Consider the following 114,713-nt stretch of genomic DNA (forward strand, 5'->3'; position numbering starts at 1 on the left):
CTTGGAAAAATTGGCTAATTAGGTCTTTTCTTGCACTATGATCCTGCCCTGGCTTTAGAATCTGGCCTGAAGAACAACATAAACCAGTGTAATGAAGATTCAAACCCACTTTGCTTCATTTAAACCGCATGATACCATTTATGCCAAAGAAAAAGCTAAATCGTAGCAGTGTTCAAAAAAAAAAAAATCAATGTTTTTTAGCACACAGCTTCACAATGACCACGATTTACTGTCTCCAAGTAGTGTGATTAAGTGTTCTGCGAGAAAAGGTTAGCATCTTTGAAATTCACAAGCAGATTTTACAAGTGATTTAAAAAACCTGTGTCACCTGTGTAAATTTGGAGACCACGACAAACCCATCATGAATGAAAAAATAATGGAAAAATATGAAATGAAAAAACAAAAATTAAAAAAAGAGGAAAATAGTCACAATATTCGGGATTTTTAATTATAAATTATTACAGCTTTGTCAGAAGTATGGAAGAATTGCAAAGGTACCTTGTGGGGCTTTAAATGGAGCTTAAACTCTTACCTCTTTTTCACTTACGTAGTTGCAGGAACACTCATTCAGCAGTAGGAAAGCCAAACTGCAAACTCTTTCCAGCCACAGGGATTTGAATTAATTTTTTTTGAGCTCCTAGGAAAACGAGTGTTATAATTAGCAGACTGTACACCAACCAAGCCTGTGGATGATGCTGTGGTGCTGCCAAGAGCACAGACTCGAGAACTGAAAAGCAAGCCAGAACTTGTAGCATAATGTTATTGCACTTAGCTAGAGAGGTATATGTATCTGTGAACCATCAGATGTTGGACATGCCTGTTTCATCTGTTAGGAGCTGTAATATATGTGAGTTATTTCATTCCTTGCTCTCCGTTTCTGAAAGCACATAAAATCCCACACTCTGAAATTCATTCAAACTCCATATTCTTCACAGATATTTATATGCCCTAACAAAATCCAGACTTCTATTTCAGGAAAAGAGGAAGCTGAGAGCACAGATTTGGGACACCAAGACAGTTCAAGCAATTAAATTAGATGTTTCAAGCACCATAATGGGTGGTTCAGAGGGAAGGGGCAAAAAAGTTTGTGCAACATATGGTCTCTGCTACACTTCTTAGCATAAAACAAAATGTCCTCACAACACAACTATGACAGTAAAAAATGCGAGGTCATGCTACAGGCAGCTTAAAATTTGTCTCATTACACCAGTGTGGTAGTGAGAGAAAAAATGTGCAAAAAAAATTATGTTGTTTCCCACAGATGTTTCAAAAAGGTGAGAGAGACTGTTAGCATGAACAAGCATAAAATTGTTTTTTAATTGCTTTCAGACCATTTCATAAGCCAGTGAGAACTCCCTTAAACAAACTCCATCTTACACGTGACATTTGTCATATGGGCATCGGTGGTTAACCAAAAGGTAGGTGCCAAACCTTTTATCTGCAGCGATGAAAAGCTCTTGATCCTCTCTGTTGACCACAGAAAAAGCTTAGACTGTCACACAACTGCTGAAGCCTAAGAATAAATGGAAAAACTCTGGTTTTGTCCCAGCACAACCATGTTTTGTAATGACGAGTGCCGAATGTTGCCATTCTAATGACAGTTGTTAGAATTCTTCCAAACAGATGACTGCAGGGATGATGAGGCAACTGATTTTATTTCTTTGAGACAGAACCAAGAGACAGGATTGTCTTTTGAAAGGACAAAAATAAACTCTGCATATTCAGAAAAATATAGCCACGTCTTTTTTAAGTAATTGAGGGAGCTCTATAGAGCTATAAAACTATCTGAAAGTGGCTGCGCAGGTTTGTGGTTTGTTTGTGTTTTGGTTTTTTTTTCACTTTAGCATATTTATCATGAACAATGTATGCCATTATTTCTAACTTAGAATATGATTCACCAAGATGAAATCATTATAAAAGCTGCAAACTTTATTAGGCACTTGAGTTCATTGGCAGGCAACAGACAACCTGCTGTCTGCGAAAGAAATAGTGGCCCCACTATTAGTTATTTCCTTTTATGTGAATAACTATCCACTGGAAACAGGAATATAATGATAATCAATGCAGTTGGGTGGGAGAAACAAAAAAGATGATGAGGTAGGAAAGAATATGATAACAGTGTCACTAAACAACACTGGGAGTATCTTCTGGCAGACTTTCTGAAAAAAATAAGACAGCTGTGACTCATCAACCAGGGAGGATAAGCCACCACCACAGAAGAAACACCAGGTCCTGTGACTGCTTTTGGTTGATGTCACTGCATTTAAGAATGCCCTTTACATGCTTAGATCCCCTGTCAAGGTAGCCAGCAGTGTTTGTACTTTCAGGCCTAGAAAACCAAAACCTGATTGTTGAAAATTGTGCCACCAGACGCTTGGCCATGTCCAGGGCTTCCAAAGCAGGTTGCCAGACACATTTTCAATAGGGTGGATAATTTGATGCATAATACAGGATTATCTGGTGATCACTTCCTGGTCTGCACCGAGGGCAACACAACAAGAATTTCTTGTTGTGGAACAGCCCTTTATGAAAAACTGCAGAAGTTTCAAAAATAAAATGAAATTTATTGGGTCAAGGAAAAGTACACAGTAGCTGAGGGAGCTTGTTATTTAGTACAACCTAGGCAAATAAATTGTTGTATTCTTCAGCTTCTTCCAGGATGGTTTGTCTCTGCCTACAGACACAATACCTATTTGGAAGGGAGGAATTGCAATGTACTGATGTTTGGCACTTCAGCTGGTTCTTTTCAGACAAACACACACGAAAAATATGAGTAAACACCTGTACCTCTCGTATTTATTTTTGAAATAACTAAATCTTTGTCATCCATGTATGGAGGATGGCAGCACAGCAAGTCTCCCACCAGATGGAGCGACAGCTGTTCTTTTTATGGTATACCAGATCTTCAACATATTCTAAGTCATCTTTTCCTACTGTGACAGTAAGGAGATTTTTGTCGTGAAGTTTGTGATTTCTGGTTAAGATCCACTGTAATAGATTCCTTTTGCTAGTTTTAGCTACATTATTGTCATGGGTTTACTGACCAGCCCCCACCAGGGCTAAAAATAGTTTTTCCAAGTGGATTTCCAGAGCAAAGCCAATCAGATGCTATAGTAACGCCTCTGCCAATTACGTATTTAAGAAAATGGAAGAGAATGTTTGTGGCACAGAAGAAATTAGGAGCCATGTAGGGGGAGGTGGCAGGTCCCAGGTGTGGGCCAGGCCTCCCTCCTCCCTTGGCCCTGGACCGGGGGCAGGTGTGGCACTGAAGCCCCCCTGACCAAGACATGTAACAGAGTGGAGAAAAAACTCTGGAGAAGCACTGCCTGGATGGGACATGTTGGAGGAGGAGATCCAGGCAGAGAGAGAGCTCAGCCTACAAGGTCAAAGCTGGCAGCGAGAGGAGAGAGAAGAGAGGGACGAGGGGTGGGGGGCTCTCCTCTCCCTGCCCTCTCTCTCCCTCCAGCAGGAGAAGGACTGATAGCTGAGAACCCTGCCACCTGTGGAAGACTGTCGGGGTGTAGAGACCCCCCTGCAGCTCACTAAGGAGCCCATGCCAGAGCAGAGGAGTGCATGAAGGAGATGTGACCCTGCGGGTGGACTAAGATGAGACAGAGTCCTGCTGGAGATCTGTGGCCCATGGAGAGAGAGACCTGCGCTGGAGCAAGTCAGCCTATTTGGGACTTGTGATCCCAGTGAGGGATCCATGCTGGTGCAGCTGAATTTGTCATCCTGAGGGACAGCAAAGAATGGAAGAACTGTTGCCCAAAGGTAGACTCAGGCTAGAGAGGTCCATCAACGACTGTCTGTCGTGAGGAGGGACCCCACAAGAAACAGGGGTAGACTCAAAAGCCATTCTCCCCTGCAGCTGTGGGAAGACCATGGGAGGCAAGTGTCCCCTTGCAATCCACGGAAGACCCCACAGGGCCTGGGGAACCCCAGACCTCTGGTCTTAGCCCAGGAGGGGGGTAAGCCCAGCCCTGAGGTCAACATAGAAGAGAGAGAGAAAGAGAAACAGTTCCAGTTGCAAAAAATTGGAGCTGTCATCCTAGAGATAATAGAAAAAGAACTTTCGAGTGCTGCAAAATTATTTAGAAGACTTGGAGCTCTGGAATTGGAAAAGAGACTGCTACTCCTCCTGAACTGATACAAGGGGGGAGGGGTACTTCTCTAAATACATAGCACTTTTGCCTAGTTAGAATTGTAGTATATATAGTTCTTTAGTTTTTATCTTGCTAGTAATAAATCCTAATATTATTCTCCCCACATCAGATCTCTTTTGTCTGCATAAACCTTCTCTCAATTTATAGCAATTGTGTGGGTAGTGGTGAGAGAAAATTAGCCCAGAGCAAACCCACGACAGTTATTCTTCAGAGGAGTTCATCTCAACCAGTGACTTCACAACAGTAAAGGAAAATAGTGCACTGTGAAACAGCAGTTGTGAGCTATTCCTTCACACTGACACAAACCCACTGAAATCTGCTGATCCAAGTCCACCACAGGGTAGACGACTTGCAGTGAAACAAAAAAAAAAAAACAAACACCGATGCTTTTCTGTCAGTAAACTTGTCTTTAAGGTCATACACACTTTTTGTGGTGATGATAAAGTATTACATTAACATTAATATGATTTTTTCTTTTTCTTTTTCTTTTTTTTTTTATTTTGAAAATGTTTGTGATGGTGTTAAAATTAGAGTGGTGACCAGGCTGTGTTCATCTACTTTCTGCCTCATTTCATGTGTGCTGATTAGACCCTTTATTTTCCCTCCTGACACTTTAAAATTTATTTCTGCACCTGTCTGGCCATCAGATCAGTATCTTCTTTACAAAATGAGTGATACTTTTCTATGTGTATATTTAACAATTTCTGGCTGTTTGTTTTAGCTGTGAAACAGGTACCTGTAAGTAAAATTTGGTTGTCAATAATATTGCCGTTCACAGCATCTGTCTTGTCAAGCATCACACCAGGTATTACAAAAAAAACCCAAGCTTTGTGAAAAAGCTCTCAGTGTTGGTTTGCAGATCACTGGATAAAGTTTGTCAGTTTGTGTTACTAAAGAGAGCAGAACAAATGTTTGGGGTATTATCCTCTCAGTTTGAAATCTTGACTCCTACTGGGTTGCTCATGGATGACATTGATAAATAAAATTACTGAGAAAAATTACTCTAAAATGACAGAAATGTCTGGTTTTACTTGGCTCTGACAGTCAAACCAAAAGAGAAAGAATTAAAACTCCCATAACTTGGGAGGAGAAAGTCAGTGCCTTATTCTGCAGCATGCAGAGACCTCCCTCTGACAGCATAGGAAGCAGCACAAAATGCTTCCTCTCCTCTTTTCTAACTCACAGTTCTCAGAAATCTGTCACACTCCCCAAACTTTTAATCTTGTCGCTCTCCTCAACCATCATATCTTTCTGTAACATCCCAAGCATACCAGTGAATTTCTGGGTAGCACACCTGGAACATTTGCCCGTGTATTTTTAGCACAAAGCCAACAGAGCGACCAAGGCATCTTTCTGAGGATCTAAGGGAGCATATCTGGGAGTCAGTCATGTCTTTTATGTGTTGTGGTGCCCAAAATTGCACACAGGATTCAGGGTGAGGCCACACCAATGGCCTCTACCAGAGCAGAGTGGGACAATCCCCTCCCTCGCTCCTGCTGGTGATGTTTTTGCTGCCTGATGTCCTTCAGGACACAGTTGGCTCTCACACCAGAGAAGCTGGGAATTTAAAGAGAGAAAGAATTTGCTAGGCAGTGAGAAGAGCTCCTACAGAGTTTCCTATCTGAGGGTCTGTTACTGCATGAGAGATTGCCTTAGGACTGTTAGCAGCACAAGCAAAGTTGTATTTTATATATAGATATAAATACTTTTTAATATTCATATTTACATTATTTATATTTATATTTATATTTTACAGACTATATATTTTCATATGTATATATCTTGAATTATATATAATTTTATAGTTTATAATGATAAATATACATCTATAAATCATATATATTTATAATATATGTTTACATTATATTATATTATTATGTGTAATTATATATTGTGTTTATAAATATATATTTATATATCCAATGTATTTTATTTATAAATATGTATCTTACATATAGAAGCCATTTAGTATAACTCTAAGTCTAAAGTCCAGCTCTCTGGGTACAATAAAAGTAAATATAAGGACACACAGTGAGTGTTTCTACCAGGATCATGTTAAAGTATAAAAATTAATTAAAGGTCTTACTAGGCTGAATTATTTTAAATGTTAAGAGAAAACAACTTAGACAGCAGCAGAAAAACAAATTAAATGAGTCAAATGTGAGAAAGGGGAGAACTCAATTAAGAATATTTTCTTGCTTGTGCAACAGCAGGCCCAGAGATACAACGCAAAATGAAGGTTGTGGGGGATTTACAGCTGTCTGTGTACAGTGGTTTAAATTAAGTGCTTCGAATCAGACCTCAGAGGAGTGCATGTCTTCACTGACTACACAGGACACTTAGGGAGCTTCACCTCTGAACCTTTTTTTCTACTAAAGAGACTAGTGTGAAGACATATCCCCTACCAACTTCAGTATATTCACAAACTCTACTTTCTTAGGCCATTATTTCACTTCCACATTGAAGAATTCCCTACATTTTTAGAAAATATTTCAATATCCTAAAAGGACAGATGACAGAAGGATAAAATGGGTATTATTTACTTAATTACAACAATTAACAAGTGATGATTCAGGTATAATTAGCAATTTGGCTATCACTTGAAGTTTTCATTAAGTATCAGCCCTAAACTTCAGTGTTTGTCCTTCAGCCAGTGACAGTACACATCCAGCTCAGATGAAAGGAGAGCTCTGTGCATCTGCTAGTTAGGAAGCTAAGAACTTGTTCACCTTGTTATCCCCCTATTATGATACATTATTCACATTTCTTTACATCACTGAACACCCAAACATGGGGGGGCTGGCCCTGGCATTTGGTTTGATATTTCAGACGCTCTCTTAGTTCCTGGAAGGGGACTTTTCAACCTTTTCGTGACCTTACTGGAAAATTTTGGTGTAGGTATAAGCGTAAATGCATTAGAGTGGTTACTCTGAAAAGTGCTTGCCCTGGATTTAGTAAATAAATAAAACCTTAGGAGCTAAAAAAATTCCATTTTTAACATTCCTGAAAAAAAAATCAATTCACTTCAACAAGGACTTGTGAAGAGTCTGTTTCATTCAAGAGAAGCTGCATTTTTAGGTAAAGTTGTACCTACAAAATTATGCTAGGCAAATTATATATTGATAGACATGTACATATATTCAAATGATAGCAAAAAAAAAGAAAAATGCATATTTAACAGCTAATATAGACACATCCAAGGCCAAATGTAGGAAATGAGTTTGGACAATATTAGAGAAGCAAAGGAATGGGGGAGGGGTGGGGTTTAATTTATTTTCCCCTGAGCAGAAAACATAAATGATTCACATTTGCATACGGTCTAGAATCACATGAAAAAAACTGTCCTAGAGAGCTGGCAGGACTTCAGGGGACTGGTCCATCTGAGAAGAGGATGTAAACTGCCTTTTATTGTGGCATCTTGGTACCTTAGCTCTCAGAAGAAATAAGCTTAAGGGAAAGGAAAACACCCAAGAAAAGCTGTTTCACAATTTTCTCTCTGATTACACAAAGGACAAGTTCCTTACAGGTCAAACAGCTGCCACAGGGGAGATTTCTGGGTGAGAAATTGCCATGTTTACTCAGACTGACAGTGATCTCTCTCCTGTCTACCTCCAGCCCATTGTTAATCAACCAGCTCAAAAGAGGGAAACAAACCAGAGGATCACTTTCCCTCGTCAAGCCTGCTCACATTCAGTGCTCATGTGTGACACAACCTCCTGTCAGTGGAAACATGGCATAGCCTTCCACACTTCGGTAAATCTTCCAGTTAGAGTTCAGTCTTTGCTGAAGTGAAGAAAAAGTCAGATGACCTTTTTAATTTCTAGATGACTGGTCTGCTGAGAAGCTATTAATTAACTCCAGAAAGCTTTTGGTATGAAGTTGCACAAGCTGTACTGACTAAACAGAGTTTTGGAGGGTCTGCAATCCCCCAGAGCTCTGAAATCATACGTGCCCTCCAAATATTTTACGCTACCAGTTCATCTGCACGGGGATGAGCAATGCTGGCATCACGGCCGAGGGATGGGTATCAGCTCTGACCAGTACTACGAAGATTGAGCTGATTAAGACATGCTTGGAGCTGTTGACAGCAAACAGGCTTTGTCTAACCTCAGTAAACAGTGCTAAAGCTGGTCTGGTCAGCTGGAGCTTGCAGAGGACTCAGTCAACCAACTAAATCAGAGGAAAATATTTCCTTTTAGCCTTCTTTTGCCAGTAAGGGCAATACAGCTCATTTTCACCCACCACAGTCACCCTTCAAAACATTCTGCTCATGCTGGTATTGGCACAGATTGCATGCTCTGGATTTTATTGACACAGCGAGAGTAACCAAGATTTCCATACATCATAAGTGTGCCAGAAAACTTTATGTGTGTATAAAAACCACTACAGTTGAAAGGAAGGCTAATGTTCGATTCAGCTTTCCTGTTCTGAAAACGAAATATAGAGTAAACTGGAATGCCCACATGGGGGAGTTATTGCAGAACAGTTAGGCCAGCTTCTCTGCTAGAGCAAGCACTCCCAGTCTCTGTAAAGAACAGTCAGACTGACAATGATAGGAAACAGAGCAGTATTATTCTCTGTAAGCAAAGCACTGGGCACCTCTCATTTCCGTCTTCTTCATACGGCACATTTGTCTAGATCACTCTTTTTTCCACCTAGGTAAATAGTAGTGACAAATATACAGCATAGAATAAAAATTCTGAATGTCCAAAACCTGTCTGAATCTGCCCATGAAAATTATTCCACGCTTATTGAAAAAGTCATGACACTCAAAAAATTATGTGCAGCCAGCCTTGGATACCAGCTTCTGACTGAGCAAGAATTTTGAAAAGAGCTTATTACCATCTATCATTGTTAAAATTTCAGACAACATAAACTGGAAGTGGCATGTAGCTGAAAGGAACTTCAGAGAGCTTGCTACGAGCACAATAGAGCTGGCTGTAGCTGTTCAAACAGCTCTCCTCACGTCCAGGAGTCAGGAGCACGCATGCACTCATCTGCTGGGGCACTTCCAACGCCCCAGGCGAAACAGCAATGCAGTAGGCACCGAATGTCCTCAGATCAGGATCAAAAACTTGTCATCTCCAGTGGCTGATCTCAAGCAGCAAGAAAGGTATGCAGCAAGGAAGTGCGCAGCAGAAACAGATTTTAGATTTTAAAACTTCACTGTGGCAAGAGAGAGAAGCCTCATAATTATGGAGAACTGTAAGAGAGTGGGCCAAGGAATTCTTCTTCTAGAACTGATAGACACCAGTGGGATATAGACAAAACCCTTGAGAAATGTATATTTTGGCATGAGCAATTTAATAAAAGAAGGATTTCAGCCACCCAGATCTTACATTTCAGGTATTATTGGTCAAATGCACTTCAGCATCTAAGTGATATTCCACAGATGAAGGAGATTTTTTGGTCCTGCCAAGAGATTAGCCTACACTTAAGTGTGACCTAAAAGAAGCAAATGAAGACCTCTATGAGACCGGAGAGGCATGCCAATGGACGGAGGATGTCTTTGAGAACAGAAGCAAAATTTCATTTTGAGTGTTTAATATTGACATTTAATATTAACACTTGTGACACTTACTAAAGAGGTAATGAGCACTCGCAGTCCAAAGTGACATAATCATCTCTGACAGACAAACCACCAGCTTTCCTGATACTACCAGTAGTAACTATGTGCTGGGTACACTTCTGGCCTTCCTAAACAGAGGAAGCTATTCTTTATAAATTAAGTGAACATGTATTGCTACTAGATGGCAAGATTTGTGATTTCATTCCTTTGTTCAAATATTTGAGGTCCTGGGCTCAGAAAAACTCATGAAGCAATGTACTGCACTGTTCTAACAAAAAGTCAGCTGACTGCTTACGTTTGCCTTAGTCCTTTCTTGAATAAAAGTCAAGATATACATCTTCAGCAGCAAAAGAGGAAAAAGCTGTTATATGCCTTGACATAATTAATCAGTGTATAAAAAAGAGATTATGGAGGAAATGCTACTTTTAGATGAGGAAGGTAATCCTTGTTTTGAAGTGTTGATCACAGAAACTTCCAATCCCATCTTAAAACAAGCTCAAGGGAAACTTACACCAGTACAAGGCCTGAGTGCAGAAAGCATTTCACTGACACATCAGATATTTACTGGTGCAACATTATGCAACCAGACCCTTCCCAGGGGAATGAATCCAGGTATATGCTTCTGATCCCACTGTTATGAACAGATTTGTTATTCACTCTTGACAGACCACAGCATATCTCAGACTACTCACTGTCTCAGCAGAATGCTGTCTCATCAGGATCACCAAAAATCCCCAGATTATGAGACTTTGATATGTGCCTGTTCTGTGGCAAAAATTTCTAAAAATTCTTCCTTCTAACGTGGGATCCAGATGATGGATGATTGTTAGACAGATAGCCTAAATCCTATGCTTTAGCCTCGAGGCTAAAGCCTCAAGAAAGATGAGCCCAGCCCAGTTATATCACAGAAGTCATCCAAACGGAGATAATGCTGGAAGTCAAGGGTGTGTAACAGCACATCTGGGAAAATGCTTATTGATGGCCTGATCCAAAGTTAGCTAAAGTCCATGAACAGGCACATGTGGCCCTTGCAGAACTTCAGTAGAACTACTACTTTGTGCAGATTTTCTTTCTTAACATAGGTATGGCAGAGCTTTCTTATTTTAACTATCAGTTAAAAATAGCAAAACTCGTGATGCTCATGCTCTCTACTTTTAGCCTAACTTCAAAAAGTCTTCCTCTGTTGTCTGTGAAAATTTCTATTTTCATAGCTGAGGAATAGATGTAAGACTTAATTAATTTCAGAAAGAAAGAGGGAACAGTGTATGTTTGCTAATGAAGTGTTAGAATATCACTCCTACTCATATTCCAGCCTAACACATATTTATTTAAGCACAAAAATAGCAAAGGAAGTAATACAGTGAAACCAGCCTTGTATTTCTCAGAATGATGTTTTGCTCTGTTAGGGATCATGCTTTTCAGCTAGAAGATATGTAAAACCTGGAACATTTTTTTCTTTAAAAATATTAGAATGCAAATTCTTTAAAAATATTTGAATGCAAATAAAGATTTCCAAAATAAAGGTCTATCCTGTAGCTTGTGACCGAAGGACAGTGGCTGAACCAGTAAGAATGGTGAAGTTTAAAGAAAAAGCCTGAATGTCCCTAGCAGGTCTGGAGGGCTTCCAAAGGTTTGTCTCCACCAAGAAGATTTCCAAAGATGTCACCTTGGGTTTGCCAGTGGACACTTTCTGCTAGAGCCTGCTTTGGGGCCAGTACTGACCATGGTCTGACTACATATCACTGGCAGTGAACATCAGCCAATGCATTATAGAGATTTTTCATGGGAAAAATAAGTGACAAAAACCCACTCCTGTGGTTATTAATATTAAGTCTGCCTGCTGGAAACATGGTGTTCTGGTGTTTCTCCTGGAAATGTATGGGAGAGACTTTTGTCTAGCAGGAATTGAACTCTCTGTTTGTACACCAGGATGTCCTCTCCCTTCAGTCAGGTGCTTCAGGGTTAGGATTTGAAGCTTGTACTGCTCACTGATAGTCTTCTTTCACAGTCAGAAGAAAAGAGTGAGCATCTCCTAGAGTAGCTCACCTCTTTCCAAGACAGGTGGCTGAGACAAGTTTTCTTTAGGAAGAAATTGTTTCCTTAGGAAGAAATTCTTTTCTTTACTTTACTGTGAGGATGGTGAGGCACTGGCACAGATTGCCCAGACAAGTTGTGGATGCCCCATCCCTGAGAGTGTTCAAGGCCAGGCTGAATGGAGCTCTGAGCAACCTGCAACAGTGGAAGATGTCCCTGCCAATGGCAAGGGTGTTCCAACTAGCTGATAGTTAGTGCCCCTTACAACTCATACCATTCCATGATCCTTTTCTATGATTCTATGAAGTTAAGTAAATCACTTCTTATTTTTCTCATTTGACTACAAAAGAAGCCAGGAAGAGCAGTGCCAAAGTTTAAACTTTTCGAAACTTTAATTTCTTTAGCTGGATAAAATGAATCCCATATAAGGCAGAGGAGGCAAAAGCCATTAGTGCATTTGGGAAAACGTGGGGTAGTGGAAAGTATAGGGGTAATGTGGCCGAAGGGATTTCTGCAGATTTAATTTGAGTCTCTAACATGATTAAATAGACTCTTCTGGTCTTCAATGTGAGTGTAAACAGACAAAAATGAGGAAGAGCTTTGCCTTTGAACAACCTTCCTTGTATCAGCATTTGGCTTAATGACTGGTGTCCTTCGTGGGCTGTCGTGGTCACCTTTTCTTTCTTATCAGAAAGTGCCTGTGAGCCCAGTTTGCTTACATATGCACAGATTAGCCCATAGGAATTGCTGATGGCTCTGTTCCTCAGTTTTTGTGGGTAAAAAGTAGTGAGCAGCTACAAGCGGTTTCTTTCCCAGCATGCCTGTTTAGGCTGAGAGACTTTTTCTCCTCCTCCTCTCAGAGCCCTTTCTTTGTTTAGGCAGTTTCTTTGTGTGGTTAATCTTCAACATGCTTCATCTGCTTCCCATTCTCCTGCCTGCAGCCTAAAGCAATTACCTCAACTCAGCTGGGAGAAAGAAAGCAGAGGTTCTTTAACCAATGGAGTAGCTTAGTAATGATCACATTTCTTCTGAAATAAATGATTGTTTGTATAATATTAACCCTCAGGCCATAAATTAAGTCTGGATAGTGCACAGGAGGAGGACAGGGGAAAAAAACCACAAACAGCAAATGCCTTGTGTTCTGTTTGGTAAACAACAGAATATCCAAATATTTATACATCTCTTATGTTGTTTTGAATCTTACTGAAAAGACCTTTAAAATGGACAGTAAGGCTCCTTTCGATGAAATGACCACACAAAAATAATTAGCAAAAAAATGAACACAGCTCCTTCATGGCCACTGGGAAAAAGTATATCAAGAGCACTTAAAGGCTGATATATAATCTTCTTCCTAGGCAAGGAAATTTCAGTGCAAGAGAGGTTGGAATAAACAAACAAACAACAAGGGTTAGTTTTCTTTACCCTAAAGTATTTGGGAAGCCTGGCCAATGATCTCAAAAGCCATGTACCTTCAGTGCAGTGCCAATTTGTCAGTAACGAGATCAGTGTGTCTTGTAAGGGAGAGGAAAGCTTGAAAATGAGCTCAAAGATTGTACCGTAAATGACTTGTGTAAATAAACAGCAATTAGGCAGTCTTAATTCTTTCCAATATGCTCTGCAATTAATGCTTTAATATTAGTGCTTTTTGCCTTCTAAAAGGTTTTTCTTCGCTCGACTCATTCACATTGAAAAATAAATGAATGCAGAGAAAGAGCTTATGTTACAATCTTCTCATAGTGTTTAAATTAGCTTTAAATGATCCTGGCTTGAAGCTAGAAGAGAAAGGGGTTCAGCTGCAAAGTTTTGAAATACAACTCTTCAAGCAAACCTGAACTTCAGAATCGTAAGTTAGATTGATTTTCAGCATTCCAAGTCCTGTCATGTGGAACCAATTTAGCTGCCCAAATCTCAGAAGGGGGCCAAAGGCAGAGCACCAGTGGGGGTGACTGCTGTCTCTGGTAGTTAGATGCAATAAGGGAAAAAATCTCATTGTTAGAGTTGCATGTTCTGTGTGATTTTCATTTACTGGCAGGAGCCCAATGTAATAAAAGCCATGAAATCGTCTGTTTATAGTTAAATGCAAGGGCGCATATTTCTAAAAGACTTGTTTTATTACATTATATTTTAATCTCCACAATCTTCTCTTTGGAATGATACCCAGCCCCCCACTGCCTTTCATATTTAATCCTAAAGACCCTTTCTGAGGATTTTACAAAGTCGAAGCGGAGGAGGAATCACAGATGGAGGAATCCAGACTGTTGCACCTGTGAGGGAAATGCACGAAAGATGAGGGAAGAGAGTGTTCACTGTTAAATAATTTGCATGACTTGTCAGGATAGGGTAGTTGTAGCTTGATTTGTCCTTTGAGGTACACAAGGTGTTTGATTTTCATTCAGCTGAGGAGAGGCTGCTCTCAAAAAGGTGCCTGTGTATTTCAGAAATGCCTGGTGACCTCTACAAGTAGTCCCAGATTAGATGATCTTAGACTATCATTATGAAATCACCTTTTTTTAATCTTTGCTGAGTTAGACCTCTGAGCTCCAGCAAACTGAACAGGACATTTATTTATCCTTTTTAAAATATAGCTTCGAATGGGGCAGATTGTCAGAGATCAGCTCGATGGTTAGGAGATGTTATTTGGTGGATTCCTGACTTTAGTTCTTTTGAGGGAAATTCAAACTCCAGGCTGTCCATGAAAATGCCCAAATCACCACACAAACTCTTTAATGTATCACTGCAACAGCTTCAAGTGATAAATTTGTTGAGAGGATGCAATTGGGAATATATCCAAGTGCCCTGAGGGTCCCTACAATGGTAATCTAGGAAAGAGCATTATCCATACCCTGGGATTTCCCAAGGAAACAGAACTGTCTTAAAGTCCGGGAGGTCAAAGGTGTAATGTGTACAAAACCTGCACTTAGGCAGTGTGTTAAATTGTCTGAGGAATGAGTATTTTTTAAGTTTGTTCTGTCCCAGCAAAGTAGAAGATGTCTTTGTGGTCAGACAGGAACAGAGAGCTGTGGTAACTGTGTGGCTGAGTGGAATTCCCAGCTCTCAGGAACAGACTTGTCTTTGACAGATCCTTTAGAAAGCAACAGTACTGCAAAATCAAGCTTAAAGATTAGGTTTGAAGCTAATCATCCTTGGTCTAGAAGCAAAGCTCAGCATTTTTAATAGAAGATAACTAAAAAACAAGTTTTTTCATCTTTACAGCTATGGTTAGTAAGTGTAATCCATTTCTAAAAAATATGAAGTCCTTGTTCTGTTCAAGAGATCTTTTCTTGCCTTGGAATCCATACCTTTAGAACTATAAGGGGAGAAAATATGACATTGTGACTGCTACTTGCTGAGATTCTTCCTGGTCCTAATGGGATACAGAGGTGTTGACAAAATAGCAAGTAAATTTTTCTCTAAAAGCCACCCTTTTCTTGTTATTTTATTAACTTGAGCACCTGAAACAGCATACTAACAATAGTACTGTGTTGCTTACCATAGTTTTTTGCTCTACAGGAGCAAGTAATTTCTGGTAGTAAAGTCTCAGGCAAACTCAATGGGAAATGGGATAATGGCATTCATGTCATTAGAGATCCCAGTGGAGAGGAATGAAAATGAAAATAATGAAATCCAATTTCCAGGATTTTTCAAAAAGCAATGAAATTTTCACTTTTGGTTAAGAATCCATTCATCAAAATATAGTTGGTTTGCTGGTCACACAAACTCATATGCTTTTCTGTGCTGGTGGAGGATGACAGACTCGTGTTTTAAAGGTGTCAGTAGCAGTTAATTTTTCTAGAGTTCAAATGGGTGTTTACACATTTTTTATCATTGATGAAAACTAAACAGGTTATAACAAACCTGCTCTGGCATCAAGGTTGCAAGTTTGCTTCTCTATGCTTTTTGGTTGCATTTCCAACCAGCAAAGTGGGGGTAACTTGCAACATCTGGCACATTTTTAACAAACGTGCAATGATAAAATCTTTATATTTTTACCACCAGGTGGAACTGCATGACTGAGTAGATTAAGCAAGATGCTTACAGTAATCAAACCACTTATCCCCTAAGCATGTGGCTAATGCTGGCCTAGGAAGGATATGGATAATGAATCCCTTGAGGGGACAGAAAGTAACCGCATGTTGAAAAACTGTAGAGATGGGTTTGCTGTTCTGTTCTATCTTAACATTGGGCAACCTCAAACTAGATTTCACCATCATCCAGGGGAAAAAAGAAAAAGCCTATTTAGACAGAGGGCTTTGCGATGTTGTAGCATGCATAACTTAATGTCATTCTGGAGCCCTGTTACTCTCTGCAAATCTGGGTCTTGGTCACAGATGGCTGAACCCCCGGGTCTGAGGTTACAATGCGGTGCATTATGCTGGGGAAGTTAACACTGGAAAATGAACTGCTTGGGGAGGGGTGGGGGAATGGTTAAAGCCCTCTGCATTAAATGGGAAAGTCCCATTTCCCTCAAGCTGTAAACACTCTTTGAGCAAAGAGCTGTGTTCCAGCACACAGTTTTCAAAGCAAGACCCTGACGCAACTGGAGTCCGTGGGAGGCCTGCCATGAAGGTCACTGCAGATGGGGCTGGCAGTCCTCATTAAAGAAGAGAGGCTTGAATCCTGCTGTCCCCAAAATCTTTTCTTTCTTTCTCTCTTTCTTCTGGAAAAACTCACTCAACACTGATGGTTTACTCAGCTTATTATAAATGTGTAGATGGGAAGCAGGTACTTGCTCACGGTTAAAAAAGAGCGCTCTCTGCTTGCGTGTGTGTCTGCGTGCCTGTGAGATCCGAGAAACAGACCCTCGGTGGATTAGGGCTCCCACAGCCATGGTGAAGCATGATCCAGAGTGTCCCCTTTCCTCCAGATCATGAGCTGCTGGCACATGCTGACCTACTTCTGAACAGCAGCTGCTCCAAAAGCACAGTGACAGGGAAACGCATCAACAACACATCAAACCTGAAAGTGTCTAGATAGCAGTTTTCAGATTGTGGACTGCAAAACCATGGGGGACTGGAGCCTGCTTTTAAGCTGTCAGTGGAAAGTGGCAAAAGTAAGAAAATCTGCAAATGCTTTACAACAGTCAAGGTATGGGAAATTGGTACATCTTCCCACTGGGAATGTTTCTGGCATTCATATGTTGGAAGGATATTGAAAACTACTGACGTAGAAGACAAGGAGTTAAGAAAGAAAAGATTAATAACATATTTCAGAAACAATTCAAGCATGATTTTATTCCTCAGGCTGCATGTTAACCTAGGATAGAGAACATAAAAAAATCTAAGTCTCTTTGCTTTTGGCAGGACAGACAAAATTTCTTCAAAGCTATGTCCATGTGTCAAAGCAGAAGTTGTCCTTTTCTAGACTGGTAGGGTTATTTTTATTTTTATGCTGCTTTCTGGGTCCTTCTTAAAAAAAAAAAAAAAAAGACAGCCCAGCAAATGTTTTGTCTCATTTCACATAGTTTCACAACTGTAATTATATGAATGGTAGCATTGCAAGTAATTATGTTTGGTTCTTTCTTTCTACATGAATATACACAGATAGTCCAGAAAGAGTGCCCTGGTTTTATGCAAGAGTGTAATTTCTTTGTAGGGAATGGAGATGGTTTCTCCCATTTGACTTACCTGTTTCATTGCCACTCTTCCAACACAGCAGACTGTAGCAATTACTGAGCCTTGAGGCAAGTCTCTCCAACACAGGCTAAACACTGCAATTGGTCTCCTTTGCAACATATATTTTGGTGATACTAACCTCTTTTCTTTTTTTTTTATGGTTTCTCTTAAAATAAATATGCAGGATATTCGCAATGTCTTGACTGCCAGGAATTCACAGGCTTTCTAGTTGCCTTGTGAATAAACTGCTCCTTGGTGCAGCTTACAGGATTTTCTGCCTTTCTTTCTCTAGGTGCACGCAACAGAGAGGTACCCTGCATGTAACACGAGCAGTTTTCAGCTCCACTTCTTCCAGAGGGATCCACATTTCCTTTCAGAGGCGGAGTGACACAGTCAGAGTCTGGGGTGCTGTGAGAGCTGGGGAGGGGACCACATCATTTTGATTTGAATGCTGTATTTTCTGAGGCAGAGGCAGCGTTTTGTGTTCACAAGAATGCAGTACATTTCAGTGGGTGTAGAACGTGTATTTTCATAGAGGCCAGGTACTGCTGGTACCAGTGCCACTCGTGCTGGTAAGGGAACAAGAACACTGTGAGAAGCTCAGCAGAAAACAATCCACCCAGAGAAACATCACAGTTTAAAGTGCTCAGAGATGAAAGATACAGGTTTCTAGATAAAACAGAGTCAGGACAATTCTGTGGATGGGCAACCCTGTAGACCTCTTAAGGTGGGTGACACATATATTAGCATAATTGTACCTTACATTTGTACAGCATTAAATATAATAATAACACATTCTGCAATGTAAACATTAACTGATAGTTATTCAGTGTTCAGCATTTGTTTATAATGGCCTGTTGGTTGTTCAGACAGGTCAAGATCACAGATCTAAACCATTTGGCAGCAGATCCAAGACAGATGGGAGTGACGAGGATCAAGAGTGACTTCATATAATTATTTTATTCCAATCAGTTTCCTTTCCAGCCATGCAGATCATCTCTAATCTAACATGCCCTCCCATTTGGGATCAGGGACTGCTGTAGACAGCTCACCAACATTTTTTCACATAAAGAAAAACTGAATATGTGTAATGGTCCATTTAAAAATTCAGTGAATTAATAATGTATTTCCATTTTTGTGAGGCACAATGTTTGGAAAGTGGGACTTCGTTCTTTTTTTCTGTTCCTTCTTTGAGTGTGCACCTTTAGTTACTTCTCTGTACTAGAGGGTTATAAGTGAGGTTTAAGAGATAGTATTATCTGGAAAGAGTGAGTTGGTATTGCATCCAAACTTGCAATACTATCAATTAAAATCCTTAATTGCCAGTAAAGTTCCGTGCTTTCATAACAGGAAGGTTCCTGATTGTCACATAGTGGGCTGAAACCTCGAAAACCTTTCTCCCTGAAGAGTCCTAGGTATAACCACTAACACACAATAAATATGGAGCTCAACCTGCTCTGAAAGCAAAGTATTCATACGCAGAAAAAGAATCGTCTTCGGAGTAAATTCTTACCGAGGGCAGTGTGTTTCTTGAACTCCTAAGTAACTAAAAAGAGACAGACAAAAGATATTGTCATCTATTTGAGTTCTCACCCATCACCCTCCATACCCTTTGGAAGACTTACTGGATGAGTTGGGAATCAGACTGTTCTCACACCTTTTCAATGGTACGCTGGATGTGTAACTTAGGGGTGGTTTTTTTTTCCCTAAATGCCAGCAGCTTGGATACTAGCTGTGAGATGGCCTTGATGATCAATCATCCTTCACAAAGGGTAAAACTGAGGTCAACTCTTGGGAGTACTTGCATGAGTAAGGGTGACTGGATGCCTGTTCTTTACATTAAAGATAGCATGAATAAAATGTCTCAGGTAGCCAGGTAGTCAGCTGGAGGTTGCCGAAGCTGTAATCTTTGGGGACAGGGTGTCTTTCCTCTGAAAGGTTTTGGAGAACAGCTTGGTGCATATGAGCTCTGCACATTCAAAACAATGAGAAAATCCCCCCCAAAAAAGGCTCTATCAAACCACTGCTCTATTTTAAGAATGGATTTTTTAAAATACCTCTTCAATTCAAAGAACGAACATAGAAAGGCCTCTGTCTGAATAAAGGGCACTAACAATCCCTTTTTCCCCGGTACCCTTAGCATTTCTCTGTCACCTTTCGTCTCAAGAATTCTAATTTTCAAGATCCAGCCTCTGAATGGAGACAAGTTCTGCTGCATTTTTGTCTCAACACATCAACGAAGTGTTAAACCATGCACTTCATAGCAGAAGGAGTTTCAATTCTGTGTCTTGTGCAGGACTGCAGAAGGGAGCCCAGATGCACTAATTTGGCTACTTATGTGCACATTTGACAAGCCTAAAGGCAAAAAAAGAACATTAAGGTACTGCTAAGTGGAAATAAAACCCAGGCTCTCCAGTACTAGTTTTTAATGAGCGTTTTCAACAGATGTTGGGAGGCAAAATCTGCTTCTCCTGTGTAGAAAGTGGCTCTTGACTGCTTGAAAAGACATTTTACTGAGGAAAAAAACCAGTACTGAAAACCCAGTGTTACTTAGAGAGATTTAAAAATGGAGATTTAAAGATATGTGATTGTTAATGTGAAGTCTTGTAAGATACAGATGTGTTTTCTAATGAAATAGGGATAGGATGCCTGAAAGAGAAAAATGAAAGATGTTTTTCAGTCGTATGTTTCAGTTTAGTTTGTGACTTATTCAGACTTTGAGGAGGGGGAAATTTGCCTGAATGATGCTTTTGTATTCAGTATTTCCCTGATAAGTCTATTCATGCCTTATTTTTTTTGATACCTGAGGTGGAATTAAAATTCTAGAAAGCTGCGTAAGGAGAGAAATGGTCAAAGGAAATCTACCGTGTGGTTTCAGCTTCAATAAACCAGGCAACACAGATCAGGAAAAGAAGCTGAATAAGGTATAGAGGGCTGTGGTTGTGGTCTTTTTTTTTTTTCAGCTAGCCAAAGGTGTTTTAACCTTGTCTTCTAAATCATCAGTTTGGAACCCTTAAGATTTATGATAGAGATCTGTTAAGAAGTGGACACTTTCCTTTTGATTTTGCTTGGTGAAATTAAAGAAAAAAATGAAATAATAATAGAAAAATTAAAAAAATAATTTAAAAAAAAATGCAGTTTAAATGTCTGGGCTTCACAGTCCAGGAAAAAGAGAAAACTCCAGGAAAAAGCTCTTTCAAGCATGGCAAGAGTGGCAAAAAAACCCTCCCCAAAACCCCAGAAAAACCTGTGGGAAGGAGTAAAGCAAATGGCAAGCTTCATAGTGCGCAGAAGAAAGGCAGATTTCAAATTAAAATGCTTAACCAGGCGACTGAGATATTTTGCCTGAAAATTTCAATAAACATGTCCACTGAAGAGTATCAGCTGTGTCCACAGTGGCTGGTGTGAGACAGAAAAACATCTGTTATGTGCATGTTTTTGACACATAGGAGAGCTTGGAGCCAAGACCAAGGGTCAGGAATGCCATATATGCAGATGTATATAAAATGTGTGTTTCTCAGATGTAAGCACAGCTAATGTTCCTGTCCTTTGATAACGTCCCCTGCAGTGAAGCTACCACCAGGAGTGAGTTTGCAGTGCACACACAGAAGTACAGGGTGGCCCTGTGCAAAACCAGCCTGGTTAGAAGAGAATACTCCAGCCAGGCACAAGCACAAGCACAAGCACATCTAGCTGAGTAGAAGTAGCTGTGCACTTAGTTCGGTACTCAGCTTGGAATAAAAGCTGCAAAAGCTACCTCTTCACCCCATGAAACTTGTGACTGTAGCAACCACAATTGTTTTCCCTCAAAAAAAGAAGCACAGTCCTAAATTGGTTGCTTATAGTTAACAACTCTTTACTTTGTTTGAAAGAATAGTAAGATGGGTGCACACACACACAGACACACACACACGGGGTTTCATGATGCCTGCAATATTTCATATTTTGGATACCTTGTTTTGTGTCTTCCCGTCCAGCCTGCTCTGCATCCACTGCCTTGGAAATAGTGAGAAAGAATTAAATTCGAGGAAGGGGAAGAAAATGCAATTTTTGTTTTTGGTAATAAGTGTTTAGCCTGGATAAATTTCGACCTGGCTTTGTCAGTCAACACACACCAAAGTATTTTTGTAGCCAAGCTGAACAGGATGATTAACCAAAATAAAAGGCCTGCAGCAGGGCAAGGGGATTTTCTTGGCAAGCTTTGTGTCAAGGTTGTGTTAATGGCACAGCATAGAAGGAGTTCAGGAAAATGAGAGCATCAAGGGGAAACAGCTTTAGGGATCTGTAGGATGGTTGGTTAATGAGACACTGCTTGTGCACAGCAAAGCCAGTCTTGTACTGCAAAGGTGAGAAGGATGAGTAAAGAGTATCCTGTTAAAAGAGGAGATGAAGAAGGGAAGGCACAATTCCCTAAACAGTAAACCTCAGATGATTTTACCCTCTTTGCCTCTCAGGTGTCAGGGCAAAAGGTTAATAGCTGAGGATGATGTTGGTGCACAGTACATGGAGGGTCCTCAGTTTGTCTTAGTTGTTTCAGCAGACCTACTTCACCACAGAGAGAGACCCAAAAACTGCAGCACTGCTGCTCACAGGCACCTCCAGAAACCATTACCAGGACCTGGCTGACATCTTCACACCCGGCATCCTTTGCCAACAGGGACGTGCTCAGGAGGAAATAAATGGCAGCGCAGCGAGAGATAACGTCTAATTAAAACATTTAATCTGTAAAACACTGAAAAGAGGGGAAATAATCCAAATCTTAATCTGTGCAATGATTTGTGTGGATGACAGATGCTCTGTCCGGCTCTGAGGCCAAGGTGGTTAATCCATGGAGAAGGGGTTTGGCTGCACCTCTTGACACAAATCTTAGGGTACTAATGGCACAAAATGGACATTATGGGATAGCCTTTTACCTGAAAAAGGCAGTGGTGTGACCAGTGGCTGCTCAGTTACAGGCCAGCTTGTTATCTAAAAATGGAAGAATTCTGTGTTTCCCATAGAAGTCTCTGTGCAGTGGAAGCTCCTCCTCTTCTTTCAGAAATGTGTTTGCTACATGCTCACAGATGTCTTTGGAAATACATTTCCGCCCTGAGAAACAGAGGGATCAGCAGCATAAGGAAAGAACATATGGTGAAGTCTTAGCCCCAGGGGGGTGTGCAGATCGGACTTTGCCCTGCATTTTTTCATGATATATGATTCTTCCCATGGAAATAAGTTGGACAGAGGAGAAAGAAGTTTTTGTATTAAAATTTCAGAACAGAGAATGTTCTGAAAAATGACTGCTTTTTCAGGAATTTAATACTGCCTCCCACAGCACATATCTGTGAAGTGCTTGACTACAGTGCAGAAAACGGTCTTATCTTTTTGGAAACACTGGAGAAATATCAGTGAGCTAGACAAATATATGTTAGGGGAAACAGCAGTAGTTAGAATAAGGTTTATCTATGGAGAAACTCCCTCTGCTAGGCAGAAAAGAGAAAATACATCTGTTCCAGAGCTTCTACAGTAAAAGCTGATAGAAAATTTTCGGTACTGTCTTATCCAATTGCATTCACCTTTTTTTTTTTTTTTTAAACAATAAGTCTTTGATTTTGTCACAGCTTGGATGGGCCTTGTGTCTCAGGACCCGAGCGTGGCCATCAGCGGGGAGCCCTTCTCAGCCTCAAAACCCTGGGAGGGAGGGCAGGACTCAGGCATTTGGAGGAGGAGGTCAGAATCTTTACAGGCGTAAGTGCTCAAATCAAAGGCTTCAGGCAGGTGGAGGAGGACCTTTCCACGCATAACTGCTAAATTCAAAGGTTGTTGCAGTGAACGTGTACAATTTGGTGTTCCTCAAGGTTCGTCATCGGGCAGAGTTCAAGCAGATTTTTCCTTGAGGCAGATAGGTAGCATGGATTTTATTTACCACTGATGGTTGACATTTTCTAGCATGAAGACTGTTATTATGACACACCTTGACATTTCTCATTCGTGCCGTTCAGTATTAACTCCATCCAGCACCTGTGTTAGCCAGATCACAGCAGAGCTCCTCTCTAATTTACTTGTTTCTTAAATGCTCAGGACACCAACACTGACCAACAGGAGGGAGATAAAATTAACGTTTTATTTAAAAATACGTGTTAAAAATCAATTTATTATATGCATGCCAGTGAAACACAAAACAGTGAGCACAGCATAAGTGTATGAATCTGTAAGTTAGATTCTGTTTATGCAAAAAATAACTCTCTTCCCTTAGGCCTTATCTAAACCAAAAGGGACTGCATTTCCCTTTGGCAGAGCAGAGAGAGCACAACACCAAATTTACCAGATAAGCTGGTAGTTTGTATTAATGAAGCAGTGCTGATAGGTAGTTGCAGAATCTTCTTTTGGGCAGCACACATACATCCATCGGACTAAGGATAAGATGTTGTATAATTTGCATTTCCAAGTTAAGCCAGAGCTTTAAATTTACATGGCTTTTAAAATTCCATATGTTACCAATGCATAAAGAGGTTGATTAAGATTTTGCAGCAGAGTAGCAGGCATTTTTCCACAAGACACTTCAGTATAATTTATGGGTATTTAATGTACTTCCAGAGGACAGGATTATGTGTACAAGTTTTCTGAGCATGCACCAGTCATCTCAAGAACCCCAAGGTGGTTAAACCCCTAGATTTATACTAAAATAGTTTAATATCATTACTAAACAAAATTCAGAGTTCATGGAAAGGACAAATACAAAACACATGCTTGCAAAAATAGCACTGGTAGAGAGTAACGGTATAAAAACATGTCCATAAGATCTTTAATGTTTGTAAGCTGCATCTGGCAATGCTGAAGGCTAATGAGATTTCAAACTACAATATGTCAAATTTATGAGGTGTAGAAGGACACGTCCCTTGCCCCTATGTAAAATATTGGGCAATAAAGAAGTTTTAAACATTCCTGAGCTGATTTAAAATTTAAAGTTATGCCCTGGCTGGAGTTTTGAGAAAGTAGGTTCTGTTTTATCCCTGTCTTCAAAATCTATCATGTTTAATATTTCCACAGTGCCCATGTCTGGAGCAAGTAAAGCCAATGTATCTTCAGTGGCATGAAAGTGCCAAGCAAGCGACTTGATATCTACAACGTGAATCTCTCGTAAGCTTTCAGAGGTGTCTATAGACACAGAATTACAAAACATTATGAAAGCAGGCGCTCCAAAAACCCTGCAATCGCAACATATTCTCTCATGCCTAAAAGAAAAAGAAAAAAAGCACTATTTTGTTGTACATGTGAAAAATGGTTATGTTTCTTTTGTCTGTGTTATGCAGTTGCTGGCTGTATATTGTTACACAAACAGTTACTCTTCTATTTTACTTAAGAATGTGTCATGTTAGGGTATGAAAAACATTTTCACATCCTCTGAGTACCAGAACACTCACTCTGAGGATTTGTTTTTCCTTTATGTTACAAAGAAAAATCCATAAATATATGGAATTAAAGCCATAAAGTCAGTGATTAAGTCTGGGACTTCTTGAGCTGTGTTCAGTTCCCTTTTCTACCACAAATTTAATTTCTGATCTCGGCCAAGCCTGCTCCTTTCTTACCTCAAAAGGGCATCTCCTTTCCTGAAAGGTCTGATGAAGCCAGTTATGTTAAAGAGTGCACAGACCTTTATAACATATGAAGAGATTAAAAATGTTTATTAAAGAGAATGCAACATTCTTTTCTTTCCTGAATGATCTCTGTGTGCAATAACCGTGTACATAAGACCTCCTTAAAGCAATAACTCACAGAAACTGTGTGGATGTGTATCTTTAGGTGTGCAAGCAGACAGTTTAAAGCCTCACAGGGTTAGGCACTGAAAAAGCAAATAGTAAGTCTGAAGTCCTGGTCTGAGACATCACAGATTACAGTTGCCAAATAGACAAAGTGCAGTAAATCTGAGAAACTCAAATTTAAATCTAACTTCTGGGCTTTTTTTTTTCCAGTTTATTTATGAAAAGATACATTTGGGTTATTGAAGCAGCTTTCATTCTGCCTTAGGCACTATTTCAGGGGTTGGGAGGAATCTGCCTTTAAAATTGTTTAATCTAATTTAGGGTTCTGGAGACCAAAATGGCTTAATCATAACCATATGATGGTAACCATAGAGTATCATTACATATAAGAGTTGTTATCTGAAATTTATGGGCTTGTAATTTTTGCTGTGGAATAGTTCTGCTACCCTTACACTATTTGTTTACCTTATACTGGTGACATGTATTCCCAAACTCAGTCTTCCCATAGCTTTTGTCTGAGATTGGGATACAGACTTTGAAGATGGAAAATCCATAAGATTTCGCTTTAAAGGATCTTTTATTCCCTCAGTCACTGCAAGATCCTGCATGCCACATTGTCTTTGAAAGTCTCAAGTATCTGTTTATGGCCTGAGAGAAGGTTCACTTCCACTCAGGCATTCCTGGTAGAGGTATTGTCATTCTCCTAGTTCAGCTCCATAGTTCTCAATTTCATCTCTGTATAACACATGTGCAACCAAGGACAGTGCAGATTACATTGACTCCTGTGCCTTAAAATCCATGGAAATGTTTGGATGTCCTAGGAAACAATGCAACTGGGGCATGGGACTGCACTTTGGGAGCCTGGAGAGCTCCCCACTTCATATGCAAACAATGATTGTGCAGCTATCAACAGCACAGACAAATGCTGGCTGGTTTTTTTCCTGGGAAAGAATGGAAAAGGGATGTTCCTGGTGCAATGGCTGCAAGTCTCTAACTTCTTTCACTTGCCAGAAATCCACACGCTCCTGAGCCTGCTTTGGGAAACCAACGAGGTAACTCAGCTAATCAGCAAAAGAATAGCTAAGCCATAAGCAAAGAAAACAAGTGCCATGTGCTGTACACAGGTGTCATGCCAACATTTCAGCTCCAATTGCCTCTCTCTCATCTGATTCTTTAAAAGTAAAGGGAACTGGCATGCACATGTGAAATCCAGTTGCTGACTGTTGATTTACCATCTCCCTCATTGTCATTCCTGAATACCAGCACAGTCCAGAGAAACTGCCTTTAATCTTTCCCACACTTATCTTTTTTCCTGGAAGCTTCTGCTACTCCTGTGTTCTGGGAAATATCTGATGCATTAACAGCAAGCATAGATGACTTGAGCAGTTCTGAAGCTGAGCACTTGTCAATTTTAATTTGGGGTGTTGTCACAACAAAATCCAGCCACGCTCTGCTAGGCATGCATGTGCTGCACACTCTATTAAATCTTACTCTTTGTTCAAGGTAAAATACCTTCGTGTATCAGCTTAAGACCGATAACAGCAAAATATTAAAACAAGGTCTAGGGCATCTTAAGGCCAATGTCCAGCATGTTTAATATGAGCCTTGGGCGATGTGCAGGCAGGGGTAGCAGGAACTGAAGCGGTGACAGCGGAGAAAGGGATGCAGACAGAGCTTTATGAATGGAAACATTTGTCTGTGGAAGCTTGAGAGCTTTTCCAGGCTGATGCTAACACAGCTCTGAATTGTGTAATGGGAGAGAGAAGTTCTTGAATGAAACACAGCTCTGAATTGTGTAATGGGAGAGAGAAGCTGCTGAATGAAAGCAGGGATTTACAAAAGATGGATCAGGTCCATCACAGTGCAGGAGAAGGGGGTGGGTATGTGTAAGGGTATATCTAGAAGAGTATGCATCTGCATATAAAAAAAAATATATATATATATGGTAAGAGGGACAGAGGAGAACAAGCACTTTGGATGTGTGCTGCATGCCTCTGAAAACAGAGCTGTGCTTTGTTATGGTACTGGAGCTGCAAACGACAGCTGGAGAGCTTCAGAGGAAGCAAAGGAAAGATTTGCTGAACATGAAGAGTGCTCCAGTGAGGATAAAAGCATTGGATGAGGGTGGCACAGCGATTGTGGGCCTCAAGAAGGTGCTCCTGGACATGCCTTGCAGGTGGCAGCTCTGGAGACCCAGCCTCTTATCAGCTGCATCCTGAGGCAGCAGGAGAGGCTCCCTGCCTCCACAGCCTCCTGTCTCCACCAGACAAAGTGGCTTGGAAAGGTGTCATGAGATTTGGTTCCAAGGGATCCTTAAAATAGCCCTGTGAAAATGCTGATGGTGATTGAGTGATAGATAAATCCTTGAGAGGTGAATTTGTTTGTTTGTTTTCTTGATGAAATGCAACTGTAATGTAGTCAATCTTGATGTTGCTGATGGAGTTACCTTCTTCAATATGACAAAACTTTGGTTTGTGTCTGGCTGAAAATGCCTCTGTTGTTTTAGGGCAGACCTTTGTTTTAAAAAATGCCAAGAAAAAGCAGAGTAAATGGGAGCATGGAAGAGGAGACAGGAGATCTTTTTGTTTAGCTACATGCAAAACTGAATTTAAACACAAGACCTGAAGTACGATAATTTCAGCCAAAACAAACAGCCCTGTGTTATGTATTAAATAGATCTATCAAGAGTGCTGGTGGAATCAGTAAAATCAGAACCCATTCCAGAAAATATGGCTGCTGCAGTTTTTGTCATTTGGCAAGTCTTTGATGATACATTAGGATTTCAGTGGTTTTTCTTAATTTGTTTAGTGGGGTTTTTTTTGTTTGGTTTTGTTTTTTTTTTTTTAATGGACAAAAGGTAAATTTTTTTTTTTTTGGCTGAATACATCATAGGTAAGAGCTGAATCAGCCTAACAAAAGGCACAGTAAATTAAACTTGACAGCAAACAAAACAACAAAACAAGGTTACTCATGTGAGGATCCAGTATGAAGACTTAGCTTCCATAATGCGATAAACAAAGGACTGAAAACCCATTATGGGTGTGAGGTCAAGAAAACAGCCCTGCCGCTGTTCCCTTTAGTGAGGAGGTTTTCAGTCACAACAGAAGACTTCTCAGCATTTAATGAACAGAATAAATGAGCTTTAGACGGGTTGATGCTTGAAGGAGCCTCTGAGATAACAATATTGTTAATGGACGACACATTTTTCTAATGGGGTACCCAGGAAGGAAACAGGCATCCCAGGAGTGTTTTCCTAAGGCTGCCCTGACTGGGTTTACTTACCTTTCCTTTTTGCAAAACTTGCCACCAGCTCACCTGCCAAAGAGGTGACTGCCACAAGAACCAGGATCCAAACTGGACACAGACTGATTTCTGTTTCTTCTTTCAGGTTTAGCAGTGTGAGATCTGTTGCCACACAATAACTCCCCCTGAGCTTTGCAGAGGCCTGTGCTGCTTTTCCCAGTTTGAGGATGGCAGTGGTTCAAAAAATATCTGACTGAGTTCAATTATGCCCTTTTTTTTAAACAGTGTGATCTTATTCTTGTTCTAGTTCTCATTTCCTTTGAACAATACTCTTTGCAGTATTGGATTTCCTAGGTCTGAGGAGGAAATGATGTGCAGATGATGTTCTGCAGACGTGGCCTCACAAAGGCTGCCTCTACAAAGCCTCCCAGGCACTCTGCAAGGAGAACTGAGGCTGTATGAGATGCAAAGTGGGAATTGTCGGTACTTCTCACAATGTATCATAGAAATGGAAGTCTGTATTGAATTTGAGATGAAGTGCACGTTGCAAAAAGGCCTAGGGCCTAGAACGAGCGCATTTTTATACGTCTCTTTTTCCACTTCATGAGCTGCCACCAACATGTGCCATCCTTTCTGACCGCTGAGCTCATATTGTTTCTGACAAGAATATGAGCCGGAAAAGGGACGTAGATTTCTTGCCAAGCTCACATGTAATTTGAAACTGAAAATCTCATTCTTTGGTCTGCAAACTGAACTAATCTGTCGGGGAAATGCTCAGATATGCATAAATTTTACTTCAGAATATTATTTGCACTAATTTGTTGAGCTGTGCTTTTGAATGTGTTTAAGTATCTCCTCTTTCTGTGTTACAAGTGCTGCACACAGCTTCCTGCTTTGGAGCAGACCCCACTGAGCTCTGGGATCCGGCTCTTCCCATGGCTCCAGCTGCAGGTTCCCACCAGTGGTTCTCCTCCCCTGTGTGATCCTCTCTGCATTCCCTGAGGTTCTAACCCACTGAATGCACGTTATTTATTCCCACGTGAAGCAGCAGGTACTTCTGCAAACTCTCTGAGTCTTTGGAAGGTGGAGCAAAGCAATCAAATATCCTTCATCACTTTTTCCGTAACGCAGAGCCAGAGGCAAAGCCTTCAAGTTTCCACTGCTCAGAAGAGGTGGGAGAAGAGATGGGTGAAGACTGGCATGCTGAACCTTCTGTAGCCTGAGGGAAGTGGAGAACTTGGGAGAACAGAAAGCCAGGCTTCAAAATGCATCAAAGGTAAAGCCTGTGGAAATGAGAGAGAGAGAGAGAGAGGGAGACCCTAAAGGAACCGCTACAGATCAGGAAAATTTCCATCCAATCTTACCAAATTAAGTATTCTCTTTCTCAGCATTTCCAGGTCATTCATAGATATACCAACTACATTTGTGCTGGGTTTCTGTAGCCAGTTTTGACAGTTTTTTTGACAGTGGGAGGGCAACAGAGGTGGCTTCTACGAAAAGCTGCCAGAAGTTCCCTCCATATCCAGCAGAGCCAAAGCCAGCCAGTTCCAGGATGGACCCACCTCTGGCCAAGCAGGAACCAATCAGGAATGACAGTAACACCTCTGTGATAACATATTTAAGGAAAAAAAAAGAAAAGTTACTGCACAGATGAGAATTGCAGCCAGCGAAAAACAGAAGTGAGAACAACTCTGAAGACACCAAGGCCCATGGACAAGGAGGGGTGGGAGGTGGGTATCTGGCATACAACCAAGGTCATACATATACAAATAATTATTTGAATACCAAGGGTTCATATCTTAATTATGTTAAAACTGCTAGTGGTCATGTTTAAGCAAAAGGAGGTCATTTTTCCTAAAATATATTAATTATATGCAATCTTTTACACTTCTGCATTATAAACTGTCAGTTACTTCAAACGTCAAAATCAACAATATTTGGGTTAAAATCATGCACAGAAGAGTGTACTTAATGGCCAGTCTGAGATCTACCAGAGGAATAACTGTTGAGGACCACAGGAATTTTTTAATTTTCATAATTTAATTTAACGCAATGGTTTAAAGGGTACAAAATATCTTATGAGCCCACCCTTTTTTCTTCAGAAGCTGTTTCAGTAGCCTGATAATATGCAACAGAAACAACTTTAACCACCGTGGATTTTGAAGCTTTTTTTCCCTATAAAAAAGATGAGGCATGGTGTACTGGTGTTTTTCGGAGGATGTTGTCCCTTGAAACGAGAGAACTTATCAACAACAAGGAGGGACAGACTCTGCCCAGGAGACTGTAAACTTTCCAAACCTAAGCAAAATGGACAATGGATGTGGAAGGACATCAGCTGGGAAAACACTACCTTGTTAATGAGAAGCTGTTCTGGCAAGAAGAGCCAATGCACCTCACGCTTCTCATGTCTGTCCTACATCTAAATCTGAAGACTGGAATCTGTGAACAGGCTGCAGGGCAGATGAAATGGTGGTGTGGGCAGCCTCAGCCACAGAGCTGCCACTGTGCACCAACAGACCTCAGGCTCTGCAGGTCCACTCCCATGCCACCTGAAGGGCACATTTACCTTAGCAGTTACCCAGCTCCCCAGATTTCCTCCCCAGGAAAGATTAACTTCTAGTTCTGCTGTCAGGTCTCCCTTTGGGGCCACGCACTAAGGTTCCCCTCTGAAACTGAACCAGTGGAAGTCAAAGATCTTGTCCCTATCCTTGGTGTCTTTTGGTGGGCACCTGTAACCACGAATTTCTCTTTCTGGCTCCAGTGAGAGTCCAAGTGAAATATCATCCACTTTTGGCTGATACCTGACAACTGTTGGGCCCTGGAGTGCGAGTAATGTGTCCATAATGCACATACTAAAATGTAATTCATTGGCACTATGGAAAAATATACGTTAGGTAGGGATAAGTTGTCTTTTGAATCAAGCAGACGAGCCTCACTTTTGGATGCCATCTGTGTTATGATACAGTAAAGACCCTTTCAGCTTTATCCTCAAAATACCTCTTGGATTTAACCTCTGTGAATAACTTTTTATTGGTACCCTGTTGCAAGAGTAATGGTTTGTTCATATGAGAGAAATAAGATCTCTGGGGGGAGATGGGTTTTTATAAGATTAACTATTACACTTGATACACTTGTGTCACTGATCTATCTGATAGGTGTTTTAGCCCATCATGATGATGTAAAAAAAAAAAAAGTACTGCCTAACCACATAAAGCCTTGCCCTTGCTTCTGTAAACATGTTTTCTATTTCAATTGTGGCTACCTTTAAAATTACATTTATTAGTATATTGTAAAGACATTCTGCATCACAAATGGCTTGGCAGGTTCATTATACCTTGTTAAGCAGGATTAAAGCTAACTTTCTATGCTTTCTCATTCACCTTTCAAATTAGAATATCATATATTCAGCCAAATCAAGACTACCTGTCAACTTTACTTTACAGCCCTTTGATCTATTTACAGCAATTATAATGTGACTTTTTATTCAGGATAGTGTTTCTCTTCTTTTCTCTGCAGATCACCCAAGCACTGAAAAGCTGGAAATTACCCCAGACCAGCAAACCTCACACAGTTTAATTCAGCAAACTAGAACAGAGAACAAGAGTGAAATACTGTCCTCCTGCATCTAAGGTGTTTCTTTCTTCAACTTACAGAAAGTTTAAACTGCCCATGCCAAAGATGTCCTTGCTGGAAAATGTATTTCAGCTCTGCCAGTAGTGATGGACAGGGAATGGGTGATGTCGTTTTCCTCTTTCAGTTCCTAAAGAAGGCCAACATTTCTATGCAAGTCCTAGCATTACTGGATATCCACTCTGTGTGACTGTGACTGTGCAAAAAAAAACGGACAGAGAGCTACATTCAGAAGACTAGAGGAAGAGTAGAGGTCTGGACTTAAAGATGAGAGGATGAGATGCAAGGTGGCTAGATGATTAGAATACTGGGTGACTGACTGTAGCCCAGAGAAGTTGTGGATGCCCCTTCCCTGGAAAGCCAGGATGGATGCAGCTCTGGGCAACCTGGTCTAATGGAAGGTGCTCCTGACTGTGGGTAGAGGTGCTGGAACTACGTGATCTTTAATTTCCTTACAACCAGGCCATGCTTCTATCAAATGGCTAAGAAGAAAACATAGGAAACCCCCTACACAAAATATTGACAGATTTTTCTAGAATGTTTTTCTTTAATCATCTCTTACATTAAATTTCCAAATAGTTCAGTGAAAAGTTATACCTGTCTGGAATCCGGAGTTTATAGTTATAGAAATTAAAAACTCTACTTGATGAAATTTGATTATTCCCTTGAAGGGTATTACATTTCATCTCTAAGGGGATTTGCCTCTGTTCCTTTAAAGCTGCCTTCTAGTTACAGATACATATTTAAAAGATAACCACATTTCAGTCTTAGAACTAGTGGTGAGGAAAAGTGGTCTTTAATTGTTAACACTTGTGTGAATACTAAATGCAAGACAGCTACTCAACCATTTCTATATTAATTTGCATCCACAATAATATTTTATAAGCATTTACTGCAAGTTACACTATCAGGTGTATGCTAACTGTAAAGTGAGTAGTTACTCTAGTTAGCTCACCAGTTAGCATGAACTCTGATTTCTAGGAAGCACAGTTTGAAATATTGATACATTGATTGCTTCCCATTCGCTTGCTTGATGGAAGGGAACTCTGTTCACTTCTAGCAGTCCCCAAAGACTTCTGACAAACCCACTCATGCTTTCACTTCAACCCCTGTGGCCCCACGTGTTACTGAGCCCTCCTTCTGCAGTGAATTTATCAGTGGTCAGTGGTCAGCGGCAGCTGCGTGAACCAAGTCACTGTCTGCTCTTCTACAAAGCTACACAGAAGGTGGCAATGCCAACAAAAGCCCAGCAATGCCATTTTTGCTTCCACAAGCGTGGGAACACCAGGGGGACATGCTTCAGAGGTGACGAAATCTGACACAGTGACAGCACAGCCACTGCCTGCCGCGTAGCCTCTCTGCAGGGACTTGTTGCAGTAAGGCCAGAGAGGAAAAAACTTCATGATAGAGATGTTATCTGTTGTTATATGTCGACTGAAAAAGGTTGAGAGCATGTACGTTAGAGGTATAGGTCTGAGATTGATGGTTGTAAGGACAGGTTGTGAAGATGTTCATCTTGGCTTTGGAAAACAAACATTTTTCCTTCGCGTCTCTCTTGCCTTCAGTAGATTTGGGCTTTTGATGCTAAACGGTTTGTAGACATCCATTTCATTCAATTGTAAGGAATTTAGCTGTCTAAAGGAATATCTAGACCTCATAGTAACATAACTGATGCCACCCTGGCTAGCAGTAGCAGTCCTGTTTCTTGAAGTAGAGTAGCTATTATCAATTCCCCCAGAAGAGACTTTGCAGTGGGGATCCAAGGCAGGAGCCGGCAGCTGATAATGTGTCTCAAAGGACACACAGATTTTTCACCAGTTTTTGAACTTCACTTCAAACTTGGAAATGAAAATTGCAAACTAGAACACAACTCAAAATATGTAAATTGCCACCATTCTAAGGAGCTCTGTAGTTTCAGGTGTTCGAGGCTGGTTTATCTCTTGGATCAGGAGAGTTTCTGTCCCTTTCAAAACAGTGGCTAGTTTTTCCTAATATGCTATGAATGTCTAATTCAAGCTTTGTATTCTGCTGTGCTCTTTATTTCAGCGCACCTTATTAAAGTAGAGTTCATGGATTTAATTTACCCTGTGAGAATTAAACTCTTTTTTTAATAATTTTGCAGTTTATTCAATTATGTTCGTAGGGTAACTACCCTGACCGCATCAATATTACAAGAAAATGTGGCGAGAACTCCTTACTATGTCTTCATTAAGCCATTCATTAACTCCTGTACTTATTTCTCCTTTCTCCTTCCTGAGCATTCCTCAAAAGCTGTCGTGTTTTGTCTCAGCTGACTTCATGAGAAACTGGGAGGTTCCCAGGGCGCAGTTGGGAAATTTATATTGTAGAATTGCATTTGAGTGATTTATACAGTTAGGAAAATGCACAAGCAGTGGCTCCAGGACATGCTTGTAATGAAATCCAAATGCAGGTAATGAAGTTGTATTCGAGATTAAAAACTTTGCATAGCTCAGCTGCAAGCAACAAAAACCGAAGCAATTCCAAACTTGCTTGGGAAGAGTGAGGAGGCAGAGGAAATGTCAGACAGATTCAGTCCCACAGAGCTGCAGCAGTGTTCTATGGTCTGTCTCACCTGCCTCCACGAAGTGTTTTGTCACAGGCTTTGGTCAGCTGGTTGTTTCAGAACTGCTGGAGTAAAGTGATACAGCAGAAAGCTGTGTGTGTGTGTGTGTGTGTGTGTGTGTGTGTGTGTGTGTGTGTGTGTGTGAGTGAGTGTGTGTGTGTGTGTGTGTGTGTTTAAAAATCCCATCCTGAAAACACATATCGGAACATTTCTACCCAAACACGAAACCACAAATTATTTTCCCACGAGATGAGATAAAAGCATTCTGAGGAGCAACCAGTCAGAGCTTACTCAGGAGTTTCCTTTCAGGCTGAGACAAAGAAAATGAATGAAAGGAATAACCATTAAAATGATTCTTCATTCAGGACTCTGCTCTGCTCTCTGCACATGAGGTTTAGACCGAGGGAATTGTCTTGGGGGGAATTTCATGCAAGCAATGCAATGGACTGAGTAAGTAGATTCAGATTAAAGGTTCCTAAACTCAGACAGTAATTTTATTGCCACTGACAGAGTATCTCTATTAGAAATTAACTCCATCATGCCCGAACTTGTAACACGACCAATTTTTAAAAATAGATAAAAATGTAGAATTGGAGCTTGAGCAAAAACTTTGGGCCTAAGAACCTCAGACATAGGTGAAAATGTCAATAGAGTGATGAAGTTATAACAGTATGTTTAAATGCAGTAAGATAAAAGAGAAAAATGAGAAGTAGAATGATTAAAAGCAAAAAAAAAAAAGAAAACAGAAATGCTGTTGACAAATTTGGAGGGAGAATCTGTATTACAAAACGTTGCAGTCTGCAGAAGAAGATGGGTCAGTTGTACTACTGGCAGCAAAGATAGATGAAACAGGTTAGTTAAAGGGCTTTTTAATAAAACTAACATCTTTCAATATTGTTCCCTACTACAGATTTCCAGGCCACTAGCAACCATTGGGCTGCTATTCTTTCTAACACAAGCTGTGATATTTCATGCATCATTTCCTTCAGTTTATATTCAATAAAACCATATATTTTGAATTTACTTTTGACCAAAAACTTGCAGAAATTAAGAACTCATCACATTGAATGGTGATTTGTTCTCACTATTGAGAGTGTCTTTGTCAGACAGGGTCCATGTCTTACTTACAATTTTGATTTTTATGGTTGTTATGCTGTTTGTTCTTACACCTTCCTAACAGGCAAAAGGTGCATTTTGAAACAAGTTTTTAGTCAGTTCTGAAAGTGGATCTTAGCTTGGTTGTTTTGGTTGTTGGTTCCTTTTTCTTGAGTGAGAGTATTATGCTTTAAAAAAACCCCTAAACTAGACTGACATTTCATCAATGCCTAAAAATATTTGAGCTAATTTTCCATTGCTAATATCTTATTGTCTGCATTTTATATTTACTTAATATGATCAAACTGTGGGAAGACACGAGCATACCCTAAAGACTTTACTTGTAAGCTGCCACCCAGGAAAAGTCACAGAAGGTGCATAATGATGACATCTGAGTGCTAGGATGAGTGACAAGTCCTTAAGAGAGGATAAGCCCCAAGCAAGATCAGCAGAACACGTCTCCCATTTTATAAAGCTGATGAATGACTGATGCTTTCATCCCCTGAGGGAACTTAACACAAGCAGAGAAAAGCCCCATCCCTGCAGACTTAGAGTAATGCTCAATCTACCTCAAAACACTTGTGGTTTCATGCAGGATTTGTGAGTGAGAGAGCTTAGGTTCAAGATTCTTTTTGGCATCATTATTTACAAGCAAGGAAATTGCTCTGCTTCACTGCAGCTCTGACCTTTCTGACAGCAGAGCCCTATTATTTGCAGAAATATTATTCATCACATAAATAAAATTATTGTCTCTATAGACTTTTGTTTGTTAGAATCTGCTCATCCCATTGACAGTATCCGTAGGCCTTTTCTATTTTTCTGTAATCAGTAAGTGAGGAAAGCACGAAGTCTTTAGAGGGGAAGGAAAGGCAGAGGAAGGAGTTTTTTAAAAGTTGACTTGGTTTCTGTTACTTAAGAGTAGCTGTGGCCTTTGCCCCACATGGCTGGGCTGCTGTCCCCCAGTGCATCAGGAGCAGAGAGCAAAGCAGTCTGCTGCCTGGAACTGTAGCAAGGCAGAAAGAAAAAAAAATCTCTGAAACAGCAAGGTCAGTGCCCCTGTTGCTTCCCTTCACACCACAGAGTCCAAACATAAACAGTTTCATCTCCATCTCCCTTGTATAACCTTAACTTCACAACCTGCCCCTGCGCCAACAGATCTCATAATGGCAATAAGTCAGCAGAGTCAAGCCATTAAACTTCTCTAGGGTTGACTGAGGAGCACGGTCATTTCACTACGTGCCATTTGAGACAGTGGTTTGTTTCTTTTTTAGACATCCCTGGCTGAAGAATCATTTCCTGTTTAAAATACAAGATTTATTACTAACTTGCTCATTTCTTGAGGGCTGTAATAGTGGTGGGGCTGTGTAGTAGATGACAACTGATAAGTGAATCATCTATTTCTCTGGGAACAGATGGATGACAGTTCAAGAAATTTTGATGTTTGGAATGTCCCTATTTTCCCCAGTTTCTGTTCTTTTGACACTTCACAGAAGCTGAGTTCCTAGGAATTTACAACTTTTGGAAATCAATCCACTTGGCAACTTTTGGTTTTGACAGTGTGCCATTTTACAGTTAGTGATTCAGTCGCAATTAACCCACGTAACTCCTTGGTTATCTATGATTTAGCTGCCAAGTGGTGTTGCACAGAGACCCTTCACATGTCACACTCCCATTACTTCCAGATTTCATCATATCAGGTCTCTTATTTCTCTCTAACACTCTGTGAAAGGAGGTTGTATGGAGGTGAAAGTCAGTCTCTTTTCCCAAGTAACAAGAGATAGGACAAGAGATGACCTCGAGGAAGTGCCAACTGTAATGGAGAAGAGTGAGGGACTCAATTAGTTCTTTGCCTCAGTCTTCACTGACAGTCAGGCTTTCCACGTCTCTTAAGTCCTTGATCCCCTGGGTGGGTGTGGGGGCAGTGAAGTCCCTCCCACTATAAGAGAAGAGCAGGTTTGGGACCACTTGATGAAACTGAGTAACCACAAGTCTATGGGACTTGATGGGATGCATCCCAGACTCCTGAGGGAACTGGCTGACGTTGTTGCCAAGTCACTCTCCATCGTGTTTGAAAAGTCAAGGTAGTCAGGCAAAGTCCCCAGTGTCTGGAAAAAAAGGAAACATCACTCTCATTTGTAAAAAGAGGAGAAAGGCAGAGCTGGAGAGCTACAGACCAGTGACCCTCACCTCTGTGCCAGTTGTTATGACCCACCCCTGAAGGCAGGCTAACTCAGGTCCTTGTTAATAGATCCCCTGGGGTGGATTATAGTGAAATGACACTGAATGATTTCAGTGTTATGTACATGTCAGGTCTATTTTAGAACAATTTGGTTGCAATTCAAAGGTGGTATGTAGCCGTTTCGGTTATTATTACCTATAGAAATGAAACTACGTAAAAGTATGAAGATATCACTTAAGAAAATTTATAAGGAAAAGAAAGAAAGAGAAAGAAAGGATAAGAGCAGACAGTAGAGAGGAAAGGTCACTACGAATCCAGTAATAAGACTTGATTGTTGCAATATAGATGTCCACTGGTTGAAGTCATGATCCCAGTCTTGATCTGTCAGGGGAAGGGAAGTCCCAAAACATGTTCAGTGGGTCAATATACATTCAGTTCAGGTAAGAATGCCCAGGTGCCTCCCCTGGGATGGGGGGAAGTTTTGCACCGTCTGTTGCAACACTGTGGTCCATGGGCAAAGGTAATCCAAGGCAGCCAGCATGGTTTTACCCAGTGCAAGTCGTGCCTGACCACCCTGGTGGCCTTCCACGATGGAGTAACATCAGTGATCAGCCAAGGAAGACCGACAGAGACCATTTATCCAGATCTCTGCTAGACTTTAGAAATGGCCCCACATGACATCCTCATCTGCAAAATGGAGATACATGGATTTGATGGGTGGACTATTCAGTGGACAAGGAATTGGCTGGATGGAAGCAGTTAGTGTTGTGGTCAATGGCTCTGTGTTCACAGTCTCTGTCTTGGGACTGGTGCTCTTCAGTATCTTCATCAGTGACACAGATGGTGGGATCAAGGGCATCCTCAGCAAGTTTGGAGACGATATAAAGCTCAGTGATACAGCTGACACAACAGAGGAAGGAATACCACGCAGAGGGACCTGGACAAGCTTGAGAAGTGGGCCCACAAGGCCTTGATGAAACTTAACAAGTCCAGGTCCAAGTTCAAGGTGCTGCACCTGGGTCAGGGCAATCCCAGACAAGATCACAGACTGTCAGAAGCAGTCCCTGAGAGCAACCTTGGAGAGGACTGGTGCAGTTTTGTCTGGGAGAGGACCGGACCAGCTCAGGGTTCTTGCCTGGCTTGTAGATGAAGTAATGAGCGGCTCTCGCCACTAGCCTAGGCAACGGCTAACGATTAGTTAGATTCACTGTCACTACGTAGCCCCAAGAAAGAGGCACACGCAGCTACATGTGAATACTCAAACAGCCGAGGCTGATCTAACTTTATTAGGACAAAATGGTGGGCTTTATAGGGGCAGGCAAAGAAGGGTCTAGAAAGAGGGTGGAGATTAGGAGGAGCATGCAAATCCTCCGACAATAACTGGTGCAGGGTACATGAATAAACATAGGGAGGACATGCATATGCATGAAGGGGGAAGACAGCAACAGGGTGTTAACAGGGATTGGCTGAGCCGCTGTGGTGCTATGAACTGTCCAATAGCAGCAAGCACTGGCTCCTTGGGCACGTTGTCCACGGCAACCACTTTCAACGTGATGACAATCCAGGCTTCAGCTCACAGTGGTTTTATGCCTAAAAATTGCTCACAACACAAACTGTTTTTCCACCACTATCATGCTATGTCATAACATAGAAAACAACAAAACTCATCTCCAACAGAGGACGACTTCATGTGGGTGAAAAGCTGGACACGAGCCAACAGTGTGTGTCTGCAACCCTGCAGACCAGCTGTGTCCTGGGCTGCATCAAAAGAGGAGTGGCCAGCAGGCCAAAGGTGGTTCTTCTCACTGCTCTGCCCTTGTGAGACCCCACCTGGGGTGCTGCATCCAGCTCTGGGGTCCTCAGCACAGAACAGACATGGACCTGTTGAAGTGGGTGCAGAGGAGGGCCATGAAGATGGTCAGAGGGCTGGAGCACCTCTCCTGTGGAGACAGCTGAGAGAGCTGGGGTTGTTTAGCCTGGAGAAGAGAAGGCCTCAGGAAAACCTCACTGTGGCCTTCCAGTACCTTAAGGGGGATTATAAAAAGGAGGGGGAGGGACTTTTTATATGGGCAGATAGTGACAGGACAAGGAGCAATGGATTTAAACTGAAAAAAGGGAAATTTAGGTTAGAAATACGGAAGAAATTCTTCATTCAGAGAGTGGTGAAGCACTGGAAGAGGTTGCTCAGAGATGCTGGGTATATCCCAACCCTGAGGTGTTCAAGGCCAGGTTTGATGGGGTCCTGAGCAACCTGATCTGGTAAATGACATCCCTGTCCATGGCAGGGAGATTAGAAGTACAGCATTTTCAGGGTCCTTTCCAACCCAAACTATTCTATGGTTCTAAGTTGCACTGAGAAGTTTTCTATCAGCTATTGGGTAATATATCTTCACCAGAAGGATTGCCAAGAACTAGAACTGGCTGCCCAGGGAAGTGTTTGAGTCACTATCTGTGGTGGCATTTAAAAGATGTGTAGATGTGGCAGTCAGGGACATTTTTTGGTGGTGGACATGAAAGTGTTCAATTAGTAGTTGTACTTGGTGATCTGCAAGGTCTTTTCCAACCTGAACAATTCTATGATTCTATGATTTTTCTCCTTTGAAAAATCAGGTGTTCTGCCTGTATGCATCTCTACCTTCAGCCCTCTGCTCTGCACTGCTTTTGAGCATGATTGAAAGATTTCTGTCAAAAGCAAATGTCATTTCATGGTCTCAGTGATTCTTCCATGGCTACAGTGATCAATGGGCATGAGTTGACTTCCTTAGACTTCGGTGTGGGACTCATCTGGCCCTGCTGTAGCACCTACTTCTGCTGAATATCCTCAGTTCCCTGGAGTTAATGGAAAGAGCTGACTGCAGTAACTTGTTGGGATGTGCCTGTGCCCAGCTTTGAAATTAATGGACCTCTTGAATTCATCAGCCTTAACAAAAATACGTTAGAGAGAAGTATCCCCCTCTGAGACACATACTGGAAAAAAGTTTCTGAATGAAAATAACACATTAAATGTGTTTCTGAATGAAAATAAGCACATTAAACCACAATGCTGCCAATGCTGCCATCTTTTCAAGACTGCACATCAGATCCATATGTCTTGTATCACTGTTCTGAGACGTGAATAGCAGAGCTCCAGGGCAAAACAGAAGTGCATCCCTTGGGGACAAAGGACAGTCAAGTCTTTGGGGTCACCATGACCTCTGTGAGGAACACGTTGGTCACTTTTACCTCCTCCAAACTCCAGTGGTGCAGCTCCATTCCAGGTGCAGCAGCGACCCTGAATCCACGGAAAGTTTTAATCACAATTGAAGCTTTTTTGGGTGGATGGGGCATTCACAAGGCACCTGAACCAACAGGGACTGCTGCAGGGGGAAGCCTTTGGTCCCAAGTCAGCTCCCAGCCATTCCTGTACAGAATTACTGGTGCTCTAAACACAGCTTATGGCAGAGGAACTGAACCCAGTGAGAGATACCCTGTAGAAGAATTCACTCTCTGCAGGCTCGAGAGAAACTGACTTTTCCAGATTTTGACTCCTTGGTTCCTGCAGATATGAGGGAGGGAGGTAATTATTGGGAGAGTGGTTCAAGGATTCTACCCATTATTTTTTGATAATCAGGGGTTTGTGAAGGTTTAAGTATGACTAAAGCCTGATCTTTAGGCCTTAAGAGAGATTTACAGCTTCTTTTCATCCCTGCCATTTAAAATAACATTTGAAAAAATAAAGTTCCAGGAGGAATACACTTGATATATAACCTACATGGTGGTCTTGAAAAACTAACCAACCAAACAAAAAACAACCAACACCCTCCCAGCCCTTTTGAGCTACAAATGCATTTTAAATGGAACTTTGGCATTGCTATTAACTTCTAAGAATTTCTGAGTTCTTTACACATAAGGAAACCTGCAAACAGAACAAAAGTGTTAACAATGAGACCCACTGCCTCCTCCTGTGCCTCTCATTTGGGTTTGAAATTACATTACTGTATTTCTCTTTGCATTTAGCAAAAGAAAGTCAAGTATTTATTTTCAAACCCTGAAAAGGTTTGGACTAGCATATGGCTAAAACCTCTCACTTTCTACACTGAAAGGGATGAAAAAGAAAAACCTCTCTACTTCTGTTATGTTTTTATCTCATTCCTTAGAATGAACTTTAAACCCGTCTTCTGTAGTACAAGGTAGTCTGCTCTTTCAAAAATCTGGGAAGCAAAAAGAGAGGTTTTAAATACTACTGAATTAAAGGAAGTAAAAGAAATTATTTATTTGGGAAATTAACATTCTGCTGTACAAACTGTAATAACAGCTTGTGTCATGTATTGCCTTTTTGTTTCTTTTTTTTCCCCTCATTTTTTACTTCTATTTCCTTCATCCTTACGTGAGATAATACCTTTTTTTTTTTTTTTTGTGACTTTCGTTACAAAATTTTTTTTATCCTAGAATTGAATTCTGGGGAATTTTTCAGTCAACTTTAAGACCTATAGCATGCAAACACAGCTACATGCTAAGTTTAAATACGATAATAGGCACTCCATTTCATGCAGTTACTACCGTAATCACAAACAGCCTGGGAATGCAGGAGTTTAGCCCCTCAGCAGCCTACTGCAGCACGGAAACAAGCCTGTGCTCATCAGGGAAACATCAGTGGGCAATGGGCCTGTGGGCTGTTAGTTCCTAAAATAAGCAAACCATTAATCAGCCTTCCCATGGCTGCAGTGATGACTCAGCCAAATGGTTCAAGCAAAGCAATAGTCCTACACAGAAATATTTCAAGATCATTTAGCAGGCCAGCCTGGGGCCTCCAGGAGCGGCTGCTGCAAAGGGCCAGCTGTTGGACAGGGGTCTGGACAACTTTCTGTAGGCAAAATGTCTCCAACGAGATGTGTGTATATGAAAAGCCAAAGGTCTGACCGGGCTATACGAGGATCTGAGAGAGCGTGTCCCGGTGTGTCCTGGCTGCAGTGAGAACATCTGCAGAGATGCTTTCTCGTGTTTCTGTTGTGGCAGAGCAAGCCTGCACGAGGGCCAGGCTGCTGCTTGGAACCGTTTGCTCAGCGTTCAGAGGGAGCAGAGCCTGGGTGACTGAAGGGTAATGCCCTGTCAAAGCAGGACCCACGAGACAGGGAGAAAGGAAAGAAAAAGGAAAGGAAAGTTGAATTTATTGGAGATTCCAGTGAGTAGAGAAGGCAGTTTCTCTGGAGTACAGGGGCTAAGTGGCATAGAAGGGGACACAGCAGTCCTTGGTGCACTGCATGAGCTCAAGCACCATCCCAGGGACTGTTCCTGGCCCAGAAACCTCAGTCTGATGCTCATTAAGGTGCATCTCCCCACATAAAAACACACAGTGAGTGCAGGGAGCTTGTATCACTGTGTGGTAGCTAGATTGTCCTGTACATGTGACTTACTAGGGTTTAACAAAAAAAAACTGTGAAAGAGGGGCACCTTTTTTTGTGTCTGAATCTATAGAGCATTCATCGACAAAGAACAGGCTTTACATGACCCTCTGTAAAAATAAAATGTTTCTCATTTCTTGTAGGTCCTAAGGGACTCCTGAAGAATGCTGTGGACTTTATAAATCAGAGTATAGAGCAAATAGGTAAGTCCTTTGTTTTCTTTGCTGAATGTTTCTACAACCTCCAAGATAAAAATCGGAATCTGTGTGTACAAAAGTAGAAGTAGCACACAAAGAAATCAAAATAAGAGCTCTTCCTGACTGGAGAACAGACTTTTACATGAATAACGACATACTGTTATTTTAGTGTAGCTGTGCTTTTTAAATGGACTGCTGAAAAATTCTAAAATCAATCTTTCTTCCTCCTACATGTGTACACACAGAAGAGAGTAACAGGAAATTGTTTCCCTCACAGCATTTTGAGGTGTATTAAGAACTTGGACATCAAGATTGAGCAATATGGCTCTTGGGGTTTTTCCAAGTCTGCTCATAAGCTGAGATTCTGCTCTTGGTTCTTGTTTTATTTTTTTTTTTTTTTAGGTACATTGTTTGTTGTTCTCATTGCTTTTCACAATGGAGCTGCTACTTAATACCATCTGTTACTGGTCCAAAATTAGGCTTCATAGATTGGCATGAAAAGTTCTCCACTGACGCTTCTTAATAAGAATTTTACTCAATCTGATGTTGCATTTTGGGGGAGAGAATTTTTACCCAGTCACCTCTGAGGTGTCACATGTTTTATTTCATAGGACTGTCACGAAGGCTTAGGTCTTGAAGTCTGGTGACAGAACTCAGTGAGGTGTGTCACAGGCTTGGGTCCTAGAAAGATGCCAAGGATGATATTTGCTGCTTACCAGTGGTAATTATTCCCTGTGAAAACCTGTGATCTGGTAAAAGGTGTGAACCAAACTGCCTTAGAACTTTCCTGGGTGTGTAGGAGTTAACAGGGACTTTTGGTAACTCTCAAAACCAGAGACTCTTTGAAGGGTGGATGCATTGTACTGCACTGTCAACTTCCTGCTCTGCATTTCTTCCATCAGTTTATAAGGTTATGAAAGCTGTACACTGTAAATGAAGGTGACTTAGTTTATATTAGCTAGAATCTGAAGTGTGGTATGCTCATGCTCAGCAACATTTGCCAATGCAGAGGTACCTAGGAAACCCACTAGGAAAAAACATTACTGGTGTATTAAAAAACAAACCAATCCTCAAATTTAGGATCGTGTCAATGGCTCGGCTGTCTTACTTACTTTTGGCCCATGCATTTGGTTAAAATCCCTGGCCAGGGAGGCACAGGCAGGTATGAGGCTGTGCATTTCACCCATCTCAGTTCCACATTCCTGGGTTTTCAGATCGTATGTAAGGATCATATATAAAGAGCTGCATGGAAATAGTTGTTGTTGTAGTGCAGAACAAATGAGGCAATTCAAAATTCACTTCCTAAGGACCCACAGATTTATGGCCTCGCATGGGTTAACCCTGTGCTTTATTTAATTTTGAGTTATTTAGAAACTCAGATGCTAGGCAGATGTGCTCAAAAAAAACCAACCAAAACAAACCAAACAGACACACACAACAAAGCCCAGCTACTTCCTATGAGAACTGAGAAGCTCACACAACAAACACAATCTTCCTGAAGAGCAACTAAAAGATTGTTTTTATACTGTGTCCTATACTTGTCTCCCCATGACATGTACTGTGACCTGTGTCATGGAAACAGAGGCAGACTGCTGTCATATTCCATGAGAACAACAGGAAGGAGATGAACATGCTAAAACAAACCCAACCTCACCAAAAATTTTTGAGGTGAAACTTGCATTGATCTTTAGGTCAGTACATGTAGTCTCGCCGTGGCAGCAAACTGGCTGTCCCTTGCCTTCTTGCATTGTAAGTTTGTGAGACAGATAATCTGCCTAATCACCCCTCAGTTTCATGTGCTCATCTGCCTCTGCTCTTCCCACCAGCTCCTGTGTGGAAAGCACAGGGGAAGGATCTCCAATGACAGCTCTTCCCACCACTCCACCCACAATCCCCCTTTGGGATGAGAAAATAGCCACGTGCTTTTATTTTGAGGCTCTACCCCACAACTGGTTGCCTGCAGACACCTCTGAGGAAGTATTTGATTGCTTCATGGCAATCTACATTTGCCCATCATGTCAGGTCCTCACTCAAGTGCACATCCTGAGCAAGCACTGCTAAATATGTCCTGAGTAATCTGGGATTTCAGCAGCTCGGTATCCAGTTCTTTGTTGAAGACCATCTTCACACTGAGGTCTTCTCTCTGCCATTGCCTAAGTTTATCCACATAGAATCATAGAATCATAGAATCAGGTGGGTTGGAAAGGACCTCTGAGATCATCAAGTCCAACCCTTGATCTGCTACCACCACAGTTATTAGACTTTGGTACTAAGTGCTGCATCCATAGGATGTGGGAATGCAAACACCAGAACTGCACAGAGGAAAACAATACATAAAGAGGTGATTGGTGACAAGCCAGCATGGTTTCATTAAGGGTAAATCATGCCTGACAAATTGGGTGACCTTCTACGGCAGGAATACAGCATAGGTGGATGAGAGAAGAGCTACTGACACCATCTGCCTGGACCTGTGCAAATCATTTGGCACTGTCCTGCACAACACCCTGGTCTCTAAACTCGAAAGTCATGGATTTGATGGACACTTTAGTGCTAAGAAGGTGGCTGGATGGTGGCATTCAAAGAGTTGAGGTCAGCAGCTGGATGTATAAGAGGAGATCATTGACCACTGATGTTCCTCAAGGATTGGCATTTGGATCAGTGCTCTTTAACGTCTTTATTGATGATGGGGACAACCTTCTCCTATGAAGACAGCCTAAGAGAGCTGGGGTTGTTCAGCCTGGAGAAGAGAAGTCTAAAGGAAGACCTTACAACATTATTCCAGTAGGTAAAGGGGGCTGGCAAGAAAGCTTTTAGAAAGGCATGGGGTAATAGGACAAGTGGAAATTACTTCATACTGAAAGAGGGTGGGTTTTGGTTAGATATTAGGAAGAACTTCTTTACTCTGAATGTGATGAGGCACTGAAACAGTTTACCTGTGGATGCCCCATCCCTGGAAGTTTTCAAGGCCAGGTTGGATGGGGCTTGCAGCAATCTAGTCTAGTGGAAGGTGTCCCTGACAAAGGCAGGGGAGTTGGAACTAGATGATCTTTAAGGTCTCTTTCAACCTTAACTATTCTATGATGAAAAGTACTGCATATTGATGAAAAAAATATTTTATGCCACCTAGAAATACACTCCTTGTCACTTAATTAGACTCCATAATTATAACTATAAGGCCAAGATGAGAAAGATATTGCTGGCATGTTTCACATTGTAATCTCACACCCTATAATTGGACTAAATGTCAAAATCAGTTTTCAGAAGTGCATACAGGAAGACTTGTAGCTGGACAAACATTTGGTTGTCTAAATTTTTTAATTAAAAATCCTAAGTTTACTAGCTGGAAAACTACAGCAATTCCAAATGACTTTTTGTGCCATTATGAACGATAACCTTAGGGAATCGTGTCCATGAGATAGCAGCTGATCACACTGAGATGTGTGGCACACTGGGAGACGGTGATCTGTTTTACGCATGTCATCACCTCCAAAGTTTTTGTACAAGACTTGTACTTGATGCCACTTTTTGGCCCACAACAGCTGAAATTGCATGTGCTTTAGCCGAAATAACAGAATTATTAGTAACTAAAGCACCACAGATTTCTCTGATTTGCATGGGGATAGATGTGTTGCCTGGAGAAGCCAATCTCTGTCTGCAACAGCACATGCTGGAGCGAAATACAAGGGTGGCTGGAGAACAGAGAGACATGCTTCTCTCTAAACCCAGCAACCTCCAGATAACCTTTCTTTGACAAGAGGTTTTGCAGCTTGTGTTGTTACTGCTGCTGCCAATCAGTTAAGCCCCCAAATAGATCTTGTCTAAACCTCTTCATCCTTTGTCTGGTAAGATTATTTTCCGTTGCCGCTTTACACACGGAAGGACTTTCTGAGGAGGCTCAGCATCATTATTTCCAGGAAAGAGTAAGAGAGAACCAAGACAAAATCAGAGCCTTACAAATGTTTTTCTTTAATGGAAATTAGATTTCCAAAAAAAGAAATACCACTGCATTTATTTGGAAGATTACTTAATATAGTTCTATTTACAAAGTAGATAGATTACATCTATGGCATGATAAAATAGATTTGGAAAAGAAGTTGTGTCAAGTACCACATAGCTCTAGTCCCAGAGGGTTTCCCAGTAGGGGCTCTCAGCCACTCTGTATTAATACCAAATTGCTGCATTACTCTTCTGCCTCCATCTGACAGAAAGAGATCAGGCTTTCTGTCCTAGACCTCAGCTTCCTGCAGACACTGTCTACTTCCCCTGTCCATATCTTCTGTCACCACTTTCAGAGACAGCCCAACAAATTCCAGTGATGTTTTTAACAGTCCATGACACCGTTCAACTTTCCAGAGCTTGATGCATGGGAGGGAATATGATACAGCCACTCAGTTCTGTGCTCTCTGGCCCAGGTGTCTAGGAGGCTGTTTGGGAAATGAGTCTCGTTGTCCCACTCAGTCCTTCCTGGGCTGCAGTGTGGCCACAGGACTGGTTTTTCAAGGCCCACGATGGTGTTTCAGGTGTGAGGCACAGGTTGTGTCTCCAGCCATCTGGTGGTTGTGTCCACCATTCTCAGCACTTAGCGCTTGACTTGGTGGGTTTGTGGGGGTGTGATGGGTTTGATCTGCTTGGCCTTCTGTCGTGGTTTTGCCGGTTCTTGGAAACTAGAGAGGAATTTTTTCCCTTCCCCCTGCCCACGGCGTGCAGGCTTGTGAAGTGGGCACTTAAGGGACACAAAAGAAGTGGCTTTCTGGTGAACTGCTCTGAATCTTGTCTCCTAGGAGTCGAGGGGATGAGGAGCTTTTCTTTCCTTTTTTTCTCTCATCTCCTGGGCAACGGGGGGAAGAATTTTGAGGCTTGCTGCGGAGGCTGGAACAAGGTCGGGCTGGAGCCTCGGTGTGGTGTCCTGTTGTTCTCAGCCTGCTTGCCAGCTAGTGATCCTGCTTGGATTTTTTTCCTCAGAGAGGAGCTATTTTCTGGCAGTTTTTCCCATTCCCCGTTCGCATTTGGTTTTTTTCCCTGGGGGTGGTCCTTGTGCACATCAAGGGGAGAGAGAGGACCGTGTTGCACGATTCGAGCAGGCGAACAGAGTGAGTCTGGGGTTTGGATTTTTTTTCCATTGGGGAGGATTTTCTTTTGGTTGTTGTTTCTCTCTCCCCTCTCCCTCTCCCCTTTCCCAGTGTGTGGGAAGAGGAAGGGAAACCCATTTTATTTCTGGTTTCTCCAACACAGCCCGGAGGGTGTTACCCCCAGGTGGCAACGCCCAGTGATTCCACAGCGCCCCCTGCTGGCCGGCAGAGAGAACTGCAGGCTCTGCCTCTCCAGTGACCCAACGGCGCCCCCTGTTGCCTGTGGTTCAAATGGCACCAAAGGGCCCCAACTGAACTCTTGGCTTTTTTTTTCTTGACTTCTTTATTGGTTTATTTGGAAGAAAATTAGTTGTGCATCTAGGAGTATTGTTTGGTTGTTTGACTGGGCTTTTTACCTTGTTTCTGCCAAGACACACATACCTTTTAAGAAAGGGTTGTTAGTTTTCCTTTATCCATCTTTTTTTCCTTCAATCAGGGCCTCTTAATTTCGGATTTAGAATTGCTTAGAAGCAGGAGTTTGGTTCTTTTCTCATAACTCCTCCTCAGCAAAACACCTGTGTCTCCTTTCAACTGGGAAATCCAGGCTCTGCCCATCCGCTCTGCTGGAAGCACTGACGCTCCAGGAGAACCACTGTTTTAGCTTTCCCAACCGGTGCCCCGAGGGAATGAAAAGAGTTTTTCCAGGTGCATTTCCGGAGCAAAGCCAATTCAAAGTTTTAGTAAGGCCTCTGCCAATTCCATAGTTAAAAAAAAGGAAAGGGAAGCCTGTTGCCCAGATGAAATAACCTGTTGCTATGAAATACATAGCACTTTTGCCTAGTTTGAATTGTTGTATCTAGAGTTCTTTCGTTTTTCTCTTCCTAGTAAGAAATCCTAATATTCTTCTCCCCAATCAGATCTCTTTTGTCTGCATAAATCTAATCACAACTTTGAGCAATTGTGGGGGGGGGAGGGGAGGGAGAGAGTTGCTGAGTGCAAGGACCCCTTCCCCTCTTGCCCAATGCCCTGGGGACACTGGGCAACAAAAAAATTTCTGGGCCTCTGGATGCAAAGACAGAATTTAATATTGTCATATGGTGTCCAAGGAAGTGCTTGCAGAGAAGGGATCTTCCCTGCACGCTCAGCTGGTCCCAGCAGATGAAGCTTCCTGGCTCACTTCTCCACAGAGCTCCAGCAGCACAGCCAGAGACTGCCCCACAGGCAAGGCTGGCACTTGCACATCCTGCAGAGACAGCCTCAGAGCTGCCAGAATCTAGAGGATGGAGCTCTCTGTAGGCCTCTGAAGATCTCTGAGGTTTGAAGTGCCAGGCTGGAGATGGCAGGGCTCTCATCTGTCATGTCTTCCAGGGCTGGAACACAAAGGTACGAAAGCAAGATCAGAGGCAGCATCTGCAGGGACCCGAGGAGCCCCTCCTGCCAGGGCCATCCCACATGGCAGCTCTTGCCATGCCTGGCAGGGAGCAGGGCCCAACAGGAGGAGCTGGAAGATGCTGGTCCCCAGTACCCCCCAGCCACAGAAAGCCACTGCAGCCTGAAAGGTCTCTCTGCTCTGCCCAAAAGCTCCCCGTCCGTGCTGGGAGCAGAGCCCTGCACAGCCAGGGCAGGGATTGCAGCTCCCTGCCCAGGATCCCTGCTCCTCCCCGCCAGCCCCTGCTGACAGCCCGCTGCCCTCACTCGCTCACTCACCCTGGATGACGAGCAGCAGCTCTTTGTGCTGTCCCCTCAGGTACCTGCCGGCAATGCCTGGGCACACACACAGAGCCTGTCAGGGCACAGCTCCCCCCAGGGGCTGCCACACGGCCCCCTGCCCTGGCAGGGCTGAGCCCGGGCCCTTCCCGCATGGTGCCGCCCCAGGGCTGGGCTGGGACAGGGCGGCAGCACCGCCAGGGCACTCGGGGCTCCACAGCACAGCCCTGGGCCGGATCCTGCTGCTGCTGCTGCTGCAGCGGGGCGGGAGGGACAGCGGGGCGGGAGGCACCGCGGGCTTGGGGCTCACCCATGAAGCCGAGGGCCGCCTCTCGCACGGGCTCCTGTGGGCTCTGCAGGTACGGCAGAGCCTGGCGCAGGTACTTGGCCGCTCTCCTCTTGTCCTTCTGCAGCTGCAGGAACGGCAGGGCAAGCACAGAAGGCTTGGCTCAGGCTCTGCCCCTTGGCCGGGCACTGCCTGCACCCAGCACTGCCCTGCCCTGCCCGCACAGCCCTCAGACCTGGGCAGCAGCTGCTGGGGCCGGGTTTGGAGGGCACAGAGGGCCACCCTGCCCCACAGTACAGCTGGGCAGGGGCTGCAGTGACCCCCGGGCTCAGGGGCAGAGGATCCTGGAGGGAAATGAGGCCCGCACGGCCAAGGGAAGGCAGCAGCGTGTGGGGCGCAGGCTGGTGTCCCACAGGGCAGGGCAGCAGTGGGCAGGGGCACAGGGCCAACCCCACTCCCTGGGCATCGGGGGCTGGGCACTTGTCCAGCCTGGGGCTGGGGCTTTCCCATCGTCCTTACCAGGCACTCGCCGAATCTGCAAAGGGTCTCTGTCCTCACCAGGTTCTCCAGATCGCTCCAATTCAGGAACCTGGCCGCACAAAGCAGTGCATCAAGAGAGACCTGCAGAGAAGTGGAGAGCGGGAGATGAGACCGCAGCCCAGGGCACAGGACCTGCGTCCCTGGACCAAGGCTAGGAGGAGACCGGAGCCCCTGAGATGCCAGGGCAGGAGGCAGCCCAGTCCCTCCCGCGGGGACAGCAGAACCCAGGAGTCCTGACCTTTGCCACGTGCTGGTTGTCATCGTGGCAGTGCAAGAAGAGGGGGAGCAGGCTCTGCACCACGGAGCGCTTCAGGGTCTTTCTTGCGCTGTTGACTGCCAACTCCATCACCTTGGTGAAGACGTGAATGGAGAGCAGCTGCACTTGGCTGATGTCCTGAGAGAAAGGGGAGGAAAAGACCTCAGCACTGGCTGCTGCAGGCCTGCCTGAGAACAGGCCCTGAAATGCACAGGGCACGCTTTCCAGGCAGCACCCAGGGCCTGTTCCTGTGAGGGGTGAGGGGCCTTACGTTGCCGAGGAGTGGCTGGAGCGCCTCAGCCAGCTTCAGGGCAGTGGGTCTGGAGAGCTGGATGTCTGGCTCCCGCAAGTGATCCCAGAGCACAGCCAGGATCATCTGCCACCAGCTCTCCATCTGCATCCCCCAGGAGCTGCACCAGGCTTGGTGTGAGGCTCAGCGTGCTGTCAGCCTGTGTGGAACACAGTGTCGTGCTGTTGAAGCCATCGAGGGCAGCAGCGCCAAGCCCGCTGCGGCGCTGCAGCTCCACGCTGCTGCTGCAGGGCCCAGAGGCCAAAAGCCTGTCCTGAAGGACTCGGGCGGCTGAAGGGTGAGGCAGGAGAGCTGGGAGCAGAAGCCACAGCTGCCTTGCCCAGCCAAACCCAAGTGACTGCCTTGCCCAGCCCCAGGTTGCCAGCAGGGCTTCAGCCACCTATCCCCTTCTCACCATTGATGGATCCTTTCTGAGCACCAGGAGCATCCTGAGTGCCAGGCGATGCCTCTCTGGGCACTTGCTCTGCAGGGGCCTGGCAAGGATGCACAGCACTCTGTCGCCACATTCCCTCATGTCCAAGCAGTCCAGGACCTGAAAGGCACGCAGCAGTGACAGGGCGCCCGGCCGGCAAGAGCCCAGACGTGCACAGGGCTGGCCCCAGACAGCAGCCCAGCACACAGGAACCGTCCCGGGCAGCTGTGGCCATGAGAGGGCAGAGAGCTGGAGGCAGCCGGGCGAGGCAGCACCGGCCATCAGGCTCACCTCCACAAAGAAGGCCATGGCGGGGAGCTCCCAGCGCAGTGCCAACACTGCTGCTTGGCTGAGCAGCTGGAGGAGGTAGCAGCCCATGTGGCGACACAAGGGGCTGGAGACACGGCGCATCTCCCTGTCCGGGGAAAGAGGCACCAGAGAGCCTGAGCTGGCTGGGCAAAGCTCTCCTTTGACAGACTCCCAGCGGCCTGGTCTTTCCCCAGCAGACTGGCAGGGGACGGGAGCGCCTGGGGAGGAGACTCCTCCTCTGCACCCTCCTCTCCCTGCTTTTTGCACTCCTTTCGGCCACCCCTCCACAACAAGGCCCTCTGGCCCACGCCCACGGGCACTGTGCGGGCTGCCCCCTTCCCAGGGCAGAAGGGACTGGGGCAGCGGGGACAAGGAGGTCTCACCTGGCCAGCAGACCCACGGCATAGTGGTGGGTGTCCATGTGGAAGAGCGTGTCCCAGGCAGCCTTGCGATCCATGGCCATCACCACCTCCTCGCACTCCAGACGGAAGAGCAAGGCCTTGATGACGTGCACTGCAAACCTGTGTGCAGAGCAAAGCCCAGGTGACGCTGGCAGGCCTGGCCCCAGCCCCAAGGACATGGCAGGGACCAGGGGACTGGGATGGAGCACCTCTTGGGGTTCCTGGCAAGTCCCTGTTCCTGCCAGCATTGCCTCCAGAAGGTGTCGACCTTCTCTGGCATGGGCTCTGTGCTGATGAAAACGTTGAAGAGCAGAGCCACCAGGAGGCGTGGGGAATTCTCCTTCAATGGCTCTGGGCACTGGAGCCTCTGGAAAATCTCCCAAACCACCCTGGTTGCCTACAAAAGACAAAGGAGCCAGAGAGAGCTCTCAGTGCCCAGATGTGCATGTGGCAGGGCCTGAGCAGGGGAGAGAAAAGACCAGGGGAGAAACAGAGGGAGCAGCTGACCGGGTGCTCCTGACCGTGTCCCTCTGCCACATTTGCAGCCCAGTGCCTGAGGCAGGGAGGGCTGGTGGGGGAGCATGGAGAGCCAGTAAAGAGGCAACGTGGAGGGGAGCAAAGGCCACTTGCAGGAACTCACAGCCAGGCCATAGATGTGCTTGTGGTCCCCATCAGAGGTGAACGTGCAGTAGAGTGGCCACTCCTCCATCACCCTGAGCAGCACTGGCAGCACCTTCTCCGTCATCCTTCCTGACGAGGTGATGGCCCTCCACATGACTGCTGCAGCTCTGCAGGGCCAGAGCTCTGTGTCAGGGGGGTTTTGGCCACAGCTCTGCAAGAGCCCCAGCGCCAGAACCACAGTGCCTCGAGGGGCAGGGAGGGAGCATGGCAGCAGGATGGGGGTCTGAGGTGGCAGGGCTGGGAAACTGAGGGCTCAGAGAGTCCTGGAATTCGGAGTGTGTCTGGCAGAGGCCATGGCACAGGCTCTCCAGGGTGATGGGCTCCAAAGGCTGGTGAGGCCTGAGCCCTGAAGGCAGGTGGAGCCCGTACCTGTCACACGATGGGGCCCAGTGCAGGAGGGTGAGCGCAACATCAGCGGGGTGTTCATCCGTCACCCTCCAAAGGTCACTGAGCAGTCCATCGTCTGGCAGCACATTGGCTGTGAGGGTCTGGTGCAGGTTCCTGACAAAGGCCGGCACCTGGAGGAGGCACAGGGGAGAGCTGGAGAGCTGCCCGAGCCAGCAACTTGGCCATCTTTGCACCACAAGTGCTTCCCTTGCCAGCACGCCGTGCTGGCCTCAAAGGCTGAAGGGGTCGGGCAGAGCCGGCTTGGGGGGCCATCCAATGCTGGCCACAGGCTGCTCACTTCAGCAGGGGCGACTCTCTCGGCAGCAAAGGGCAGGCTGGGAGCATCGGCCGGGCCCTGAGCGGGCGTGGTGTCCGTGTTGGCCGTGCCCTCAGTGGTTGCGGCATCAGCCGTGGCCGTCAGCTCAGGCAGCGCGGTGTCAGGGTCGGTGGTGTCCTGGGTCGGCGCGGTGTCCCGGTTTGCTGGGCCATCGGCCGGCGCGGTGCCGACACCGGGCTTGGCCTTGAGCTGGGTGGGGCTGGCGTCAGGCTGTGCCATCACCTCCGTTGGTGTGGTCTGGGTCCTCCTCCGCCGAACGCTGAAGAATTTCAGCAGCGTCTGCAGGAGAAGGAAGGGCAGGGAAGAGAGGGATGTGCCCTGGCGTGCTCCAGCAGCGCTGCTGGGCTGAGCAGTGACAGCAGGCCCAGCCCAGGTGGGCATGGCTGCAGGTACCTGTGCTGCCCTGCGGAAGCGGCCACGGGCACGGTGCTGCTCTTCTGTCCGCTCCCGGCCTGCATCTGGCAAAGAGTGAGCGCAGTCAGAGCTGAGGGGCTGCGGGAAGGGACGGAGAACCCAGCCCAGGCCTGCGCTCCACAGGCACGGCCAGCCCCGGCATGCCCAGGGCAAGGAGCACGGCCGTGGGGGAAATCAGCCCCAGCCCCTCTTCCCCCCTCCATTTCCATGGGCATGTTCACAAGGGTTGGGCTGACAAGAGGCCCATCCCAGGTTGGCATGACTGTAGCCCCCATGCCTGGGGTCCAGCTCTGCCACTCACCCTCCTGCAGGGCTTGCAACTGCTCCACTTCCTCCGGCTGCCGTTCTGGGGCAGCTCCAGGGCCTGCCTTCTTCTTCCTCCTGGAAGAGCCTGAGCAGGCTGAGGCATCTCCCTGCCATCCCAAGGTTGTGCCGTCAGGGATCTTGCAAGAGAGACACCTGGGAAAAGTCCTGGTGAAAAACTCAAGAAGAATGGCCTCGAGGGCACCTTCCACAGGGACTGGAGACCCCTTGGAAAACCTCTGGGTCACCAGGTCCCTCAGTCTGCCCTTGAGGGCACCCGACAAAGGGACGGGAGACCCCTGGGAAAACCTCCGGGTCACCAGGCCCCTCAGTCTGCCCTTGAGGGCACCCGACAAAGGGACTGGAGACCCTTCAGAAAACCTCCGGGTCTCCAAGTCCCGCTGTCTGGCCTCAAGGGCACCCGACAAAGGGACGGGAGACCCCTGAGAAAACCTCCGGGTCTCCAAGTCCCGCTGTCTGGCCTCAAGGGCACTCGCAAGAGAAAAAATCCTCAGAAAAGGCTCCGGTTCGGCAAGGTCGAGAGTTGGCTGCACGGGGGCTCCGCACAGCACCGCTCTGTCCCGTCCTGTCCCGTCGCGTGCTCTGAGCGCACTGATGGGCTCACAGCACCGCCAGCACCTTTGTCCCCACGTGTCACAAAGGGTCCCTGGTCACCCTTCCCCCTCCCATGGGCGATGACCACCGTGTCACAAAGGGGCCCTGCACACCCTACCACATCCCAGCCCATGGGCCACGGCCACCAGGTCACAAAGGGCCCTGTGACACACTGCCACATGTCCTGGGGCCGCCCCCAACCCCGCCGGTTAACCTCCTGGACATGGGGGAGTGCAGTGACAACACCCTGTGGATGCTTCCAAAGCACCTGCCAGAGGGCAGCCAAATCCAATGTGCACTGATGTCTGTGCTCTTGCAGGGGGCTCTTGTGAGGAGCAGTTGGAGCAATTGCTGGCAATACTTGGCATCTGTCAGAAGGCAGAAGCTGTTGCTCCTTCCTGCAATGATTTTTTCATGGAAATGATAACCTGCAGCACAAAACCTCCCTCAGCTGCTTAGTTTCACAGGACAATTAAATTGGTCAGATATACTGTCAAGTTTCCTTGTGTTCTTTGGACTTTTTTCCTTGCTTTCTGAAGAAGAAGAAAGCAGCCCTGTCTAATGGGTCTGCCGGCTGCTATGCCGTGCCTTGGGCAAGTGAAGAGGATAGGGAGAACTCTGGCATGACAACCTGTTCTGTGTCTCTCCCCACTGGATGCCCCTCCCTTCCCCCATCCCTTTGTGGCAGCAGCAGAAACACCAGGAGAGCCCAGAAGTGGAGTAGCACTTAGGACGGCCACCCAATAAAAACCAGGCACCGTATATGATGATGATCCCACAGTCAGCTTCCTTGTTTCGGACTGCCTAAGAATTTCTTCTTCACACACACACTGCCAACAGAACCTTACATGCCTTTCTATTCTCAACTCCCTATCTGGAGTTTATTGCTAGTCTTCCCACAGAAGTGGATAGTCCCTCCTTGTTTACATCCTTCTCTCACTGGTCAGTTCTGGCACCTTCTCAAGTCTTTCACGGTTCCTGTGAATTCCTCCGGGAAACGGCTTCAAAATGTCAAAGTCCAAATCCTCCTCCTCCTCCTCTGTCTCCTTCACCGGGGGGTCAGCGGACCCGCCGCCTTCCCCAACACAGAAGTGGGAGTCCGAGTTTTACTGAGAAAAGAAAAAACCTCCTGGTACAACACAAAAAGACAGAGGAAATGGTTGACCCACCAAGAGGGGGATCCACCACAAACCAAAGAGGAACTGCTCTCTCTTGAGAATATCTGCCTTGATTTCCCCACGTGGCCCAGGAGAAGAAGTCAAGTGGCAAACCCTCCCCAACCAGCTCAAAAAGAGAGAAAGAGGGACAATGCAAAACCTGGAAAGCTATTTCATCCTGAGGGAGTTTTGCTGCTGAGAGGCTGCTTCCAGGTCCTGGCTTTAGTGGCTGGCACTGGTTTGGGATTTGAGGGGGCTGCAATAGTGGCTGGGATTTGTGGAGCACCTCCAACTTGTGGGGATGGTTGGCAGTGTCTCCTTCTCCTGGGAGTCAGGGAAAAGAGTGGCCCCCTTCTGCTTCTGCCTGTGGTTTTTAAAAGGGGCCACTCCACCCCCTTCCTCAACCCAGGCAAGAAGAAAAACCTTCCCTTTCCAGTGCCTTTCATTTCTCTGACAAACAAAATTCCCCCACCAGTGGTGACGTGGGTTGTGTGGAAGAAACATCGCTACAAACTCTGCCCCTACTCTACCTAGGACATTATCCACCCCATATTCTATACCATCCACATCATCCCCACATTTCAGACCTGACTGCTGCAACTGGAGCAGTCCAGACTCATTGTCGGTGCAATTTCCCCTTGACAGTGGCAGTTTCAGTCAGCAAGCAGTACTAGATATGCAAGCCACCCTCACAGATGGTTCTCACCCAAAATCAAATGCCCCTGAGGCACGCATCGTCTTTCCCCGCTCCTCTGCATTACCCACCACGGGCACCCACCAAGGTCCTTGAGCCAAAGCAATCCCCCTGGTGGGTTTGCTTTTGCCTGAGGCAGGACTGATCCAAACTGTCTTTCCTAGCACGTTTCTCAGAAGCACCACAGGGACTTTGTCTCTGGACCATAAGGCTTCTGATTGGGCAGGGCCAGCTGGACTGGTAGAGCCTCAGGTGTTAAGATTATTTTCCGTTGCCGCTTTACACACGGAAGGACTTTCTGAGGAGGCTCAACATCATTATTTCCAGGAAAGAGTAAGAGAGAACCAAGACAAAATCAGAGCCTTAAAAATGTTTTTCTTTTATGAAAATAAGATTTCCAAAAAAAGAAATACCACTGCATTTATTTGGAAGATTACTTAATATTGTTCTATTTACAAAGTAGAAAGATTACATCTACGGCATGATAAAATAGATTTGGAAAAAAAGTTGTGTCAAGTACCACATAGCTCTGGTCCCAGAGGGTTTCCCAGTAGGGGCTCTCAGCCACCCTGAATTAATGCCAGATTGCTGCATTACTCTTCTGCCTCCATCTGACAGAAAGAGATCAGGCTTTCTGTCCTAGACCTCAGCTTCCTGCAGACACTCTCTACTTCCCCTGTCCATATCTTCTGTCACCACTTTCAGAGACAGCCCAACAAATTCCTGTGATGTTTCTGGACCAGAAACCAAAAAAAAGCACAGGTTACAGTAGGCTAATGGCGGCATTTGAGAGGAAAGTCTTTAGAAATACAGGGGAAAAAAAGTGGAGGAGCAGCAAATTACCTTCTTTTTCCAATAAAATTGTAACCACTTTTTTGTTGTTGTTTGTTTGGAAATCTTGTAGACTGTCTGTTTGGTTTAACTCTCTTCTACAGCAAGTTTGTCTCCTCTTGTTGTCCAAATACACTCCAAGGGTCAAATCCCAGAAGGCAATGATAAAACCCTCACTTGTTTCAACAGTGACCAACTGTTTCACATAACTAAATAGAAATTGTTTGTAAGAACATCTTAAACTTTTAAAATGTGAAACAAAGCAGTTACTGTCCCACAGAGAATGCACAGAACTTCTCTTCTGGGCAAAGAGACGGGCTGGGAACTTTTGACTTTCAGAAAGTGGTGGGAAAAAAAATCTGCCTATTTTTTGACTCTTGCCTGAAGAATTCCAGACAATAATCCTACTGAAGGCAGATATTTCAGAAAATGTTTTAGAGATCTACTGGAGAGTTGATGCTGTAGTGTTACACAGTGAAAACCACAGCCATTTACAGCATCACATGTGTAGGTGCAACTTCGGTAAAAAAAAAAAAAAAAAAAAAGCTTTAAGAAGGCCCAAGAACAAAGTTTTATGATTTTTTTTTTTATTTGAAGGTGGCTAAAGTAGACTGGGAAATTTATGACTGAGAAGTACACATTTGATTTCTGACTTAGATAAATTTGCACATGTGCACTTCTGACCCAAAGGAGTGCAGAATACTTGATTTTTAAATACTGGCTGTTTGTGTTATTTCACAAAGACCAAGTTTTTCTCTTCGCATTTGTTCTAAAACATTTTCCACATTCATGGTGTATTTTTAACTCCCTCTTACTTTATCTTTTCATATAGCTTTTTTCTTGCAAATCAGCCTTCCATAGCTCTCTTGCAGCTGTAGATTTTTCTCAACACTTTTCTCTCTATTGTGTAGTCATTTTTTCATTGTTAGACTTTTTCTTCTCTTTTTAGTTCTTCTATTCTATTTTTGACTGTTGTTTTCAACCTCTGTTAGCCACAATCTCCTTTTTTCTTTCTCTCCTGTCACCATAGCCTCATTTCATCCCCTCCCCACTCTCCTATAATCAGAAGGTGAAAGATCAGCATTACAGACCAACGTTTAGCACCATAGGTCCTGGCACTTCACATCCAAATTTTATTTCACATTCCTGAACTCCTGCTGCTGCCATTGACAAAAGTCTTGAGTTCTAAAGTACTGCTGTAATTAGTACAATAGCTTCCACTGATGTAACAATGTTTGCCTGAACTTGTGGAAAGTCTGAAATACTGGTCTGGATCTTTTGCTCCAAAAATTCAGCCATGTGACCTTCCCGTTGCCCTGCAAGATGGTGAAGAGAAATAATGGTACTTTTTCCTCATAAATGTATGGAGATTATTGGTTTTTACAGTGCTCTGTCTGCGTGAGAGATGATTGCCACTGTCCCTGTATCTGTGGGGTCATACCTATTGTGTCTGATGCCAGGTTGCCTTACTTCTGTCCTGTCCATCTTGGTGCCCTGCTGATCAAACACACACAGGCTCTTCTTTGCCTTGCTTTCTTGAAAACCTCTGTCAGAGGCACACACACAAGTGCCTGAACTAAGAAGAGAGCCAGACTTCATACCAGAGACAAGGCCTATGAAGTAGGCAGAAAATTCGGATGAGAGAAAGGTGGTCAGAGAGAGGTTTTGGTGTGAATGGGAGACAGGTGCTTAAAGGTATGTGTTAATGGATATTTAGTAGACAGTAGATGGTGCTCCAGTATAGCTGTCATTGTTACTATGTTTCATAGAAGCAGCTTTTCTGGACCACTGCCTTTTCTTATCTTTCATACCAGGCCTTGCACAAGTTTGTGAAAAAATAAAAGGAGCAGTGAGACCATCTCTTTGGAGGCCACAGGTTGGGACAGGATGGAAGATTAGGTTTGGCTGGAGACTTAGCCACAGGTGCCAGAGTCAGAATCACTGGGGACTTTTTGTCTGTGGATTGCTACCTTAGCACGAGAGACAATTCCTGCCCTGTATCCCTTTCCTCAGCAATGGGTTCTTAGGTCTACTTAGTCCTAGCTGCCCCAGTTCATACGGTTGGAACTCAGGCACAAGTCTGTGTATTGTGAGAGTAATTTGTGCTTCTGCAAATTACTTCATTGTGATGAACTAGGGAGTCAGCAGACTCATTTCTTTTCCTGCACTTGGGTAGTTGTGATCTGTGTGCTAACAGCAGTGTGATGATATGGCAGTGAGGATGCTTCACCGTGATGTAATTAGTGCACATAGTGGCCCTTCAGACCAGCAGCCAGCTGTGGCTCATTAGAATCTTGGCTGAAGGCTGCGTTTCATTTATGAGCAGTGTTCAGATCTATATATTTGGTTTGCTGGTGCTCATGAAAACAAAGCTCAGCAGCACAGCCAGGCGTCACATGTGGGGTTCTTGGACCAGCTGGTGACACCAGCCAAGTGTTCCAGTGTGGGTGCACAGACCCTGCCATCTCAGCGGTGGGAGACATCCCCTGAAACATATGCTTTCCACTGATGCTCCTGTCAGGGTCACTGGGCTGTCTCTTCCACAGTTGTTTTCCTGTGAGGGAGCAGAGCACTGACCCTTTTGTCCTAAGCTCTTTTCTGTGCCAATGCCTGCCCTGGTGAAGATGGAAAAGCCGCTCTCCTGCTCTTTGCCTTCACCTGCCAAGTGTGATCTCCATACCATGGAGAGACAAAGTGCAGTTTCCAACAGTCCCCTGTAGCCACCACCATGCAGAAGACACAGGAGAAGGGTAAGGCAAGGGAAAGCCCCTGGTTTCTGGCTTTCTAACATACTTGCTTACCCTGTGAGTTGCTGTATGGGAACTGAAGGCCATGTTATCTTAAACCCTGCCCCAAACTCTCTGGCAATCACTCAGCCACAAGCAAAATCAGTGGCAATTCCAACCCTCAGTCTGGGACAATGGTAGGATTATGCAAAATGGTTCATCTTTCCAAAACCGCTCCGACTGCCGGGCTGCCAGGTGTTTTCTGTGGGATCTGAATGCAAGGGGATTTCCTGCACAACTGCAGCCTTGTAACTGCAACCTCAGGGTTCAAAGAGGATTGGGGTTTCTTTTGCTGGAATTTCTCCAGCTGAGATCAGTAATTGAGATGTTCCTTCGCCTGCAGTGGGGCATGCTATGGAGTATCATTAGGTTTATTCTTGATTTGGAAATATAAGAAATTGAGCTGTTCAGGCAAACAGCCAGCATCAACAAATATCAGCATATGCAGCAGATAAAACCAGGCAATCAAGTTGCTAGCTTCTAGGGAAATAGCAGGAATATGTTTGAAACTACCCCTACCCCTTTTAATGGACTTCTAAAAATTATTCCCTTAAGCTGCATTTGGGCGACTTTGAATTCATTGTTAACATCTTTAGAGTGTGCTTGGTTTCCTGGTACAGGAAGTAATAATCCTAAAGCAAACAAATGCCTTAATTAAACCAGCATGAGAAAAGAGACAAGGGTGATGTCATAATATTACATTGAATGGCACTAGAAATATTAATGAAGCAGTAGTCACTAACAAGTACTTTTAAGATGTGGCATCAACATGTATGCAATCAGCCAGGGTTTATACTAAAAAAAAAAACCACAACACATTAAAAGGTAACACTGCAAAATTCCCCAGGGTACTGTGTGCCAGGTGTCTTAGTTGAACAGTACTCTGGTAAAGGGACAAGGACATGAAATAAATTCCTGCTCCACATGAGAAAGTGTAAAAGGAAAGGCATGAGGCATTTCTGAAAAAGGGAATTGCTGAGTGCTGTGCATGGCTGTACTGTGTTGCTCCCTGCCCACTGGGGCATGAATAAGGGACTGGGGAATAACATATTTATTTGGGTATGTTATATTGTATGTGATACCTTAATATATACTGCAAGTACGACCTCATGTACACATATGCACAGATCCTCTGACCTCTGACCTTGGCCCAAGGTAAGTGAGAAATTTCTGACTCAACACTTTCTCAGTCGTAAGCCACCCACCAGTTTATGACCACAGATAAGAAACTGGCTGCAAAAAGTCAAGCAAACTGAGAAGAAAATCAGGCTTAAGGAAGGAAGAGACTACCATGACATTTGTTGGGACTAGGACCTTCAGCAGAGCATCGAGGTCCTGTGCTGGTCTTGTTCAATAGGCTGGCTTGTGCTGCTGATGTGCAACAAATGAAACAATGTAAGACCACGTTTCTTTTCCTGACACTGTGAAGAAATAAGCCACTTACTGGGTTTTGGTTTTTTTCCATAGCTGGTTGTCAGGCATTTAGGAAAATAGCGATTTGTTGGAACAGAACCTAAAGATATATCAGCAGCACTGAGAAGAAGATCTTGACAGGAGGCTTCAGGGAGGCTGACATGTCTTCTCCCTCCCTGCACATGTGGGAGGACAGGAAATATCACCTCCATGGGCAGCAGTAGCTGTGGTTCCCTTACTGTTGCACTCCACCCGTTCCTGCTGGGTCTCATGATTACAAGTCTGCTTTAGTCCGAAAACATCAGAGGTAAAACCTGACTTTTTTTGTTGGCCATGGTGCTTGCTTCCATGGGGCATCAAAAGTGTTTCAGTGAATTCAAACTCTTCCTCTGTTATGAAAGAAAGTAGAAAGTCATGTTAGAAAAGTCAGCTTTTTAATGGTGCGGTGAATCTCAGTTTATTGCTCCGTGTCTAACCCACATGATGTAGGAAACCTTGAGTTCATGCGGTTTGTGTTTATGACACAGTACCAGGGCTCACAGAAGGGCAAACTCACGATCACAGGGATAAGGAAGGAGAGGGGTATGTGCTGCTGTGCTTCAGTCATTTGGACGGCTGTCAGCACTGGGAGGAATCAGATAAGAAACTCTTGAGGAGAGCACAGGCAAACTGAGGCAGCTGGACTGACTGACACTTGAGGATGAGGGCCTGCCCTCCCCACAAGGCTGCCAGTCTCCTTCCCAGGAATACCTCTGACACCAGTCAGTCCTTACCCGTATATCCAACACCTGCCTAAAGATTTGCACTCAGATTGCTACACTGCTGAGGTCTGGCAGAACCTTCTCGGCCGAGGGGAGGCATGAAGGGAGTGCTCAGGGTGCAACACCAGGCTGGTGCAGTTTTGTTACTTCACTGGAAGCTCCACCTGGATTTTGGCAGACAGAAAGAGCTCCCAGGGAGCAAATGAGCATTTCTTTAGAGAGGCAGCACGGCAGAGCTGCGTGTGGTGGCTGGTGGGAGCAGCAGGGCGAGTTCAGCTCCCTTGCAGAGCTGGTGTGCGTCATCCCCCATGATGCACGCTTGCCCTGGCATCCACTCCACCTCGGATCATCCCCTCAGAAAGGCTGTGTGAACTCCACCAACACAGCCTAGGGAATGCCAAAAAAAGCCACAGACTTCTCACTTTGGGACTGAAACAGCATCTGCTGAGTATTTTCTTGATTCTGAATGCTGCAAGGTCTGCAGTTTTTCAACAACTGTTTTACTAGAGGAGGGAAAAGTCTTCAAATCTTTTGGGAAATCTCCGGACAACGATTTCCATTAACATTTTTTGCGGAAGTCTTGAACCCCTCATTGACTAGGATAACATTCCCATAGTGTGTTCCAACTTCTGCAAAAACCATTAACACACACTTCTTTGAGTAGCACAGCTCTGTTGGCTAGGATACAGCATTTGCCATGCAGAGTATCTAACTGGTTCCATATAACTTGAGTGTATCCCAGAAAGGTTGGAAGGGGACTGAAATCTCTTACCATGCTCTACTTTACCTTTAGATATGAGATCAACGTGGGATTTATTTAAATATAAAATGCTGCTTTCTTATCTCACGTTTCAGAAAAAAAGAACCTCAAATGTTGCAGAGCAAACAAAACTAAAGCTCAAGCAAATGTGCCGTGTGTCCTCTGTTCCCTACAGCAAAACAGCAAAAGGATAATAGGCAATTGCAGCTGTGTCCCAAGGGGGTACACAGGCAGAAGGTGAGATTTCAAGTATTGCAGCCAGGTATTCCAGAATGAGTTGTACTTTGGTGGTAAAGATTCTAGAGTTATCACAGATACCCATGAAAAATTATGTAGATACCAAGATATCCAATATGAGGGGCTACTTTTGACAAAATATGCATGCACTCACTTTATTTTTGAAGTTATAAGGGTTTCTGAAGTGAAAAAGGAAAGGGATGGTGGAGTCTGATCACCTCCTCACCCTCACATATTAGTAAGACAGAAAAGGCAGTAGAATGACACAAAAGGGAGCTGTGGGACCATATGACCTATTCTTGGTGGGCCCTGACAGAGGGAAGTGAAATAAAATATACATATTTCTATTTATAGACATACCATGAATGTTGCAATTGTTAAGAACTTTCCCTTATGGCAACAAATCATTGCCTTTGCAAATGTTTTGTGTCACCTTAGATACATCAGTTGTTCCTGAAATTCAGTGCAGATTCACTGGATTCCCGAAAGCCTCTAACAAGAAATAAGCCTGATATAAACTCACAAATGGAAATTACAAATCTTTTTGCTCTGGAACCCCTCACCTGGGATTCACAGTAGTGAACTTGATGCTGTAACAAACAGTTTAACATTGGCAATTCACAAAAAAACATTACTTAGTTGACTCCACTAGAATCCATTCGTTGTGTCTTGGCTGTTGGATCTGTTACAGAGAGGCATTGTATTTTTCATCCTCGATGGAATTTACTCACTATCTACATATAGAGATACAGTACCTCCATACTTTTTAGTGATTTTAACACTGTTCTCATATTTGTTTTTAAACTTAGCAAGGTGGTGCTAAATGTTTTGTGGACTACATGCAGCCTGCCCATGTAACTTCCTTCCTTTCACTTGTGTACACCTATAATCACATATGTTTTACTTAAACCAATTAGTTTGATGAAACTCATTAAAAATAAATTAGATTGTTGTCTACTAGCTTACTTACTTTTCTAATCCAAACACAATAACAAGAGGCAAATTGAAATCAGATACAATTTTGACGGAGGTTTACAGACCAGATTTAAGAGCAACAGAAAATAAAAACATAAAGAATAATGGCATGAGTTGCACTGACTTCTCTTATTTCTTAATTATAAGATCTGATTCAATACGGATGTCACATGTATAAACCCAGAGAAGTTTTATTAAAGTCAAAATACCAGAAGCTTTTTATTGTTCTTCCGTCAGTTATTCTTTGGAGTTGAAATGTTTTCTTTATGTACAAGGCAACTTTCACATTATCAATAACTGCCTGCTTTGCACAAGCAATTAGGATAATGTCTGGGAGTGCTGTTAAAGGCCACACTCATCTCTTGGAGAAATTAATTTAATTTATTACTGTCAGTCTGTTGAAATCTGTGAAGCAATGAACTATGCATTATGTACTCTCCAGCATTCTACAAGCAGATTGCATTTCCATTAGGGATTATATGGGGTGATTAAGCCTTCCACAAGTTATACTTTTAGAAGCAGTAATTTTTCAATTTTGGAGTAATGTAATATGTGATCAGCTCACCACTCGCTTCACACAGCCTCGCTGCTTTCTCTTGCCCATCTCTGGTTAGTTTCTGGATGGGACTGCTGACAGGGTAATGACACATGCCCTCCTACATTACCATCATGCTTGTGAAATCTCTTATACTCTCTGGGGACAGGGAGGTGCAAGCAGCAAAACCGAAATCTTCCAGCAATGCATCGTTGAGCTTTGCCCTCAAAGGCTGTAAATCCTGAAAACTACCAGTCTCTGTGAGGAACTGGGGTCCATTCAGACACAGTCTGATTAGTGGGACACAGTTTTAATTAATCCTGCTGCAAAATGTTTCTCTCACAGGTGATTTCTAAACCCCTAGAAATAAGCTTCGTATGTGTTGCAACAGGCACAAGACTGGTGAACACGAGAGGATGTGACACCACCTGAGCACATGAGAAATTTGCCAAGAAAGAAACAGATAGGAGCTGAAACTGTGGCTCAGTTCCCCCAGAAATACAACCAAGAACAGTGATTTGCCCTGTGAGACATCAGGGATGAGCTCTCGGGGATATTTTGCGAGCTGTCCACACTGCTTTCACTCTGCCCCTTTCCCTGCCCCTTCTCTATTTTCCTGTTTTGAGAGAGGCAAAACACCAAATTTCAGCACCTATCCTCATTGCCTTCTGGGGCAACCTCTCTTCACATACCAGGCTCTGATTTAAACGAAGGTGTAAGCAAAGGAAAAAAAAGTAATGTTTGCTGCACATATGGAGGAGCCAAAGTAGAAGGAAGAGGTGAAAGAACACAGTCTGGCAGGGCTCTGGTTGAGACTTACAGGTGTGTTGTCTAAAAGGCAAGATCAGACCTTTAAAAATTAATTCTGGACAATAACAGTTTAGATATGAGTCATCAGGGTGATACCATGAACTATAGGTCCAGCAATATGATTATTATATTAATATCAACTGTCAAAATCAATGGGAAAAAGTAAAGACTCAAGAAAAACCTCAGCAGTTTAATCCAATCCATGTTCAATACAATCTGATAGTGGGGTATTGAGGAAGACATGTCAAACAGAGAGACCAAATGGAGGAATGATGTAAAGAGATCATGAATTAGGGGAAAAAAAGGAATATTTGTGAGCCACTTGTGACTGACACTCACTAGTTAATCACGTAAGCGGATCAATCAATTCAAAGAAAGATGAAAGGTCAAGGGCATAGATGTTAATGGGAAAAAATATTGAAGGACAGGCTAGAACACAGAAGGAGGGATCCTCTACAGTTTACAGCAGAACTAAGAAGAGCCAGGAGAAGACATCTGCTTTGAGTGAAAACTGTGTTGGAAGTTCTCCCATCATATCCACACGGACAGATCGTATTATAAAGTCTACAAAAACCCACACATCTTCCTGACTTATTTCTCTCACACTTTTTTCCCAAAATAATGCAAGTTTTGTTTCCTGGAACCCTTATAATGTTTGGTAGAAGTGGATTTTTTCAACGTACCCACTGGTGGCCGAAAACTCTTGAAATTTGCTGGTATCAGTAGAAAATTCCTATTAATGGCGTGGGAGCAGATGTGTCAACATGGAGGGTTGTTACAAGCCCCAGCTCATGCATGCCTATCTCATTATCACAGAAACACCAAACTGAATGTTATTACTGAATTTTTTTAATCAGTGTGGCGTGGAGAATACAGAGCAATAAAACCCTACTGCCCCAGTTAAACTAGCGGAATCATGAAGGCCTTGGTGTGAGGATTTCAGTGACAGATTACACGTTTATGCAGCTGGTGGGTCTCTGTCCTCTCTTACAGATCCGTGGCTCTCTAAGAGAACCACTCAAAGCCTGTGGAAACCAAGATGACTCTTTTTACTGCCTTCAGCTCGGGCCTTGTTTTCACTGATATAAAAGCAGCAGCTGGCAAGCATATGTAAACTCTTGTAAATTGTCAAGAACTGGAAGTGAGCTCAGAAAACCAGGTGAATTATATTGTACACTGAAACACTCTGTGCTGATTCGTAAAGGCAAGCCAGTCAGAGCTGCATACATGCTTTTGCTTACCAGGGAAATAATTAAAAACAGGCTGCAGCATCTGCTGAATTCTGTTACCGAAGAGTTCATGCTTTCAGTCCTCAGCATATCCTGCATTCATGGGAAGAAGTTATTCAAAACAGGAAAGTATTCTTTCTCACATAATTATGGTGACAGAGAAGTACATTTGTTTAGTTTTGTTTCCTTCTGAAAGCTGTTCTACTCACTTTAATATTAATGTTCTAAATATTGTCACTTCTTCCAGTCTTTCATAATGTGTTAGTAACACATTCTTTCCTAAATCACAAGTCATGATAAAATCATGATAAATTAGCTTCCAGTTCACACCATGCAAGAAACTGTATGTTCCAGCTCTCAGCAACACAGAAATAAGCTGTGTGGCTCTTAGAGGACAAAAAGTCCTCCATTTCTTGGGAAATTCTTCTCTTCATTATGATGGTGAGCACTTCAGTCTGTTGCCTGCTGAGAAAATTGTTATTCCTCACACAACATAAATCTTGCAGTACTTACAGTGTCACCTTGACCAAAAACTAAATATTGCCTCAATCAATCTACAGGACTTTAAACGCTGTACTTTGGTTATGCTGATCTCTGTTTCGCTGTGGTAATGCATTTACCATAGAAACTTTTGGTGTTAGTCTTTCTTGGGCCTCAATTGCCTTTGGTGTAGCTGTTGTAAAGTCAAGTGAGTAGTGGGCAGCCTTCACAAACCTCCATGCCCAAGACCACTCAGCATCAAGCAGGCCCGAGTGGCTTAGACTGGATGTGCATTTTTTTGTGCCAAAATGTCCCTGGAATACTTGCAGGACCTACTGTCCTGAGAAGCTCTTACCAAGCAGAGTCACTGGGAGAGGTTTTGTCAAAGTGTGGAGTTTTCCTGGAGCTCCACTTAGCTGAAATGTGGCTGAAGCATCTGTGAACTGACTGGTGCTTACCCCAGCTCTTCCCACACTGATCTTCTCTGACATTCTCTGAGTGTTTTGCTGAAGACTTCATGACAGTTATTTGCAAATTATACTATTAAAGGCCAAATCGTTGTAGCAGATAAGTAGACTGGCAAATATCAACAGCAGCTGTTAGAAAGGTTGGTTAAATTCTGTGCCCTTTTGGGCATTCATCAACTGGATGCTATGTTTCTATAAATCCTTGTGATGTTTTGCTCTGTAATTATGCTTACATTGTGTACTTTGCAGTAGGTGCCTGGATCTGAGACCTCCCAGTTCACTCGTGAATGTTACAAACACAAATTCAATAGTGTGGAAATTATTTAACAGTTTCACCTCTACTAGGTGGGGGAAAAAAAAAAAAAAAAAAAAAAGACCTGAGATGTTGGGCTCTTTCAAGTACATTTTAGTAGCTCATCTCACCATTATCTTATCAGTCAGCAATCACTGACAGCCATTATGATGGTAACCATATATCTCTTGCTTTAAAACAGCATTTAAGGAAATCTTCAAGAACCTTTATTGAAGAAGCTGTCTCTCTAGGCACATGATTTTTTTTTTTTTTTCCAAATTACATGAAAACCTCACCATAAGAAGTTGTGGAGCTTTTAAATAGCAGATGGTCCAACATGATTTGTTATTGACTAAGTGCATCCATGAATCCTAAAATACATATAAAAGCACACGGCCCTTTGGTTAAAGTACAAATATAACCCATGAACTTATCTCACTGTTCAAGCAGCATTTGATGTCTACTAAACAACAGATGTTGAAACATATGGAGACATGGCTAAAGGCCGCAAAAATATAAATAATCCTCAAATTTTTCTGTTATTCTTTAACTATATTGGTTCCACCTGACACACTGAAAATGTCTGTTTGGACAACATAGGGAAACCTGGATCCCTAGTGTCAGCCATGTGAAGAGACAACAGTGCAAGTTGTCACCAGGAAGAAGTAAAACAGGGACCTAAGAAGGAAAAGAGAATAGGAATCATGTACTTGGGAAGAAGAGGCATGACATGGGCCTTGGGAAGGATGAACAAGAAACAGACTGAACAGAAAAAATGACGTAACAAGAGTTAGTGAGAACACAAATTTAAAGACCAGGCAGTGTCTTCTGAGCCCCACACTTCTTGCAAGGAGAAATCTAGAGCAAAGCACATATTCTGTTTGTCTCTGCCTCCAATTCATTTTGTTTATTTTCTGCTGTTGCTGGGGAGTAGAAAAGGGAACAGGGTTTTTTTGCTCGGTTTAATTTGATTGTAAGCCACTCAGTTTAATTTGGTTCATTTTAATTTATTTATTTATTTTTGGCTTTGGTTCTTCTCTGCAGTCTTGTTTTCTAGGTGCCCCCTGTCTTTCACCAGTCATCAGGAGAATGTTAGTTTCTCAGGTATCAGGCTTCTCCTCATTCACATTTGCTGGCTGTGCTCTGTTCCTTACGAAGGCAGAAAAGATGATTTAGCCCAGGCCTGCATATGTGGGTGACTGCCTTGGAACTGCTGCACCAAGGATTGCCTTCAGGGTGCTAGGTTCCTCAAAATATTTGCCTGCTTTCGAATCCCTGAGGTAAGACTAAGACGTGAGGAAGGATCACACCACTATCTCCATATGTGAAATTACCTCATTTGCATTGAATAGCGGGAACTCACACAAGCCTGGGAAGGTCTGGGCATCATCTGACTGCCTCTTTTGATGTTTCAGCCTTGCCCACACAAGTTCTCGTTGGTTAATGTTTCTCGTATTGTATGTGATGTGGTATGGGCCACAGACACAAAAATTAAAACCTCACTTTTTAACTCACACTGCATTTTCGTGGCATGTGCTGCACTGGTCCACAGAGGAAGCTTATTCAGGGTCGTGATAGCAAAGAACAAGACTGGTGAACAGCACCTATGAGAAAGCACTAAAACCAGACCACACACACACACACAAAATTACCCATGCTCACTTCAAAGAAATAGAGCCTCAGTTTAAAATAAAGCAAAGAACTACTTACGATCCAGGAAAATTTGAGGGAAATTAATCAATGCTTTTCTCCCTTTCTCAGTCCCACAAAAGAGCCAAGAAAGGTGAGCAAGCAATGCCCAGTACCTGAGTGAGTGTTTTGTCCATCCATATCTTTTAAGTGCTTTCAGAACCTTGGTCTCATGGAAATCAACACCATGGCTGTGGGGAGAAGAAGAGCAAAATAGCATTGACCTGAGCCTGGATTTTAAATTTGAGGGATTTTCTGGCTAGTGTTTGTTCTCAGGAGGGATTTTTTTAGGAGGGATAATCCAGTAACATTTATTTTTACTGAGATTCATAGTTTTCTGCTCCACATGAGTACTGCGAACACCCACATACATTTTTTCATTCACAGAAATTGTGTGAAACTGCTTCCTTCTTGTCTTTATCCTACAACTCTCCATGTCTTCTTTACCATTAGTGCTAAATGTGTCTCTATTCATCAATTAAAAAGAGCTAGTAAAATCATAGGTGCACAGGGAGTAGAAATTTCTCACAGAGATCTGATGGTTGTAATGTAAATCTTCCCACTGCTTACATGTAAATTTAAATCTAAGTGCAGCCAGTATCCTGGAAGGCAATTTGAAGTCAAAGCTGCTGCTGATCTTATTTTGCCTCCTCTTTGCTGGACTGGCAGTGTCAACACCGCAACTGTGCAAGTGCCAAGCGCAAAAGGAATAATTGAGATTTTCAGTTTGCCTTCACGTTTGAAGTTTTGTGTGAAAATACATTCATGAATAGAGACCAGAAGGTTTGTATACCTCAAAATCTATTATGAGACTCAATATCTGTAAAGACTCAATGTTTGCAGTATGAATCTAAAAGGAGATAACTGGATTAGAGGCTTTGGTGTGAACAACAGGAGATGTTAGATTGAGTTATTGGATCAGTATAGGATATATTAAATGTTGAAGGCAAGCTGGAGAAGGTCCAGTCAAAACAGCAGAAGTGATAAGAAACCAAGAAACATGTCCTGCAAGGAAAGGTTGAGGGGAAAAAAACCCCCACATTTATTTTATGTAGAAGACACAGGGACATGATAACAGTTTTAGTAAGCTTTGTTGCTGAGAATCCAGTGACCTCCTGCTCTCTTTGACCACAGGGGAAGGCCAGGAGTAAGTTTGAATTGTTACAGTAGAGGTTTATAATGAATGTTACAATTTATTTATTATTTTTTTGGTGTCAGGAAAATGTGTAATGAGCTAGTTAGTTCAGCAGAGAAAAACCTGGACATATCTGGAGCAGAGTTCACATAATTTGCTTTTGGACAGCTTCTTCAGAATAGGACGAATCACCCCCTTGGAAGTACCCGTTTCTCCCTGTGGGCTCTGGAGCAAGCCTGGAGTGACTAACTCTGGTGTAGTCATCCTCATTCCACCAGATGAATCCCCGTACCAGATGTCCAGCTTGGCTTGACAGTCCCAGAGCACAAGGGGCCGCCTTGGCACTCTGACAAAAAACAAGGATGTAATTTTTATTTTTTCCTGAAGTTTTGTCAGGACACCAGATTTTCCCTGTCTCTTCCTGTCAAGCTGCAGCCCTGAGAACAAATTCATTCCCAGCACCGTAGCCACAGGAACTGGGTCCCAGTTCCTGACCCCCACCATGCAGGACAGCACAGGGTGGGGGCGTTTCCACCTACCCTATGCCCCTTTACACATAAAAAAGGAGCAGCACTGAGTATTTTTAAGAGGTAATCAGAGAAGGGTTAATTGGGGTTGGTCCAGGTGTGATTCATCCTGCTTCTGAACTACTAAGTTCATCAACTGAGATCCTGCTTCTTCAGCCATCATAATTCTTAGAAAGACTAAGAATTTTATGGAAAAGGCAACAGAACAGTAAATTGCAAAACCTTACTAATAGTAATATCTGCCAGACTGGAGTAGGAAATTATCTCATAGATAAGGGAGAAACATCAATAAAATGGATTGAAATCATCATGGAATACAAACTGTGAGTAATAATCTTAAGAGGACCTTGAAAGCCTGGACCAGAAGCAATCTCTAACGGGTCTTTCTGAAGGTTAGCATCAAAAAGTTTCAGATTACACTGACACAAAATATATTTTTCTGGCAGATCAGAAAAGACAAAGGAGTTCTCTTTAAAATAATAGTATTCAGCTGAGTAAAATTCCTGGAGGTAGCTATCTATATCTATTCATAAGAGGGTGTTACCATCTATTTTTTAATTAATACTGCAAATTCTCATTGTGTGGCTTGCTATAATATTACAGAATACTCTGACCCACCTGCAGACAGAGTCCTCCCATGCGAAAGTTTCTTTATTTAAAGCAGTTTTCCTCGACATATTAAGAGCTCTTTTCCAAACCCAGTTTCAAGACACACCTTTTTTTTTTTTTTTTTTTTTTTTCCAGTTTTTCAGAGCTTCAGGTAAAAACTGAACTGTTTTTGCCCCATAGCCTTCCAGGATCTGGCCAAGCACTTGAAGACTATATCACTGGAAGTAAGGGTGGGCTCTGATCTTCTTCCTGGGTTTCCTCTCTTTTTTCACCTTCATTTGCTGCCCATTCTCCAGAAACTGCTGCTTGCATAGCTAAGATTAGGTGCAGTTGCTTCCAAAACTGATTTTCACAAATGGTCTTTGTCAGTGTAGGGGCCCTAGGAACAAGACAGAGCCACGAGTGGTTAGGGGTGGACTGGAGAGGGAGATGGCAGGTTTTTGACTCTGCTCAGTCAAAGCCAGACCCCCACCACTAATTCAGTGTAACAAAGTGCACCTTTATGAACAGAGCACAGAGGAAATGGGACTGGGCAGAAACATAAGCAGTATAACAGTGTCCTCTCCCTCCTTAGAGCAGGGCACTTGCTGCACCCACACGCTGCCAAGAGCTGCCTCCTGACTCTCCCACTCCCTGTGGGGAAAGCTGCCCTCAGAGTCACAGCAGTTCTTGCACAAGGTGTTGGGGTGAGGTGCACCAGAGACAGCGGTGCTGGATGATGGGGCTTCTTCTCAGAGGCAGAGACCAGTGCAGCTGGCTGAAGGAGCAGTGTTGTGACTTTCTGGAAACTGTGGATTTGGGTGCAGGGTGTGTTTCTAACCATTCACAATGACACCAACAGCTTCCACCCAGTACTGAACACTTAGTCCCTCTCCTTTCCTACCTGTTTTGGATGCTGGGCAGCTCTGGAGCAGCTGCCTAAAATCCTGCCAGTTTCAGCAGGCGCTGAGATAGATACGTTCTTCAGTATCTACTGAAGCAACAAGATGTAATATTAATTCTAATAGTTTTTCCAGAAATGGTCCTCAGTTTTCCTCATGAAGATTTCAGGACTGGCGGCTCAGAAAAGCAGTGCTCCCTTTTGTTTCGGATATCTCAGCAAAAAGATGCACATGTCCCAAGATGAGTGTGAGCTTAAGTGGTTTGGTGGATGAAAGCCAGTTTGCTCAGCAGCATCCCTGTTGGATGAGGTGCCCACAAAGTAGACTGAGAAGGTGGGATTAAATATCCATCCATCACACAGAGCACATTTTACCTATCCAGGACCCTGCTCGAATGCATTAAGGATGTATTTTAATTTCTCAGATGCAAAGTCATTCTGCTTTTAGTAATTTCAAAATCACAAAGGATTTCACTCAGAGAAAGTCTTAGTGAGCATAAGATAACTATCAGTGCTCATAAAGGTGTACATCAGGAAGAGCTATGGAAATATGAAGCACATTGGGCCTGAGTCAGAGCTCAGAAAAGGGTTATATAGAGATATAAAGCTTTGGTCCTGACTCACATAAATGAATGCAAAATGAAAACTGCAGTGTTCGTATTTGGAGTACAAACACTTCAGAAAAGCAGCAGCTAATGCAGCCATGACAACAAGAAGTAAGGACCACAAAGGAAACAGGAGCAGCACTTTGTACCGAGATGCACTCCTACTCAGCACTGAAGTCCTTGGCTAAACTTTGCATTTGTTTTCCTTTCTGTTGACCTTGGAGTTCTAATCACTTTCCTGCAACCTTTCTCAGATGTCCTGATTAATGTTATGTTGACATATGGGATTTTTTTTGCAAAGCAGCACTCATTATCAGGATTTTCATAGCATTTCTGCGCAACAGAAAAAGCATAGGTCTTATTAAAAAATATATTTCATTGGAATTCTGCTTCCGTAGTCTGACGCTTATTTCAATAGTCACTTGAGTAACTGCATTAAAAAATCAATCTTTCAAAATGTGATGCTTCTTCCAACTTTTACATTCAGAGAGTTCTGGAGATATTTCACAAATGTTCAGGAATTAAGAGTCATTCAAGTTACAGCTGGATAAACATAACTGTAACGCTTTTGAAACAGGCTTTTGCAACAAGAGAAATGGAAGCAAAAACATGAACAGCACAGAAACACAGCAGTTCTGGAGTAAATTGAACAACACACTGGTGTTGAAGCGAGGTGAATCTCATTTCAAGAAAGACAATGGAACTGAAAATCCAGGAAACTCCATCCCTTTCTTTAACCACTACATAAAACTCTCCACATCATCTTTAAATGGGGTATTTTTGTTCAAGCTACGGAAGCTATAGAAGCTGTAGACCTCATAAGGAAATGGGAAATGCTAGTCCCTGAAAATTTGTCAAACTGAGGGCAAAAGCGTGAAAAAGTAGCAGCAAATATTTAAAACATAGGGGAAAAAGTAAGCAAAACCAAAATCATGACAAGCTGAAAATAATCAGATTTTTTAATTGCAGCTTAATAGTGGACAATGAAGAACTTAAAGTGGACAAGGAACTAGTCAAGATGCACTGTTTCCCAGGCACAGAGTAGTGGACTTGGGAAAAAGGCATAGGAGCAGAGTGACTTCATTCAGATCATGGATGTCTTCAGTGTTAACTACAGAATGATAAAGGCAGGTAATGTCCTCAAAATAGACTCCTGGGCTGCTCTTTCTAAGTCACAGGTTGAACAGCAGTAATAATTTGATAAGATATTATCTGTAAGAGTGTGCAGCAAGGGCAGCATATTATTATTCCCTTACCCTATTTCTCATGTATCACTTTGAGCTGAGGGAGGTGCTGGGATGGGTAAGTAACTGTCAATGTGAAAAAATAGAGTGCTTCCATGGATGGATAGGAATGTTTGGGGGTTTTCCCTCCTTCCCTTCAGGGGGATATTAAATTTTTAGTCATACTTTCTTGCTTTTATAAGTTAAGCAATAAATACTGAATCCACGAAAACTGGGTCCAAGACTATTGCAGCATTTGTGTTTCAAAACCCAGCTGGACAGTCAGAGATCAGGCAGAAAGGACTGTGTGCCTCTAACAGTTTTACAGCCTCCTTACACCCAGTGAATTAATTCCAGCTAAGGAATTAATTTTCTTTAAGCAATCTGAACTGTAGTAGTTCTAAATTCCTAGGAATCTTATCTGAAATTTCCTAGGACTCCCAAGTATGAACTATGAAGTGATATCAGATAAAATTCCTTTTGAGCTAGCCCCAGACCCTGTGGGTTTTTTTTTTTTCTACTATGCATATCAAATTTGAGTGAAGGGCTGTCCTTGGGACACTTATGCACATAGGGATTTTTACCCCAATTTTCCAAAGAAGCAGAACTGAAAACCATTCTCCCCACTGCTTCTGGAGCAACATGAACAGTACAGGGGAATGGTATATGTCAGAGATCAACCTTCTCTGTATGAACATTTTACAGCCCACTAAGTAGGGCCTTATCAAGGAATTAATGCTGCTGTACATCCCTTTTCTCTTGTCAGCCTTGCAGCAGCAAAGGGATGCACACGGGAAAAATAATTTACAGAGAAGAGTGTAGCAGGGAAAAGGAATGTTTGGAGTACTTTTCCTGCTTCAGATTGCGGTGCACACAAAGCAGAGGGAAAAAAGCTCAGGACTTGCTTGTGAAGTCTGTCTCTGCCTCTTTGACCGAGGAAATGAGTTTATTTATCCTTCAGAAGATTTCACATTCTGGTGATACTTTGGGATGCAAAAATGCTCTTAGATACTCATGCAGCTACGTATATCAGAATGAGTGGGTTTTAATTTATGTCAGACTTGGAGACTTTGACTGCTTCACATGACCCATGTCTCAGTTTGAGACTGAACTACTGCTCTGCAACCTAGCCATGAATTAGCCTGGCCATGAGATCAGCTACAAAACTGCAGTTTGTATACAATACAACATTCTTTTTTTCAATGGGATTCATTAATCTATTGTGGGCTAGATCTCTGGACTCTATAAGAGCAACAAAGCAGCCACAAATGTGGCTTGATGTTTATCTGAAGAACAGAAAATCCATTGCGAACACTTTGGGAATTCCCAAACGCGTATAACAATTTGGATCTGAAATTTGTTGCAGATTTAATGCAATAGAGGCCCTTTAATGGTGATGTTAAAATATTGATTGATTTACATTACGGACTGCAACTGTTTCAGAAACCATACTCCCTGAGGCCAATTAGACCGACTGACCAAAACATTAACAACAAACCAGACCTTTATTGTTTGGAAAATACCACCCAGTTTTCTTCTTTTTTTTTTTTTTCTTTTTTTTCTTTTTTTTTTCTTTTTTTTTTTAAAAAGCAGTCTTATACTTAGCACTACAGCAGCTCTCTGGGTTTTCCACAAAGCAATCTGCTCATAGGATGAAGTTTCCTGCAAGGAGACACTCTCAATCCTTGGATTAAGTGTAATCATTTTCCTAAATGCTGCAAAAACTTCTCGGGACACAGTAATTTGTCAGAGAGAAGACACAGCTAGCAAAAATTTTTGCTGAAGTGTGACTGAACACTCCTCACCAAAGAGCTGCAAATGTGACAGGAATGCAGAGAGACAAAACCTGTGATATGGTAGCTACAGCCCCTCATCCTAGAGCACCTCCAAGGCTCCAACCTCGGGGCAATCCTGGGACAGCCACACTCTCCCTCATATAGGATTTATTAAGAAAGGCTGAGAAATAACATTCTGTAGCCTAGTGGTTAGGATGCTCTCTCTGAATGAAGAGGTCCTGGCTCTTTGTGAATGAACACAATTACTGAACATAAAATAGTTTGGTTAAATTCGTTTCTTCTGCCTCTGGTACATGAAAGAAGCATTACTTGCTAGGGCTGACAACATGCAGCTGTTAAAGGAGCTCCCAGGAGCTCCTGGCTTGGGGGGACAGAAATGCAGAGACAGTGTCAAAGAGTCAGTGCCAAGGGAAAACCCAGGAGGTCTGCACGCCTTTTGGCCACCCCTTGTGATGTCACAATACCTGCATGTGGCACAGCTGACAGGTTTTGTGACTAAGGCTGATTTAATCTTGCAACTACCTGGCAGAGCTGGCAGCAACTGTGTTACAGGTAGATGCTATCAGAGGTACGTGAGCCACTAGCAGCAATGCCCATGTGGGTGTTATACAAAAGTCTGGAAGAAAACTGGGGAAAAAAACCAACAAATCCAAGCAACAACAGTTTCTTGTTTGCGTTCTTTTTCTCCTTTTGCATGAGCAGTACACAACATCATTTTCCACAATCATTGAAGAGTGGATTTCCACTCGGAGAGTCACACACAGGGCTGTTCTCAGGTGGCAGGGAAGCTACAACAGCCACAGCAGAGAGTTTAATTGCACTGTTTCTGACACAGAGCATATTACAACTGATTCCCTCTTCCCTTCTGCCTTGAGACTAGGCAGTGGCACAGTTAGCATCTACATGGAGGCAAGAAGGCATGGCTAAGGCTGCCTTCTAATAAGTCAAGCCCAGTACAAACAGATTGCAAATACCTAGACAAGGTGTGAGTATGGAGTATTTGTGAAGCTCTGACCTGCTGAATTAGGTCTTAACTAGAAGCAGCATTTTATTTACACGACAGGAATAGAGCTCAAGACTTCTTACTGTTTACTATTATTAATACAAGACTAATTGTTTGCTAATAATCCATCTGTTTTATTTGCCAGGCTGGCTCTTGAGCAGGGAAACAAGCACCTTAAAAACTCTAAACCAGAGCATTAGGACAAAGCAGGCTCTCAACATATGGGAATCTAAGACAGATCTCTATTTTATGGAGTACTGATGCTGAAGTAAAACCCTTTGATCCCTTACTTCCACAGCACACGAACTGCCATGGACTAAGCAGACAGCAGATGTACTTACTAATTACTACTAATTGCTGCTGTCTAGACACCATGTGAAGACTAAACTACCAGCCTTGTTTACAAACCAGCAAATAAATACCTGCACACTCTTCCCATATTATTCTGGATCAGTGCGTGCTAAGTCACCAGTGCTGAGTTTGCATACAACAATGTCAGTAAGAATAACAGCACCCCATTTTTGCAGTAATCTGAACAGCTGCATAAAGAGAACTGGGCTGTCAAGCCCACTGTTGCCAACAACGTTTATTTTTCTTCATCAAATCCTTACTGTGTTTTTATTAGCCTGCACCATAGAAGGAAGTAATTTTCTTCATGAAACTCCCAGTGAAAGATCCACAGACGAGAAACTCTTGCAAAGAAGGCTTGCAGCGGGCAAAAACCTCTCTCAGGTTTTGTGGCACCGAACATTTTATTCAGCCTCTTTAAAAAGTGGATCATTCAGTTTTGTTTGGTTTTTGTTTTTGTTTTTTTTTTTAACTGATACCAGTTTAAGTGGAAAATGTCAGTACCTGACATTATCATCATCATCATCATCATCATCCTGTCATAAAAACACCTCCTTGTGATTCCTTTCACCAAAAAACAAACAAACAAAAAAAACACACAAAACCAAAAAACCAAACAAAAACCAAACCAAACAAAACAAAACAAAACCCCACATAATATGGACTTTCACAAAGCTGAAAGTTTTTTGCCACTGGTGTCTGGAGATAGTTTGCAACGGTTTCAAAGTCATGAGATCGCAGCCTTTCTGCCTCTCCATATCCTACAGAGAATAACACAGAGGTGCAAGCACTAAGAATCAGAAATATTGAGCATTTTATACACGGTGTACATAGAGTGCCAACCATCTTATCTCCCCCACGTGTTAGTGCATCTACTGTTGTTCTGCCTCACGGTGTTTTATCCCATTTTAGCTGTCATGAAAACTAAATGCAATATTTCATGCACAGGAATTTCTTACCTGTATCACACTAGTCTGGCACAAGAAAACCTTCCAGCTGAGGTTACATGACAGAGAAGGGTTAAAGTGAGCAATGGAAATAACAAATGAAAATAGAATAGCGTGGAGGTACATGGAAATTAAGGAAGTAGAAAAGTTTTTGGAACAGAAAATAAGTTTATCTGGAAAAGCCAAGTTAATGTATTGTTCTTTAAGTGGAAGTAGAGATTTTTAAGATAATTTTACTTCCCTGAGAGAAGAGCTGTCATTAAGAAACAGTACCAGATGCTAAAGTGAGCCTGAATTTAAAAAGGAATTATTAAAGCCAAGGTCTTTCTTAAATTGTTAGACTGTTGGAGATAGTAATGTCCACAGAAAGATGTGTAACACTGCTGTTTGAACACGTTTATGAACTGATTTGCCTGACCCAAGGCTGAAATTATCTGAGTCAGCACAGACCATTGCCAGCAACCAGCGGGGCACGCACAGATAAACCCTGCCTTGGGAAACGCTGCAAGATGAGCTGTAAGGCTGCAGGTAGCCGCTTTTCAGATTTCCCAGGAGAACCAGGAGAAGCAGCAAACTGGTATAACCTGTGGCAGCCTCCTCAGTCAGTACCCCTCAGCCATGGCATCCTCCCTGTGCAGCACGTCCGTGCTAGTCAGCCCTGCCTCGCCACAGCACAGTCAGCACCCCTTGGCTGGAGGCAGGGTCTGCACCCCAGACTGGCACACAGCACCTGCATGCAAGCTTACACTCCGTGCAGAGAGGGAGAAGAGGGATCCAAGGCATCAGTTACCTCTACCTGCTTTTTCCTCCTGCTATCATACATTCAACACACTGGTTTTTTTGCGGTCTTAGCTGCAGTAGAGTAACTGTAAAACATCAGTCTTACTTCTCCTGAACTCCCTGACTAGCTCAGCGTCTGGAGGTTTATTTAAATTAGAAAGAAAATTGGTGAAAGGACATGGGATTTTTTTGGACAAAAAAACCCCAATGCTCTATTTACATGAATAAACAAAGTCATGCTTTCTAGTGCACACAGGGGACCCAACATCCAGGAACAGCTTTCCATCTGATGCCTTTCTGCCTCCTTAAGAGAAATCTGACCCAAATGTCCTTTGTCAAGCCTTTATTTAGTGGTGTTTTTCCAGAAGTCTTGAAAAAATTTTCTCTGTCTGAAACTCTGTACCTTTCTCACTTCTGTCCTTCTCCCTTCTCCAAAATGCCTTGTCCAATCCCTTCTGCACAGATCATCTGAATTTGTGAACAGCTTTCTATTCATCTTCTGTTTTGGCTGGAATTACATATTATACTCTTTTTCTTAGCTCCATGAAATGAAGCACACAAAAAGAAACTTAGCACTTCCAGATAAATTCAGCCTACTCAGTTATTCTCAAGGCCCTTCTTCTTCAGACCGAAGTGCATTTTCTGTTGTATTTCCAAACCTTAGCCCACATTCCCTTAAAAGCAACGGAAGAAAGGAGGAAAAAAAAAAAAAAAAAAAAAAAGAACTTTGGTTGATGTTCAAGTTCACACAGTCCCTCTGTCCACAGCTGGCCTCTTTCCAGCTCTCACAAGTCCCAAGACACATCTTACTCTTGTTCTTGATGTTTCCACTGATGCCAGGTGGCTGTTCTTCTGCGTGTCTCCCTGGGAGAACTGGGCTTTCCAGTACACAGTCATGTGCCTCCAAAGCAAAATCTTTACTCAGCAGGAATCATAAGGAACACCAGAGGGAAAAAAAAAAAAACCAACAGGTCGCAATCTGTACTCAGGATCCGAAATGTTAAAGAATAACTCTTTATGAAGGACAGAAAAAAAAGGCATTGAACCAACTATGTTTTGCCAGTTAGACAACTCTTGGTCATTTTCTTAGGGAAACAAAGGTATTTTCAGTAAATCTCAATATTTCGTAATGTTAATTGCTCCATGAATCCTGAGGTATGCTGATGGTCCTTGAGGCTGGAGAACCTTTTTGGCTGGTTGTAGATTGGAGTATGTATTGAACTTTCAGACAAGCACTATATGGGGGAATTATTAGCACAACCAAAGAAGCTCTGCAGGAGGAGAGCTGAGAGCAGTGCTGATGGGAAGTCCTAAAGACTGATGAGTACTTGCCTTGAACTCAGAGTCAACCACAGAAAGACTTGATGAATTTCCAGACAAGCTTGAAGAGATGTTTTCTTAAGATCTTCCTGGCTAAAACAGTAACAACTCAGTGCTGTAGGACTGACAAACCTGACATTGCAGCAACCATCACGATTCAAGGCAGCCACCAGCAGAGGACAGAGGATGGCTGTGACTGCCACAGCACCCCCTATACCCAAACTGCTGCCTTAATTCACAAGTGGATCAAGGCAGAGAGTTCATTTCCATCACAAGTGTGTCATTTGGAGTTCAGTTTTGTGAGCACTTCAGGCAGCATCAGTGGTGACACCAAGGACAGCCAGCTCAGCTCAGCTCAGATTCTTCTGCTGAGAAGTTCACCAGCAGCTTTTCTCAAATTCTAGGGGAAGTTAGGTCTGCTACATTTGCACTATGATTTCTAATTTTCTGCAAAGCAGAATGACAATGGATTTGTAGGAGGTAAGTGGAACACACTTTGTTAGTGGCTTTGTTAGCCTGAGCCAGCCAATAACCTGCTCAAAGCAGAAAATTCTGAAGTACTGAAGACACTGGGGCTCTGCCATCAACTGTTTTGTTGGACGTACCCAGGGGCTGCTGCTGTAGGTACCATGGAACTCACTCTCTCCTCACCAAGCATACATCCAAAGGGGATAACAGCACTTCACATCTCTTCTTGATCTCAGTACACAGCAGAGGTCTGCAGAGGTCTCTGCCTCTCTCCACTGCCTGTCTTGTAAAATTACACTCTTATTTTAAGAATCCTTACCAAAGGATCCCCAAAGAATGTGACTACCTGCTATCTATCTCCTAAAGTACGCAGTCATCAAGAGAAACTTTTCGGTTTAATAATTATATATGGAGTTGAACCTAGCCCTTCAACACTTTATTAACATATTTATATTATAGTTTGACTCCTGCTGAAAAAAACCAGCAGTTTGCAGTCCTAAACTATTTTCTTCTACAGTCCCAAAGGAAAAAAATAGGCATTTTCCCCGGCTGCAGCTCCTAAATATGATACTGGTGTCACCCAGAGGTCAACTATCTGTCCTGCTTTTATCACTGATACACAGCCCCAGGCCATGGCCACAGCCTGCACGAAGTGTGGGACAGAGCATGAAGCTTTATTTTTGGCTCAGTTCACCTTAGGTGATCACACACCAGGCATTTGAATGCAGGAGGCCTTTCTCAGGGCAGTGTGGTGTGCTCCTCATGCTCAGATGCTGGTGGGATGCTCATCCCTCTCCCTTTGGGACTGTGGGCAGTGCGTGCTCTAAGAATGGACTTGACTCCTGGGATCAGCAGATGCTAGTCTTTATGAAGGAACTTTTTTTTTTTTTTTGGCAGAAACAGCTTCCAAGGGACCACAGCTAATGTTTAAGTAGTGACTTTTTACCCAGGGAAAACGGAAGTGCTTTACACTCTAAACAGGAGGAGGACAGGCTAGCACCACAACAGCGTGTAGGCAGGATGCAATTAGTGCCTGATTCCCATCTTCAGCCACCCTCCTGGTGCAGCTGTCCCGGGAGGAGAGACTGTTTTTGTGGAAAAGACAGCTACCTGAAGGTCAGATAAACTTACCTGCGAGATGAACCGCTCTGGAGGGGAGGAGAAAGCCTTCAAATGGAGGCACAGCTCTTGCCTCAGGGGTTGTGTTGACCCTGGGTAGACACAGACCAGGGGAGAACACCGACAGATGAGGAAATTAGGGTCTCCTCGATGCCATGCAGATTTTTAAAGATGAGCTCCCGTGCTGTGCAAGTGCAACCAGGTGTGCACAGATCCATTCTACCCCAGGCGCTCACTGCAGGGGAAGGCGTTAGTGGGAAATATCCTTCTTCCTTCTTTTTGATTTGGCCCCTCTGAGGTGCTCTTCATACCATGCAAAATGCAGAGCTCACACAGTCCAGGGAGCACAGTGAGGAGCACTGCACAGGCCCGCAGAATCATATAGTCATGGGTGCTGTTCCCACCACGGTGTTAGCCAGATGTCCTAGATAAAGCCTGGCACAGATACTCAGACTCAGAGAGAGCAGTAAATCAAGATGTGCTACAGCTAACCCCAGGCATACAGAAATCATGAGTCATGCCCAGAATAACCCAGAGATTAGCTTTAAAATGTGTGGGTTTTGAAAAGCAGAGTGGATGTTGTACTGGATGTTTTATTTTCCTGCCATCCTTCAACATTGCGCATGCACTCCGATTGCATTCCAAGTAACCATATGGGTTAAAACTGATTTTTTTTTTAAAACTAGACCTGTAAAGATGCTATAATAACCTGATTGACAGGGATAAGATTTTCACCAAAAAGAAAGCACTATTAACAGGGGGAACTTGAGTACAATTGCAGAGGTTGGTAGTTTTGAGTAAGTATCCATGGAGAAGTCACTATGTTACAGTTATCTGCCTGTAGCACAGCAGTGTCAAATATGCCAACCACCTGAAAAGAACCTTTCTCCTCCAGGCAGCCTTTACCCCTTTTTCTTGCAGTAGGGCTGAATGTTACTGTGTTCCTGGCCTTTTAGGAAACACCAGCCTGGACTTCTTAACCTCCCTGTCCCACTCCTCCTGATAGTTTAAGTGACATAAATAAACCACATGCTTTTAACTTATGGCTTCACTGCTTGGTTTTTTGTCTGCTGTACAGCTAAGCCATAGCTGGGAAAGCTGAAACTTAAATAAATATCTATATTTACTATGCTGCTGCTTTACCAATGGAATCTGAATACAAGGAAAACTTGGACAACCCTTGAACTGTTGAGGCACCACTACAGTGAAATTAGATACAGCAGATGATTTGCCTCAGACAGGCATAGAATAATTGGCATCCCAGCCATTTGTGGTTCAGCATAATGGGGGTTTGGGTTTAGCCACTCCAGCCAAACCAGCCCCGTTCTAAATTTCCCATGTTTTTTGTATTTAAATAAAGTTCAACTCTCCCAGGCTCTGTGAGGAGTAGCAAACCTGGAGGTCCTCATTTTCTGTTTTCTTTTAAAAGCTGGGACATACTCCCGTGTTTCCACTCCTACCACCTCTGCTCTCCCTGCATTTGCTTTGCAGCCACGGCTGCCTCGGCTGCTGGTCCCAGGGAAGCTTCCTCTGGTAATGCTCCTGGGAACAGAAGAGATTTGTAGCCAAACTGGTAGTAAGTCTGCGGTTGCATGCATGTTTGCAAAGTTTGTTTTGTAAAGATTTAATCTGAGTCAAAGCGGCGGGGACGGAATTTTCTGCTGCTTTGGGCCAGCGCGCAGAGGCTTTGTCTGAGGTCACCTTATCTTTGCCTGCGAATTCCATCTCACGTGTGAGCTTCCGTTCTGAGCCAGTGTGACATACACAAACTGAATATTCAAAAGAAGAAGAAGGAGGAGGAATGTGTAACAGCTTTTCAAGCTTTTAAAACATTTCAGGCTCTGTAAATCTCCAGAAAAAAAAAAAAAAAAAAAAAAGGCTTGCGTGGTGATAAAAGAGAACAGAGCTATTTCTCTCACACCCTCCTCCTCTCTTTAGGAGAGAACTTCTGTCCACATCTGCAGAGAGAGAGACATGGCTGAAAGGAACCAAAAGCCAGACCCAAGCCCTGCTTATTTTGCAGAAGCTGCTGAGCTGAGGCTGGGAGGCACTTCAATGCAAGGAAAAGCAGGGAGGTGCATCAGGAGCGGGGGGAAGTTTACAGCCAAAAATGTGGGCCTCTGGTGGACGTGCACATGAGCCCCATGTTGGTAGTTCCTCTGTGTGGAGAAAAGCTCCTTGCCTCTCCTTGAGGCCCAGAGGCTAAAACCGAAAAGAAAAAAAAAAAACCAACCAACCAAAACTAAAATACTTTTAGGAGTCTTCGGAGGACTGAATAGGAAAAGGGATTCGATGTTGCAGGGAGTTTTATCAAAGAAATTAAATAGCTGGACAAAAAGAGGCACTGGTAAAGCAGCTGAGCAAGGCCTCCTCTTTGCAAACATGGAAATTAATTAGCTAGGCAGTAAGTAGTTTGTTTTAATTTTCTTAAACCTCTGCACGAGAGCTTCAGCTAGTTTTTTGTTAGTGGCCCCTCAAATTTGTTCGCTGTGCTTGGAAACCTGGCAGCTGAGTCATGGCACATGTTTATTGCATCTGTGAAGGTGCAGTTAGTGTCTGTGAACTGTGAACAGACTTTCCAGGTGGCCACTGCTTGGTTAGCATGCTGTTGTCCCCTTTTATACCTTGTGATATGTGATGATGCAACACTGCAGGCTTTCAATAAACTTTGACCAGATTAGTTTGGGGGGTTTTTTAACCTTTGAATCTTTTTCTTCCTTATTTAAGTTAAGTCTTCCACTGCCAGCTTGCAATATATATTTCAGGGAGTTCTGCTGCTTTCCAGTGTGCTGCAAGCTAAAGGAAGCTTTCAGCTTCTTGTTTTGGCCGGAGTCCACCCAAAAAAGAATTTCCTCTCATCTTTAATTTGGTGCATTTTGGTGGTGGTTTCCATTGCTGCAGTGGCAAGGCTGTTTTAGCATCTCAAGCAGCAGCACTGGTTCTGTGTAAATATCCATCTAGGTGCTTCCCCAGAACTGAGATGACATGGTATAGCACCAATTAAAGAGAGAGTAAGGTCATGGTGAATTTCAGAGACATAACCCTTCTTTCTCTTTCTCACGTAGTATTCCCCCTACTTCCATAGATTTCTCCCTTTGCCTGTGAACCACATCCTGCTGTTTTGCAACACTGTAATTCCTTTGACCTCAGCCTTATTGTAAAATGGAATTTTATTTCATGTTGCATAGTTTTCATGGAAAAAATCCCCAAACAAACAATAACATGCAGTTAAATATCCCTCTGTTTATCTTTCCTCTAAGGTAAGTGCTCTGGAACTATAGGAAATTGTCAGTGTATTTTGGCCTTCCTGGACAGTCCCACAGCTGAGGCACAATGCATAATGGAGTTAATTGTAATGGCAGGCCTTTGTCTACAAGCTGTCCACACTGTTGCATTTGTCAGCCGAGCTCTCAAAAAACTACTTTTCTATAAGATGGAAAAAAATCAAACAAAAACTGGTTCACCAGTCTACCAGGACAAGGGCCAGGCCCCTGTTTTTTCCTGGTGCAAAGGCATCCTCAATTTCCTTGGACTCTCTGGGCATTACTGCGACATAAACATTACGTGATGATAAGAATACAGTAGGAGAATAAAGGAAAAAAAACACATATAAGTGCTTCCCTCCACAACAAATATTCTTGAAACACTGTGAGAAAGACATTTTTCCACTGAAAGATTCCACAGGAAATAAGAAAAATCATCAACATTTTGACTTGATCGTCTAACTGAACTGTTTTCTCTTTGTACAGGAATTTAATGATTATGAAAACAATTTGGTTGGTTAGTGGGCAACAGATAACACCAAGGACCTTTGAGACCAGAGGTCAGAGCAAACATTTGCAATTTTTAAGGTGGAAAAACAGGTGCTACTTAAATGAAGATACTCTAAAAAGTCTCCTTAAACCATCCAACTCTCCAAGACCCCAGTCTGAGGATTAACTGGAATTCATTGTAAACGTTTCACTTATTTTTCTTTTTTAACTTGTGATGGATTTATGTGAAGACTAAGAGATCTTACATCCATTCCCACTTACTCCAGATTCTGCTTGGCCCTGTGTACAATGGCAATCAGACACAGTACTGCAAATTTGCTCTCAGTCCAGGAGAGCTCAGAAGAGTAGACAGGGAGAGCAGGGTCTAATTTTCAGGACCATGGAGCCCTTAGGCTTTGGTCAGCCTTCCCAGTGTCCTGCTGTAGGTCAGAGTGCTCCTGGATAACACTAGTCACCTTAAAACACTTGTAGCATGAAGTTCTCTGCACTGACAACTCCTGTGCATCTCAGTGGAGGAATTATGTGCTTCTTTTTATGCTTAAAAAAAAAATATAGGAGCACTGGAAAGTAGTCAGGTAGCCCTATCACTTAGAAACCAGCATTAACACAAACCTCAGATGAAGTGAAAAATAATAAATTCAGTTACAAAATCAAAATACAGATGACAGTTACAAAAGTTTTAAAGATTAATAAAAAGAAGTAAAACCATAATTACATGTATCTATGTCTCAGATCAGCTCTGGGACACCTCAACCCTCTGCTTCTGATGGCATTTACCTGAATTTAGTGCTCAATTTTTGCACCCTCTTCTTCTCTGTGCCTGAGAGAGATGAATCAGATACAGGAAACATTTAAGTGTTATGAAAAATGATGTTGCACTCCTCTTTAAATCTGTCCTTACTGCCTCTGAATGGTCCATACGAACATATTTCAGTCAAGATATTAATTTTAACCTTTTGCTTGTGGCTGAACACCTTTCTTTGTCCTTGAGGTTTATTCAAATACCTTGGGCACAACTGGCCAAAGCTGCCTCCTAACAAATGGCAGCTTTCAAATTCAGAGGGAAGCTGTGAAGCACAACTGAGCTCTCTGGGCACTGTCTTTGGAAAACAATTGCATTGAAAATAACTCTTTGCCACCTTCTTTTTTACCCAGATTTATCCCACAGAGGGATTAATGCCCCCAGCCACCCGAACATGAAGTCAGAGGTGCCCAATCCAGCCCTGCAGCCGTGAAAAAAAGTCCACAGGCACGGCCTCTGGATGTAAGTGACTGAAACATCGATGCTCCCACAGGTCTCCATAAGCACAGCAAAAGGAATGAGCTTTGCAAATCACTGTTAGCTCTTGGCAGAGGAACCCACAGCAGTGCTCTGATACTCTGGGGTAGGCTGTGTCCCCTGCTCTTGGCTATGAGGGCACTGGGACATTCTGCTTTTCACCAGTGGAGCCCCAATGCCACGGATGCTGTGCATGAAGCTCAGTCCTGCAGCGAAACCTCTGTGTGGCTTCTCCACTGACTCAGTGCAAGACACTGAAGTGGTTTGTCGCTTAAATATGGTTAAAATCACTGGAGGACTCTTGTCCACTGTGGCAAACTGCTCAAAGAAGCAAATGCTCACCGAAGTCCATTCCTACCCAGACACGCCTCCTGATCTGGACTGTGACAGGAATTTGAGATAAGATAAAGGTGGTACTACTGCCCAATTATCCCAAGAGAAGGATATATCCACAGCAGTGAAAGACTGGAATGCTAATGGCTCGGACAATCAAGGTGAAAGCTGAAGGCCTGTGAAGTAACCACCCCAGGCTACCAGCTGGATAAGATAAGGAAAGAGGGAAATCCTGCAAGGAGGGTAGTGTTTCTTGTCCTTACACAAATGAGGAAGGATGAAAGCGTGGGGCCAGCACAGTTAGGTGGGCTGTTCCCCGACCCTTTTTATGCAGCAGGGTATTCACACTCACACAGAAACGCAATAGCATTGCCCTGGCTTGGATGCACATGGGTATTTGTGGGTGACTTACTTCACTGTCACCCAGCTGCAGCTTCAGTAAAAGCACTGAAGCCAATGAACTGCATTTTGAAATAAGTATAAACAGTGTTGCAAGCTAAAACCTCAGAAAACATGTCCAGAAAGGATGTGGTAAACATCTGTCAGCCTTTTTTTTTTTGTTTTTAATACCCAGGGGAAGTACATTTCATTACTATGCATAATTGCTGCTGGCTTAATATTTTCATTGAATAATTGTGTATCCTTCGTATTCTGAACCAGATGAATGGTTTGTGAGAGTTGTTAGGGAGATTAGACTGCTTGCAAATAGTCCTGGCATCCATCCATTCTGTTCTCCTCTCTAGAAGAAAAACCCAAAACTCATCAATGAGGGAAGATCTCTCCAGAGGGACCAGTTTCATAGCCATGGTTTATGGAGTCACAGTTGTTCTGGGGACGTTGAATCACTCAAGGGAAAAACCAGTTGTTAATGACTAAGAGATATGCCATATATTTATTTCAGAAGATTTTGGGGCAATCCAGCAGTTCTTTCTTTTCTGTCTTCCAATATGACTCACCACATGAAAAAAAAAAGGCAAGGAAAAAAAAAAGGAAAAGCCATCAAAATCCTTATTGCATGAACAATATTAAGCAAACTTACAAGAAAGGATTACGGTCGTTTGGATTTCTATTAAACTTAATATAAGCTAAAAACTTCCTGTCCATATACAGCATTATTGTTTGAACTGCAATATTTCCATAATGTACTTTACCTGAAATTATGTACATGTTCTCCAGCTTGACACGATTTTAACCTTGTCTTTGAAAACTGAATGAGGCCATGTGCCAAGAGGACAGAGGCACATATCATTAGGTGTTTGCAAGATGGGTGATTGTGTCCCACCAACCCTATTTGTTTTGCAAAGAACCTGTTTTGAAAAATCTCCTGCCCTACTCCAGGATGAAGCGGTCATTAAGTGAGGAGTAAGAGAGAAAGCCATTGCACAGCACCTAAATTAGACTTTGCATTTTGTGTGATTTAGGTCAGGGTTTTCAATACCTCAGAAAAACACATTTTGCGTTTTTTAGACAGAAGGAACAAAGAACTATTATAACTCAGCTAATTTTTCTAGAGTTAACTGAGGTACCTAAGGTGCCTTCAACTGAGACCATACTGCTATGATTGGTATAGAAAGAAGCCCTACAGGGAGACTTGCTGACCAGCTCTCTGGAGAGTGTGTGTGTTCATGCATGTGTGTCTGCACCTATAAATGGCTGACCTCCCAAAACAACCACCTCAGCTAAGTCCCTGCAGTGGTGGGGGACAGCAGTGAGTTATCAGTGACCTTCCTGCCACAACAGGGCTAAGAACAGTAGAGAAGCACTGGATCTACGTTTATATAATTGGTAGCTGCTAAGAGTCTGCAGACATATTTTACAGATCTTGTCATACCAGATAGACCCTCACAGCCCCGATGTATGGTTGCAAATAGCATGAGGTCAAAGTGCCTTGGGCTTAAAATTTGCCCAGGTGACTAGAATGCGTTTGGTAACCAAAGCTTTTCCTTCAGTTTTGCCCTCAGAAACTACAGTGTGATGAAAGGTGAGCCTCGTTTCTCCAGTCTGGTATTTTATTTCTCCAGTCTGACTTGTTGGGCATTTCTGTGAAATCATGGACAGAAGTACAAGATTTGATTCTTTTCAAAATCAGCAGTCAAAATCTGATCATTAGGTTGCATCTGCCTGTACTACTCCCCATGAGTATGTAACTAACACATGATTATAAAGGAGAATTAGCAGCGATCGGATGCTGTGCCCAAACAGTTAGCCAAAATAATGCAAGTAGAGGTAAGAACTAGAACAGATATGGTAGAAAGCTTCTATGGTTTTGCTTTTGCAAGATGCCGCTGGCATGAGCTAGATAACTCTGGTCTATCAACTGATATATTACTTCCATGTCAAGTGACCATTAACAGCTGTTATACAACAAGACAATTGCTATTTTATTATCTATTCATTATATTTTCATAAAATATAATCCTCTTGTACTTTCTACAAAATAAATAGCAGGGTAATAGATATCCCATAATACTAATGTAATTATTATGTTTGTGGTTTTTTGTTTTGGTTGTGTTTGGGTTTTTTTGTGGGTTTTTTTGTTTGTGTTTTTTGTTTTTGTTTTTGTTTTTGTTCTGCAAGAGCAATATGTCTTGAACCATTCAAAGTCTCAAAAGCAGAATCACCGTGTAGGAGTAAGTGGTTAATTACATTGAATAATGAAAGTGCTTCAGTTCAGACAGACCTGGAACTGAAAGCAATGTAACCACATCAGTGCTGCTGCTCATGAAGCCTGATTAGCTTAGCAGAACAGACACAGTTTTCCAGACTAAGTGCATATCCATCCAATGTAGATATTCCAAGTTAGACTGCTGATAGAGGCAGTATTTGCATCTTATATACAAATGTGTCCTAAAGCCCAGAGTCATCTCTCCTGGCTTCAGGCACTTAAAAGAAATATTTGCTAGAAGCATATTTGCCCTGGCACTATTGTATACTGGACGAAGACAAAAAGACACTTTCCATTCTCATTTACATATTTGGTGAATTCTAAGACACAAACTCCTGTTTTACTTAAGTGCTTTGAAAATACCGTTCTTTCTTTCCAAGTTCACCAGTTTTCAACTCAGATTCATAATTAAAAGTTGGTTATAATTTCTTCCATATGGCTCTCTTACAAATCTGTCAATTTATATATAATATATCATGTAGTACATGAAAACAAAAATAGCATGTGAAAGCTTTGAAGCATCTATGTATTCTACATGGTTTGGCACAGAAATTCAAGGGCAGTGCATCAAAACCAGAAAGTGTTTCACATAAGCATTTACTCCGTGGTGCTGTCCAGGCCCCAGAGTCTATTTGAAGCATTTTCATCTGACCATTTTCATTTCTGGAGCAACAAGCAACATGCCAGCTATGGACAGTTTCACATTTCTGAATCCCAAAGTCCTGTGGTAAAAACAGCCACACACAAGAGAGAGGAAACAGTGTGTCGGATGCGAATTGTACAGAATATTTTATGGTGAAGTAATTAATGTAACTTGTTTAGAGAGGGACTCCAGTGCTCAGTGTTTGCATGTTGTGTGGATAGGAGAAGAGTTAACTTCACAGGGCACTGCTGCTGTGGGTTGGCTTCACCCTGACCCCAAACCCACTGTCCTTGTTCTCGTGGGCATTTCTTCAGGATGCCACAAATTGAAAAGTCCACATGGCATTCCATTGAAACACAGACCTTAATCTCAAAAAGGCAAAATAAAGGAAAATAAAAATTTGGAAAGGAAAGGCTGTTGATGGGGACTTATAAGGACTCTCAGTTAGTTGAAGCTCAGCACTGTTCTAACAGATTCACGTGGCCCTTGGCCACCATAGCACAAATATATGGCACAGACCTACTAGCAGTGGATCAGACCTTCCATTCTGCCTGGAAAAATGTCCAGTGGAGGCTGGAGTAGCAACTTTCCTGGAAAAAAAAATCCATTTGTGGATGCGTTTCCCTGCAATTCCCTCACCCTCGCACCTAGGATCGAGGTAGGTTGTCCATCCCACTTCCTCATATCCTCTCCATGGCCCTGCTGGTAACACCACAGGCTACCCTGTAGTGTGTACCTTCCATATCCTCTTTCTTGAGCAAGTGCACATCTCCTGTCCACTGTAGAGATACAGGGCCTTACAGGTGGGGAGTAGGACATGTTCTCTCCGCTGGAATTCCTGAGTCATTTTATCTGTCAGTTCACCTGGTACCTTCTCCACAGCTGTGACGATGATGGAGGAAGGCATTATGTCTTCACAGTCTCAGTGCTGCCAAATCACGTCACCCACTGTTGGTGGTGCTTCATCTTCCCAAAGCAAGGGGTTGGCATGGTGCACTCTGTATAAATTACTGCCACGTGTTGTTGACACAAGACCTCATCTGGATCTGTGGGAAGCTGCACATTCTCCGGGTCAAAATATATAGTTTCTCTCCTGGCTAATTCCCTCAGGTATTGAATACCTTTCTCTGCTGCAGTCCTTTTGCCCCAGTTACATGGAATATCATCTTCATACTTGAGGAGAGTCACCTCCAGAGACTCAGGACTTGTGTCTTTTTCCCCATGTCTTTGTCAATGCCTACTTCCTCGGCAAGTCATCTCATGCCTGGTTTCTTTACCCTCTAATTCCACACTGTTGGCTCCTTTGTGCCAGCACTGGGACATACACTTATGTATTACAGCTGAAATCTTTTCATATTGCCCTCAGCTCACTCAAGGATAGGGATCGAGGAGTGGTTATCTCTTCTGTCTGCCTCCTCTTCCAGTTCCTGTGATGGCCTTGATGATGGCTCTGAAACTCATCCTTATGATGGTCCTTCTTTTCATCCTCTCTGCCTTCTTTGATCTCCTTGTCCTTCTTGACTATTTTTGCTGAAGTTTTTTTACAGGGTGACTTACGTGTGCATTTCTTTTGTTGGGGTACCAGGACAACTGACACCACCGCCTGTTGATTTTCTGTTCCAGTGGTTTCAGTGCCAGTGCCTGCCCCTGGGGCTGGAGCAGCTATTGGGCCTGTTGTCATCTCATTTTCAGATTTAGAGACCTTCTCTGCCTCCTGAGGGTACTGAGCAGTGTTAAACATGGCTCAAAAGTCCTGGGCCAGGCCCTAGCAGTGATCTGGGTCCTCTCTGGGGTGCCAGGGTGACAACACGCCTTGTTAAAATATTATTCTAGTGTTTCTGGAATCTGTACTTGTTCAGGGCTAAGGTGCAAACTTGTTTGGAAGTGCCCACTGCACTAGAAATTTGCCCATACAATCCCACAGACCCCACCACCCTGACCTATCCAGCTTTTGGGCAGATCTCTGGGTGATGTTCTTAATTATTTGTCTGACCTTAATCAAGGCCTGAACCATATGCCACAACATGATGTTTCAAAGGTAGTCAAAGGATGTCAAACATCTTTAAAATTCTCGACTACTGTAATCAGCCTGGAGGACAAGGACAGAAAATAAGAGGGGAAAAAAGATATAGGAAGGCATCTCCCCCATAGGTTGTTTCTCTGAGGAGAAAAAACCAATGGTGTGATTATTTATCATCCACAGTAGGTGACTCCCAAATTACAGAGGTACCTGCAACACTGAATACACATACCAGGTTGGTGTCCTGACCAGTGACACACACTACCATATCATAAGCCCATCCTACGAAATCCACTGCAGAGAACACACTGAAAATAAGGTATTATCAGCATAATAGAGATAAAATGCCACAAATATGATAGCAACTAAATCCACATTATAACAAGCAACTGTTAAACCAATACAACTGATATTTATAAAAATTTTCTTTTAACACAGTCCGGTCTGATCTTTTGTTATCTCAGCCTTTTGTGCCCCACACTGGATGCCAAAAAGGATTGTTGTGGTTTAAGCCCTACTGGGAATTTAGCACCCCACAGCCACTGACTCAAACACCCTCTCTCCCTCCCCCCCACTCAGGTGGAATGGGAAGGAGAACTAAAGTAAAACTCTTAATTTGAGATAAGAACAGTTTAATGATAGCAAGTAAAGTAAAATACAGTAATAATGGTAAATTATAATAATAATAATAATAATAATAATAAAAAGTGAAAAACTAATGCAGCACAGTGCAGTTGTGCATCACTCCTGAGCAATGCCAGATCCCCCTTCCTTCACCCAGATTACCCCCTTCAGGGTAATTCTCCCAAGTTTATATACTGGGCATGATGTTCTGTGGTGTGGAATGTCCCTTTGGTCAGCTTGGGTCACCTGTCCCAGCTGGGCTCCCTCCCATTTCTTTTGCTACCTGCCCAGTGGGAATCCTTGATGTAGGATAAACACACCTTAGCAAAAACCCAAAACATCGGTGTGATATCAACACCATTCTCATTCTGAATCCAAAACACAGCACTGCAACAGTTACTGAGGGTAAATTAACACCATCCTGGCCAAAATCAGGATGATGAGATAGGAGTAACGTGGGAACAGCCTGGCTTTATGCTGTGGCAATTGCGTTCCAGAGATAACCCTGCACAGACATGAGAGCTCCACTGCACTTCCAGGGCTGGAAAGCTGCAGTTGGATGTGTAGCTGCTCTAGGTCACATTAATTGCAGTTTTCCCAAGTGGAAATCCCAAAAGAGAAGGAAGGAAGCCTCCCGTGGGCTTCGTTTTTGAGTGAGCCAGGTCAGCTTACAAGAATATGAAAGGAAATTCTTCTTGCCAGGACTCCACAGAAGGAGCCATTGGGATTTCCTGTTAGGTATTTGCTTGCTAGCCATGAAATACACTCCAGACAGTACTTATGTAACATCAGACATTTGTACTCTTCTCTACTTCTTCCACAATCCCCTGTCACTTGAACACATTCTGAGAGTTACTTCAACCTGGCTGGGTCCAGAGCTGACTATGGGAGAGGCTGTAACCACTGTGGTTCATTCTGAAACCAAATTCCTTAAATATTTGTTTCAGGTACATTACCAGGAATCAAGAGACTCATTTTCAATTGCATTCTGCCTGAAAATTAATACCAGCTGGAACCCCACATTGCCATTTTAATGCTCCGCATACTCCCTGTAAGAGAAAAATCCATTTCTCAAAAATATAATAAAAGTATTTCACAACCTGAAACCTTGAATGTCAGAGAAACTTACAAAATCCATTGTACTTTCCCCTCACAGCCTCATGGCTGCTGACTTTTACCTCCTTTTGTGCTTTAAGCGGTTTAAAAAAGGTGATCAAACATCTCCTTATAGCGAAAAAAATGAATAATGACTATATATTCTTCTTCAGACAAGACTTCTTCCTGTGCCAAGGATCACAGCAATGAGCAACGTGGTAATACTGCGTGCCCACACAGGCCTCCTCACTGCCTTTGGTCTGTGCCAGTTGTACGCAGAATTAAAGAGAGATTAGTGCGAAGCATAAACTTTGAAAGCAAGCCTTGACACAGATTTGTTTGGCTGATTGCTTTTTGCCTATCACACCCTTTATGCGGGGTTATGCTGTCAGGTTTGATACCTGTTGGACTGTGTCTGAGGATTCCTCCGGCTCTCTCTGCACATGAACTCACAGAGGGCTGGGCTAGCAGCCCCTTCCGAGCCAACCCGGGCTGTGTTCTCCCAAACTGGACAAGGAAGGTGCCCTATCAGTGCTGCTGCTGTGCTGTTCCACCCCCAGGAACTCAGGGTTACCCTCTGGCACTTCCCCTCCACGATCCAAGGAGGATAGAAGGAACCCAAGAGGTGAAAACCTTCCCACTCCCACGGCAGTGTGCAGCGCTCCCCGTGCAGGCACCGCGCCAGGACACCAGTGGAGCTGCACTTTAACCCTCGTTATTTTTACAGCATTTCTTGTAATTGTCAGAGATGCATCAGATGTTTATCCTTGATTGTGGTGGTTTGATGTTATCTGTTCAAAAGCTGAACTGTGAGAGCCGAAGAAAATCAACTTTTTTGCATCGCATTGTAATGAAAACCTCTGCCACGCCACCTCAGCCAACTTGCACGCTAGCACATAGGTCATTTTTTAAATAAAACTAAAAAGGCCCAGTGGAACTGCCTGTGCTTTTATTTTAGGCACAATAGGGACCTAACTGTCTTGTAGGATCACAAAGAAAAAATAAAATATGTCATAAATACAAACACCTTGGCACCTTTCCACTGCCTAAGACAATTTACAAAATACTTCGAGTGAATAAAACATCAGTTTGTAAAACATTGGCTAATTTTGTCCTCAGATTAACAATTAAACAGGAACTACCTCTAATTCACTGTAGACAAGCAGTAATTTAAACAAACTTTAAAGTTAGGGCTTATTTACAGTTTGTTGCCTGGTCAGTCTGAGGTCTTCTGCATAAAAATTTGTTTTGCAAACTACAACAAGCCCCAGTCTCAGTAGGCGGGTATTTCTGAACAGCATGGAACCAAACCAGGGACATCTGTCCATCTTCCTAAATCACATTTCTTTCTGCATTACTTAGGTGGGCATTACCAGCTCCTTTCTCCCACAAAAGTGCCCAGCAAAATGATTCATAAGCTGCAGAAACAAAATGCAAGTCCACTGCCTTTAGAATAAATGAATTTCAATGCCACAGGTGCTTCTGAGCACAAGTCTTCCACTTGCAATCACAAAAAACAATTCAGATCTTTCCAAGTTCCTGGTGACCTAGACCGTTTTAGGATGTCCCACATAAACACTAGGACATCTTCCACAGCAACCAAATGGACTTTAATTGGAAGAGGTAATCATAAAATCATAGATTCAACCAGGATGGAAAGGACCTTGATCCAACCCCACCGTGGTTGCCAGACCATGGCACTGATGCCACACCCAGTCTCACCTTAAACACCTCCAGGGATGGAGAATCCACCACTTCCCTGGGCAGCCCATTCCAATGCCTGATTACCCTCTCTGTAAAGAATTTCTTCCTAATATCCAACCTAAACCTCCCCTGGCAGAGCTTAAGTCTGAGGCCTCTTGTCTTACTGAGAGTTGCCTGGGAGAAGAGACCGACCCCCACCTGGCTACAACCTCCTCTCAGGGAGTTGCAGAGGGTGCTGAGGTCTCCCCTGAGCCTCCTCTTCTCCAGACTAAACAACCCCAGCTCCCTCAACCTCTCCTCACAGCACTTGTGCTCCAGTCCCTTCCCCAGCCTGGTTGCTCTTCTCTGGACCTGCTCCAGCCCCTCCATGTCCTTCCTGCCCTGAGGGCCCAGAGCTGGACACAGCACTCCAGGGGTGGCCTCACCAGTGCTGAGTACAGGGGAAGGATCACTGCCCTGCTCCTGCTGCCACACTGATCCTGATCCAGGCCAGGATCCATTGGCCCTCTTGGCCCCCTGGGCACACTCTGGCTCATGTTCAGCCTCCTGTCAATCCAAACTCCCAGGTCCCTTCCTGCCTGGCTGCTCTCCAGCCACTCTGTGCCCAGCCCATGGTGCTGCAGGGGTTGTTGTGGCCAAAGTGCAGGACCCGGCACTTGGCCTGGTTGATCCTCATCCCATTGGAATCAGCCCAACTCTCCAGCCTGTCCAGGTCCCTCTGCAGAGCCCTCCTGCCTTCCAGCTGATCGACACTCCCCCAACTTGGTGTCATCTGCAAATTTACTAATGATGGACTCAATCCCCTCATCTAAATCATCAGTAAAGATGTTAAACAGGGCTGGGCCCAGCACTGATCCCTGGGGACACCCCTGGTGACTGGATCCCAGCTGGATGCAGCCCCGTTCCCATCACTCTCTGGGCCCTCCAGCCAGTTCCTAACCCAGCACAGAGTGCCCTGTCCAAGCCCTGGGCTGCAGCTTTTCCAGGAGTGTGCCCTGGGAGACGGTGTCCAAGGCTGTGCTGGAGTCCAGACAGACACATCCCCAGCCTGCCCCTCATCCACCAGGCGGGTCACCTGGTCATAAAAGGAGATCAGGTTGGTCAGACAGGACCTGCCCCTCCTAAACCCGTGCTGGCTGGCTCTGATCCTCTGTCCATCCTGTCGGTGCTGTGTGATTGCACTCAGGATGATCTGCTCCAGAACCTTGCCAGGCACTGAGCTCAGGCTGACAGGCCTTGGAGTTTCCCGGGTCCTCCTTTCAGCCCTTTTTGTGGATTGGTGTGACATTCCCCAACTTCCAACCATCTGGGACCTCTTCAGAGAGCCAGGACTGCTGGGAAATGATGGAGAGCGGCTTCGTGAGCTCTTCCACCAGCTCCCTTGCCACCCTTGGGTGATAATCTTTCCAGTACCCAAAAAGATGTTTCTCAGAGAAGAGTGGCCACACACTTTGTATTAATAGTCCAAATATTACTCAGTAATTCCCAATGTAAAAATCTCTTAAGGCCCTGGAGTGAAAGGATAGTCCTGTTACACAGTACTGGAGAAATTCATACACCTACTTCCACAGAACCACAGTACTGACTACTCGCACCAAATTAGTTCATAACTAATATAATTATAAGCAGAGATGGTGAATTTACAGATGATGACTGTACTTTACTTCACACCCAGCAGGGCTCCTGTTAAGGTGTCCATTGTGGCAGTGCTGGGAAAGGCTCTGCACATCACTAATAAAATGGTCTTTGACATCGAGAAATCAACCTCAAAAGACCCAAAGACTTATGAACAACTCTGATAAAGAAGATCCTCCACAGACAGCAGAAAAGTTGAGAAACACAGAAGTCTAGGAAGAACAGAAGACAGGAGTTATGAGTCTATGCTGTAGAAAAGGTGTGTGTGTGGGGAACTTATCACTCTTCAAGAGACCTTTCTATCCATAAGTCCTTCTAGTTTTGTCTCTGAGAGAGATTACATGCTCATGAAAACTCCTGTTGCTTTGCCACAGAAACACTTACATGGACATCTCCCTCCTGCAATTCTCCACAGTTCATCCATTAAAGTAGCCACTCTCACTTGAGTCATCCACCCCTTGCATATTTATAGCACTTCTGCTATTAATTCACTCTTTTTGTGGGTGATCTCTTGAGATATGCTCCCCCTTACATCCTGTGATTATTCATGAGAGCTAAAAATAGACAGCTGAGTGGGTCAGCACATCCTTTCCCCTTGTCTGAAACTGATCTAATCTACACAAATATTCTGGTCCTCGTTTTCTGAGCGGGGACATCTTTACTGCTGTAAGGAGACACTTGCAGAGGATATTGCTGAGACCACAGTATCTGATGAAATAAAATTAGCAAGGTGCTTTTCTCCACCTCTCCTGGGGAACAAAAGAGAAGGAACAGAGGCTTGTAGAGGAAGTACAGGCAGATGTTTTATTTTTGCAGCCTCACATGACCCAGAGCAGAGCATCTGTGGGGAAAGCTGCTCAACTCAGTTATCCCTAATATGTGGACACATGGTTATATCTGTAATCATGTCTCGTTCCACAGCTAAGACACTGTGTCATTTCTTGTCCTTCTTCAGAAGGAGAAGAAATGGCTGGGGAATCATGCCTGATTCTCCACTCTCATAACAGGAAGAATTCATATCAAACTAACTATTTTAAGCTACGCTATTTTAAGCTGGCCATACATTAGAGGATGTTAACTGATAGGACAATAACCAAGGTTCAACAGATAACTCACCAAACAAGCCTGTGAAAACATCAGCCACTCTCAACATCACCATCAGTTAATGCAGGACAGCAAATACAGATCACAAAAATTCTTCAAAATTAAATCATGAGAGTCTTCAGAGCTCAGTGGTAGGTATCTGCCTCACCTTATACACATCTTGCATTTGCTATTGTAGTCCACCTTCTTATCAGATGAACCTCTCTTGAAGACTGCAAGAATATGCTGACATTTTCCTTAGAGCAAGAGGTAAAAGGTCTGTCAGACTCAGCTCTGAAACAAGAGGCATACTTTTTCAATTCTTTTCTTTAAATGGCTGAGGAAAAAAAGAAAACCAGAACAACAAGGCAAATCCTTTGAAATGAAAAAATTTACATAAAGATCCAGCTCGGTCTGGAACGTAAAAAAAAAAGAAAAAAAAAATTGTTCACATAAAAACCTTATGCTTGTGGAGATCTTAAGAAATTGCTCTAAGGTGACACAAAAACTACTTTCTAGTGACACAACACTTGGTGTTTTCAGGCTCATCTGACAAAATACAGTGAAAGGAAACTAAGAGAAGAATGCAAAACATATGAGATGTACACACAGAAATTCAATAATGTAGCTACTTTCACTGAGACTACAAAATGAACACTTGTAAACCTGCGGACACAAAGCAGATTTCGAAATCACCAAACAGCACTCAAAATAATGCAAATTTTGTTTCCGAAGCTCACCTAAAAACTGTGGTATGCATACATTATGGATGATATTTCTTAGGAAGAAATTATCTTCCAATAGTGTTTCTATTTGCCCAGAGTCTTTGGAAATCTACTATGTGTCAAAGAAAGGTGCCACAAAGAGAATCAAACCTTTTTCAGTCTTTTCTGTATCTTGTCCTACTCTTCAAAACTCCCAATTCACTGGATAACAAGGGTGATGCCACTGACAAAACATAATTTATGCATAAGTAGGTTTCAAAGAGGTGCTGAAGTCAGAGCTTGCAGGCCCCAGTCAACAGGAAAATGTCTACCAGCTTCAGTGTCTTCAGTCTGAAGTTCTGACCAACAATGCAGAGCAGGAATGCATGGCCCATCATTTCCAGACCACAATCAAATTAATACTTGAAAATAAGAACACTTTCTATAAAGTGACTGAGGAAATTAGGTGAATATTGCCCATCGATTTAAATGTGCAAAACCAAGAGAACTAATTTCTTATAAAACTCTTCAAATCTCCAAATAAAAAGGAACAACACTGCAAACTATTTTCCACCATAGCCACTAAAATGTATTGCTTCTTTGTCTTCCAGAACAAGGACAGATCTGTCTGGAGGCAGCATGGGACAATGACCTATAAGAAAAAAAAAAAAGAGAATATAAACCAGCATTTACAGAGAAAAGGTGAATGGTATAGAAACAATTATATCTGTACAGCAGGATTACCTGAATGGCCATTGTCCACTACATGTAATGTGGGAGTACATAGGCACATACAGTTTCCACCAGAGTTAATAGAGGTAAGGTTCTTTAAATGAGAACAGAATGCAGTTACTCATGTACTGTTCTTTCTCTTTGTGTCTGTACAGATGGTCTGTGCCCTTGCAGACAGAAAGACTATGTTGCTTTTTTAACAAAATGTCACAGTGCAGATCTCCTGATACGCTCTGAGCAGCACAAGAGTTTTGGTGCACTCCCAGACACACACTGGTCAATGACCACAAACTCATGCTGGTCCAGGCCCAACAGCTCTTGTAACATCAAACCTCTCCATTATTTTTGGTAATGACAGATAATTCATTAGCTATTGAAAATGAACGAAAAAAAAAATAAAATAAAGAGGCAGAGAAAATTGACACAGTGGTAAAAAATAATGCAGCCACTGATTTTTGTCAATGAAATATAGCAATAAGAGATACTTGTAAATGTACTTTCCAAAAAATTAATACCATGAACATTTCAAACCTCTCTCAGAATAAGATGTAAATAGTTTACAACATTTTCATCTCATCATGTAAAATTTTCTCCTACATGTAACTCACTCAGTTTTCTTTAGAACACTATTCTTTTGCAGGAAATGCCAGCATCAGCAAGATTTACAGGCCTTTACACAACTCCAGGGAAAGCTGAAAGAACATTGAAGAAAACAGAGAGAAGCACGATGGATTTTGATTTAATTTCATGCTGAGCTATGGGTTCTGCTTTCTGGACTTCCCTGACTAACTTGAGTTCCTGAGGCTTTCAGAAGCTGGCGGCTGAGGTGCAAATGTGCAAGCAGTCCTCTGCCTTGGGGCTTACTCCGTTTCCTATGCCATTCCCTTTTCCTGGGCTGCCTAGCCCAGAGGGGTGGGTGGAGAGGGTGTTCAAACCAGGCAGACATCTGACATTGCATGCAGCAGAAAGTCGTGGATGATGAGACGTGTACTTGTATCTTCTGCAGTGAGGTATTACAGCAACTCACAGTGTAATGGCAATGATGGTCCTGATGCCAGCGAGGGGGTTTTCCTCCCCTTTTCACTCCCCTCCCCAGTGCATGCACTGTTCGCCCAGTAACAACTGGACGGGTGCCACTGGTAACCATTCTGTGTCCACACACGCTACATGACCATCAGGCCAGATGCAAATGGAGCATTTGTGTTCCAGAACCACACAGCTCTGTATTTAAGCTAAATAAGGCTTTGATTATGCCTTTTATTTCCAGGCTTGCCAAAGGGTGGGGCATAAATAACACTATTCCAAAAGCATCCTAGAAAATAACGTGCCCTGGAGACACACATTCCTTCTCTGGAGGTGGGAGAAATTCTTATGACCCATTGTTCTCCTCAGGCAATATATCCACCACCTCAGCCACATCCATTTACCTTCAGCTCTGCCAAAGACCCAAGAGACAAGGTTCGACCAAGGTTTGTCCCAGGAAACATCATTGCGCTTAGACAAGTTGTTCCTGCTCCTGCAGACACCTGGGATCTTATGAGCTGTAGCACTAAACTGACAAGAACTTAATTTTCAGTAACACCTAATGTTTTAAATATTGCTGTCCTTAGAAGACCTTTTAAAAAGTAGCAATGAGCAGACAAGAGAAATGAAAGGAGTTGGCAGAAGGCATGGAGAGCTTAAATATTGGCAAAAGAAGATCGACATCAGAGATTTAAAGCTAAGATAAGAGTGTAGAGAAGAATGCAAATAGGAAATGGTAATACGAAGGAATATAGGAGTAATTAGTACAGCAAATTGAATAGGAAAAGAAGATTCAGTAACTAGAGAACCTCAGGTTCTGCAAAAGGCAAGACATATAAAAAGCTAAAGTGTAAGAAAGAACACAAAGGCGAAATGGTGAATAAAAAAGGGCCTTAAGAAATAGCAGTAACACAAGGACCTTTAATATCAGCAAGGATCTTTGCCTTGTGTTGGCATAAAAAGACCAGCATTTCACCATATTTGCATTAATTGGTAGGGTGAAAGAAAATGACACGGACAACAGACCTAAACAAAGGTTAGTCAAAAAGAACTCTGCCAGCAGAGCCCAGTCATTAAATTTACTGATGCCCTCCCAGCAAAAACCATCGGAAAGTGCTACAGTAGCCCCAGGAAGTGCCTTACTGTAAAAGAAGATAATGAGATAAATAACAAGTGCATAGCATGCAGAAAGGACATGACCCTGAGTTATGACCCTTGAGAATGTCAAAGACAGGACAGAGGAGGTGGTAGGGTGTCACCAAAAATATAACTTAGCAGAGCCAGTGACCGAGGAGTGTCCCACGTCAGAGTAGCAGTAAGGATGCCGGTGTCTGGCTGAGACAGTGCGGGTGTTACCACACAGCACTGCCTCACATCACACAGACTTTTTCAGGAGGAACACTGAAAAACGTACTGAAACCTTTAAAACAACTTACTTTACGTGCTGGTATGGATAGCATCATGTGGATACAGAGTGAGCAAACTCACTCCGTTCAGTGACGTGAGAGTGATCCTCAGTCTGGCCTGCAGGCCTTACTGCCATCTGGGCATTATTTATACAGACGCTTACTGTGACACCTCAGCCAGCCAGTTCCATGAAACAGCAACAAACACGCCACCCATTGGCTCCTGAAAAGCTCTCAAAGTCTGATTCACAGACGGGGCACCAGGGGAACCCCAGTGCTTCTGGGGAACTTCTTGTTTCAGCAAGTAATAATACTTCTTAAGAATGCTATGTGGTATGGGAGGAATTTCTCTTCTGTATAAAGGGAAACAGATGTCAAAAGGAGCAGGACACAAGAACATTAAGGGACTGTTGTTCAGAAGAGAAGGCTGGCTGTTCAAGCATTCTCTTCTGAACAGTGCTTGTTTTCTACTTTTCTAATAATATTGAGTAATTATTCTCAAGTCAATACATATACCTGATTTTTAACATTTCTGAGCACTTTTAACCCCTCTTAGCCCTTTTAAGAGTCTGAATCTCTCAATGGATTTCAAAATCAGGCCCATTATCTCTTTTAAATCTTAATTGCCTCCTCTCTCCCACTTCTTTTTTCTTTCCTTATAATCATTCTCAGCATATAAATTCCTCACAGCAGAGACAGCTAAAATTTCAGTGGCTAGAATGAAGTGCCTTTACACTCAGACTAGGTACAGATTTTAGCCCAGCATCCTACCAGTACAAAGAGTGGCCTCTCTTTGAAGTGCTTTCCCCTCTGTGGCTGACTCACCACCCTCCCCGAGCTCAGCAGGGGTGATTCAGTGTTAGGGGCCTGGGGGCACTGATCACTGCAGGGGCACATCTCCAGTCCCATCTCCTGCTGTTCCCTGTCTTTGCAAAGAGTGATGATGACCCTGTAACCTGCCTCTGCTATGGCCCCTGATGAGACCCGTGGGTGAGGTGGCCCCTCTTCAGGCGCCCAGACATTAAAGAATTTATAATCACAGCTTATAATACCTGCTTGAGATACGGCATGCCTTGCAAAGGAGGCAGCAGAGGTGACGTTAAACCCCACTGAACCCACAGTGATTTGCAGCCCAGAGTACAACGTGGTGGCCAACAATTCAAAGCAAAAGACCAAGCACATGCCGTGGCTCTTGGCCCAGCCAGGACGAGACCAGATATAAAGAATGTACTTTACTCTACAACTGGAAATAAAGGTCCCTCCTGGAGCCTCTGGCAAAAAGTGCCTGGAGAGATGTGAAGGTGACCTCTTGGTTTCTGGAGCCGAAGCTGCAGAGGTTCTGAGGCCAACTACACCCCTATGGAAAAAGAAATCTTAGTGGCATATGAAGGCATATGAGCAGCCTCAGAAGTGATTGGTACCGAAACACAGCTCTTCCTGGCACCCCGATTACCAGTGCTGAGCTGGATGTTCAAGGGTAAGGTGCCCTCTACGCATCATGCCACCGATGCCACGTGGAGCAAGTGGATGGCTTTGATTACGCAACGTGTCCGAATGGGAAACTCGAATCGCCCTGGAATTTTGGAAATTATAACCAATTGGCCTGAAGGTGAGAACTTCAGTCTGGTGGATGAAGAAGAAGAAGAGCCAGTGAGTCGAGCTGAAGAAGCTCCACCATATAATCAGTTGCCAGATGAAGAGACACGTTATGCCCTCTTCACTGACGGTTCTTACCGCATTGTAGGAAGGAGCTGGAAGTGGAAAGCAGCTGTGTGGAGTCCCACCCAACGGGTGGCAGAAACCACTGAAAGTAAAGGCAAATCAAGTCAGTTTGCAGAACTCAAAGCTGTCCAATTGGCCCTAGACACTGCAAAAAGAGAAGGATGGCCAAAGCTCTACCTATACATCGATTTGTGGATGATAGCCAATGCCCTGTGGGGATGGCTAGACAGGTGAAAGAAAATGAATTGGAGACGTAAAGGAAAACCCATCTGGGCTGCCGATTTGTGGCAAGACATCGCTGCCAGAGCGAAAAAACTGAATGTGAGAGTCCGCCATGTAGATGCCCATGTGCCCAAGAATCGAGCTAATGAAGAACAGGCTCATAACAGACAGGCAGACCGTGCTGCACAAGTCGAGGTGTCACAAGTAGACCTAGACTAGCAGCAAAAGGGTGAGTTGTTCCTAACTCGATGGACCCATGATGCTTCAGGCCATCAGGGCCGAGATGCCACCTATAGATGGGCACGAGACCGAGGGGTGGATTTGACCATGGACACTATTTCCCAGGTTATCCACGACTGTGAAACCTGTGCTGCCATTAAACAGGCCAAAGGTTGAAGCCCCTGTGGTATGGTGGGTGCTGGGACAAGTATAGATACGGAGAGGCATGGCAGGTCGATTACATCACATTGCCACAGACACGTCAAGGTAAACGCTCTGTGCTTACCATGGTGGAAGCAACCACTGGATGGTTGGAGACATATTCAGTGCCCCATGCAACAGCCCAGAATACCATCCTGGGTCTTGAGAAGCAGGTCCTGTGGAGACATGGCACTCCAGAGCGAATTGAGTCAAATAACGGGACTCATTTGAAGAATAATCTGGTGGCCATGTGGGCACGGGAGCATGGTATTGAATGGGTCTATCACATTCCATATCATGCACCAGCTACTGGGAAAGTTGAAAGGTGTAATGGACTGTTAAAAACAACTCTGAAGGCACTAGGTGAGGGAACTTTCAAGAACTGGGACAAGCACTTAGCCAAGGCCACCTGGTTGGTAAATACTAGAGGCTCTATCAATCGAGCTGGTCCTGCCCAAGGAGAATCCCTCCATGCTGTAAATGGAGACAAAGTTCCAGCGATCCATCTGAGAGGTATGTTAGGGAAGGCTGTTTGGATTACTCCTCCCTCAGGCCAAGACAAACCCATTCGTGGGATTGTTTTCGCTCAAGGGCTCAGAAATACCTGGTGGGTAATGAAAAAAGATGGAGAGATCCACTGTGCACCTCAAAGAAATTTAGCCTTGGGGAAAGGCTAATCATGTGCTTTGAGTTGTGTTTTGCAGGAAACCAGTCACCAGATAAGGAAGACCTGAACAATTGATGCCGGTATCCAGTAATAAACCAGCCCAGACCAGAGGACAAGCCCTGAAAACCAGAACTGTGATTGTGACCTAGGGGCCAAGAATCAGAACCAAGCTAATCCTAATACTGATGCTGATTCTTCTAAAACAAGACAATTACTCTAAAAGACAGATAAGGACTATATATATGTATGTATATGTGTATATATGGGTGGGATATAAGCGAAGGTGAAATACAGGTGTTACGTAAAAATAGCATGGAATAAGGGATGGAGAATGTGATGGTTTTGGTCTAGGCCTTCCTGGTGACCAGTTTATAACCAAAGAAGTGGCCAAGTACCCGGTATTCCATACGATTTTTACGTAAACCAGAGTATAAATAAGTTGGAGATTAGAGACCTCTCTCTCTTCCGGCAAGGTTCGGGAACAGTGGGTCCTTGCATTGGTCTCGCTTATCTAAGGCTGAGGTTGCAGCATCCACTGCCCTGCCACGTGGAGGTTTCGGGGAGTGCTGGCTGTGTCTGCCAATCCTGCTTTTCTAAGGAATGTGGTAAGATCTGTTTTGCTAGTTATTACTATAATTCTTGAGTTTGATCGGGTATACCTGTTTGGTGTCCCTTTTTGTGCCCTTTTGTCCCTTTTTTCCCCTTTCCCTATCCCTTCGGGGGGTGGATTCCCTTTTACTGTGTGCATAGCATCTTAACTGTATATAACTGTAATTTACGTAAATATATATATTTTTATATAAGCAGCTTGACTTTGGGTTCTTTAATTTTTATAGCTGGTTTTTTTTTTTTCCCTTTGTCCTAAGGGAAGAAGGGAGGGGGAATGGGGCTGCTGCCGTGACTTTCGGGCATTTGGCAGGGAGCCAGGTTCGAACTATCACAACTGACTCTGTGGAGGTGGAAACAACTTCCAGCAAAACAGCTGATAGGACAACAGGGCTGCAAAAGCTTCAGCTTATCTCTGCAGGGCCAGAAAATCAGTGCCCCCAGAATTATGGCAGTTAATTACAGCACATCAAGCATCATAGTGAAACAACGTTCACTCTTCCAGCATTCCAAAAGCATTGTATCAGTACACACTTGAGGGGAAAACCTTCTTGCTTTGTGCTTCTTTGATGTCCCAAAAGAGGGCCATTTTCAGCAAGATGTCTCAAGAACCCAACTGTTGTAAATATTTTTTTCCTGCTGGCTTGTTTGGGGTTTTGTTTTCTTCTCTTTTTTTTTTTTTTTTGGCTTGCCCCAGCCCTTCAAGACTCCTACATAGTTGCAGCTTTCCAAGAAGGACTTGGGTATATTGGTGAACAAGAAGCTCACTATGATTCAGCATTTGCACTTGTAGCCCAGAAACCCCAAAATTTCCTGCACTGCCCCAAAAGAAGCAGGACCAACAGGTTGAGGGAGGTGATTCCCCCCCACTACTCTGCTCTTCTGAGACCCCACGAGACCCCCACTGGAGTGCTGTGTCTGAGCCTGGGGCCCCCAGCACAAGACAAACCTGTTGGAACGAGTCCAGAGGAGAGACACTAAGCTGATCACAGACCTGGAGCACCTCTCCCAGAAATCAGGCTGTGAGAGCTGTGCCTGTTCAGCCTGGAGAGGGAAAGGCCCTGGGGAACACTTCCAGCAGCCTTTCAATGCCCAAGGGGGGGTTTGCAGGAAGGCTGGAGAGGACTTTTCCCAAGGGCATGGGGGAATAGCCTCAGGCTGAAGGAGGGAAGGTTTAGATATTAGGAAGAAATTCTTTACTGTGAGGGAGGTGAGGCACTGGGACAGGTTGCCCAGAGAGGCTGTGGACTCCCCACTCCTGGAGATGCTCAAGACCAGGCTGGATGGTTCTCTGAGTAAACAGGTCTAGGGGAAGATGTTCTTGCCTATAGGAGAAGGAGTGGGAACTACATGATCTTTAGGGTCCCTGCCAACCATAACCTTTCTATGATTTTATGTATTCATCTCCATCTGATAACATATGCTTGGCCTCTGAAACTTATTTTAATTTTTAGTCATACAATAGTCTTTGGCTAGTCTAGAAGGAGTTTAGTCACATCACCTACAGTTTGTTATTTTTCTCTGCAAAGCCTTTTGCCACCTTTGCTGAGAGTTGAGGGGTTTTTTTCATTCTTTCAGCCTTTTCAATTGATTTCACTAAAAGACGAACAAAAAGGGTCAGTCTGCCCCAAAGGGCATGTTCGGAGACCACTACTAGGGGAGGATGGGAATAATGTGCAGAAAACAAACGAGGGACAAGCCTTCAGACAGTGATGTAGGCGTACAGTCTTCATGTCTGGAGTGCTGAGCTGCAGGATGCAGATGGGGAAACCCAAGGAGCTGTCGGACTGAACTCATTTCCCCTTCTCGCTTCTCTGCATTTCACTTTTTACATCATGTCTGGCTGGAAGTGCTGTGATAACAGCTATCTTTCCTTTAGCATGTGCAATCTGCACAGGGCTGTACAGTGAGCTGAGTCAGCCTTAATGTTAACACTAACAGCAAATATCTGGCCATGCTGGGAGCACCTGCCCCTTTATCCCCAGAGGAAGGTGTCACTTGCAGAGGCAGACAGAGTTCAGCTTAGCTAAGCACGTGATCCCGGTAGTTAATAAAAAACATGCAGCTGAAATACGTCCTACGGGTATATATTGTATTTACACACGATAAGTACAAGACTGTACCTCTCAAAAATTCCATGAAAAGAAAGACGCCATGAAAAGAAGATGAAGAAGAAAGCACATACAAAGCTGCAGTTTTCACACGAGCTTGTATGCAGATTAGAAAAAGACAAACGCTTCATCCCAAATAACGATGTGAGGCAGCAGAAAGCAGGCGTTAATGTAAAAGGTGTATCTGCTTACTGATGATTTCTAAGACAAACTCCAAAATGGTGTATTGAAGCAGTGTGGATATGTAATTAGACTATTGCTGTTCAAAGATAACAGATTTAAATATATTAAGTCAAATGTACTACGAGATGCTGTGATTCAGATTACATTGACAAAATGCTAGTGATGTTGAGGTAACAGGGTTTTCAAGATCTTGGCCTCAGTCATTCCCACGATGGATTTACAGAGTTTTCGTGTCAGCTTTACTGCTGCTAGAGAAAGCACAACCAAGTATCTTCCAAAAAAGTTGAGACAGGCAAAAGAATACAGCAAATACATGAGATATACAAGTGCATGAGGATGTGAAAAAGTCATAGTTTTTGAGGTTTCCAAAATATCTTCTCTTTATATTTTACAGTGATTGACAGATTTCTTCTTTGATGTAGCAAACAAATGTACTTTGATCACTGCAGATTATGATTAAAGAGCACTCCCAATAAATTTCGTCCTTTTTTGTTCTTATGTTTACATTCAATTAAAATATTAATTAAATTTGCCCCTTAATGACTTCTAATTTAAACAATATTGCATTTAATATTGGCTTAAGACTGGGTGGTAGTAAGAGAAATAGGAATAAAAATGGTGTTACAAACAAAAATATGTTGCAGCACTTCATCATGTAGACGTAACAAATCACACACAACACATCTGTTAATATTAAAAGGATAGTTCAGCAACAGTAGAGAGCTAAAATATGTTATGACAGAATCAGATAAATATCATACTGGTTTGAATTTTAGTTTTAAAATTGCTCTGCTGCCATTTAGTTTTCACACCAAAACAGTCAAAAATAAATTGCTGGTTTTCCAAATGTTGAAGCATTACTTCAGGAACTCTAGGGAAGGAAATCAATAACAGACCTGTGAAGCATTGGGTGAATGTCAGTATGATGAAAACTAATGTATTAATAAAACATCATATGATCTTGAAAGACAGAAGTAACCAAGATTTTATCACAGTTGCCCGAAAAAAAGTGGACTTAATTGTAACTAATACATGAGGAGGATAATATTAATCTTGAAACATGAGCTGTTTTGTCTGTAGAGAAACCACAATATCTTTCATCTGAGGGTAACTTCAGCTTTTATTGCATGTTTATGTATTTTATCTATCTGTAAATAGAAATAGCTTTAACCACTTTTTTAACTTTTAAGCATGTTCTGAAAAACCACCTGTATCAATGGCGCTCATCATTCGCTGCTTTCTCTGGACCAAATGCCACACGTGGAAAAAAAAACCCCTTTCTTTAATCCGTTATTCTCCATGTAAAACCCACAACAGAGGAGCAGATCCATGGGCTGTTGCAGGGTGGCCCAGGAGCCTCAGATAACTTCACCAGGACATTTGCTGAGCCAATGGCACCGGCTGAGCCATCTCTCTCGAGTCCCTCTGCTGCCCCTTTCTCTGCCATGCCCAGTTTAAATCTCCTACAGAAACACCTTTTTTTTCAATACCTGCAGAAAGGGGCAGCAGACACCCTGTTAAGTGTGCCACAGCTTGCCCCCACAGTCAAGATCCCACTTAATTGCAACACAGAAGAAAACAACCCAGAAAGGATTCGACCCAGGGTGAACTTTGGAGCTGGAATCATGCAGGGAATCTCCAGTCCCTTCTTGGGACTCCCAGCCCTTGTACCCTGCACTGCCTTCTCACTGTATTTAACATTATTTAAACGTATTTACTCCATGTGGTTTCATGTAGTTTGTTTAATGGCTTTTTCTCCCCTGTTGATTGTGTTCCACAGTTCAATGGTACATTGTCAGAAATTTGTGTCCTTTTGTTTAAAATTATTCCATCTTTGTTTGTTGTGTTTTTCCCTTTTTCAGACCACTAATTAGACCTAGCCAACTTGGATTTTCCCTTCAGAGCTGACTTTTCTAACCATTCCATCACTTTTTTCTGCCTTTTTGTGTTGTACTGCATTCTTAAGGAGAGGAAGCAACCAGAGGTACTCATGGTACACAAGGTGCCAAGTTCGCAGAACCATGTTTTCCATTCTTTATTCCTTTCTTTACAATTCCCAGAATTCAGTTTCACTTTAACAGTTAAAAGAACGTCAAGCGCTTTTTAAGGGCTATCCACAAAGACCTCTCTTCTGACTGTTAACACTCCATGCAGATTTGTGCATCTATCATTAGAGCTGTTTTTCCTATGTTTCACTCAGCAGCACGGAAATGAACACGGCATTTATCAGCAGGTCACTCTGGACCTCCAGATCTTGGAAACATCTCGTTCTCAGTTTTAGTCTCACTGTCGAGTACCCCAAATAACATCAGAAATGGTTGCTTTCCCATTATTTGCCCACTCACTCAGGAATTTCCAGGGCAGAAAGGACTTCTCACCCCTAGAAAATTGAGCTGTTAACCTTCTGTTGCTATGAAAATTCATCACAGCGCCTTTACTTAGTCCTTAATCTCTTTACCCCACAAAAATGTAATTTCCTTTAAGGTCGAGAGCTTCGTGGAAAGCTCCCCATGCGTGCCTCACTGGCTGTTGTGTGGCATTTGGAATTGAACCAGTGGGTTGTATCAGCTATTACTGGAGAGGCTGAGCTCCCCAAAGCTTTTTGCCAACAGTTGCTTTGGTCTACGATGCCCTGGCAGCCTCCGAACAGGGACTCTCTACCCCCCGTGGTCCCTGGTTGGTTTCTCCAGCTTGCACTGCAGTGTCCTGCCTCCTCCAATGACATCAGCAGCCACTGCAACCACAGGACCCACAGGCAGCTGCAGGAAACCACTGCCTGCTGATGAGCCAAACACCCCTCCAGCACAGCCGTGGTTGGAGTCTGTTCCCCGTGACGGAGAGGAAAGCTGGGGCATGACATCACCCTGCTCACTGGCGTGGCTGTGTCGCTCCAGGTGCTTTGCAGCCAAGGGGCTTTCAGACAGCACCATATCAGACACCATCAGGAGGTGTCAGTCAGAGGGAACATCTGGTCCTCACCACGGATACACCACTTTCCGTGCAAGCTCCCCTCCAAAGTGATCCCCTTGTAGTGCAGTGCGGCCTTGCTGTTGGCTGCTCCTGTGGGTTGCTGGTGGCAGTAAGACCAACTAAGGAAGGCACTTTAAAGCCATCACAGGCAGCAGGACACAGTTTACCAGCTCCTGGCACCACTGCCAAAAGATCTTTCTGGTGGCAGTGTCTGGTCCCCTCATGTATGACAGTCTGATCAGAACGGCTATTTCTTCTGGCTCCCCTCTCCAAGTGGGCAAAAGGCAGTAAAGGAAAAATAAAGACAGAGGGGAAAGAACAAGAAAAATAGGAGAACACAGAGCCAAGCTAGGGGCTGCTCACAGAAACATCTGCTCTAGCAGAACTGGGTCTTGATGGTGTGTAGCCAGAATCATAGAATCGTAGAATCATAGAATAGATTGGGTTGGAAAAGACCTCCAAGATCATCAAGTCCAACCCCTGATCCAACTCTAATTACTATATCATGGCACTAAGGGCCATGTCCAATCTCTTTTTAAAAACCTCCAGGGATGGTGAATCCGCCACCTCTCTGGGCAGGCCGTTCCAATGCCTGATCACCCTCTCTGTAAAGAATTTCTTCCTAACATCTAACCTAAACTTCCCCCGGCAGAGCTTGGGCCCATGTCCCCTTGTCCTGTTGTTGGTTGCCTGGGAGAAGAGACCAACCCCCACCTGGCTATAACTTCCCTTCAGGTAGTTGAAGAGAGTGATGAGGTCACCTCTAAGCCTTCTCTTCTCTAGACTAAACATCCCCAGCTCCCTCAGCCTCTCCTCACAGGACTTGTGCTCAAGTCCCTTCACCAGCCTGGTTGCTCTTCTCTGGACCCGTTCCAGCACCTCAATATCCTTCCTGAACTGAGGGGCCCAGAGCTGAACACAATACTCAAGGTGCAGCCTCACCAACGCAGAGTACAGGGGAAGGATCACTTCCCTGCTCCTGCTGGCTACACTGTTCCTGATTCAGGCCAGGATGCCATTGGCTTTCTTGGCCACCTGGGCACACTCTGGCTCATGTTCAACCTCCTGTCAATCCAAACTCCCAGGTCCCTTTCCACCTGGCTGCTCTCCAGCCACTCTGTGCCAGGAGAAGTTGCCAGGAGAACTACAGAGCTTCATGGGGTGGTTTTCAAGGAATCTGTAGGACAAGGCTTTGCTGAGCAATGGGAGAGCAACAATTCACAGGCCCAGGCTCCCCATTGCCAAGTACTTTTACGTGACATAGAAGGAGTTTTCCACTTCTCTCCTATTCCACACAAGAAAGCAGCTTTCACACAGCACATGAGGGGAGAGGACAGCAGAGAAGGCTTTTGGCTATGAAAAGCCTAGTTCTGCTTTCTTCCAGCAAGTTTCCTCCCTCCGGAGCAGCAGCGCAGGCGACCTGACAGCCGAGCCCACGGCACGACTCCGAGTGCAACAACGCTCAGATCCAGGCAGGGGACTCTCAAAAAAACTCTGATTGCAGCAGGACGACTGGGCAGCCCCACACGCCTGCCTGAGCCTTGCAAGGTTGTTGTGGTGCTCCCGTTTGCCACCTCATCACACACATTTTGGCAGAAAGATTTGCTGTACCCACAGGCATCTTACAAGTACATTTAAATTAGACGGTTGCAGGATCCAGGGTTCCAACTTCTTTTTCAAAGTGCTGCTCCTGTTACTGGGGCAATCCGCGTGCCTATCCCCGTCCTTGAGTCGCTATTAGTCAGTAACTCTGTCAAGTGG

General features: G+C 43.6%; 1 protein-coding gene across 1 annotated transcript; it reads right to left on the minus strand.

Moving 5' to 3' along the window:
• Window positions 1-49,755: 49,755 nt before the first annotated feature.
• LOC126647030 (uncharacterized) lies at window positions 49,756-92,932 on the minus strand. Its single transcript, XM_050328882.1, is given in 16 exon segments — window positions 49,756-49,868; window positions 50,206-50,262; window positions 50,516-50,618; window positions 51,011-51,112; window positions 51,270-51,425; window positions 51,559-51,666; window positions 51,668-51,736; window positions 51,992-52,424; window positions 52,702-52,860; window positions 52,953-53,116; window positions 53,360-53,507; window positions 53,770-53,918; window positions 54,086-54,582; window positions 54,840-55,480; window positions 56,384-56,531; window positions 92,827-92,932. Coding segments are annotated over 16 exon segments (3,153 nt in total).
• Between the last annotated feature and the right edge of the window lie 21,781 nt (window positions 92,933-114,713).

Source organism: Myiozetetes cayanensis, unplaced genomic scaffold, assembly GCF_022539395.1.
Source record: "Myiozetetes cayanensis isolate MyiCay16 unplaced genomic scaffold, myiCay2020 scf4, whole genome shotgun sequence".
In the NCBI taxonomy this organism is placed as follows: Eukaryota; Metazoa; Chordata; class Aves; order Passeriformes; family Tyrannidae; genus Myiozetetes; species Myiozetetes cayanensis.